Source organism: Oncorhynchus tshawytscha, linkage group LG24 (genome assembly GCF_018296145.1).
Source record: "Oncorhynchus tshawytscha isolate Ot180627B linkage group LG24, Otsh_v2.0, whole genome shotgun sequence".
NCBI classification, from domain to species: domain Eukaryota; kingdom Metazoa; phylum Chordata; class Actinopteri; order Salmoniformes; family Salmonidae; genus Oncorhynchus; species Oncorhynchus tshawytscha.
This window is the reverse complement of record NC_056452.1, coordinates 13,354,385-13,495,417: the sequence shown is the minus strand read 5'-3', so window position 1 is coordinate 13,495,417 and position 141,033 is coordinate 13,354,385. Positions and strand designations below refer to the sequence as shown.

At 41.6% G+C, this 141,033-nt stretch overlaps 10 protein-coding genes, 1 long non-coding RNA gene and 1 other non-coding gene across 28 annotated transcripts in view; 7 read left to right on the top strand and 5 right to left on the bottom strand.

Annotated features, from left to right (window-relative positions):
• Positions 1 to 16,078, top strand: part of LOC112223670 (protein kinase C and casein kinase substrate in neurons protein 3) — a 17,492-nt gene extending 1,414 nt beyond the window's left edge. For both annotated transcript variants that reach the window (XM_024386786.2, XM_024386787.2), the window contains exons 2-10: positions 1,954 to 2,022; positions 2,216 to 2,372; positions 3,345 to 3,580; positions 4,240 to 4,395; positions 10,867 to 11,042; positions 13,243 to 13,363; positions 13,548 to 13,615; positions 15,161 to 15,240; positions 15,379 to 16,078. In XM_024386786.2, the coding sequence (XP_024242554.1) occupies positions 1,966 to 2,022; positions 2,216 to 2,372; positions 3,345 to 3,580; positions 4,240 to 4,395; positions 10,867 to 11,042; positions 13,243 to 13,363; positions 13,548 to 13,615; positions 15,161 to 15,240; positions 15,379 to 15,494 (1,167 nt within the window). In that variant the 5' untranslated portion in view covers positions 1,954 to 1,965 and the 3' untranslated portion in view covers positions 15,495 to 16,078. The remainder of the gene's footprint in view (positions 1 to 1,953; positions 2,023 to 2,215; positions 2,373 to 3,344; positions 3,581 to 4,239; positions 4,396 to 10,866; positions 11,043 to 13,242; positions 13,364 to 13,547; positions 13,616 to 15,160; positions 15,241 to 15,378) is intronic.
• A 15,077-nt stretch (positions 16,079 to 31,155) lies between these two features.
• On the top strand, positions 31,156 to 42,081 carry LOC112223671 (circularly permutated Ras protein 1). Of its 3 annotated transcripts, none has more exons than XM_042305343.1 (21): positions 31,159 to 31,561; positions 35,447 to 35,552; positions 35,879 to 36,010; positions 36,274 to 36,510; positions 36,704 to 36,808; positions 36,957 to 37,031; positions 37,207 to 37,280; positions 37,526 to 37,705; positions 37,934 to 37,975; positions 38,166 to 38,255; positions 38,520 to 38,671; positions 38,830 to 38,911; positions 39,006 to 39,136; positions 39,336 to 39,420; positions 39,569 to 39,675; positions 39,957 to 40,111; positions 40,219 to 40,336; positions 40,586 to 40,726; positions 41,071 to 41,164; positions 41,291 to 41,320; positions 41,545 to 42,081. In XM_042305343.1, exons 1-21 carry the CDS (start codon positions 31,472 to 31,474, stop codon positions 41,629 to 41,631), a joined length of 2,313 nt encoding a protein of 770 aa, XP_042161277.1. In that variant the 5' UTR covers positions 31,159 to 31,471; the 3' UTR covers positions 41,632 to 42,081. The 3 variants fall into 3 exon arrangements, 2 of the variants coding, with proteins under 2 accessions (XP_042161277.1, XP_042161278.1); XM_042305344.1 differs by having other exon boundaries at positions 31,160 to 31,561; positions 39,993 to 40,111; XR_006079795.1 differs by lacking the exon at positions 41,545 to 42,081 and having other exon boundaries at positions 31,156 to 31,561; positions 40,615 to 40,726.
• A 1,755-nt stretch (positions 42,082 to 43,836) lies between these two features.
• Positions 43,837 to 45,724, bottom strand: LOC112223672 (gap junction beta-3 protein). Its single transcript, XM_024386791.2, has 2 exons — positions 44,960 to 45,724; positions 43,837 to 44,726 (listed from the first exon to the last, which is right to left on the bottom strand). The coding sequence occupies exon 2, from the start codon at positions 44,682 to 44,684 to the stop codon at positions 43,977 to 43,979; it is 708 nt and encodes a 235-aa protein (XP_024242559.1). The 5' UTR covers positions 44,685 to 44,726; positions 44,960 to 45,724; the 3' UTR covers positions 43,837 to 43,976.
• Positions 45,725 to 45,940: 216 nt separating this feature from the next.
• On the bottom strand, positions 45,941 to 49,174 carry znf668 (zinc finger protein 668). The gene is made up of 2 exons (XM_024386797.2): positions 49,033 to 49,174; positions 45,941 to 48,427 (listed from the first exon to the last, which is right to left on the bottom strand). Exon 2 carries the CDS (start codon positions 48,401 to 48,403, stop codon positions 46,430 to 46,432), a length of 1,974 nt encoding a protein of 657 aa, XP_024242565.1. The 5' UTR covers positions 48,404 to 48,427; positions 49,033 to 49,174; the 3' UTR covers positions 45,941 to 46,429.
• A 33-nt stretch (positions 49,175 to 49,207) lies between these two features.
• On the top strand, positions 49,208 to 57,246 carry znf646 (zinc finger protein 646). 6 transcript variants are annotated; one of them, XM_024386795.2, is made up of 4 exons: positions 49,208 to 49,330; positions 50,963 to 53,760; positions 54,156 to 55,283; positions 55,538 to 57,246. In XM_024386795.2, exons 2-4 carry the CDS (start codon positions 51,167 to 51,169, stop codon positions 56,436 to 56,438), a joined length of 4,623 nt encoding a protein of 1,540 aa, XP_024242563.1. In that variant the 5' UTR covers positions 49,208 to 49,330; positions 50,963 to 51,166; the 3' UTR covers positions 56,439 to 57,246. The 6 variants fall into 6 exon arrangements, with proteins under 6 accessions (XP_024242563.1, XP_024242564.1, XP_024242561.1 ...); XM_024386796.2 differs by lacking the exon at positions 49,208 to 49,330 and adding an exon at positions 49,625 to 50,035 and having other exon boundaries at positions 54,156 to 55,314; positions 55,538 to 55,670; XM_024386793.2 differs by lacking the exon at positions 49,208 to 49,330 and adding an exon at positions 49,627 to 49,733.
• A 3,831-nt stretch (positions 57,247 to 61,077) lies between these two features.
• LOC112223676 lies at positions 61,078 to 65,968 on the bottom strand. The gene is made up of 5 exons (XR_002949359.2): positions 65,745 to 65,968; positions 62,715 to 62,813; positions 62,462 to 62,605; positions 62,243 to 62,291; positions 61,078 to 62,047 (listed from the first exon to the last, which is right to left on the bottom strand). It is a non-coding gene; the product is annotated as an uncharacterized LOC112223676 (long non-coding RNA).
• Positions 65,969 to 70,493: 4,525 nt separating this feature from the next.
• Positions 70,494 to 83,106, bottom strand: LOC112223677 (E3 ubiquitin-protein ligase BRE1B). Of its 5 annotated transcripts, none has more exons than XM_024386803.2 (20): positions 82,884 to 83,029; positions 81,827 to 81,975; positions 81,554 to 81,721; positions 81,259 to 81,442; positions 80,768 to 80,965; positions 79,869 to 79,990; positions 79,519 to 79,665; positions 79,080 to 79,154; positions 78,743 to 78,862; positions 76,716 to 76,895; positions 75,907 to 76,042; positions 75,450 to 75,571; positions 74,280 to 74,539; positions 73,177 to 73,294; positions 72,820 to 72,969; positions 72,345 to 72,557; positions 71,916 to 72,041; positions 71,589 to 71,729; positions 71,255 to 71,356; positions 70,494 to 71,107 (listed from the first exon to the last, which is right to left on the bottom strand). In XM_024386803.2, exons 2-20 carry the CDS (start codon positions 81,962 to 81,964, stop codon positions 70,931 to 70,933), a joined length of 2,877 nt encoding a protein of 958 aa, XP_024242571.1. In that variant the 5' UTR covers positions 81,965 to 81,975; positions 82,884 to 83,029; the 3' UTR covers positions 70,494 to 70,930. The 5 variants fall into 5 exon arrangements, with proteins under 5 accessions (XP_024242571.1, XP_024242568.1, XP_024242567.1 ...); XM_024386800.2 differs by lacking the exon at positions 82,884 to 83,029 and adding an exon at positions 83,036 to 83,106 and having other exon boundaries at positions 70,495 to 71,107; positions 81,217 to 81,442; XM_024386799.2 differs by having other exon boundaries at positions 70,495 to 71,107; positions 81,217 to 81,442; positions 82,884 to 83,028.
• A 277-nt stretch (positions 83,107 to 83,383) lies between these two features.
• phkg2 (phosphorylase kinase, gamma 2 (testis)) lies at positions 83,384 to 99,672 on the top strand. 3 transcript variants are annotated; one of them, XM_024386806.2, is made up of 10 exons: positions 83,384 to 83,580; positions 86,769 to 86,877; positions 97,039 to 97,214; positions 97,324 to 97,378; positions 97,512 to 97,577; positions 97,663 to 97,826; positions 97,969 to 98,059; positions 98,199 to 98,352; positions 98,533 to 98,658; positions 98,843 to 99,672. In XM_024386806.2, exons 2-10 carry the CDS (start codon positions 86,783 to 86,785, stop codon positions 99,086 to 99,088), a joined length of 1,173 nt encoding a protein of 390 aa, XP_024242574.1. In that variant the 5' UTR covers positions 83,384 to 83,580; positions 86,769 to 86,782; the 3' UTR covers positions 99,089 to 99,672. The 3 variants fall into 3 exon arrangements, with proteins under 3 accessions (XP_024242574.1, XP_024242575.1, XP_024242573.1); XM_024386807.2 differs by having other exon boundaries at positions 83,384 to 83,588; XM_024386805.2 differs by lacking the exon at positions 83,384 to 83,580 and adding an exon at positions 83,587 to 83,738.
• A 448-nt stretch (positions 99,673 to 100,120) lies between these two features.
• Positions 100,121 to 121,450, bottom strand: ccdc189 (coiled-coil domain containing 189). Of its 3 annotated transcripts, none has more exons than XM_042305340.1 (9): positions 121,208 to 121,450; positions 101,677 to 101,711; positions 101,514 to 101,579; positions 101,276 to 101,439; positions 101,092 to 101,162; positions 100,811 to 100,927; positions 100,617 to 100,695; positions 100,434 to 100,526; positions 100,121 to 100,295 (listed from the first exon to the last, which is right to left on the bottom strand). In XM_042305340.1, exons 3-9 carry the CDS (start codon positions 101,555 to 101,557, stop codon positions 100,135 to 100,137), a joined length of 729 nt encoding a protein of 242 aa, XP_042161274.1. In that variant the 5' UTR covers positions 101,558 to 101,579; positions 101,677 to 101,711; positions 121,208 to 121,450; the 3' UTR covers positions 100,121 to 100,134. The 3 variants fall into 3 exon arrangements, with proteins under 3 accessions (XP_042161274.1, XP_024242576.1, XP_042161275.1); XM_024386808.2 differs by lacking the exon at positions 121,208 to 121,450 and adding an exon at positions 101,919 to 102,221; XM_042305341.1 differs by lacking the exon at positions 101,677 to 101,711.
• Positions 102,537 to 109,387, top strand: si:dkey-220f10.4 (tubby protein). The gene is made up of 12 exons (XM_024386804.2): positions 102,537 to 102,793; positions 103,232 to 103,388; positions 103,653 to 103,895; positions 104,187 to 104,315; positions 105,038 to 105,184; positions 106,614 to 106,783; positions 107,008 to 107,169; positions 107,389 to 107,501; positions 107,680 to 107,794; positions 107,920 to 108,018; positions 108,200 to 108,371; positions 108,597 to 109,387. The coding sequence occupies exons 1-12, from the start codon at positions 102,752 to 102,754 to the stop codon at positions 108,728 to 108,730; spliced, it is 1,683 nt and encodes a 560-aa protein (XP_024242572.1). The 5' UTR covers positions 102,537 to 102,751; the 3' UTR covers positions 108,731 to 109,387.
• Positions 104,500 to 104,628, top strand: LOC112223898. The gene has a single exon (XR_002949391.1). It is a non-coding gene; the product is annotated as a small nucleolar RNA SNORA17 (small nucleolar RNA).
• Positions 121,451 to 124,663: 3,213 nt separating the features above from the next.
• On the top strand, positions 124,664 to 129,355 carry LOC112223298 (interleukin-21 receptor). Its single transcript, XM_024386312.2, has 8 exons — positions 124,664 to 124,815; positions 125,821 to 125,965; positions 126,310 to 126,512; positions 127,717 to 127,877; positions 127,963 to 128,131; positions 128,243 to 128,330; positions 128,440 to 128,518; positions 128,611 to 129,355. Exons 1-8 carry the CDS (start codon positions 124,746 to 124,748, stop codon positions 129,031 to 129,033), a joined length of 1,338 nt encoding a protein of 445 aa, XP_024242080.1. The 5' UTR covers positions 124,664 to 124,745; the 3' UTR covers positions 129,034 to 129,355.
• Positions 129,356 to 141,033: the final 11,678 nt, after the last annotated feature.

Genomic DNA, 141,033 nt, shown 5'->3' with positions numbered 1-141,033 from the left:
TGTTCTATTCCTGCTGTTAGATTCCAGTCTATAAATTCCAGTCTCGGAATGACACTCCCCTTACTCACGATGGGTTCAGAGCAGAGGAGGCTGACGTGAGGCACTAATAGAAGGATGGGCTCATTGTAAAGGCTGGAATGGAATTCATGGAACGAAGTCAAACATGTGGTTTCTACGCATTTGATACCATTCCATTTATGCCATCCCAGCCATTACAATGAGCCTGTCCTCCTATAGCTCCCCCCACCAGCCTCCTCTGGTTCTGCTAGTATATCATAGATGTAAGCAATGTAATGTATAAATAATGTTGCAGCTGGCTCCAGTTCCGAAGGCTCAGTGTAGGAGCTGTTTTGTAGCTGTTTGTTGCATTATCGATTTCAATGAGATTCTGTATAGTCCAAATCACATCGTATTTCATATTTAATTTGAGTAGATTCTGTACAAATCTGTACTAATTATGTCATCGAGCCATTAAGTTTGATCACTGGCATGTACATTTCAGATTCAAGAGCCAAATGCTTATATTTAAAAGATACATGTGTATCTGTTGATATTGTAGTGAATGGCGGGGCAGGGAAGCGAACACGGGTTGCTGGCGTAAAAGGTAAACACCCTACGCATCGAGCCAATAGGTATAACCCACTTGGTAAGAATTGTAATGTGGCTCATTTAGCTGCACTGCCCCTTCCTATCAGGGAGGCAAATCCCCGTGCTTCGACTGCTCAGCCCCCTCATGTCCCGGGCCGTGCCTTCCGATGGCCCCACGGCTAGTGGTGTAAAAAGTACCCAAGTTGTCAAACTTGAGTAAAAGTAAAGATACTGTAAGGGTTTTCTGACGAAGAGGAGTAGTATGAAGGATTGGAGGACCAAAACACAGCGTGGTAAGGGTTCATGTTTTTGAATGAATAACGAACACTGAACAAAACAATAAACGTGAAGTAAATCAAACCAAAATAGTCCCGTGTGGCACAGACACCAACACGGAAAAATAAACACCCACAACTCAAAAGTGAAACCAGGCTACCTAAGTATGATTCTCAATCAGGGACAACGATTGACAGCTGCCTCTGATTGAGAACCATACAAGGCCGAACACAGAAATCCCAAATGATAGAAAAACTAACATAGACAACTCACCCAACTCACGCCCTGACCATACTAAAACAAAGATATAATAACAGAACTAAGGTCAGAACGTGACAGATACCTTAATAGAAAATGTCTCAAGTGAATGTGAAAGTCACCCAGTAAAACACTTACTTGAGTAAAAGTCTAAAAGCATTTGGTTTTAAATATACTTAAGCATAAAAAGTAAATGGACTTGCTAAAATATGTTGAAGTATCAAAGTAAAAGTATTAATCATTTCAAATTCCATATATTATGCAAACCAGACGGCACAATTTGTATATATTTTTTATTTATTTACAGATAGCCAGGGGCACACTCCAACACTCAGACATTAATTTACAAATGAAGTATTTATGTTTAGGTAGTCCGCCAGATCAGAGGCAGTAGGGATGACCAGGGGTGTTCTCTTGATAAGTGCGTGAATTTGACTATTTTCCTGTCAAAATGTAACGAGTACTTTTGGGTGTCAGGGAAAATGTATGGAGTAAAAAGTACATTCTTTTCTTTAGGAATGTAGTGAAGTAAAAGTAAAAATTGTCCAAATATAAATAATAAGATAAAGTACAGACGTCGGAAAAAAATGACTTCAGTAGTACTTTAAAGTACCTTTACACCACTGCCCACTTCTGACAACAATGTATAGAACTACGGTCCAGGGATGCAAACCCGGGTTGCTGGTGTGAAAGGCAAACACCCGACACATTGCGCCAAGAGGGTTAACCCACTTGGTTGGAGTAGTAACACGGCACAGCACTTCACATAATGATGAAATCCCTGTGAAAGTACTGAAGGTTGTTTATGATCTTTTCCTCTGCTCATCAAAGACATACCGAAAAATGTCGACGCTCCCTAGAGAACCCCACGAGGACTCCAGGATGCAGAGCTTCTGGATGGTGAGGAGGCAGTTACAGATATGAATATAAACATGAACCTTTTTAGAACAGTTCATGGCTACCGATAACGGATTTTCTATGTGTTCTTATAATAGGAGAGTTGATTCTATAGCAATTTCTACTTTCTACAGTTCCTCCTGATCCTGATCAACTCTTCTCTCCGCCATCCCTCTCTCCCCCTCTTCCTCCCCAGCCAGGGAACTATGAGCGAACCGTCCGACGCACTGACCAGTCCTTCCATGCATGTAAAGATATCATGGCCTGTTTCAATGAGAGGGCCAACGTAGAGAAGCAGTACGCCCAGCAGCTCAGTGAGTGGGGCAGCAAGTGGAAGGCCATAGTAGACGCCAGTAAGTGAAGGAGAACCAAGGAGAACTTCAGGACTGGACTTCTATTCTATAGCACTTATTATAAACTGTCAAAATGATGAACAAATACACTATGCCAAATCCTCCTACCTGGTCTTTGTATTATCAATCAGGCTGTTCTCATAGACTAGACGTAACATATTAAACGGAAATCCGGGACACTCAAATGAGTATGATACAGTATGGTACGTTTGGTATGGATACATAAGACAGAAGTTTACAAAATAACACAATGTCTAGCAACCCAAAGGATGCGTGTTCGAATTTCATCACAGACAACTTTTGCATTTTAGATAATTAGCACCTTTGCAACTACTTACTACTTTTTAGCTACTTTGCAACTGCTTAGCATGTTAGCTAACCCTTCCCCTAATGCTAACCTTAACCTACAGTAACTCCTAATGCAAACGTCTAGCAATCTAAAGGTTGTGTTCGAATCTCATCACGAACAACTTTTGCATTTTAGATAAATAGCAACTTTGCAACTCCTTATTACTTTTTAGCTACTTTGCATCTACTTAGCATGCTAGCTAACCCTAACCCTAACCTTAACCCTTTAACCTAACTCCTAAACCTAACATTAACCTTACCCCTAACCTAGCTAACATTACCATTAGCGACCTAGCAACCTAGTTAATGTTAGTCACAACAAATTTGAATTCATAACATATCATACGTATAGCAAATTACTGACATATTGTACAAATTGCAATTTGTAACACATAGTAATTGTAATGCTTAACATATCATAACAAATGGTTGATGGACATCCACAAATGAATGCATACCATACCAAACGTAACATATCACAGTAAATTGAGTGTCTCCTCATTTTCGTTTACTATGTTATGTTTACCCCTGAGTCCAGGTTGCATCAAATTAGTTATCAATCCCTAATCAGTTAAAAGTCTTCTCTCTCTTTTATCTTTCCCTTTCTCTTCTCTATCACCCTAGGGCCGCTCTATGGCTCCCTCATGAGGGCGTGGCAGTGTTTCTTCTCCTCCGCTGAGCGTCTATCCATTCTCCATTCCTCTATCTCCCAGTCCCTCGTTACTGAGGAGGGGGACAGAGTAAAGAGCTGGCAGAAGGATACCTTCCCTAAGAAGATATTCTGTGGATTCCGTGAGACCCACGAAAACGAGACAGGGTTTGCACGCGCTCAGAAGCCCTGGGCCAAGAGGCTGGGAAAGGTTACAAAACCCATATGTTAGGTGTACATTACATCTTCATGAACTGACCAAATGGGCCCGCATTTGTGTGCGTTGGGGGGATTGTACTTCACATCCCTATTGCTTGATTACAAGGAAGTCAACTTTATGCCTAACTGTTTCTCTACAGTAGTTTAGTTTTGCTGTAGTCTAAGTTTGGGCACCATTACATTTACATCTCCAAGGCTAGTAGCATGCAAGGCTTACCCGTTGCTGGTAAGATTAGAAGCTAGGTGATAAATTCCTGAACCCTCAAAATATATTTTATGTATCCTACTGTATGCGGCACACCCTATCATAGTGATTGAATTACTCCCAAGGGAGGTGTTATTTTAGCCTATGAGTAGTAGGACATGAGGAGTAGAACTGGGTTCAAATATATATATTTGTTAAATGAAATACTTTAGCTGTGCTTGATTGATAAGTCTTTTGCATTGAAACCATTTACAAAGTCCCAAATCTGCAAACCCCACCCAGTACTTGGCACTCCAAGGCAGTCTAAAGCAAACACTCAAAGTATTTGAAAGGATTAAAGTAGTGTTTGAACCCGGATCTGATGAGTCGTGAGTGGCATGTTCATGGAAGCAGGGCATACAATGTTTTAACTTTGTTTTGCATCTTTTTTTACCCGTATGTCGTAGCTGGAGAAAGCCCGTGGTACATACCATAAGGCTTGCCATAAGGAACAGATAGCCATAGACAGAGAGACGCAGGCCAAGGAGAACACAGTGCTGAGTCCTGAGAAACTGAAAAAGATCCAAGACGCTCGAGAGAAGGCCAGTGAGGAGAAAGACAAAGTGAGAAAAACTGAAAGGCTACTAACTCACAACTGCTAAATTTATATTCATTCATCTGAGAGTGTGGGATGCTCAACTAGCCAGATATGGAAATGTTGCACTTCCCTAGCCCATGCCCCCATCTGGTAGACTGTTTTGCGGAATTTTTCCCACATACAGTTTCCTTTTATGGCAGGGGCAAAAATGTGTTATTGTAACCACCATAGTAACCACCTTCCATGTTATTGTTAGGCACCGTCTTTGTTTATCCAGTAGTAAATTATTCTAACTTACACTATATATACAAAAGTATGTGGACACCCCTTCAAATGAGTGGATTCGGCTATTTCAGGCACACCCGTTACTGACAGGTGTATAAAATAAAGCACACCGCCATGCAATCTCCATAGACAAACATTGGCGGTAGAATGGCTGGTACTGAAGAGCTCAGTGACTTTCAACATGGCACCGTCATAGAATACCACCTATCCAACAAGTCAGTTTGTCAAATTTCTGCCCTGCTAGAGCTGCCCCGGTTAACTGTAAGTGCTGTTATTGTGAAGTGGAAACATCTAGGAGCAACAACGGCTCAGCTGCGAAGTGTTAGGCCACACAAGCTTACAGAACGGGACTGCTGAGAGCTGAAGCGATTAGCGCGTAAAAATAACCGTTCTTCGGGAGCTTCATGAAATGGGTTTGCATGGCTGACCAGCCACACACAAGTCTAAGATCACAATGCCAAGCGTCGACTGGATTGGTGTAAAGCTCGCCGCCATTGGACTCTTGAGCAGAGGAAACGCATTCTCTGGAGGGATGAATCACACTTCACCATCTATCATCCATCCACCAGCTACCTGCCCCAATGCATAGTGCCAACTGTAAAGTTTGATGGAGGAGGTATAATGGCCTGGGGCTGTTTTTCATAGTTCGGGCTAGGCCCCTTAGTTCCAGGGAAGATAAATCTTAACAGCACAGCATACAATGGCATTCTAGACGATTCTGTGCTTCCAACTTTGTGGTAAGAGTTTGGGGAAGGCCCTTTCTTGTTTTCAGAATGACAATGCCCCAGTCCACAAAGCGATGTCCATAAAGAAATTGTTTGTCGAGATCGGTGTGGTAGAACTTGACTTGCCTGCACAGAGCCCTGACCTCAACCTCATCAAACACCTTTGGGATGAATTGGGACGCTGACTGTGAGCCAGGCCTAATCGCCCAACATTTAGTTCAAAGCCTTCCCAGAAGAGTGGAGACTGTTATTGCAGCAAAGAGGGGACCAAGTCCATGTTAATGCCCATGATTTTGGAATGAGATATTCAACGAGCAGGTTTTTTAAACTTGATTTCATGTAGTGTACAGTATATAGGGACACTGGCTAAACCAGAAAGGCCCATTCATATACATTCATATACAGTACCAGTCAAACGTTTGGACACACCTACTCATTCAAGAGTATTTCTTAATTTTTCTATTTTCTACATTGCAAGATAATAGTGAAGACATCAAAATTATGAAATAGCACACATGGAATCATATAATAACCAAAAAAGTGTTAAACAAATCTAACCCTTTATCTTTGTTGACAACTTTGCACACTCTTGGCATTCTCTCAACCAGCTTCACCTGGAATGCTTTTCCAACAGTCTTGAAGGAGTTCCCACATATGCTGAGCACTTGTTGGGTGCTTTTCCTTCGCTCTGCAGTCCAACTCATCCCAAACCATCTCAAATGGGTTGAGGTCGGGTGATTGTGGAGGCCAGGTCATCTGATGCAGCACTCCATCACTCTCCTTCTTGGTCAAATAGCCTTTACACAGCTTGGAGGTGTGTCGGGTCATTGTCCTGTTGAAAAACAAATGATAGTCCCACTAAGCCCAAACCAGATGGGATGGCATATCGTTGCAGAATGCTGTGGTAGTGATGCTGGTTAAGTGTGCCTTGAATTCTAAATAAATCACTGACAGTGTCACCAGCAAAGCACCACCATACCATCACACCTCCTCCATGCTTCACAGTAGGAACCACACATGCAGAGATAATCCATTCACCTACTCTGCATCTTACAAAGACATGGTGGTTGGAACCAAAAATCTCAAATTTGGACTCATCAGACCAAAGGACAGATTTCCACCGGTCTAATGTCCATTGCTCATCTTTCTTGGCCCAAGCAAGTCTCTTCTTCTTATTGGTGTCCTTTAGTGGTGGTTTGCAGCAATTCGACCATGAAAGCCTGATTCACGCAGTCTCCTCTGAACAGTTGATGTTGAGATGTGTCTGTTACTTGAACTCTGTGAAGCATTTTTTTGGGGCTGCATTCTGAGGTGCAGTTAACTCTAATGAACTTATCGTCTGCAGCAGAGGTAACTCTGGGTCTTCCTTTCCTGTGGCGGTCCTCATAAGTGTCAGTTTCATCATAGCGCTTGATGGTTTTTGCGACTGCACTTGGAGAAACTTTCAAAAATTCTTGACATGTTCCGTATTGACTGACCTTCATGTCTTAAAGTAATGATGGACTGTTGTTTCTCTTTGCTTATTTGAGCTGTTCTTTCCATAATATGGCCTTGGTCTTTTACCAAATAGGGATATCTGAATACCACCCCTACCTTGTCACAACACAACAGAATGGCTCAAATGCATTAAAAAGGAAAGAAATTCCACAAATGAAATTTTTACAAGGCATACCTGTTCATTGAAATGCATTCCAGGTGACTACCTCATGAAGCTGGTTGAGAGAGTGCCAAGATTGTACAAAGCTGTCATTCAGGCAAAGGGTGGCTACTTTGAAGAATCTCAAATAAAATATATTTTAATTTAACACATTTTTAGTTACTACATGATTCCACATGTGTTATTTCATAGTTTTTTATGTCTTCACTATTGTTCTACAATGTAGAAAATTGAATTAAAGCTAGACTAAGTCATTGGCACAGATGTCACTACACAAACAGAAGATTTACGTCCTTCAAATACTGATATTTGGTTGTGTTGATATCCAAACACAATTCAACATCACAAAATATCATTCAATTTGAAATCAACCAGGGCTTGAAAACCTAGTCCTATTATATTGTCTATTTTTACTTAAATTCTGGGGTGAATTGAAACAATAGCTGTGGATAACTTTGCAAATGCTATATAGTCCTAAATAGCGGCATTGATGATATATGAGTGACAAAGTGTGGTCACATTTAAATTGCTCTGTTAAACCTACCCTTTGGAATGACTTCAATAGCAACAGTTGAGTATATTTAGTTTTTAAGTGGAGATCTCTCAACAATCTTTCTCATGATAGCACTTTGGAAATAGTCAGTGACAAATATCATAGCTAAGGAGGGCTGGGCTTGGCTTGGTTAATACCCTGGATGGGAGAGCAAAGGGTAGCTGTAGATAGATCAATTATCTGCCCGGCCTGTTGTTCTTTTCTTCTGATAGTGGATATAACCTTGAAGATCTGTTTTAAATGTACAAATTCAACACATTTCATACAAGGTTTTTCTGTATTGTAATTTGATATCCATGACGAAATGTCACCCTCAAAATCAACAGTTGATTACTTTTTTCAAATCCAATGTATTTTCCACATAGATTCCACGTCACAATACATTGACAAATTACATTAAAACAATGGGACTGTGTGTGGCAAGCTTACAGTATTCGTTGGCAAGCTTACAGTATTCGTTGGCAAGCTTACAGTATTCGTGGGCAAGCTTACAGTATTCGTTGGCAAGCTTACAGTATTCGTTGGCAAGCTTACAGTCTTTGGTGGCAAGCTTACACAGTCTTTGTTGGCAAGCTTACACAGTCTTTGGTGGCAAGCTTACACAGTATTCGTTGGCAAGCTTACAGTCTTTGGTGGCAAGCTTACACAGTCTTTGTTGGCAAGCTTACACAGTCTTTGTTGGCAAGCTTACACAGTCTTTGGTGGCAGTCAGTTTGTTGGCTTACAGTATTCGTTACAGTCTTTGTTGGCAAGCTTACAGTCTTTGGTGGCAAGCTTACACAGTCTTTGTTGGCAAGCTTACACAGTCTTTGGTGGCAAGCTTACACAGTCTTTGATGGCAAGCTTACACAGTCTTTGTTGGCAAGCTTATACAGTCTTTGTTGGCAAGCTTATACAGTCTTTGGTGGCAAGCTTATACAGTCTTTGTTGGCAAGCTTATTCAGTCTTTGTTGGCAAGCTTTACAGTATTACAGTCTTTGTTGGCAAGCTTATACAGTCTTTGTTGGCAAGCTTATACAGTCTTTGTTGGCAAGCTTATTACAGTAGTCTTTGTTGGCAAGCTTTTAGCTTATACAGTCTTTGGTGGCAAGCTTACACAGTCTTTGTTGGCAAGCTTACACAGTCTTTGGTGGCAAGCTTACACAGTCTTTTGGCAAGCTTACACAGTTGGCAAGCTTACACAGTCTTTGATGGCAAGCTTACACAGTCTTTGTTGGCAAGCTTATACAGTCTTTGTTGGCAAGCTTATACAGTCTTTGGTGGCAAGCTTATACAGTCTTTGTTGGCAAGCTTATTCAGTCTTTGTTGGCAAGCTTACACAGTCTTTGTTGGCAAGCTTATACAGTCTTTGTTGGCAAGCTTATTCAGTCTTTGTTGGCAAGCTTACACAGTCTTTGGTGGCAAGCTTATACAGTCTTTGTTGGCAAGCTTATTCAGTCTTTGTTGGCAAGCTTATACAGTCTTTGGTGGCAAGCTTATACAGTCTTTGTTGGCAAGCTTATACAGTCTTTGTTGGCAAGCTTACAGTCTTTGGTGGCAAGCTTATACAGTCTTTGTTGGCAAGCTTATTCAGTCTTTGTTGGCAAGCATACACAGTCTTTGGTGGCAAGCTTATACAGTCTTTGTTGGCAAGCTTATACAGTCTTTGTTGGCAAGCATACACAGTCTTTGGTGGCAAGCTTATACAGTCTTTGTTGGCAAGCATACACAGTCTTTGTTGGCAAGCATACACAGTCTGATGATGTATGAATAAGTGATGGTACAGAACGGAATAGGCAAGATGCAGTAGATGGTATCGAGTACAGTATATACATATGAGATGAGTAATGTAGGGTATGTAAACATTTTATTAAGTGGCATTGTTTAAAGTGGCTAGTGATACATGTATTACATAAAGATGGCAATATGCAGGAGGTGGTATAGAGTACAGTATATACATATGAGATGAGTAATGTAGGGTATGTAGACATTATATTAAGTGGCATTGTTTAAAGTGGCTAGAGATAGAAGCTGTTTTCAGTCTCTCAGTCCCTGCTTTGATGCACCTGTACTGACCTCGCCTTCTGGATGATAGCGGGGTGAACAGGCAGTGGCTCGGGTTGTTGTTGATCTTTATGGCCTTCCTGTGACATCGGGTGGTGTAGGTGTCCTGGAGGGCAGGTAGTTTGCCCCCGGTGATGCGTTGTGCAGACCTCACTACTCTCTGGAGAGCCTTACGGTTGTGGGCGGAGCAGTTGCCGTACCAGGCGGTGATACAGCCCGACAGGATGCTCTCGATTGTGCATCTGTAAAAGTTTGTGAGTGCTTTTGGTGACAAGCCAAATTTATTCAGCCTCCTGAGGTTGAAGAGGCGCTGCTGCGCCTTCTTCACCATGCTGTCTGTGTGGGTGGACCAATTCAGTGATGTGTATGCCGAGGAACTTAAAACTTTCTACCCTCTCCACTACTGTCCCTTCGATGTGGATAGGGGGTGCTCCCTCTGCTGTTTCTTGAAGTCCACTATCATCTCCTTTGTTTTGTTGACGTTGAGTGTGAGGTTATTTTCCTGACACCACACTCCGAGGGCCCTCACCTCCTCCCTGTAGGCCGTCTCGTCGTTGTTGGTAATCAAGCCTAATGTAGTGTCGTCTGCAAACTTGCTGATTGAGTTGTAGGCGTGCATGGCCACGCAATCGTGGGTAAACAGGGAGTACAGGAGAGGGCTCAGAACGCACCCTTGTGGGGCCCCAGTGTTGAGGATCAGTGGGGTGGAAATGTTGTTACCTACCCTCACCACCTGGGGGCGGCCCGTCAGGAAGTCCAGTACCCAGTTGCACAGGGCGGGGTCGAGACCCAGGGTCTCGAGCTTGATGACGGGTTTGGAGGGTACTATGGTGTTAAATGCTGAGCTGTATTTGATGAATAGCCTTCTCACATAGGTATTCCTCTTGTCCAGATGGGTTAGGGCAATGTGCAGTGTGGTTGCGATTGCGTCATCTGTGGACCTATTAGGGCGGTAAGCAAATTGGAGTGGGTCTAGGGTGTCAGGTAGGGTGGAGGTGATATGGTCGTTGACTAGTCTCTCAAAGCACTTCATGATGACAGAAGTGAGTGCTACCAGGCGGTAGTCGTTTAGCTCAGTTACCTTAGCTTTCTTGGGAACAGGAACAATGGTGGCCCTCTTGAAGCATGTGGGAACAGCAGACTGGGACACAGTCTTTGGTGGCAAGCTTACACAGTCTTTATCGGCAAGATGTGTTTTGATGGTATGACATCACTACTCTGATATTGTGACAGGTCCGCGAGAAATATGAGAAGGTGTTGGAGGATGTAACGTCCTACGCGCCTCGCTACATGGAGGAGATGGAGGCCATTTTTGACCAATCGCAGGAGGAGGAGAGGAAGAGGATCAGCTTCCTCAAACAGGCTTTCCTGTCCATCCACAGACACCTGGACATCACCAACAATGAAAGGTAGAGGAGCCTTGTCCTTCTTCTCTCTCTCTCCTCACTCATGTGGGTGCGTGTGTGCATGTGTGTTTCAAGTTTTATTGTCACATGCAGTACAGTGAAATGCTTTTCTTGCAAGCTCTTTCCCAGCAATGCAGTAATCGATATCAGTAGTACTATTAAAAAAGTATTAGTTAAAAAAAAACACAAGAAAGTAAGTAACCTATATACAGAGTCAGTTTCAGAGTCAGTACCAATACCATATTTACAATGTTCAGGGACACTGGAGTGGTAGGGGTAGATATGCATAGGGGTAAGGTGACTATGCATCAGGATATACAGTTGGGAGAACAAGTATTTGATACACTGCCGGTTTTGCAGGTGTTCCTACTTACAAAGCATGTAGAGGTCTGTAATTTTTATCACAGGTACATTTCAACTGTGAGAGACGGAATCTAAAACAAAAATCCAGAAAATCATATTGTATAATTAATTAGCATTTTATTGCATGACATAAGTATTTGATCACCTACCAACCAGTAAGAATTCCGGCTCTTACAGACCTGTTAGTTTTTCTTTAGGAAGCCCTCCTGTTCTCCACTGTATCCACCTGTATTAACTGTATTAACTGTATTAACTGCACCTATTTGAACTCGTTACCTGTATAAGATACACCTGTCCACACACTCAATCAAACAGACTCCAACCTCTCCACAATGGCCAAGACCAGAGAGCTGTGTAAGGACATCAGGGATAAAATTGTAGACCTGCACAAGGCTGGGATGGGCTACAGGACAATAGGCAAGCAGCTTGGTGAGAAGGCAACAACTGTTGGCGCAATTATTCGAAAATGGAAGAAGTTCAAGATGATGGTCAATCACCCTCGGTCTGGGGCTCCATGCAAGATCTCACCTCGTGGGGCATCAATGATCAGAACTCTCTCTATATATGGCTGGTGAGGGATCAGCCCAGAACTACACGGCAGGACCTGGTCAATGACCTGAAGAGAGCTGGGACCACAGTCTCAAAGAAAACCATTAGTAACACACTACGCCGTCATGGATTAATATCCTGCAGAGCACGCAAGGTCCCCCTGCTCAAGCCAGCGCATGTCCAGGCCCGTCTGAAGTTTGCCAATGACCATCTGGATGAGCCAGAGGAGGAATGGGAGAAGGTCATGTGGTCTGATGAGACAGAAATAGAGCTTTTCTGTCTAAACTCCACTCGCCGTGTTTGGAGGAAGAAGAAGGATGAGTACAACCCCAAGAACACAATCCCAACCGTGAAGCATGGAGGTGGAAATATCATTCTTTGTGGATGCTTTTCTGCAAAGGGGACAGGACGACTGCACCGTATTGAGGGGAGGATGGATGGGGCCATGTATCGCGAGATCTTGGCCAACAACCTCCTTCCCTCAGTAAGAGCATTGAAGATAGGTTGTGGCTGGGTCTTCCAGCATGACAACGACCCGAAACACACAGCCAGGGCAACTAAGGAGTGGCTCCGTAACAAGCATCTCAAGGTCCTGGAGTGTCCTAGCCAGTCTCCAGACCTGAACCCAATAGAAAATCTTTGGAGGGAGCTGAAAGTCCGTATTGCCCAGCAACAGCCCCGAAACCTGAAGGATCTGGAGAAGGTCTGTATGGAGAAGTGGGCCAAAATCCCTGCTGCTGTGTGTGCAAACCTGGTCAAGAACTACAGGAAATGTATGACCTCTGTAATTGCAAACAAAGGTTTCTATACCAAATATTAAGTTCTGCTTTTCTGATGTATCAAATACTTAATTACTAATTAATTACTTAAAAATCATACAATGTGATTTTCTGGATTTTTGTTTTTGATTCCGTCTCTCACAGTTGAAGTGTACCTATGATAAAAATTACAGACCTCTACATGCTTTGTAAGTAGGAAACACTGACGATTTTGCAGGTTATCAAATACTTGTTCTTCCCACTGTATATGATAAACAGAGTAGCAGCAGCGTATATAATGATTGTATGTGAGTGTGTGTGCTTGCTTGTGTACAGAGTCAGCATGAATGTGTGTGCGTGTTGTGTGTGCGTGTGTGAGCAAATGAAGTGTGTGAGTTTGTGGGTGTGTATTGGAGTGTGAGTGTGCATAGAGTCGTGTGTGTGTGTGTGTGTGTGTTTGTGAAAGGTCTGTGATGATCTATGTGTACAGTTTATTAATATCCTCTCCCATTCTGTCTGTCTCTGTCTGTCAGTGTGAAGACCGTGTACAGTGAGCTCCACCACACTCTCACGTCCATCAGTGAGGCGGACGATCTGAGGTGGTGGAAGAACAACCACGGCCCAGGCATGCCCACTGACTGGCCAACGATTGAGGTATACAACTGTCACTCATTATATTGACCTTTGACCTTTGCTAGTGTTGATAGGCGTATTGCCACCAGCCATATATAGAGAGAGCTCTGATTACTACCGTATACAGACCATGTGTTGTGTGAAATCAAATGATATGGAGAGAGTTTAATGAGAAGGAAGAACTAACGCTTATCTGTATCATCAGGAATGGATCCCACCTGTAAAGAAGCCGAAAAATAAAAAGAGAGAAAAGAAAGGGCAGAAGGATAAACCGTAAGCTGTGTGTGTGTGTGTGTATTTGTATCCAACATATTACCATGTCCACTACAATTGATTACTGTAAAATGTCAATTAAACATTGAGTCTCAAATACATTTCAACAAATAAACGCTGGGTCTAAATTAATTGTTTACAAAGTTACCGTGAATTACCATGAATTGTTTACAAGGTTTAATGTTTGATTTATTACATAAAATAATTCAGTAATGACTAGAAAAAATAATGGCAAGCATCCCTTTTCATCCCCAGTAAGAAACTGCTAGCCATTGGCTGCTAACAGAACTTCTAGCGAGTGGTGTAAAGTACTTAAGTACAAATACTATAAAGTACTAATTAAGTCGTTTTTTGGGGGTATCTGTACTTTACCTTACTATTTATCTTTTTGACAACTTTTACTTTTACTTCACTACAATCCTAAAGAATATAATGTACTCTTTAATCCATACATTTTCCCTGACACCCAAAAGTACTTTTTACATTTTGATTGCTTAGCAGGACAAGAAATGATCCAATTCACGCACTTATCCAGAGAACATCCCTGGTCATCCCTACTGCCCCTGATCTGGCGGATTCACTAAACACAAATGCATAATTTGTAAATGATGTCTGAGTGTTGGAGTGTGCCCCTGGTTATCCGTAAATAAAAAAATAAAAAAACAAGAATAGTGCCATCTAGTTTTCTTAATATAAGGAATTTGAAATTATTAATATTTTTACTTTTAATACTTAAAATTATGTTTTAATAATTACATTTACTTTTGATACTTAAGTATAATTAAAACCAAATAGTTTTAGACTTTACTCAAGTAGTATTTTACTGGGTGACTTTCACTTTTACTTGAGTAATTTTCTATTAAGGTATCTTTACTTTTACTCAAGTATGACAATTGGGTACTTTTTTCAGTAGAAGTCTACAAATATTTGGTTATAAAAATACTTAAGTATATTTTAGCAATTACATATACTTTTGATACTTAAGTGTAAAAAATAAAAGCTAAACCCAGATGGCACAATCTTCTTGTTTTTTATATTTACATATATTTACATATACACATATATTTACATATATTTATATTTATATTTACACTCAGACATAATTTACAAATGAAGTATTTGTGTTTAGTAAGTCTGCCAGATGAGAGGCAGTAGGGATGACCAAGGATGTTCTCTTCATAAGTGCATGAATTAGACAATTTTCCTGTCCTGCTAAGTATTCAGGGAAAATGTATGGAGTAAAAAGTACATGATTTTCTTCAAGAATGTAGTGAAGGTAAAGTTTTAAAAATATATATATGAATAGTAAAGTACAGATACACCCCCCAAAAAAAAACTTAAGTAGTACTTTAAGGTATTTTTACTTGCTTACTTTACACCACTGCAGAAAAGTTGCCTAGCTCAAACAGACGCCTTGGTTCTAATAAGAGCCTATTGTGTTTATTGATTTAAGAAAATAAATGCCTGGGCAATTAATTGAAGTTTTATGGTAATACATTTCCAGATAAACTCCCTCATTCATTCTATCATTCCTCCATCCTCTAGTGTGATGATTGGAGGAGTGAAGGTGCGAGCTCTGTATAATTATGTGGGAGAGGAAAGTGACGAGCTGTCCTTTAAAGCAGGTGACATGACCGTTTAAAACACAGTTCAATTCAGCATTTTGTCGAAAACATTGGAAAGACTACAGTTCCTTTTGCCAGTCCAATGTCTCAAGTGTGTCATCCAGAATCATGTCTGTTTCCATACCTGTATTATTCCAGGCGAGGTGTTCCTGAAGGTCGAGGAGGAAGACGACCAGGGTTGGTGCAAGGGGATGCTGGACGGAGGGAAGGATGGCTTCTACCCTGCCAATTATGTGGAAGTTGTGGTGCAGTGATGTCATGTTACCACTCTCAAAACTCTCAAGCATTATGTCAGCAACTTTTTTTTATTTTTATGAAATGTGCATGTCTTCATGGAAAAATCCACTTTGGTGCAAAATTCATTTGAATTTTGATTTGACTCTGAAATTAGAAGGGGGGAAAAGTAATTAACATAAAAGGTTGACGCTCACAATGTTATAATCATCAAGCTGAAATGTGTAATGTTACCAATACCTTATTAAAGAGAGACTTACAATTCCCTTCATCATTTTACAATCTAACTTAAATGGTTTGAGCTCAATATAAATGAACGTCTTTCATACGCTATTTCTACTTTTGCAGGTGGTTGTGGGCAGGGACACATTTGGCTGCCTCTGTCACTACTTTAAAATGATTTAATTAGCAGTATTAGTATTTACCCTCGACCAGGAAAGACCACAGGTTTACAGTGATTTGTGTTTGCCGATATTCAAATCTGAAGGCTGTATGATGATGCATATTATAGATGATTGAAGGACATACATCATTCTTAGTAAATTAAGTTCTACAACTGGCATTGGGTTGTATTAGAAAAATAAAAGTCCTAATTCTTTACTAAGCTCAGCGTTTGTGTCTTTTTATACTGACACCAAAGTGTTGCTATTTAGTGCATTCGGAATGTATTCAGACCCCTTGACTTTTTCTACATTTTGTTACGATACAGCCTTATTCTAAAATTGATCAAACAGATTTTTTTTCCTCATCAAACTACACACAATACCGCATAATGACAAAGCAAAAACTGTTTCCTTTTTTATTTTAGCAACACCAACAAAAAAAATGAAATAAGACATTTCCATAAGTATTCAGAGCTTTTACTCAGTACTTTGTTGAAGAACCTTTGGCAGTGATTACAGCCTCGAGTCTTCTTGGGTATGACACAACAAGCTGTATTTGGGGAGTTTCTCCCATTCTTCTCTGCAGATCCTCTCAAGCTCTGTCAGGTTGGATGGGGCTATGTTGCTGCATAGCTATTTTCAGGTCTTCAGAGACTTGTCCCGAAGCCACTCATGCTTTGTCTTGGCTGTGTGCTAGGGTCGTTGTCCTGTTGGAAGGTGAACCTTCGCCCCAGACTGAGGACCTGAGCACTCTGGAGCAGGTTTTCATCAACAATCTCTCTGTACTTTGCACCGTTCATCTTTCCTTCGATCCTGACTAGTCTCCCTGTCCCTGCTGCTGAAAAACATCCCCGTAGGGATGGTGCCAGGCTTCCTCCAGACATAATGCTTGGCATTCAGGCCAAAGTGTTCAATCTTGGTTTCATCAGAACAGATAATCTTGTTTCTCATGAAACAAGACTTGTTTCTCAAGTCTTTAGGTGCCTTTTGACAAATTCCAAGCGGCCTGTCATGTGCATTTTACTGAGGAGTGGCTTCCGTCTGGCCACTTTACCATAAAGGCCTGATTGGTGGAGTTCTGCAGAGATGGCTGTCCTTCTTGAAGGTTCTCCCATCGCCACAGATGAACTCTGGCGCTCTGTCAGAGTGACCATCAGGTTCTTAGTCACCTCCCTGACCAAGGCCCTTCTCCCCCGATTGCTCAGTTTGGCTGGGCGACCAGCTTTAGGAAGAGTCTTGGGGGTTCCAAACTTCTTCCATTTAAGAATGATGGAGGCCACTGTGTTCTTGGGAACCTTCAATGCTGCAGAAATGTTTTGGTACCCTTCACCAGATCTGTGCCTCGACACAATCCTGTCTCGGAGCTCTACGACAATTCCCTCGCCTCATGGCTTGGTTTTTGCTCTAACATGCACTGTAAACTGTCGGATCTTCTATAGACAGGTGTGTGCCTTTCCAAATCATGTCCAATCAATTGAATTTACCACAGGTGAACTCCAATCAAATTGTAGAAACATCTCAAGGATGATCAATGGAAACAGGATGCACCTGAGCTCAATTTCGAGTCTCATAGCAAAGGGTCTGAATACTTCTGGAAATAAGGTATTGTGTGTAGATATTTTTATTTATTCAATATTAGAATAAGACTGTAACGTAACATGTGGAAAAAGTCAAGGGGTCTGAATACTTTCCGAATGCACTGTATAGCAACACAGATCAAGCCATCTTCTATGCACACATTTAGTTCAAATCAAATCAAACTGTATTAGTCACATGCGCCGAATACAACAGGTGTAGACCTTACAGTGAAATGCTTACTTACGAGCCCCTAAGAGGACTGGACACCCCTCAGAGCCTGGTTCCTCGTTCCCCTCTTTGTTGCAATAACAGCCTCCACTCTTTTGGAAAGGCTTTCCACTAGATGTTGGTACATTACTGTGGTGACTTGCTTCCATTCAGCCACAAGAGCATTAGTGAGGCTAGGCGCTGACCCTATTACGGGGGCTGAGTCACTGGCTTACTCGTGCTCTTCCATGCCGTCCCTAGGAGGGGTGCATCACTTGAGTGGGTTGAGTCACAGACGTGGTCTTTCTGTCCGGTTTTACGCCCCCCTCGGGCTCATGCGGTGGAGGAGATCTTTGTGGGCTATGTCTCAGGGTAGTAAGTTGGTGGTCTGTGGATATACCTCGAGTGGTGTAGGGGCTGTGCTCTGGCAAAGTGGGTGGGGTTATATTCTGCCTGGTTGGCCCTGTCCGGGGGTATCGTCGTACGGGGCCACAGCGTCCCCAGACCCACTCCTGTCTCAGTCTCCAGTATCTATGCTGCAATGGCTGCGGCTAGGGAACCCTGACCTGTTCACCGGATGTGCTACCTTGTCCCAGACCTGCTGTTTTCGACTCTCTCTCTCTCTCTCTCTCTACCGCACCTGCTGTCTCGACCTCTGAATGCTCGGCTATGAAAATCCAACTGACATTTACTCCTGAGGTACTGACCTGTTGCACTCTCTACATCCACTGTGATTATTATTTGACCCTGCTGTCATGTATGAACGTTTGAACATCTTGAAGAAAAACCTGGCCTTAAATGGCCATGTACTCTTAAAATCTCCACTCGGCACAGCCAGAAGAGGACTGGCCACCACTCAGAGTCTTGTTCCGCTCTAGGTTTCTTCCTAGGTTCTTGCCTTTTTAGGGAGTTTTTCCAAGTCACTGTGCTTCTACATCTGCATTGCTTGTTGTTTGGGGTTTTAGGCGGAATTTCTGTATAGCGCTTTGTGACATCTGCTGATGTAAAAAGGGATTTATAAATACATTTGATTGATTGATGTCGGTCGATTAAGCCTGGCTCGCAATTCGGCGTTCCAATTCAGCCCAAAGGTGTTTGATGGGGTTGAGGTCAGGGCTCTGTGCAGACCAGTCAAGTTATTCCACACCGATCTCGACAAACCATTCCTCTATGGACCTCGCTTTCTGCAAAGGGGCATTGTCATGCCACAAAAGTGGAAGCACACCCCAAAGTGTTGCCACAAAGTTGTAAGCACAGAATGATCTAGAATGTCATTGTAGCATTAAGATTTCCCTTCACTGGAACTAAGGGGCCTAGCCTGAACCATGAAAAACAGCCCCAGACCATTATTCCTCCTCCACCAAACGTTACAGTTGGCACTATGCATTGGGGCAGGTATTTATTCATTTATTTTTTATGTAACCTTTATTTAACTAGGCAAGTCAGTTAAGAACAAATTCTCATTTACAATGACGGCCTTCTAAAAGGCAAACGGCCTCCAGCGGGGACGGGATAAAAAAACACATACAAAAATACAATATAAATATAGGACAAAACACACATCACCACAAGAGAGACAACACAACACTGCGTAAAGAGAGACCTAAGACAACAACGTAGCAAGGCAGCAACACATAACAACACAACATGGTAGCAACACAACATAACAACAACATGGTAGCAACACAAAATGGTAGCCGCACAAAACATGGTATAAACATTATTGGGCACAGGCAACAGCACAAAGGGCATGAAGGTAGAGACAACAATACAACACACAAGCAGCCACAACTGTCAGTAAGAGTGTCCATGATTGAGTCTTTGAATGAAGAGTTTGAGATAAAACTGTCCCGTTTTGAGTGTTTGTTGCAGCTTATTCCAGTCGCTAGCTGCAGCGAACTGAAAAGAGGAGCGACCCAGGGATGTTTGTGCTTTGGGGACCTTTAACAGAATGTGACTGGCAGAACGGGTGTTGTATGTTGAGGATGAGAACTGCAGTAGATATCTCAGATAGGGGGGAGTGAGGCCTAAGAGGGTTTTATAAATAAGCATCAACCAGTGGGTTTTGCGAACGGGTATACAGATATGACCAGTTTACAGAGGAGTATGGAGTACAGTGATGTGTCCTATAAGGAGCATTGGTGGCAAATCTGATGGCCGAATGGTAAAGAACTTCTAGCCGCTCGAGAGCACCCTTACCTGCGAATCTATAAATCATGTCTCCGTAATCTAGCCTGGGTAGGATAGTCATCTGAATCAGGGTTAGTTTGGCAGTTGGGGTGAAAGAGGAACGATTACGATAGAGGAAACCAAGTTTAGATTTAACTTTAGCCTACAGCTTTGATATGTGCTGAGAGAATGACAGTGCACCGTCTAGCCATATTCCCAAGTACTTGTATGAGTGACTACCTCAAGCTCTAAACCCTCAGAGATAGTAACAACACCTGTGGGAGGAGGGGAATTCTTCTTACCAAACCACATTACATGGTTTTGGGTAGAGAAAGCTTATTGGACACCAAGAAATCTTTGTTGTAGAGCATTTAACACAAAATCCAGGGAGGGGCCGGCTGAGTATAAGACTGTATCATCAGCATATGAATGGATGAGAGAGCTTCCTACTGCCTGAACTATGTTGTTCATGTAAATTGAGAAGAGCGTGGGATCTAGGATCGAGCCTTGGGGTACTCCCTTGGTGACAGGCAGTGGCTGAGACAGCAGATTTTCTGACTTTATACACTGGACTCTTTGAGAGAGGTAGTTAGCAAACCAGCCCAAAGACCCCTCAGAGACACCAATACTCCTTAGCCGGCCCACAAGAATGGAATGGTCTACCGTATCAAAGCTTTGGCCAAGTCAACAAAAATAGCGGCACAATATTGCTTAGAATCAAGGGCAATGGTGACATCATTGAGGACCTTTAAGGTTGCAGTGACACATCCATAACCTGGTTGCATACCCGAGAGAATACTATACACATCAAGAAAGCCAGTCAGTTGATAATTGTCTTTCCATAAGTCTTTCCAACACCTTTGATAAAAGGGGCAAAATAGAAATAGGCCTAAAACAGTTAGAATCAGCTTGGTCTCCCCCTTTAAATAAAGGATGAACCGTCGCTGCCTTCCAAGCAATCGGAACCTACCCAGAAAGGAGAGACAGGTTTAAAAGGTTGGAGATAGGCTTGGCGATGATAGGGGCAGCAACCTTTTTTTTTTTTTTTTTGCCCTTTTTCTCCCCAATTTTGTGGTATCCAATTGTTTTAGTAGCTACTATCTTGTCTCATCGCTACAACTCCTGTACAGGCTCGGGAAAGACGAAGGTTGAAAGTCATGCGTCCTCCGATACACAACCCAACCAAGCCGCACTGCTTCTTAACACAGTGCGCATCCAACCCGGAAGCCAGCCGCACAAATGTGTCGGAGGAAACACAGTGCACCTGGCAACCTTGGTTAGCACGCACTGCGCCCGGCCCGCCACAGGAGTCGCTGGTGCGCGATGAGACAAGAACATCCCTACCGGCCAAGCCCTCCCTAACCCGGGCGACGCTAGGCCAATTGTGCGTCGCCCCAAGGACCTCCCGGTCGCGGCCGGTTACAACAGAGCCTGGGCGCGAACCCAGAGTCTCTGATGGCACAGCTGGCGTGCAGTACAGCGCCCTTAACCACTGCGCCACCCGGGAGGCCCAGGGGCAGCAACCTTAAAGAAGAAAGGGTCTAAACCGTCTGACCCAGATGGTTTTAGGGGGTCTAGTTTAAGGAGCTCCTTTAGCACATTGGACTCAGTGACTGCCTGCAGGGACAAACTTTGTAGCGGGGCAGGGGAAAAGAGGGAGAAGCATCGGGGATAGTCGCATTAGAAGAGGTGGGAGATGAGGAAATGTTGGACGGGCAAGGAGGCATGGCTGAGTCAAATAGGAATCCTGACTTAATGAAGTGGTGATTAAAGAGCTCAGCCATGTGCTTCTTGTCAGTAACAACCACATCATCAACATTAAGGGACATGGGCAGCTGTGAGGAGGAGGGTTTATTCTCCAGGTCTTTAACTGTTTTCCAGTACCTCTTGGGGTTAGACCCACAGAGCGAGAACTGCTCCTTAAAGTAACTAACTTTAGCCTTCCGGATAGCCTGAGTGCACTTATTTCTCATTTGCCTGAACGAAAGCCAGTCAGCCATAGTATGCGTGTGCCGAGCCTTTCGCCAAATGCAATTCTTGAGGTGGAGTAACTCTGCAAGATCACGGTCGAACCAGGGGCTGAACCTGTTTTTAATTCTCATTTTCTTTATGGGGGCGTTTTTGTTAACAATACCACTGAAAATATCAAAAAAAGAAGGTCCACGCGTCTTCGAAAGAGGGGATCAAGCTGATTCTATACCATTTTACAGAGGCCAGTTCATGAAGGAAGGCTTGCTCATTAAAGTTTTTAGCAAGCGTCCATGACAAATCAGGACAGGAGCAGCCTGTAAAACAGTGATCACTATGGTCATTACAGAAAACACCAGACTGAAACCTATCAAGATCATTTGTGAAGAAAACATCGAGGAGAGTAGCCTTTTCTGGGTGTTTGGAGTCATACCTTGTGGGATTGGTAATAATCTGAGAAGGATTTAGGGAGTCCCATTGCTTTAGGACTTGGCCAGGTGGTTTAAGCATGTCCCAGTTTTGGTCACCAAGCAGGACAAATTCACTTAGTGTAAGGGACCAAGAGAGAGCTTAGGGCAGGTAGGGTACAGGCCGGTGCTGATGGAGGACAATAGTACCCAGCAACTATCAACAAAGAGCTATTTGAAAGTTTAATGCTTAAAACCAGCAAATCAAATTGTTTGGGGACAGACTTGATGGAGACAACCATGCACTGAAGGTGATCCTTGGTAAAGATTGCCACTCCCCCACCTTTGGAAGATCTGTCTTGCCAAAAAAGGTTATAACCAGAAAGGTTAACATCAGCATTCAAAACACTCTTCCTTAATCACGTCTCAGTAATGACCAACACATCTGGATTGGAGTTGTGAACCCACACTTTCAAATGATCCATTTTAGGTAATAAGCTTCTAGTCTTAACGTGCAGAAAACCCAGGCTTTTACGAGAGCAGATATCAGTGAAGCAGATATCAGAGTACAAGTCAGAATTGGGGCTAGCACAGTAGATGGGCCAGGGTGTACATGCACATTTCCAGATATCATCAACAGTAATACAATCAAGGCATGTCATAGGACAGGGAGAGCGCTGCAGTGCTGATTTATGACATCTGAATGTGCATCAGATGGCAACAAGATCATATTGTACAGCAATTTCATCAGGTAACATGAATTTTTTTTAAGTCTGTGTAAACCATTAAAGAGTCAGAATCCCGAGTGTGGGAACAAACATAGTCTGTCCCATGGTTGGGTAAAGAAAGTTTGTAGTCAACAAAGTATGCAGGAGTCATGAGGCAAATAACAACATAGCAAAATGCACAAGAAAAAAATAAGTGTTCTCCTGGCATCCGCCAAACTCAGATTTGTCTGTCGGACTGCCAGATGGTGAAGCGTGATTCATCATTCTAGAGAACGAGCTTCCTCTGCTCCAGAGACCAATGGAGGCGAGCATTACACCACTCCAGCCAACACTTGGCATTGCGCATGTGGATCTTAGGCTTGTGTGCAGCTGCTCGGCCATGGAAACCCATTTCATGAATCTCCCGACGAACAGTTATTGTACTGACGTTGCTTCCAGAGGTAGTTTGGAACTTGGTAGTGAGCAGTGCTTAATTTGAGTCGAATCCTACCGGAACAGGATCCGGCACCTCTCCGTTTTGGACTGTTTTGTTCCGGAACCTATTTGGCCGGATCCGGTACCTCTCGTTGCATGCAAAATAATTGTCACTTTTTGTTATGTAAAAATTCTAACAAATGCGATCAAAGTTAATTCGAGTTGCCTTTTTGTTAATTATCGTGCCCCCACAAAAAAGCGTAATGTGAAAAAGTTGATGTTATTGGTGTCATTTAGTAGTGGTTTCTTTGCAGCAATTCGACCACGAAGGCCGGATTGACACAGTCTCCTCTGAACAGTTGATGTTGACATGTGTCTGTTACTTGAACTCTGTGAAGCATTTATTTGGGCTGCAATTTCTGAGTCTCGTAACTCTAATGAACTTATCTTCTGCAGCAGAGGTAACTCTGGGTCTTCCTTTCCTGTGGCGGTCCTCATGAGAGTCAGTTTCATCATAGCGCTTGATGGTTTTTGCGACTGCACTTGGAGAAACTTTCAAAAATTCCTGACATGTTCCATATTGACTAACCTTCATGTCTTAAAGTAATGGGGCAGCAGGGTAGCCTAGTGGTTAAAGCGTTGGACTAGTAACCGGAAGGTTGCAAGTTCAAACCCCCGAGCTGACAAGGTACAAATCTGTCATGCTGCCCTTGAACAGGCAGTCAACCCACTGTTCCTAGGCTGTCATTGAAAATAAGAATTTGTTCTTAACTGACTTGCCTAGTTAAAAAAATAAAAATGATGGACTGTTGTTTCTCTTTTCTTATTTGAGCTGTTCTTGCCCTAATGGACTTGGTCTTTTACCAAATAGGGCTATCTTCTGTATACCACCCCTACCTTGTCACAACCTTGTCACAACACAACTGATTGGCTCAAACACATTAGGAAGGAAAGAAATTCCACAAATGAACTTTTAACAAGGCACACCTGTTCATTGAAATGCATTCCAGGTGACTACCTCGTGAAGCTGGTTGAGTGAATGCCAAGATTGTGCAAAGCTGTAATCAATGCAAAGGGTGGCTACTTTGAAGAATCTCAAATATATCATATATTTTGATTTGTGTATTGGTTACTACATGATTCCATATGTGTTATTTCATAGTGTTGATGTTTTCACTATTATTCTACAATGGAGAAAAAACTAAAAATTAAGAAAAACTCTGGAATGAGTAGGTGTGTCCAAACTTCTGACTGGTGCTGTATGTGGTAAGTGTCAATGTTCAAACCTGTCTGATCTGTGCTGATACCCTCCCTGAACATAAAATTTAACAAACATGAATATTCACAAGGTGGAACAACGCAATGTCCACTGCAATCTCTACACTGACTGTACTACAGTGCTGTGTGCGTGTGTTTTGTTTCCATTCCATGTTAGATAATGTATACACTGCATTGGACAAACTTGTTAAACAGGTTTTTTTTACATTATAACACAGAGAATGAGTGATGTCATCACTCACTCACTCCTAACACTTCAGACTGGGAGTAACTCAAGTTTGAACTGTCACTGTTCACGAGGCTTTGCATACGTAAGTAAGACTCATTTGTATGACGGAGTAAGCTCTCATTGAATGCAATCTTATCCTGTACTTGACCGTTCTTTCCACAGAGGTGTGTTAACATTAGTTACTGTGTTACCAATATGTCTTCTGGAGCTTGACTGGTACTGCTACATGGACAGTGATAGCATTGTCAGGGACTAATCCTATGGGTGTGTTTGCATCAGTGTTTTAATCTAGTTGTAATTAGCTTGCATCGGATGCAATAAATTAAGATTTATTCAAGATCACAATGACATACAAAGGCTTAGAAATAAGAGTTTTACAAATTAATAAAAAATGAAAAGCTGAAAGATCTTGAGTCAATAAGTATTCAACCGCTTTGTCATGGCAAGTCTAAATAAGTTCAGGAGTAAAAAATAGATTAACAAGTCACATAATAGGTTGCATGGACTCATTCTGTGTGCAGTAAGAGTAAAAACGTTTATTATTTTTTATTTTTTACCCCTTTTTCTCCCCAATTTCGTAATATCCAATTGGTAGTTACAGTCTTGTCCCATCGCTGCATCTCCCCTATAGACTCAGGAGAGACGAAGGTCAAGAGCCATGCATCCTCCGAAACACAACCCTGCCAAGCCGCACTGCTTCTTGACACACTGCTCACTTAACCTGGAAGCCAGCCGCACCAATGTGTCAGAGGAAACACCATCCAGCTGGCGACCGGATTCAGCTTGCAGGTGCCCAGCCTGCCACAAGGACTTGCTAGAGCGCAATGGAACAAAGAAATCCTGGCCGTCCAAACCCTCTCCTAACCCGGATGACGCTGGGCCAATTGTGCGACACTTCATGGGTCTCCTGGTCACGGCCGGCTGTGACATAGCCTGGGATCAAACATGGATCTGTAGTGACACCTCAAGCACTGCAAAGCAGTGCCTTAGACCGCTGCATCACTCGGGAGGCAATAATAGAGTTTAACATGAGTTTTTAATGACAACCTCATCCCTGTACCCCACACATACAATTATCTGTAAGGTTCATCAGTCGAGCATTGAATTTCAAACACAGATTCAACAACAAAAACCAAGGCATGGTAAAGTTATTAATTACACTTTAGATGGTGTATCAATAAAACCAGTCGCTATAAAGATACAGGCGTCCTTCCTAACTAAGTTGCCGGAGAGGAAGGAAACCGCTCAGGGATTTCACCATGAGGCCAATGGTGACTTTAAAACAGTTACACACAGCTGATAGGAGAAATCTCAGGATGGATCAACATTGTAGTTACTCCACAATAGTAATCTAACTGACAGAGTGAAAAAAGGAAACCCTGTACTGAATAAAAATATTCCAAAATATGCATCCTGTTTGCAATTAGGCGCTAAAGTAAAACTACAAAAAATGTGGCCAAGAAATGAACTTTATGTCCTGAATACAAAGCATTATGTTTGGGACAAATCCAACACAACACATCACTGAGTAGCACTCTTCATATTTTCCAGCATGGCCGTGGCTGCGTCATTTTATGGGTATGCTTGTCATTGGCAAGGACTAGGTCGTTTTTTAGGATAAAAATAAACGGAATAGAGCTAAGCACAGGAAAAATCCTAGAGGAAAACCTGGTTCAGTCTGCTTTCCAACAGACACTGGGAGACAAATTCACCTTTCAGCAGGACAATAACCTAAATCACAAGGCCAAATATATACTGGAGTTTCATACCAAGATGACATTGAATGTTCTTGAGTGGCTGTGTTATAGTTTTCACTTAAATCGGCTCAAAATCTTTGGCAAGACTTGAAAAGGGTTGTCTAGCAACGATCGACAATCAACTTGACAGAACATGATTTTTTTAAAGAATAATGTGCAAATATTGTGCAATCCAGGTGTGCAGAGCTCTTAGAGACTTGCACAGAAATACTTACAGCTGTAATTGCTGCCAAAGACATCAAAACTATGAAATAACACATATGGAATCATGTTACAACCCCAAAAAATTGTGAAACAAATCAAAACGTATTTTATATTTGAGATTCTTCAAAATAGCCACCATTTGCCTTGATGACAGCTTTGCACACTCTTGGCATTCTCTCAACCAGCTTCATAAGGAATGCTTTTCCAACAGTCTTCAAGGAGTTCCCACATATGCTGAGCACTTGCTGGCTCCTTTTCCTTCACTCTGTGGTCCAACTCATCTGAATTTTGTTGATGTCAGGTGATTGTCAGGTCATCTGATGCAGCGCTCCATCACTCTCCTTCTTGGTCAAATAGCCCACACAGCCTACAGGTGTGTTTTGGGTCATTGTCCTGTTGAACAACAAGTTATAGTCCCACTAATCGCAAACCAGATGGGATGGTGTATCGCTACAGAATGATGTGGTAGCCATGCTGGTTAAGTGTGCATTGAAATTCTAAATAAATCCCAACATTATCACCAGAAAAGCACCCACACACCATCACACCTCCTCCTCCATGCTTCATGGTGGGAACCACACATGCACAGATCATCCGTTTACCTAGTTAACTCTAATGAACGTATCCTCTGCAGCAGAAGCAACTCTGGGTCTTCCTTTTCTGTGGCAGTCCTCATGAGAGCCAGTTTCATCATAGTGCTTGATAGTTTTTGCAACTGCGCTTGAAGAAACTGACTGACCTTCATGTTTTGAAGTAATGACGGACTGTCGTTTCTCTTTGCTTATTTGAGCTGTTCTTGCTATAATATGGACTTAACAAATAGTGCTGTATACCACCCCTACCTTGTCACAACACAACTGATTGGCTCAAACACATTAAGAAGGAAAGAAATTCCACAAATGAACTTTTAACAAGGCACACCTGTTCATTGAAATGCATTCCAGGTGACTACCTCGTGAAGCTCGTTGAGTGAATGCCAAGATTGTGCAAAGCTGTAATCAATGCAAAAGGTGGCTACTTTGAAGAATCTCAAATATATCATATATTTTGATTTGTGTATTGGTTACTACATGATTCCATATGTGTTATTTTATAGTGTTGATGTTTTCACTATTATTCTACAATGGAGAAAATACTAAAAATTAAGAAAAACTCTGGAATGAGTAGGTGTGTCCAAACTTTTTGTTTCCATTCCATGTTAGATAATGTATACACTGCATTGGACAAACTTGTTAAACAGGTTTTTTTTACATTATAACACAGAGAATGAGTGATGTCATCACTCACTCACTCCTAACACTTCAGACTGGGAGTAACTCAAGTTTGAACTGTCACTGTTCACGAGGCTTTGCATACGTAAGTAAGACTCATTTGTATGACAGAGTAAGCTCTCATTGAATGCAATCTTATCCTGTACTTGACCGTTCTTTCCACAGAGGTGTGTTAACATTAGTTACTGTGTTACCAATATGTCTTCTGGAGCTTGACTGGTACTGCTACATGGACAGTGATAGCATTGTCAGGGACTAATCCTATGGGTGTGTTTGCATCAGTGTTTTAATCTAGTTGTAATTAGCTTGCATCGGATGCAATAAATTAAGATTTATTCAAGATCACAATGACATACAAAGGCTTAGAAATAAGAGTTTTACAAATTAATAAAAAATGAAAAGCTGAAAGATCTTGAGTTAATAAGTATTCAACCGCTTTGTCATGGCAAGTCTAAATAAGTTCAGGAGTAAAAAATAGATTAACAAGTCACATAATAGGTTGCATGGACTCATTCTGTGTGCAGTAAGAGTAAAAATGTTTATTATTTTTTATTTTTTACCCCTTTTTCTCCCCAATTTCGTAATATCCAATTGGTAGTTACAGTCTTGTCCCATCGCTGCATCTCCCCTATGGACTCAGGAGAGACGAAGGTCAAGAGCCATGCATCCTCCGAAACACAACCCTGCCAAGCCGCACTGCTTCTTGACACACTGCTCACTTAACCTGGAAGCCAGCCGCACCAATGTGTCAGAGGAAACACCATCCAGCTGGCGACCGGATTCAGCTTGCAGGTGCCCGGCCTGCCACAAGGACTTGCTAGAGCGCAATGGAACAAAGACATCCTGGCCGTCCAAACCCTCTCCTAACCCGGATGACGCTGGGCCAATTGTGCGACACTTCATGGGTCTCCTGGTCACGGCCGGCTGTGACATAGCCTGGGATCAAACATGGATCTGTAGTGACACCTCAAGCACTGCAAAGCAGTGCCTTAGACCGCTGCATCACTCGGGAGGCAATAATAGAGTTTAACATGAGTTTTTTAATGACAACCTCATCCCTGTACCCCACACATACAATTATCTGTAAGGTTCATCAGTCGAGCATTGAATTTCAAACACAGATTCAACAACAAAAACCAAGGCATGGTAAAGTTATTAATTACACTTTAGATGGTGTATCAATAAAACCAGTCGCTATAAAGATACAGGCGTCCTTCCTAACTAAGTTGCCGGAGAGGAAGGAAACCGCTCAGGGATTTCACCATGAGGCCAATGGTGACTTTAAAACAGTTACACACAGCTGATAGGAGAAATCTCAGGATGGATCAACATTGTAGTTACTCCACAATAGTAATCTAACTGACAGAGTGAAAAAAGGAAACCCTGTACTGAATAAAAATATTCCAAAATATGCATCCTGTTTGCAATTAGGCGCTAAAGTAAAACTACAAAAAATGTGGCCAAGAAATGAACTTTATGTCCTGAATACAAAGCATTATGTTTGGGACAAATCCAACACAACACATCACTGAGTAGCACTCTTCATATTTTCCAGAATGGCCGTGGCTGCGTCATTTTATGGGTATGCTTGTCATTGGCAAGGACTAGGTCGTTTTTTAGGATAAAAATAAACGGAATAGAGCTAAGCACAGGAAAAATCCTAGAGGAAAACCTGGTTCAGTCTGCTTTCCAACAGACACTGGGAGACAAATTCACCTTTCAGCAGGACAATAACCTAAATCACAAGGCCAAATATATACTGGAGTTTCATACCAAGATGACATTGAATGTTCTTGAGTGGCTGTGTTATAGTTTTCACTTAAAGCAGCTCAAAATCTTTGGCAAGACTTGAAAAGGGTTGTCTAGCAACGATCGACAATCAACTTGACAGAACATGATTTTTTAAAAGAATAATGTGCAAATATTGTGCAATCCAGGTGTGCAGAGCTCTTAGAGACTTGCACAGAAATACTTACAGCTGTAATTGCTGCCAAAGACATCAAAACTATGAAATAACACATATGGAATCATGTTACAACCCCAAAAAATTGTGAAACAAATCAAAACGTATTTTATATTTGAGATTCTTCAAAATAGCCACCATTTGCCTTGATGACAGCTTTGCACACTCTTGGCATTCTCTCAACCAGCTTCATAAGGAATGCTTTTCCAACAGTCTTCAAGGAGTTCCCACATATGCTGAGCACTTGCTGGCTCCTTTTCCTTCACTCTGTGGTTCAACTCATCTGAATTTTGTTGATGTCAGGTGATTGTGCAGGCCAGGTCATCTGATGCAGCGCTCCATCACTCTCCTTCTTGGTCAAATAGCCCACACAGCCTACAGGTGTGTTTTGGGTCATTGTCCTGTTGAACAACAAGTTATAGTCCCACTAATCGCAAACCAGATGGGATGGTGTATCGCTACAGAATGATGTGGTAGCCATGCTGGTTAAGTGTGCATTGAAATTCTAAATAAATCCCAACATTATCACCAGAAAAGCACCCACACACCATCACACCTCCTCCTCCATGCTTCACGGTGGGAACCACACATGCACAGATCATCCGTTTACCTAGTTAACTCTAATGAACGTATCCTCTGCAGCAGAAGCAACTCTGGGTCTTCCTTTCCTGTGGCAGTCCTCATGAGAGCCAGTTTCATCATAGTGCTTGATAGTTTTTGCAACTGCGCTTGAAGAAACTGACTGACCTTCATGTTTTGAAGTAATGACGGACTGTCGTTTCTCTTTGCTTATTTGAGCTGTTCTTGCTATAATATGGACTTAACAAATAGTGCTGTATACCACCCCTACCTTGTCACAACACAACTGATTGGCTCAAACACATTAAGAAGGAAAGAAATTCCACAAATGAACTTTTAACAAGGCACACCTGTTCATTGAAATGCATTCCAGGTGACTACCTCGTGAAGCTGGTTGAGTGAATGCCAAGATTGTGCAAAGCTGTAATCAATGCAAAGGGTGGCTACTTTGAAGAATCTCAAATATATCATATATTTTGATTTGTGTATTGGTTACTACATGATTCCATATGTGTTATTTCATAGTGTTGATGTTTTCACTATTATTCTACAATGGAGAAAATACTAAAAATTAAGAAAAACTCTGGAATGAGTAGGTGTGTCCAAACTTCTGACTGGTGCTGTATGTGGTAAGTGTCAATGTTCAAACCTGTCTGATCTGTGCTGATACCCTCCCTGAACATAAAATTTAACAAACATGAATATTCACAAGGTGGAACAACGCAATGTCCACTGCGATCTCTACACTGACTGTACTACAGTGCTGTGTGCGTGTGTTTTGTTTCCATTCCATGTTAGATAATGTATACACTGCATTGGACAAACTTGTTAAACAGGTTTTTTTTACATTATAACACAGAGAATGAGTGATGTCATCACTCACTCACTCCTAACACTTCAGACTGGGAGTAACTCAAGTTTGAACTGTCACTGTTCACGAGGCTTTGCATACGTAAGTAAGACTCATTTGTATGACAGAGTAAGCTCTCATTGAATGCAATCTTATCCTGTACTTGACCGTTCTTTCCACAGAGGTGTGTTAACATTAGTTACTGTGTTACCAATATGTCTTCTGGAGCTTGACTGGTACTGCTACATGGACAGTGATAGCATTGTCAGGGACTAATCCTATGGGTGTGTTTGCATCAGTGTTTTAATCTAGTTGTAATTAGCTTGCATCGGATGCAATAAATTAAGATTTATTCAAGATCACAATGACATACAAAGGCTTAGAAATAAGAGTTTTACAAATTAATAAAAAATGAAAAGCTGAAAGATCTTGAGTTAATAAGTATTCAACCGCTTTGTCATGGCAAGTCTAAATAAGTTCAGGAGTAAAAAATAGATTAACAAGTCACATAATAGGTTGCATGGACTCATTCTGTGTGCAGTAAGAGTAAAAATGTTTATTATTTTTTATTTTTTACCCCTTTTTCTCCCCAATTTCGTAATATCCAATTGGTAGTTACAGTCTTGTCCCATCGCTGCATCTCCCCTATGGACTCAGGAGAGACGAAGGTCAAGAGCCATGCATCCTCCGAAACACGACCCTGCCAAGCCGCACTGCTTCTTGACACACTGCTCACTTAACCTGGAAGCCAGCCGCACCAATGTGTCAGAGGAAACACCATCCAGCTGGCGACCGGATTCAGCTTGCAGGTGCCCGGCCTGCCACAAGGACTTGCTAGAGCGCAATGGAACAAAGAAATCCTGGCCGTCCAAACCCTCTCCTAACCCGGATGACGCTGGGCCAATTGTGCGACACTTCATGGGTCTCCTGGTCACGGCCGGCTGTGACATAGCCTGGGATCAAACATGGATCTGTAGTGACACCTCAAGCACTGCAAAGCAGTGCCTTAGACCGCTGCATCACTCGGGAGGCAATAATAGAGTTTAACATGAGTTTTTAATGACAACCTCATCCCTGTACCCCACACATACAATTATCTGTAAGGTTCATCAGTCGAGCATTGAATTTCAAACACAGATTCAACAACAAAAACCAAGGCATGGTAAAGTTATTAATTACACTTTAGATGGTGTATCAATAAAACCAGTCGCTATAAAGATACAGGCGTCCTTCCTAACTAAGTTGCCGGAGAGGAAGGAAACCGCTCAGGGATTTCACCATGAGGCCAATGGTGACTTTAAAACAGTTACACACAGCTGATAGGAGAAATCTCAGGATGGATCAACATTGTAGTTACTCCACAATAGTAATCTAACTGACAGAGTGAAAAAAGGAAACCCTGTACTGAATAAAAATATTCCAAAATATGCATCCTGTTTGCAATTAAAGTAAAACTACAAAAAATGTGGCCAAGAAATGAACTTTATGTCCTGAATACAAAGCATTATGTTTGGGACAAATCCAACACAACAATTCACTGAGTAGCACTCTTCATATTTTCCAGCATGGCCGTGGCTGCGTCATTTTATGGGTATGCTTGTCATTGGCAAGGACTAGGTCGTTTTTTAGGATAAAAATAAACGGAATAGAGCTAAGCACAGGAAAAATCCTAGAGGAAAACCTGGTTCAGTCTGCTTTCCAACAGACACTGGGAGACAAATTCACCTTTCAGCAGGACAATAACCTAAATCACAAGGCCAAATATATACTGGAGTTTCATACCAAGATGACATTGAATGTTCTTGAGTGGCTGTGTTATAGTTTTCACTTAAATCGGCTCAAAATCTTTGGCAAGACTTGAAAAGGGTTGTCTAGCAACGATCGACAATCAACTTGACAGAACATGATTTTTAAAAGAATAATGTGCAAATATTGTGCAATCCAGGTGTGCAGAGCTCTTAGAGACTTGCACAGAAATACTTACAGCTGTAATTGCTGCCAAAGACATCAAAACTATGAAATAACACATATGGAATCATGTTACAACCCCAAAAAATTGTGAAACAAATCAAAACGTATTTTATATTTGAGATTCTTCAAAATAGCCACCATTTGCCTTGATGACAGCTTTGCACACTCTTGGCATTCTCTCAACCAGCTTCATAAGGAATGCTTTTCCAACAGTCTTCAAGGAGTTCCCACATATGCTGAGCACTTGCTGGCTCCTTTTCCTTCACTCTGTGGTTCAACTCATCTGAATTTTGTTGATGTCAGGTGATTGTGCAGGCCAGGTCATCTGATGCAGCGCTCCATCACTCTCCTTCTTGGTCAAATAGCCCACACAGCCTACAGGTGTGTTTTGGGTCATTGTCCTGTTGAACAACAAGTTATAGTCCCACTAATCGCAAACCAGATGGGATGGTGTATCGCTACAGAATGATGTGGTAGCCATGCTGGTTAAGTGTGCATTGAAATTCTAAATAAATCCCAACATTATCACCAGAAAAGCACCCACACACCATCACACCTCCTCCTCCATGCTTCCGGTGGGAACCACACATGCACAGATCATCCGTTCACCTAGTTAACTCTAATGAACGTATCCTCTGCAGCAGAAGCAACTCTGGGTCTTCCTTTCCTGTGGCAGTCCACATGAGAGCCAGTTTCATCATAGTGCTTGATAGTTTTTGCGACTGCGCTTGAAGAAACTGACTGACCTTCATGTTTGAAGTAATGACGGACTGTCATTTCTCTTTGCTTATTTGAGCTGTTCTTGCTATAATATGGACTTAACAAATAGTGCTGTATACCACCCCTACCTTGTCACAACACAACTGATTGGCTCAAATGCATTAAGAAGGAAAGAAATTAAACAAATTAACTTTTAACAAGGCACACCTATGAATTGAAATGCATTCCAGGTGACTACCTCATGATGCTGGTTGAGAGAATGTCAAGAGTGTGCAAATCTGGTATCAAGGCAATAGTAGGGGGGAAAGGGAAGTGAAGGTGTTTTTTATGTGTTTTTTTTATTTTTTATTGATGGCTATATTTTGATTTGTTTTAGACTTTTCTACTTTTTTGGTTACTACATGATTCCATATGCGTAATTGTATAGTTTTGATGTCTTCACTATTTTTCTACAATATATAAAAACCCTTGCAAAACAGCCCCCTTGAACAGCAGTTTTCAGTTATGAGTAGGTGTGCCCAGGTGTGCTTTTTAACAAATCAAAAACGTTTTACTGGAACTTTGTGGATATATATATACAGTGCCTTGCGAAAGTATTCGGCCCCCTTGAACTTTGCGACCTTTTGCCAAATTTCAGGCTTCAAACATAAAGATATAAAACTGTATTGGGAAATGGGAATGGGAATGGGAAAAAATGTAAGTCTCTCGATGTGCAAAACTGATAGAGACATACCCCAAGCGACTTACAGCTGTAATCGCAGCAAAAGGTGGCGCTACAAAGTATTAACTTAAGGGGGCTGATTAATTTTGCACGCCCAATTTTTCAGTTTTTGATTTGTTAAAAAAGTTTGAAATATCCAATAAATGTCGTTCCACTTCATGATTGTGTCCCACTTGTTGTTGATTCTTCACAAAAAAATACAGTTTTATATCTTTATGTTTGAAGCCTGAAATGTAGCAAAAGTTCGCAAAGTTCAAGTGGGCCGAATACTTTCGCAAGGCACTGTATATATCAGTGAAGGCTGCTGAGGGGATTTTTTAATTATCGTTGGACATAAAAACTGTAAAAACACCATCAAATCAGCTCCAAGTTCCAAAGTTTTCACACACATAATAGAGAGATGTATGTGATCATATACAAATGTAAGTAAGGTTTGAAATTATTATGTTTTAGTCAAATATCATATCTGTTTGGTCTTCTTGGGGTCAATTTGCAGTGTACAAATTATTTGTAATTATGTTCCTGCGTCCTGACCATTGGCCTGCCGCTGAATCTAGTTGATTATCCCTGTTTAGGTGGTAGGACCACCAATGGAGTTTGCCTGTGGGTTTGTTTATGTCCCTCCATCAACCTATCAGAGGGAAGTCCAAACGAAACCACAAATTGCAGTTAAACGTTCAGGTGAGTTATAATTTTTCAGACACACTTCAAATTAAATCTTGCTAACATTGTCCGAATGCCCGATGCTGCCCAAACACTGTCCTCTCAGTGAATGTCCTGTCAGTGAATGTCCTCTCAGTGAATGTCCTCTCAGTGAATGTCCTCTCAGTGAATGTCCTGTCAGTGAATGCCCTGTCAGTGAATGCCCTGTCAGTGAATGCCCTGTCAGTGAATCCCCATCCTGTCTGAATGCCCTTTGCTGCCCAAACACTGTCCTGCCAGTTCATTAATGAATCCTGTGTAGTAGACATTAACATTAACAATGCTCTGTCTCTCATCTCTCCCAGCTCTCCTTCCTCCCCCAAACAGAATCCGTCCCCGCAGTCCTCCCCCTCCTCCTCCAGCACCCTCTCCAGAACTACAAAAACAACAACACCACTCTCCAGAACAGAGAATCACTGAGAAATGTTTTAAAAATGGTGAGGTGAAGACAGCTCCCAACCCCTTGCCATTGTATGAGAGTTCAGCCTTCCGTATTAGAAGAGGAAGGAATGTTCCAGACTCGCCCCAACAGCTCACATCTCAAACAGCTCAATGGACAGGTTTTCCTAGCATCACTGTACTGGGGAATTCAATGTATAATGTCATTTTTAGGATATACAGTTCAATTTCAGTGTCTCAAAAGTCATGAGTGAACTCTTGAGATTGTGGCTAACATTGTGTCCATTTCCACCTTCCCCAGCTCTGCTCCCCCCATTCATGCGATCTCAATCGCCTGCTTACGTCCAGCCAATCCCAGGCCCACCTTCCCTTCTCCCTTCCAATAGCCAGAGGCTGACCTATGACCTTCCAAAGAAGGAACCAGACATTGGGAGTCATCCATGGGATCCAGACTACTCATACAATATCCCAGAAGGCAGTGGGGAGGAGATGAAGCATCCAAACACCACCGGCAGCAGTGGATCTGCACAGAAGTCAGGTAACTGGTTAATGTCCTGTCAAGAGACATTCATTGTTAGGCTCAAAGCTAGTATTGTCAGACCATACCACCATTCATGCAATTCACATCTTAAGATGCCAACAAAACAAACAGTCTTGCGTGTGATGATAAAGATGTGATGAAGATTATGACTACAACCAGAGTTGAAAAACATGATTCTCTCTACTTCTAGCTCCAGCCTTGCCACCAAGACCTTCCTTTATGAAGTCCTGTCCAGAATACCTAGTTCTGTTGCCTGATTCTTTCTCCTCCTCAAAGTCCTCCTCTTCATCCTCCAGTAAATCCTGTTTCATTATGGACATCCATTAGTATACAGTATCTTCACAGTTCATTAGATAATTCCTCATTGAAAAGAAAAAATGTAGGCGCTCATGAATAAAGATATAAAGCATAATTGCAACTACTAATGGTCATTTACTACACAGGATCAAGGGAACCATTGGTGGGGAATCCAAATGTGATCCTAGTCAGTTTGGGGGAGCTGATATCAGAGGAAAACGGTTAGTGGACTATTCCTGCTATCATTCTGAGATAATGTTTGGTATATGATACTCAATGCCTTTGACCTGACTTTTCACTGTCTCTCTGTGTGATACTCCTGACTTTTATACTGTCTCTCGGTATGTCACAGTCTAACTTGCTTGTCTGTGTTGACCAACGTGTGTCCAATCACAGTGTTCACCATAGAGGGAGAGCCCACCTGCTGCTCCCAGTGTGGCTCTGTGCTGGACTCCTTCTATGACAATGTGGTAGTTTGACCTTTCACACTCTCTTGAACATGAATCCTACGCAATATGATAAAATAATCACAGTGGTCAAGCGGTAATCACTGTTATGATTCTAACTTCATGCCTTCCAAATTATTCAACAATAATGGTAGACCTACAGTAAACCTCAGTGAAGTTATATCTACTACTTATTGTAATTCATAACTACTGAAGGTACAATTTCTCTCAAACAACTGCATTTCCATCATCCCTCTGTTGCTCTACAGGTGAATGTCTGTTATTTTTGCCAGTCATCATTGGAACCACCTACCTCCTCATCTGCCACCTGTCTCGGTTGCCGGGACAGTGTCTTCCTGTTGACCCCTGGTGACAAGGCCCTGGCCCTTACAGACACCCTGCTCCTGTTCTGTATCGACATCTCAGCGTCCATGAGTATCACCTCCCAGGTTTGAACACAAGATCATAGTGTTATTTGTCAGTGTTTTCCCCAGGCTCTGTACGGTTAGATTAGAATACATGTGATTAGGGATACCTCTATAATCAATTTTGTTCTGTAAAAACCATATTTTTCTGTTTTAAGTAGCTTCACATTCAGTGCTGGTTGAAGCTGTATCTCTGACCATTTCTACTGGCCACAGTATATACTGTGAAATTCTCTCTTTTTCTTATGCCAGATGTTGGAAGGAAAACAGCCAATCTACAGGTCACGTCTTCAGGTCAACCATCTTTGATTATTTAAATGGGCATAAGTGGATACATTTGGGAGATATTGTGATGATCGTAGTAACTACCAGTAAATGAAATATGCAGTGGCAGATTCACAATAATTTGCTTTGCTAGAATTGATAATGGTCTGTGGTTGTGTACATGCTGGTAATGATAACACCAATGCGGATTTTAAACCAGTTTGTTCAGGAAGCAGTGTTACAGAGTGTTCGGAAGCTGAGTGAAACGCAACCACACATGCGAGTAGGACTCATCACGTTCAACAATCAGGTTCAATATTACACCCATTTCACATTGACATGATTGACTATTTATGCATGTTGACATCTAATGAAATGGTGTTTTCATGCTCTTTACATAAACATTTTTTTTTTTGGGGGCTTCTGTAGGTATCGAATCTATGTCTTGTGTGTGACATTTCATATTCACTGATTTGGATTCAATATTTGTATGCATTCGTCCAATAGTTGGGTGTAAATCTGAAGTTGTTTTGATCTGTATCTTAAGATCATCCACGGATGTTTGTCTTGACAGGTGACTCTGCATGGAAATGAGGAGGTCACCTCACGTTTTTTGCGGGGTGCGGAGTTGATTGACAGTGAATACCTTAAGGAAGCAGCGTTCAGCTTCCCCAGCCCACAACCCCTCTCCAGGACCAGGGACTGTCTACAGAGAGAGATTCTAGGGTAATGTTGAAAGGGGCAATAAAAACAAACTCTACATTTTAATTCAAGGGCCCATGTGGTCCAAGAGCAAATAAGCCATGGACTCATTCAAACTGGTCCAATGAAGTAATAATTGTATTAAATAATGGTATGTCGTCACTTCCTCTTTTCATTAAAAGATTGTATGAGAGTGGTGCCACGGCTTTAGGTCCTGCTTCTCTTGTAGCCATAGCGATGGCTTCTCGGAAACCAGGGTCAAAGGTCAGTCAGTCCCATAGTTCCAGTGCTCTGAATACATACTGTATCTGTTTTGTTTATGATGTAGTACCAATATTATATATTGCCCTCTTCCCAGGTGATCATCTGCACAGATGGAAAGGCCAACACAGACCTGGGGAATCTGGAGGTGGAGGGCATTGATGCTCGAACTTGCCTCTCCTCCACTATCTTCTACCACGACCTGGGGGAGTACGCTGCTAGCCAGGGGTCGGTGCAACTCTGTACTGTCTTCACTAGCTACATTTTCACTTCTATTTGAGCATCACAGTGGAGAACCTATTTTACCTTGAAATAGCTCATTATCTTACAGACTATGTTGATAGCCTTTTAGGTGCTGTCATAAGTGATTTTCAGTTATTGAATATTATAAGCAACCTCTTACAGTATGTAACCCTTTCTCTCCTAGGGTGATGGTATCAGTGTTGGCTATCGAGGGGACAGACTGCAGACTTGATGAGCTGGGGAGACTAGCAGACCGCACAAGCGGAAAGGTATGTGATACAATAAATCATCTTGTACTCTCCTTTGTGCTGTGTATATCATTGAGCTACAATCCTATTTGGCCCATATGTGATCAGAGTCCATTGTTCAATGTGTGTCTTTTAATATGGTACTGTACGTGTCATCCTTTCCCCCTAGGTGGTGATAGCAAGTCCACATGAACTATACACTGAATTTGAGGAGATTATTGAGAACAGGACGATAGCGACACATTGTAGTGTCACTTTGCTGCTCCCCACAACACTGTAAGTGTTGAATTAAACATCTGTATATTCATGTGTATTTTCAAATATAGTATATGTGTGTGGGTAGATGTTTGTATATGTATAATGCATTCGTAATGTGTATGTACGTCACCATCTGTATTTAAAATTAAGTGGTTTAAATGCTTAGGAACCCCAGTTGCATGCTCATCCTCAATCATTTTTTGGGGGGTGAATTGACAATCCTAAATTGTGAATGGGAAATCTAGCACTGTCACACCAGCGACACATTTGAACAGAGATCCCTGATTTGACTGGAAAAGGCCTTCATCTCTCGGCCTCATTCGCACTTCCGCCAGGTGTGTGAAAGGAGAGAGGGAGGCTGGGAACAGGGTGACCAGAGAGGTGGGCAATATGGCATCAGACACAGAAATCACCTTTCAATTTGGAGCGAGGGAACACGGCTCACAGGGAGAGGGTGAGAACAGAGGGATGAGGAGAAGACCCAGTCAAAGATTTAAGGATTGGGGACCAAGTTCACAGAGGAATAGATTTGTAATATTTTTTTCTTTCTCTGACGTTTAGTGTCAGCCCCAGTGGCAGGTGGCCGTGTGTCTGTTCAGCTGCAGCTGAGATACAGACAGAAGGATGGACACAGTATGCTCAGAGTGCTGACGGCTGATAAAGAGGTGACGGATGACAGGTAATGGGACACGTCCAGAACTCACTCCAGCGTTTTCCAGCATTCATGACATGTGAATTCAGAAATGCCTTTTGTTGCTAGTTTATCTACCAGAAAGACTAGTTCAAGTCAAAGAATTATAGAAATGTATTTACACATCACAATCCACTCCAGTTGCAAAACAATGTGATATGAGAATAATGATGATGACAACCATGTTAGGAGTCATGATAGTAGCCTAACACTGTATACCTCTCTCCTCTCCCTCAGCTCAGTGGTCCTCTCCTCTCTGTTTCTAGCTATCATTCAGCTCAACTCATCCCAGGCCAGCGCCGCTCTAGCTGTCAGGGGCCGCTTCCAAGATGCAAAGAGTGAGGGGGAGACACAGAGGGAACTGATGGAGAGAGCCCTGTGAGTGAATGATTTAGTGAGAAGGTTGACGGACAGCAAAACGTGTGTGTGTGTGTGTGTGTGTGTGTGTGTGTGCCTATGCTTGCGTGTGTGCGCCTGCGTGTGTGTGTGTGGAGGCAGAGCCTCAGAATGGGCGCTAATTAGTGAGTGAGACTGACAGCCGGATTCACATGAGTGAACAAGGCCTGTTTTTATGTGTGTGTGTGAGAGCGAGAGTGCGAGTATGTGTATGAGCATGTGCACGTTTGTGCTTGCGTGTTGGCTGGTCATTTCTGCTGTACATGGGCATTTGTCAACTTGTATTCGTGTATACGTGACAACATGCTTGTCTTTTACCTTTTCAGAGAGTATGATAGAAGTGCAGAAGACAAACTGATTTATTCAAAATGGCTTAAAACCATGGAACCTATACACAACAGCCTACAAAACTACACAAGGGTAGGTCTGTGTGTGCAGTATTGAGATAATTGTGAAAGAGAAACTGTGTGAGATGATGGTGCATTCTTCAATACATTCTGTTTAGTAATTGAAGACTAATTGTCATTGTTTTATTTCCCATCTTAGAGACAATCCATACATTCTGATACACTGCAGGTAATGTATAACATATCCATCGATATAGAACCCTGATATGAACATTACAACATATTTTCGCCCAGACTACAATTGCCTCTTATGGTAATATCTAACGTACAATTCAGATACACAAATCATGCTATTTTACCTTCGCAATCTCATGCTCCTATCCAAATATTACCCCCTAACTTCCTCTAGTCTACCCTGCTAATCTCCCTCCTTCATATCTCTCTCCGCTTCAGTCTCTAACAGACATGGGTGCTGCACTGCTGTACAGCATGAAGAACAGCAACAGGTCTATTTCACTGAAGGAAAAGCACCAACACTGATTGGTGGCTACTGACTATGCCTGATATCCTTGGAAGTTATTCAAGTCCTACCGACTTCTGGGGAGGCCTATTTATACACAAATCTGACTAATTAATGTATCTAACAAAACATTCTACATCTGGAAATATATTATTTAAAATAGCATTAACTGTCGATATTGTACTTGTTCATTCTATTTGTAAATAGAATGTTCTTATCTATGCACACTATCAGAACGTCATGTCAGAACTGCAATGGCACATAGCAAGTGAAATGGGTTTGTACCTGCAGTGCCTTCAGAATGTAGTCATACCCCTTGACTTATTCCACAATTTGTTGTGTTACAGGCTGCACTCAAAATGTATTCATCTACACACAATACCCCATAATGACAAACTGAAAACATGTTCTTAGAAAATGTTGCAGATGTCTTGAAATTGAAATAAATAAATATCTAATTTATATAAGTATTCACACCCCTGAGTCAATACTTTGTGGAAGCCCCTTTGGCAGCAATTACAGCTGTGAATCTTTCTGGGTAAGTCTCTTAAGAGCTTTCCATACCTGGATTGCGCAACATTTGCCCACTATTCTTTTCAAAATTATTCAAGCTCTGTCAAATTGGTTGTTGATAATTGCTAGACAACCATTTTCAGGTCTTGTCATAGATTTTCAAGTAGATTTAAGTCAACTGTCACTCGGCCACTCAGGAACATTCACTTTCTTCTTGGTAAACATTTCCAGTGTAGATTTGGTGTTGTGTTACAGGTTATTGTCCGGCTGTCCTTGCTCCGTTCATCTTTCCCTCAAGCCTGACCAGTCTTCCAGTTCCTGCCCCTGAAAAACATCCCCACAGCATGATGCTGACACCACCATTCTTGACCGTAGGGATGGTGGCAGGTTTTCCTCCAGGCGTAACAATTGGCACTTAGGCGAAAGTGTTCAATCATGGTTTCATCAGTCCAGAGAATCTTGTTTCTCATGGTCAGAGACATTTAGGTGCCTTTTGGCAAACTCTAAGCGGGCTGTCATCTGCCTTTTTCCAGAGGAGTGGTTCCGTCTGGCCACTCTACCATAAAGGTCTGATTGGTGGAGTGCTGCAGAGATGGTTGTCCTTCTGGAAAGTTCTCCCATCTCCACAAAGGAACTCTGGAGCTCTGTCAGAGTGACTCTCAGGTTCTTGATCACCTTCCTGACCAAGGCCCTTCTCCCACAAACTTCTTCCATTTAAGAATGATGGAGGCCACTGTGTTCTTGGGGACCTTCAATGCTAGAGAAATGTTTTGGTACCCTTCCCCAGATCTGTGCCTCGACACAATCTTGTCTCGGGGAGCTCTACGGACAATTCCTTTGACCTTATGGCTTGTTTTTTGCTCTGACATGCACTGTCAACTGTGAGACCTTGTATAGACAGGTGTGTGCCTTTCCAAATCATGTTCAATCAATTGAATTTACCACAGGTGGACTCCAAGTTGTAGAAACATCTCAAGATGATTAATGGAAACAGGATGCACCTGAGTTCAATGTTGAGTGGGTCTAAATACTTATGTAAATAAAGTATTTCTGTTTTTACATTTTTCTAAATATTCAAAAAGCCTGTTTTCGCTTTGTCATTATGGGGTATTGTGTGTATATTGATGAGAAAATGTTTTATTTAATCAATTTCAGAATAAAGTTGTAAGGTAACAAAATGTAGAGAAAATCAAGGGGTCTGAATACGAATGCACTAAAAGTGAATTGCTTTGCCAATTTCTTTTGCAGTATTACGTTAGTGCCTTGTTGCAAACAGGATGCATGTTTTTGAAAATTTGCTTCCTTCCTCCTTCCTTATTTTCCCTCTGTCAATTAGGGTAGTAATTGTGAGGTAACTACAATGTTGATCCATCCTCAGTTTTCTCCTATCCCAGCCATTCAACTCTGTAACTGTTTGTAAGTCACCTTTGGCCTCATGGTGAAAACCCTGAGCGGTTTCCTTCTTCTCCGGCAACTGAGTAAGGAAGAATGCAGGCTGTAACACAACAAAATGTGGAAAAAGTCAAGTGGTGTGAATACTTTCTGAAGGCGCTGTATCACTCCCTCTCTAGCTTAGCATGTATTTTCACCCTGACCAGAAAGCACTAGAAATGCCTGACTCAGACACACCATCAGATAGGTGTTTCTACACCCATAAACATAGTTTGAAAAGTAAAAACTGCTGCCAAGAATGAGAATGTAGGAAACTTGGACAGATTATTTAGCATTATTAGCCTTTTAAGCTGGCACAGACATGACACATGATTTTAAAAAAGAAAACAGTAAATCCAATGTTACACCTACACATTACACATTTATGGTTAAAACGGTGCAGTATGGGTTCCCTGCAGGCTCAACATTTACAGAGGTAGTGGAAAATAGAGTACAAACAGAACAAGACAGAAGTTACAATGACCAGGCCTGAAACAGAGGCTAAAGCATAGATAGACATACGTTTCTCTGGTGCCGCCCTCACCAAGCAAATATGTATCTCTGGGCAGATACCTGATTTACACTTGAATGGCCCTCCATCTACTTTAGGTAGGTTCCAGGACAGAAGCACATAGACAAACCAGACCTCCACCATAATACGCAGCACGTTGCTGAACAGGTAGAAGCCCACAGTGACCCTGTCTTTGTGGAGGTCAATCACCATCTTCCCTGGGGGTTCAGATTCAGGCACACTGACACTCTTCCCCTGGGCCTCCAACTCCCCGGGAGTTTTCCTCTGCCGGGAGCTCCTCTTCTGGGCAGCGGAGCGGAGGTGGGAGGCAAAGAGCTCCATGAGGAGGACAGACATAATGAGGAGGATGAAGAAGAAGTTCCAGGCCACCATGACAGGCTTGTCAAAGTGTTGATTGAAGCAGCTTCGGGTGCACATGTCCTGGGTGGTGTTACAGCTGAAGTCCGAGTCCAGCTTGAACCAGGGCATCTCGGCCATGAACAGAACCACCAGGCGCATGCAGAGGAAGCCAAACCACAACGAGCGGCACTTGTAGGTGGTGGTGGTGTCCACTGCCGTGCGGAGGATTGGGATGAGCCCTGTTATGATGGCTGCCATTATTTCCACTCGTCTTTGTTATGGAACTACTGTAGCAGTGATCTAGCAAGAGAAGAAAGGTACCACATCAGGCAATGTATCAAGATAGATGTTCACATATTTGCATTGCAGAGCAATAAACATTTATTTTGTCAACAATAATATTCAACGTTAAAAGAAATGTTGTAAGATTACAGTAAATATTAAAATATGGTTACAACTATACTTTAATTTCAACACTTTTCCCTGGTGTATTTGACATAAAGCTGCTGTAATAATAGGAGATGCCAACTTACCGTTAAAAGGAATTTCCATGAACCTCATAGTATGTCAGTTGAAAACCTTTTATTGGGTTGTAAAATGGCGTTGTCATCAGCATCAGTGTTACCATGTCTCACCTTTTATTCTGCTGACTCCAACCCAATGGTACTTCTCTTTTTTCCTCAGTGACCCTCCCTTTTTAAACTATTGTTTGTATAAGTCTGTGTGTAAGGTGTTTTGGTTGAAAATATGGTTCTATTCTCTGTTATCATCATACTTTTGATGATACCATAGGCAACTATTATATGTATTTGAGTCTAACTGTAATATGATGTTATCATATACCCTGAATGTATGTCATATGTAATTGCATATTATTAGGCATAAGACATGATGATTCTTCTCCAACAGGTCAATTTAGGCATTCAGGTTTTCCATAAAAAGAGCCATTTCACAGGAAAGCAACTTCAGTCCATCAATGCTATTAAGTAAATTGTTTACTTACATATTCCATCGCAAAAATTACGAGAAGTGAATAGAAATCAAAATACCCAACAGTCCATGGAAAAAAAACATGACTTAATATCATGACTCAAACAATGTTATAGCCTATGTTTAGACATAAATGACCTAACCGTGGAATTAAGATTAGTAGTTTAGCCTACACACTAATCAATATACACTGAGTTCACAAAAAATTAAGAACACCTATGATCCCTTATTGATGTCACTTGTTAAATCCACTTTAAATCAGTGAAGATGGAGGGGAGGAGACATGTTAAAGAATGATTTTTAAGCCTTGAGACAGGGATTGTGTATGTGTGCCATTCAGAGGGTGAATGGGCAAGACAAAATATTTAAGTTGCCTTTGAACAGAGTATGGTAGTAGGTGTGATGTGTACCGGTTTGTGTCAAGAACTGCAACGCTGCTGGGTTTTTCACTCTCAACAGTTTCTCGTTTGTATCAAGAATGGTCCAACACCCAAAGTTCATCCAGCCAACTTGACACAACTGTGGGAAGCGTTGGAGTCATCATGGGCCAGCATCCCCTGTGAAACGCTTTCGACACCTTGTAGAGTCCATGGCTGACAAATTGAGACTGTTCTGAGGGCAAACTCAATTTAGGAAGGTTTTCCTAATATTTGGTATACTCAGTGTATAGCCTATGACACAAAACAATACATTCTTATGAACAAATCATGACAATGAAATTTGAAATAAGTTGATGACAGATGTCAGGTATCGTATAGTATAAAACATAATGTACGTTATATAGCATAAATAACACATTTTAAATCACAAATACATGTCATCCTACACACAAGACAGTTGAGGGCAATTTAAAGTGAAAAGTCTCATTATTTCAAATTGTTATCAATAGGCTATCAATAACCTTTGTTTAAGGATGGGAACTAAGCTGTTTTATAACCATACCATTGTTGAAAATATTCAAGGCATCTGGCTGTTGAGTCATAATTCATTCAACACAAACAGTTACGGTCTTTTCAGAGTCGGTCTTCCTTATCGATATACACAGGCGTGGTCTGAAAGGTTACAGGAACAGTCACTGGAATCGTCACCGGTATAGTCAGACAAATTGCACCAGGTTCAAGAGTAGACGAGGAAACTTCAATGGGTGGAGGTGGCGAGGGAAGAGGCTCCGTGTGTGCAATGTGTGTGTCAGAGAGGGGGAAGGTGGGCAGGGGGTCGCGGTGGGTGCGTAAGTGCTTGCGGAGATAGGCGGCAAACAGAAAGGCTTTGCTACAGTGGGGGCAGACGTGGTTGCGGTTGGTCGAGTGGATCCGCTGGTGTTTCCGCAACCCGGCTTTGTTGAGGAAACCTTTGCCGCAGCTGTCGCAGACGTGGGGTCGCGGTTTGGGGTGCATCTTCTCGTGGGCTTGCAGGTCAGACAGCAGTACAAACTCCTCCCGGCAGGTGGCGCACACGTGTGGGCCCATGGGCAGGGGGGCCACGGTGGTGGAAAGAGGGGAAACGGTGTGAAGAGCCTCATGGGCCTGAACCTCCTCCCAGGTCCCAAAGGTGACGTCACAGTGTGAACAGGAGAATTGGGGGAGGGAGGTGTGAGCGAGGAAGACTGCTGCAACTGTCTCAGGTACCGCCTGCTGCGGTAGCAGCGCAGGCCTCTCAGCCAGGTGAGTGCGCTCGTGCTTCCGTAGGCTGGAGGAGACCACGAACGACTTGAAGCACAGGTCACATTTGAATGGGCGCTCGCCGGAGTGCACCCTTCGGTGCTTGTTGAGACTGGAGCGCTCGGCAAAGGACTTGCCGCACTCCGTGCAGGAGAAGGGCCGCAGCCCTGTGTGCACCAGCATGTGACGTCGCAGGTCCCAGGACGCCACAAACGCCTTGTCGCAGCTCTGACACTTGTAGGGCCGCTGCCCGGAGTGCACCCGCTGATGCACGGCCAGGTCGGCAGGCTGCCGGAATCTCTTGGCACACTTATCACAGGGGTAGGGCTTGAACCCTGAATGGGCCCTCTGGTGCCGGCGGAAACTGGAGGGGTCTGAGAACATCTTCCCACACTGCGGGCAGAGGAATGGCTTCTCACCCGAGTGAGTGCGCAGGTGAGACTGATAGGAGGAGAGCTGAGTGAAGCCTTTGCCACACTGCTCACACTGGTAGGGCTTGCTCTGGGAGTGAATGCGGAGGTGACAAGCCAGGGAGGAGGAACGGGAGAAGGCCTTGCCGCAGTCTGAACACAGGTAGGGCTTCTCTCCTGTGTGAGACCGTTCATGGTTCTTCAGGTCTTTCAGCTCAGTGTACGTCTTCCCACACTTATCACAGGAGTAGGGCCGGTGGCCCTGGTGGTTGCGCCTGTGCTTCCGGTAAACAGAGGGGTCGGCAAAGCTCTTCCCGCACTCGGCACAAAAATAGGGCTTCTCCCCCGTGTGAGAGCGCAGGTGCACCTTCAACTTGGACAGAGTGGGGTAGCTCTTGGAGCAATGGGGGCAAGAATATGGCCGCTCGCCGCTGTGCTGCGTCATGTGAATACGCAGGCATATGGCCTGCATGAAGGTCTTGCCACATTCGGTGCAGACAAAAGGCTTCTCCCCTGTATGGGAGCGGCTGTGGTTGCGTAGCTCCGTTGGGGTCTTGTAAGCCTTGTGACACTGATCGCACTGAAAGGGGCGCTGAGCAGAGTGAGAGCGCTGATGTTTGGAGAGCTGGGCTCTGCTGGGGAACGTTTTGCTGCACTGAGAGCATGTGTGCTGTTTTTGCTCCTGCTGCTCCTTACTGTGGGCAGACAGCTTATGGCTCCGGAGAGCCAAGGGGCTACTGAAAGCCTCCTGGCAGGCAGAGCATTTGAAAGAATGCTTGGATTTCTTTGGAGGTCTGCCTTTGCCTCTCTTTTTTACAGGGGGCTCCTCTACCTCCAGCTCTTTGCTCTCCTCACTCGGTTCAGCAAGGGGGGTGTCTTGCTCTGTAGGTGGTGGGCTGCCAGGCTGGGGAGAGGCCATCCTTTAAGTTATATGCTTGTGATGCTAAGGAAATTAGAATATAAGGAAAAGACATAAGTGAATCTGAAGATGACACATTTCTTAAACAAGCTTGGGTAATGTTCAGTAGGCAGTAATGATTTTACAATCATATAAAATAGTGAGCAGATTGAAACTCAATACAAGATCATTTATATCATGTTTTCAAATATAATTTGTACTGGCTGAGAGGACATGACAAAGGCACTTGGGTAGCAGTGGGAAACTAGTGAAGCAACGTTTCATTAATAATGTGGAGGGATAAATCTCAAAATGGCTGGCATTAGGACCTCAGGGACAATTAAACTAAACGCTTGTTATAAAAGGAAGTTGGCATGAAAAACACGGATCTCAAATAAATCTAATTTCTTTGAAAAAATAACGTGCGTTTTCCGAGTTAAATTATTACTGGGGCGCATATATCAGGAGACAATAATTCAACAAAAATGGGCAATTGAAGCGATTTTAGCGTACTTGTGCTAAACTCAAAATGGCTGGCTTTAGGACCGGCTGAACAAGTTCATTCGCCCTCTGGGGTCATCCTCGCATGAGATGGCTCCGCATCTGTATTTGGAATAAATGTGTATTATAATATTAAAACGATTGCTTACCTTTTTATCTTCTTTCGGGCATTCGGGATCAGTTAAAATGTCCAGATATGAAGCCCCAATAACTGCGTTTACAGTGAAGCCCTATGATTGGTGTTGGTGGAGGAGGACGGCTTTAGGACCATGACGAGAGCGCTATTCTCGAACGTGCAACAGTGCAGCACTTGCGTGGGTCACAATTTCATGTAAATATTAAACGTTGGCTTTATGGATTTTCTCATATTTGACCAACTGTAGTGTATTTTACAGTTAGCAAGTTGTCGGAGAACCGCATCAATGGCTTTATTGTGAAGAACTGCAGGTAAGAGGTGTTCTATTGAGAGGGGAAATAATTAAATAGCACGCTCCTGTTTTGCCAAATGTTTGGATGGATGGTTGATGTCGCGCAGATGGGTTGTTAATTTTTGAATGAGCTAGTGCCTAATTGGGATGGAAAACGTTTTAGTCACATAAGAAGTGTTTTAAATGTCAGTTTACGTACCAGTCCATCTTATAATTTTACATGACAAATCCACAAATAGTTTTGTAGACAACGCACAGTTATGTGCGTATGACAGAACGACGAAGGGGGACTTATTTTAGTGGTACACATATCCTGTTTCCTAGCAACAAGAGCAGGAAGAATGTGTAATGGAATGGAATGAAGGAGGAAAAAAGACAATTGAGGAAGACTTGTCCATTATCAATAACATTTTAGCTTTGTGGTGAGAAAAAACATTGACCTGGATTTAAATGCCATAGGTTACATCAGAAACTTCAGAATATATTTGACAGGACGCACGAATCAAATGGATGGTAAAACAGAGTATCGCTTTTTGCTGCAATGTTTGTTTAGCTAGCTAAGCATGATGATGCTACTTGCTAACGTTACCTAGCAGTTATTGTATCCAGCATTGGATTGCTCGCAAAACAACAGCTTTTCCATAGTGGTGTGTGTTTTGACCTAACATATGAAATGGAGCTACTGGAATTCAACCATTTGACATTTTAAGTTGTTTTGACCAAGGTATTGTTTTTCCACATTATTGACATAGCTATGCGGCTGGCTGTCGCGCTAGTCAGGTTATTGCTGTGTGTGCTAGCTAGCCACTTTCAACTTATATCGGACAAAATATTTTTGGGATAATTTGAGACCGAGCTAGCAAGCAAGTAACAAACTAGTTAAATTCCTAAATTTAGTCAACTCGGATATATATACATTTAAATTGCATGTAAATAAGTAAGACAATTGGTAATTCAGTTCACGGTAACGTTAACGACATTTTATGTCGCTAGGCCAAACAGGAAAAGTATTGCTGCTGTACACTGTATGTAGCTGCATATGGAGAGTTTGTCATGTTGCGTTACTGAACCGATTAACACGATATTTGAGCGGAGTTAAATATATTAGGCCTTGTTGATTAGCCACATCCCAATCTGTGATAAACTACCCTATGGTTCTTCAAAATCCGTAATAATTTGAAGCGTTTTTTTTTTTTAAACACAACTGTCCAGTTTACAGTAATATGGTCTACTTCATCTCTAATGTATCATTGCCTGCTTGAATTGTATACTTCCAGATGTGAGACAACCCTTGTTTCAATATTAAGTCTCACACCAAGCCTTTAACATTTTATCATTTAGCAGATGCTCTTGTCCAGAGCGACTTACAGGAGCAATTAGAGTTAAGTTCCTTGCTCAAAGGGCACATCGACAGATGTTTCACCTAATCGGCACGAGGTTTCGTACCGCTCTTAACCGCTAGGCTACCCACTGACCCCTTTAACATGTTAATTAATAATAATACAGGTGTGGCATCAGTAAACTACATTTTGAATAAAAGTTTGTGCCAATTGCATTAGTAGGCCATGATTATCCCATTGATAAATAAATAATACATTGACTGTGCATATTATGCCAAATGATCAGATCTGTTTTACATTTTTTCCCACAGCCCTCATGGTGTACCTGCAGCCTTTCTACCCCATAAATTAAATTCATATTCAATGGAGTGGTACTAAATGATCCAATCACATTATTGTGTTGCCTTCCTATTTGGACCGTACAATAGATAAGCTCTTGTTATACGGAGGAGCTGGGAATCTGATGTATATTCCCCACAATTGTCTTGCTCAAATATGTGCAGTACTATCCTGTAATGGCTATGCAGGAGCCTGGCAGGACCAAAGGCTTCCCTTGTAAACACTGTGGCACAGTGTGTTCCAACATGCCAAGCCTTCTGGAACACATGGATAGTCACTCCCAGCAAGAGGAAGATCGCAAGTTCAAGTGCGATGAATGTGGGCGGGGTTACAGGCACGCAGGTAGCCTCGCTAACCACAAGAAAACACACGAGTTGGGTTCTTTTCAATGTCCAGTATGTGCTAGGAAGCTCTCAAACCCTCTGGCCCTGAAGAGCCATCTGCGCATCCACACATCTCAGAAGAAGTACTCCTGCATGGATTGCGGGAAGGCCTTTAGGTTAGCTACTCAGCTGGCCACCCATCAAAAGGTCCATCTATCCAGGCAGTCAAAGAGGAGAGCCGGTAGGAGGGCAGCTGCAGAATATTCTCCAATTGAGAATCGAGATGAAATTGAGGATAATGAAGACCTTCATGAGCAGTTGGTCTTTGTGGCTGACCAGCAAGACACAAGGATGGATATTATATCTGATAATGGCCTTAGTCAGGGGGGGGCAGAGATTATCCCCATCTCAGCAAATTACAGTGAAAACCTAGGCTCTGATGAAGTAGGGGATCGACCTTTCAAATGTGATCAGTGTGAAAAGTCATATAGACACCATGGAAGCCTGATCAATCATAAAAAGTCTCACCAAGTAGGGATGTTTGAGTGCCCTATCTGTTTCAAACAGTTCAATAATCTTGCTGCCCTCCATAGTCACCAGAGAACCCATAAGTCCAGAAGTGGGCCAGATACCCGTTCCACGGAAGTCACTTACACAGGCACAGCACAAGAGCAGTTATCCCCCTCAAACAGGGAGGCTGCTGTACATTTCTGCCACCTTTGTCAAGTGATGTTTCCTAATGATGATGAGTTCCAGGAACACATCCAAATGCATAATTCTTCCTCTATGTCATTTGGGCACATTCAAAGTTCATCTGAGGGTTATCATGGCACTTATGACCATAGTGTCACTCATTCTCCTGACTCAAACTTTAATTCACCCCCTCTAAACAATAATCCATCGATGGATAATCAGGGGGAGCAGATCAACGATGTACAAATATACTCTGACCACTCCAGTAACGAATCCATCTTGAACACTCAGCAAGGGCCCTCAATCTTGGATTCTGAGATTTCTGCTGACGATCTAGGGAAGGCAGAACAGTCCTCAGTTACAGAAAATGTTGAGCGCCGCTTCAAGTGCCAGGTCTGTGGCAAAAGCTACCGGCACGCAGGGAGCCTCATCAACCACAAGCGGTCTCATCAGACGGGCATTTATCAGTGTTCCATCTGCCGCAAGACTTACCCACACATGGCTGCCCTCCGCAGCCACATCCGCATCCACAGGGCCCATCCGTCCTCCTTCAACCTCAGCTCTGAAGGAGACTGGCTGTCTACCGAGCCCCTGACACTGGAGAACCAGCAGGCCTGCTTTTCCTCTCAGGATGGTGATGCTAGCAGTATGATGGCGCTCGCTCAGGAGACCAAGGGTGAACACGACAATGGAGGATCATTCCACGAGCAGTTTGACTCTACCTTTCCCCAGGAAAGAACTGTGCACCTACCTCACGACGAACACCTGATGGAGAGGCACATGTGCGCCGACTGTGGCGAAACATTTGCAGACATCGCAGGGATCAAGTCGCACATATGCCCCCAGCTACAACAGCAGCAGGAGGCCATGGCAAATGATTGCGACAGTAACCTAACCTTCCAGGACACAAATGGCCAATGCTCTATGGGAAATCCAGGGGATCATATAAAATTCCAGGGACTGAATGGCGGCCCTGGGCATAGGTACTTTGGTGAACACAACTTCCAGGAAGTCATGAATGGGGAGCAGTTAAATGGTGGTGATGGCGAGGAGGATGATGATGATGATGATGATGATGACGGAGAGCTCTATCAATGCTCAGTGTGTGGAAACCGCTACACAAGCATGAGGGCTCTGAGGAGTCATCTTCGTGGCCACACTCAATCCCATGACACTCCTACAAGCTCCGGCCCCTCCTCCATGTCCTCCCTCGAGGCTGAAAAAGAGGAGGACCCTGGAGAGAGACAGCAGGTGGATGGGGGTCTGATGATCTGCAGTACTTGCGGAGAGAGTTTTGCCAAGAAGCAGGACATGCTTGCCCATCAGCTCTCGCACCATAAAGCACAGGCAGATGACTCTAAACACATACATATGGACAATAGTAATGGAGCTAGGCACAAAGAGGAAATTGACAGCATCATCTGTGGAAATTGTGGTACATTTTGCACCAGTTACCATCATCTTGAGACACATCAATGTACAGCAAATGGGCAAAGTGAATCTAGTAATGAGAGAACTGAAATGGGCAACTCTGTCAACCGTAAAGAATTAGGACCCATGAAAGAGGATTTAGACGATGGTGATCGCCAGTACAAGTGTGATCAGTGTGGAAGAGCATACAGACATGCTGGCTCCCTTCTCAACCATAAAAAGTCCCACAAAACGGGAGTATTCCGCTGCATGGTTTGTCAGAAGCGCTTCTACAATCTACTGGCCCTTAAGAACCATCAAAGGACCCACTTTGATGTTAAGAGGTAATTGCTCAACGTAATTGCTAACACAGAAAAAAGTTGTCTTCGACTGATAAGTGTCCATGTAATTTGACATATAATGTATATAACAGAGAAGCTACATTGTACACATGTGTTAGACTCAATTAATTTGTACTACTACATACCAAGGGTTTAGGTTATTACACTGTTATAGTTGAATTTGCCTAAATGCCAACAAATAGTGATTGGACCCTGCCCTAACAGCGAGGATTTTCTTTTACAAGTGCTTACGTACCTGTAGAAGAATCCAAGGATATATTGCCTATAAAATTGCTATTGCCATAGATGTATTTTGTGTCTTGTCATAACTTCATTCATGCTCAAATGTTCTGTGCTTTGTAAACAGGATTATCCTCACTCTTTGTCCCCTCGTCTAGGCATACTTGCAATGAATGTGGGAAGGCATTCAAGATACAGAAGCAGCTATTGAACCACCTAAGAATTCACAAGGAGAACAAGGCCAAAATACAGGAGCTCAACAATCAGATTCAGGCCCTCATGCAGATGAATGGGAACGGGTCAGAGGGAGGAATGCACTCGTTAAATGCACCTGCCAACCAAGCCGGCACCACCAACCGCAGAAAGCGTAGACCAACCGTCAACCTAAAGAAACCCAGTGTGGGGGAAGGGGCTCTTACAGCGTCTCAGACTGAGGTCAAATCAGAGGGGGCAGGCGACCCTCGCCCCTACTCCTGTGACCAATGTGGGCGAACGTATCGGCACGCAGGAAGTCTGGTCAACCACAAGAACTCTCACAAGACGGGTGAATACTACTGTTCTGTTTGTAACAACACCTACTCCAACCAACTGGCTATGAAGAACCACCTGCGCATCCACTTCTCAGTCAAAAAACACAGTTGCCAACACTGTGGTAAGGCCTTTAGGGGAAAGAAGCAGTTGTCTAACCATATTTGCGCACACCTCCGAAAGGATATGCCTGGAGGGGTCAGGGGAAGTGGTCGCAGACGCGCTAGAAACATTAAATGTAAGCAGTGCAGACTGACATTTGTATCTGCAGACCAGCTCACAGCCCATACCTGTGGGTCACTGGCAAACTCATCAGAGGGCAGTGATGGACAAACGAGCATGTCCTTGAAAAAAGAGGAGCGACCATTCACCTGCAACATCTGCAATCGCAGCTACCGCCACGCAGGCAGTCTCCTGAATCATAAAAACACCCATAAGTCCGGCCACTTCAGCTGCACGTTCTGCTCTAAGCCCTTCTCTAACCCCATGGCGTTACGCAACCACACACGAATTCACACACAGAAGAAGAAGCATGTCTGCCTGACCTGCGGGAAGGCGTTTCGGCTGGCCAGTATTCTCCATAACCACCAGAAAGTCCACACCAGGGTGGCCAGCCACTTCAGCTGCCCAGAATGTGGCAAGAGCTTCCAGGGCAAGTCTGGGCTGAAGAGGCACCGCTGCCAGAGCAGGGGTCAGGATGACTTGGCTAAAGCTGGTGACAGCTATCACAGAGATGGTGGTGGAGACAAGTGCTTCATGTGAGTTACTGTCTCATAATCAACTCGTTATGTAAGTCCTACTTCTTCATGGTTGTTATTAGAATGATCCCCTTTTTGTTTGTCTTCTCCCTTCTGTTTTAATGGCTATTTTTTTATGTTTAGTTTTAGGGTAAATCTGTAATTATTTCCTCTTGTTTATATTCGATTAGTAAAAGCAAGGTTTTCTTTGCCAATTAATGCCCAAGGTAAATTATTTTCATGAACAGGGATTTTAATATGTCTCTCTACTGCAGGTGTGACCTGTGTGGACGCTCATACCGCCACTCTGGCTCCCTGCTCAACCATAAAAAGACGCACTCCGAAAACCTCCACCACTGTACCTTGTGCCTCCAGACTTTCCCCGACCCCATCGCCCTCCATGTCCACTCCCAGATGAAGCGCCACTGCTGCCCAGACTGTGGCAAGACCTTCTGTCTCGTCTCCCACCTGCAGAGCCACATGGAGGTGCACTCCAAGGAACGCACCCTGGTCTGCAGTCCCTGCCATCAGAGCTTCCCCAACCCGGCCAGCTACCAGCAACACCAGGACCTGCACCACCGGGCCCAGGGGCATTACCAACAACACAGCATGCAATTAAAGGACAACCTAGGCTGGGGCTCGGAACTGGACCAACCCGTGGGGATCCAGGGTATGCCCAAGCTGGTACCGGCGTTTGCCCACATGCACGGGGGCATGCCCGACCCTCAGGACCAGCAAGAGAGCAACGAGGCTCACTGCACAGGGGTGAAGAGCCACGTGTGCGAGCACTGCGGCCGCACCTATCGCCACGCCGGCTCCCTCCTCAACCACAAGAACAGCCACAAAACGGGCTCCTTCTTCTGCTCCGTGTGCCAGAAGGAGTTCACTAACCTAATGGCCCTGAAGAACCACAGGCGCATCCACACAGAGCCCAAGCGCTACCAGTGCCTGGAGTGCGGTAAGGCTTTCCGCGTGTCCACCCAGCTCATCTGCCACCGGAGGATGCACACCAAAGAGAAGCCTTTCTCCTGCCTGCTGTGCGACAAGAGCTTCTCCAGCAAGTCAAATCTGCGCCACCACCAAAAGATGCACCAGAGCGGTGCCCAGGTTTATGAGTCCTCCTTCAGCATGGATGCTAACAGTTTCATGGACTTGGACATGGGCTCTTTTCTCTGAGTCGAGTCGGGATTCAAAAGGTGAGGGTTTTCTTCAACCCCTCAGACCATTGTAGAGTCGAATACTTCTTATATTAGTCTCCCCTGGGCCCCTATCAGTAATTGTAAAGTGACGGGTGTTCCTCAAAGCCCCAGTAGAGACAGCGTTTAGTCTTGATGCTGAGCTCTTCAAAGCTGCCTCACAAACGTTTATTTTTTTTGTTTTGGTCATACACTTTTGGACTCGTGGAAGGAATTCCGATCTTACCTCTAGTAGGGATTGTGACACTAAAAAGTCCCAGATTGGATTGAATGTTTGCACAAAGCCATTGAATCGTTTAGCGCTACAGAAGTGAGGACTAAAGGACATGATTTATTTCCTCTTGCTATCTATTACTGTGTTTTGTGCCTCCGTAGGTTAATTTCTCTGCTGTGCTCATCAAAAGTGTGGGCTTTATATTTGCCCTTGAATCCTGTTCAGTGTTGCCATAGGTTAGAGAGATGTGGTCAATTGACCTTTTGTGATGTGGTTTCAATAAGGACAACCCTGTCGCTTTAAAGGAGATGACCTCTAGTCCTACCCAGAGGAGGATATCAAAGGTATTTACTGAAATCATGAAATCAAATATATGGTTTTAATAATGATAATATTTGGGTTCATGTTTGAGGCATTGTATGCTAAGTGGACGTATTTAATAATTTATTCCTGTTTGATTTATTTTTCTGTGTATACTTTGATAGATCACAGTTTTCAATGAATGTTAACATGTAAAGAGAACCTTGACTCCTTAAAAAAAAAAAAAAAATTACTATGTAGCGTCTATGGAAATTCCTCAATCTATAATTCCATTATTCTCAATTGGTGCAACTCCAATACAGGTAGGAATGCATAAACCCAGGATAATGGTCCTGCTAGCACTCAGGTTTTTCATCTTTAAAAGGAAAATATCTGACGTGCAAAGCATTGTAGATGATCATCGGTGTCTGGGTTGGACATGACTTGTTTCTTTTTGACATGCGCCATTTCTCACCCATGTCTTGTTAAAATAAGAATTGTAGCCTTTTGTCCATAATACCCCCCTTCCCTTAAAAATTGCATGAATGTTGCAATACCATACGCATGCTTTTGACTTCTCAAACTTTTAAAAACAACGTTTGAGTGCTAGTTCTTAAAATATAAGTCAAAAGTGTAGCATTATCGTGGCGTGAAATCCTAGTCTCCTATTTCTCTCATTTTAATGGTTTATTTTATTTATGTTGAAATGGTATTATGGATGATTTTGTAACTTTGAAAATGTGGAGATGAATCTACGGAATCTTGTTCTAACCACTCACCTATCACGAGCTTTAAGTGTTAGCAAAGTCAATATCGTTGGTTGCTAACTTCAACCATGTTGACCTCAACGTTTATCAAGAAGCAGGTGTTGATGACCACTATTTTGCGAAATGGTTTGGTCTTTGGAATCAGCAATTTCTGGTCATAACTTAACCTTTACATAAATGTGCAATTATCTTTGGTTTACTATTCCTACCAGAAAAAGTTTAGAAAACAATAAGGTGCCTATCATACACAAAACAGTTATTTTTCAGTCACACTGTAATGTCAAATGTTTTGGAAAACACAAGTAGGAAGCAGAGGCCCTTTTTTAGGTTTAAAACAGCGGAGGGCCTTTGTTTGAGGGTGTTGTATCAGTACACCACAAGGTGTTTTTCTTTTTGCTTTCTTTTATGCCTTGTATTTCATATATTATGAATTGTAAATATTTTTGGGACCGGTAAGGTGTATAAAATACCTCATCAAAGAGCCTTGCCAATTCCTGAAACTGATATTTAAAGCTATCACAGTTTATTTAAGAGAAATTATAGCATATAGCTACAATACACTGTAATAATTACAACTTTTATAGTTCTCTAGGCCTGTATCATGAGCACATTGTTAATAAGGCGTCAGCTCCCAACACCTCAAATTCTAATTGCACGTGAGCAGTCGAGATGCATGCAAGTTGTTCTCCCCATTCTACCAATATTGTAAGCAATAGGTTGCCATTTTTAGAAATGTTTTTAGTGCTCATTTTGCCAATACATGTTATTTTAGTAAGTTCACATCTTGTGGTTAACATTTTTTTTTTCTCATTGTTGTATCAGACATGCTTGTCCACTGGGTAAAATTTATATTACTTGATTCAGAAGACAAACCACATGGCCATCCTGACACAGAGATTCTACAACTCACACAAAAGGTTACTGCAGAAGTCAGAACTACTGTACACTTAGAATAGCTTGCATGGTGATGGCAGACTTACCAACATCTAAACAGAGACCGTCTTTTTTTTGTTTTGTGTGTGTGTGTTATTTGAATTGGCAATAAATACATTATGGTTCATTTCTGTAATTCGGCTCTCATACCCTAATTACATGAAATTGCAACATGTATTTTAAGCCGTGAACATTTGAAATGGTCTGCATGTAGAGAATGATGCCAGTTGATCTCTGTTTAAACCTTGCAAGCGGGAAGGTGTCAGATTTACTATGATCTCTTCTGGCACTTGTTAATGTACGCCTCATTTTGTGACATGACTACATGTGTCATGTGCATCTCCCACAGTTTTGTCAATATTTTAAATAAAACATTAGCTGGGATCTCTGTACATTCATAGCAAGAATTTTCTTTACATGAAGTTACTGTTAAATTGGCTATAGTATAATAAAAAGCATATGCCACATTTGATTTGAATTTAGTGTTTGAAAACTCAAGTCTGAAATATTTTATTTATATAACCTTGTATATATTTTGTCACTTTGAAATGTAGATTTTTACTTCCTTGTTAGTACTATGAACTTAGCTAATTAGAAACTTAACAAATCACTTATTAAAATTAAATGACTTAAAATACGTTGTGTTGGTAATTTTTTTGAGTTCATGTCCTTTTCAAACTTGGTTTTAAACAAGTTTAAAAATATATATATATTTTTTTTATGAAGAACCTGGTTCCAAACCAACACCTGTCTCTTACACACAATAGTACCTGGTTCCAAAATGTACTGCTTCCTACACACAATAGTACCTGGTTCCAAACCAAAGCCTCTATCCATGCAACACTACATGGTTGTAGTGAGTGCAAAATGTGTGTGTGTGTCAATAGAGTGGAGGGTTCGTGTTATAGCACAATTTAAATGTAAAGGTAATTTCAGATTGAGTTGACATATGCAACGTTTACGGTGAAAGTGACTGCGGGATTATTGCCTTTAAATTTCAATCGTGCTATAGCGTGGCTCTTCTGCGCTACGGATTGAATCTAGGTCATTTATACATCAACAAATCTATGGGATTCATATTTTTATTCTATATAACAAAAAAGTCAGTTCATTTGTAACAATGCTTATTACTACACTAACTCCTGTACATAACCCAAACAGACAAAAAGTACATTCACTAGGGCAATATTCAATCCAAATACGGAAGTTTAGCGTTGAAATTTAAAGGCTGTTTCCGCGTTAGCGGAGACTGCATTCATGGTAAATGCTGCATATGACGGCTCAATCTGAAATGACCTTTACACTGCTATTGCACAATCTGTACCACTTCACCGATTGAATAGAGCCCTAAATGATTGCTCAGTAACAAATCTAATTGGTCAGCTGGTGTCAGAGGTTTTACAAACAACTTTACAGGTGTCCCTTCGTCAGTATTTATTCATACATTTAGCTGTTACCACATGTAACTATAAACATTAGAAAATATATAATTCAAAATAAATAGATATGAAAACAATATCTGTATAAAAATTGTCCAATGACCCTTTTCTTGCTGCTGGTATACATATCCACTTAATATTGATAAGAAAGTAATATTGTCAGTAATGTGAATTAAGTCATATTCAGCCACCCACATTATCCTGACACACAAGCCCTAAAATTGTGCTCTGAGTTAGTTTGAAGATGAGTACACAGTTATACCATGGTTATACATTTCAATAGGGTTCAGTTTGTTTTTCCCTAAACTGCAATGTTCCTTCCTGGGTTGGCAGTCAGTGTCTAATAGTGTTAAAAAAAATGTCACACAAGCATTGACTCATCTCCATTGTTTCAACTGTGGAGAGCACAACGCTAAGGTTTCCCTATTTGTCCATCGGGAATGGATTTAATTGCAAAAAGAAGAAAAAAAACAGTATAAACTATACCAGGGATTGGCAACAGGTGGAAGGGCGTAGTCAGGGTCTCAACTTACTGTTGCGAGTTAGAATAGTAGAATACACAAGGTGCCATTTAGAAATTTGGTTGTGCATCAGCAGTTTTTCTTGTTCCTCAATTAGTCCATGTCAGCTAACATTTTTTAGATTGGTAAATTAGTCTAGTGCTCAGCTATCTAAACTTGTAGTAATCGTGGTCAAATTACCACCTGGGGGGGGGGCATTGATTTTGTTAGTCAGTCTCAGTAAGATATAATTAAAACTGCAAACATTTCTCTCCACAATATTGCAAAATGTGTAGAATTGGGTGGCGGCACAACTGTGGCCCCTCATGATGTTTTCAGATTTTTTTGTGGCCCCCACCCCCATCAAAGTTGCCCATCCCTGAACTATACAAACACATTCCCACAGGATTCTGGACCACCTTGAACTTTTCCATCACGACAGTTTGCAAGCCCCTGTGTTATACTACTTATCCTGCATACACACATTCTACAGTATAATGGTTAAATGACCTGTGTAAGAATGTCCAATACGCAGTTTCATAATCAGTTCACTTATTTTCCCCTTTGCCTCTTTTGATTGGAAGATCCTAGAGAGTACAGTGCACGATACTGTTAAAATAATTCTACTCCTTTAAAAATGATGAGTTAAAAAACAACTAGCTCTAAGTAGCTCTAAGTGCATATAGTTCCTACATGGAAACACAGACTGGATAAATTGCCCTAAAAGTACATTCAAATTGCCAAAATGTGCCCAACATGAATTTATAATCTAACATTTCCCTTTTACTTTTCATTATCACGAGGATGTTAAATAGAAACGTTACTCTTATAGAAGTACAGTATGTGAAACCTGGCCCAAGAAGCACGATTGTGCTGTATTCACTTTTATCCTGCTGATGGCAAGTCGAGGCAGTTCGGTCGTTGCTATTCGTCCTAATAAGCTACAATAAAACAATAGGTGTTCAAGCATTGACAGAAATGGTTGGAAATCCACAACAATCAAGATGTGTCTCATGTTCACTACTGTTTTTTAAACTACTTATTGATTGAACAACTTATCGATAGATAGATTATTGGAATATCTCGACAAGCTCAACCTAGCATCACTACTCAAAGGCCATCATTTCAAAAAGAGCTGTGAGAGATACTCTTTACTAACTACATTGTCTTACTCAGAGTACAGTCTGACTGCAGACAAGGTAGGGGATTGACAGCGCTTGTTAACACAGTTCTATGTGAGAGCTCCGTTCCGTAACACACTGAGTGTATGTGAACACATCTTTACTAACAGTATAATAAATTAAATGGTCAAACTCCACTCAAATAATACCCTGTGGTCAGAGTATTATCCATTGTACAAAAATGATTCTGTTTCGGTTGGTCATCCAAAGATGTTCCCTTGGTTCTGTCACATCAATGTCAGAAGGAAGATGAGGCTGAGGAAGTAATGAGAGATTTGTTAGTTAATTCCCTCTGAACATCCCCATTGTTTCAAAACATAATTACACCTCGTACAGAAATATTTACATATACTTATGTAGGCTACTTACATATGTAATTATGTATAATAATTGACAACCGTTATCATCGACTAGTCCACACATCAACAAATTTGAGGAACGCGCACTTACTGAAATGTTTACGCTTGGTAAAGAGGTCCCGTTGTCTCTTCAATGGGTTCTGCAGAACAAGAAGACGATGCTGATTTTCTTTTATGTATTTTCACCAGAACCCAAAGAGGTCAATGTGTCTTAATGCTACAAACATATGTGTGCCTCTATCATCGTGCTACAATACGTTTCATGACTGACAATGTTAGTTTATCATGAGATGGTAGCCTTGAGCCCTACCACGGAGGGGCCTCTTCTGTGCCTTGCGTCGATGCACCATGACTCCAATGATCAATACTGCAGCGACCAGAATAACTGCCAGCACAGAGAAGCTGGAAATGGCTGCCAGTCTCCAGACATCAGATCTTTCCTTGGTAAATGTGCCTGAAAGGTGACATATTGGTTGAAGGCATACAATTAAGCATGGGTTATTTGCATGATTTAGCTGTAGGATATAAAGGTTGAATGTTCCTTAGCTAAGGATTTGACTTACAAGTGTTACACGAAGGGGTCTTTGGATACTGCTTGCACGATGAGCAGGATACGCATTGGTCTATGTCCGAACTCCAGAACTCTGAACTACTGCATAGGTCTGTGAGAAAAACATCAAATGGAGAGACAATGCTTAATTCTCTTACAGCTTTTACCCGTTTGAATGACAACAATTTGTGACTCAATTTGCTCATTGGGAAATGTTCCTCTACCTCACCAAAACAAATGAACTATTGGAAGAGAGAGAGTATATATTATTTTCCTTCAACATTGGTCAATGAGAACAACGGATCTGCCTGAATAGTCTTTAGACAGCAACCTAAATATGATTTATCTTATTGTAGATGTTTTTAAAACCTGACAATAAAAAGGTATGCACTTAGTCCGCGGTCTGAGAAAGGAATTGTTTTTGCCCAATGATAAAGAAATCATATGACATCAAGCCCAAAGAAATAGAGAAGATCCGAGAAACTGTGTGCTTCCTCTTCTTATGAAATGAGTTGGGGAATTCCTTTGATTTTCTCGTACTGATGCACTTAATATGCAAATCAACATTACTCATTGGCTTTGCGTGCACAAGCATGGTGAGACGCTGTGTGTGAATGGCAGGATGTGTGTTATCAAGATGAGGTTCTGACACATTGTTTTGGTGTGTTTGACTTCTAGAGAAGGTGTGGTGAGACTGGGAGTAAACATTACCATAACAGCAGTGAACTGACAGACATACAAGAGACAGACTGGATAGAAAATGTCTACAGTGTGTCCCCTGAGAGACACTACACCGGAAACCTCATATCCTTTTAGAGAACCCACAGACAGCAGTACCAGAATCATTTCGAAGAGGCATGTGTCAATTTATATCTAAGGTGATTAAGTACGGAATAAAGGGTCTGCAATGTTAATTCAACCCGGTAAAGAATAAAGCCGGATGGTAAAATTCAATGTAGTGATCACAGCACTTAACATAGTTCATGTGATGAAAAACCTGTTACTTTACAGAGTTAGGGTTACTCTGACACTGCTTGTCAGGTTTGACATCTCCATGTCAATAGCTTCACTCATTGAAGTGATGTAGAGTATCAATGAGATAAAGCCTACAGTTTCCTCTTCCTTGAGCTCGAAGGCCACACAAGTGGTTAGAGGTCTAGCCAGTGATTTGTGACTTTGTCATTCAGCATATAAACCACATGGACAATGTACTTTGAGAAAATGGTTTGTTACCGGACCAAATCTGAACCAATCATTGACGTTTATGTTTTACAGTAGAGTACAGTGCAATAGAGTACAGAGAAGTAGAGTACAGTACAGTACAGCAAAGATAAGTAGAGTATAGTAAAGCACAGTAAATTACAGTAAAGAGAAGTATAGTACAGTACAGTAGAGCACATTAGAGTAGAGGACAGTATAATGTACTGTACTGTACTGAACTATACTTTACTGTGCTGTACTGTGATGTCCAAACTTGTGAAACATGGACGTCTATGATTGGTTCAGATTTGGTCTGGTCCGGACCAACCAAATTGGGTCTTGTTTGGGGGCGGATCTTTTTAGAATAATAGCTAGTGTGTAGAATATTACCCATATATGCCACGGATGATATTGCGTATTTCTACATGTGTGTACATTTTTTCAAGATACATCAGCATGAAGAGAATGCATAATTCTGCATTTCTGTGTCGTACAGACCCATGATACAAATCCATTACCATAATTCTGTTAACGGGTGTAAATCCACTTCACTTACTAAAGTTTAATAACCAAAATAGTTTTTTTCTAACTCAAGGTGTCATGTAATAGCTGATACCCCATTCGTTCTGCAGATATCTTTGAATCTTAATTCAGGGCAGATATTTAACAGTTTCTGGAAAATTTGGTCACATAAAAAAACGGAGGGAAATTTTGCCGCAATTCTGTTACCAAACTTTGCATCTGCACAGTTCTTCCAGTAAATGTGTTGTTGTGAAATGTTGTATGTAAATGGTTCAATGTACAATGTTGTCCTTGTGCATCAACAGCTTTTGCTTGGCATACATTTGAAAGTGAAAAATCAGCGTTGGAGTGGTGTTCCGTGGAATTGCCCATCAGCTGCTTTGAAACTAAATGAAACAATAGCATAAAGGTCAGAACTGAGTGGCACAATGATGTAAGACAAAAAGGTGTGCAGGAAATTGGAGACAAGTCAACACTTGCATTAAATCTACAGTATCAAACAATCAGTTGGAGTTTCCATGGTAAAATACTATTCATGAAGAAGCAGATTGTGCATGTTATCAGGAATTGCTGTGGATTTCTCATGTGTGTCTGACTTCCAGGACTGGTAATGTTAAAATTGATGTGTGAACATAAGCAATCAACACATTTTGGGTGACAGCATCACCACCTGCAAAATCCTAAATTCACCCGTGGGGCCTGGATGACACCCCATTTCAGCATTAGCTATATTGTTGCCCTGGTCAATAACGAAACAGTCTCACATGCATTTAAGACATAACACAGTTTTGTCTGATGTCCACTCAGCAATAAGAGCCACCCTAGAAAATAACCTCAATAAAGGAATTCTTCTTGTGCTGGGAATAATTAATAATAATAATATTGTCAAGAGTCCACAATTTTACTTTACTTTCACCCCTCAAGAAAGGAAATAAATTATAATGATTTGCCAACTATAAGTGTCCCCATCAATCAGGTCTGTCCTTTTCACCCATGGGCATGTATGGAGTGAAATAAGGCGATTGGAATGCGGAACCGGTGAGAAGGCAGCTGGTAGAGGAAGCAACTCCATAAGCAACCCTTTCTTTTATCCGACTCCATTTGAGTAGCCATGCGATGATTCCATGATGGTCAATGAAACACGAATTCCCATGCGATTAAAAGTTTGATAAAATAACGTCTCTTCGCATTTAAAATATAGTATTGAGATCGAAAAGTATATAAGCATTTGTCTTTGCGTTACATAGATCAAAAGATAATCCTTAATATGATTCAAGTTTATCTATATCCATACAAGTTCAATTAAACATATTTTACTTACTTTGTTGCCCGTTCGCGCCGTTTAGGTTCGCTACAGTCGCAATGACAAGTCCACAAAGCGCACAGATAATGTTTGAAGCCATGTTTCTTGTATAAACGAAATTCCCGAAAGTTCATCTGATGAAAAGCCCGTTTTGTTTTTCACCATGGAAAAGCTAGCCTCACAATGAGTCACCCGGAGTAGCCTGAGCCTTGTTTTAATAGAGTACACACCCACGCTAACAGTTCAACTCCTATGAGTCATTTCCTATGTACTGTACTCACATTCTGAGTACTGCCGTCCGGACAGGCAGGAAACTTTAGAATGATAAAACATTTTACTTTCGTTTATTGTAGTAAAGCGAAAAATGTCAATGATCATTCACAATATGTATATTTGAACCAGCAGAACTAAAATACCATGACCGCACCCTTTTTGATTTTCCCTTAGCCAACTTCGGAGTGCAAAGTCTGTAAAGATCTGGAATTAATTGTGTTCTCATTGTTATTACCACGCCTGTCACGTCATTCACTGAGCACTGCCAAAAAATACAAGTATCCGGCAGTTGCATATGGATCCCATAAGCAGTGAAGAAAAGCACTTTACACTGGGGTTGAATACGTTCAGGGTTGTTTAAAACTTCACAGAAGAGGAACTTTTGTGATGCAAAGTGGTATTTTTCTGAGAAACACTACAGGGAAATTAATACAATTACAGAGGGGGATCCTCATCTTGGTTCACATGAGTAGGTTTTTTTTTTGTGTGTGTTTAAAAAAAAAATCTCACCATCTCATATTTGTTGTATACATGTATGGTATATATTATTTTGTATGGTCATATGGTTGTATGCATATGTAACACTTGACAGTCAAATTAGCTTTTTTTTTTTTTACCATCCTCAGGAAGGAGCAACATCTGTAAAAACACGACGCAAAACCCCTCCTCCTATATACAGTATTGGGCAACCAAATGTTAGGCGCACAAGTGGGAACTGCAACACTCACAGACTCGTGTGCATTTGATACTTCTGCTTTTTTAGCAAGATCAAATGCTTTCCCATTATTGACCTCCCAAAATGTTGAGAAGAGGTCAGAAAACCCTAAGATGAGGAAATGTATTCAACATTCAACTCATGATGCACAAGTTCAAGTTTTTACTAGGAAAACAACTTCTACACTGTGAAATACAAAATGATCACTAGTATGTTCCAAATGACATGTATGTTCATATCACACAATCAGAGCCCACACACTCTACTCATTTATACCAATCCCAATACCCAGACACAACATTACATCAAAATATTATAGAGGTCTTATTTTGAACCAATACATAACATGTTTTTTTTGCCATTGACTTTAGATCACCAGAGTCTCACTGTGGTTTTTTGAGGCCAGTTAGGATTTTAGTTCTCACAGGAGCTAACTTCAAACGCATTACCAAGCTCTCATTATACTGTTAACATCATCAGAACAGAGGAAAATGGTGTTCAGAGGTTCCATTAAAGGCTTATTATATGGTTGTAACAGATGTTTTGTGACTAATGTACAAGTAAACTTTAACAAAGTAGTCTTGGAGGACTTGGATGGGACAGCCCACTTAGTATGACACTCATGAGCTGACTATTCCACTGAAATGATGTCATCAGTAATGAGGCACTAAAACCTGCAGATGTTGTGTGTGACTGAGTCACTAGGTGGTAGCAAGAGGATTGGTCATAACTGGCTTAACACACGAAGATCTAGCCCAAGGTGATCCTTAACACTCCTTTCTGTACTGATTCTGAGACAAACTAAAAACTGCCTACTTTGTGTCGATTGATTCCTATTGACAATAGTGACGCTTGACTTTCAGATTGTCTGTGCTTGGGCCCGAGGAGAGACAGAGAAACATTGAAGTGTTTGTAATTAACTAAGCTTAACCAAAAAGCAGCATTTTCTAATCATCCTACAGGTTCTTGCAGGTCATTTTTATCAGAAAGACCTTTATTTGCCAAATAACCGAGATGAGCTCTATTTCAAAATATAACTTTTCCCAACCAAAAACGCTGTTCCATGCACTCCACACAGAGTACTGGAGGTAGCATAGCCGAGGCTACTAAGCAACAACTTCTAGTAATAAAATAAAACTGAAAATATTTTACTCTGTTCTTTTGAAATACATTTTCTTTGTCACTTTTTTTCTTAAAAAGCTCCAATTCAGCCATTTTTATATCAACATCAAATCATTTCTGGATAACAAGTACCTTACTGTAACAGTTTTCCATTAAAATTAACAAAAATATTTTTTGCAAAAAACTTTCTCAAGCAAGATTTTTTGTTCATTAAGACTGTCTGGGAGTGGTCTAAGTGGGGAGGGAACAACGTGGGAGTGGTCTAAGTGGGGAGGGAACAACGTGGGAGTGGTCTAAGTGGGGAGGGAACAACATGGGAGTGGTCTAAGTGGGGAGGGAAAAACTTGCTGTTATTAGCAGAGGTTTGGAACTCTCTTTGTTATTGGTTTATTAACCAATTTCCCACCAGGCAAGCAGAAACTCCCACTCATGCAAACAGGCTGATTTGAAGGTCCTGTGTATATTGTATTTTCAAGCAGGAACTATCAGAAAACAACACATTTTGTTCACACTTTTACAGTGTATGTTTCATCGCTGTTGTACAATGATACGAAACACAGGAAAAACACAATTTGGACTGCACCGGGCTGTATAAGACCTTCCAAAACGTACTTATAATGGATTTCTGTGTGATGACTTAACACTTCAATTGTGGTGCTTTGTGTTTTTTCCCCCTCATTTTTACAGATAGCCTACAGTAAAATAAATGAATGAAAATGCCACTGTGTTCTTAAAAAATAAATTAAAAAACTCAGTCTAATGTTAGCAAAGACCTTCATAAACACAACCAAATGATTATTTTGGGGATAGCGTATCTGAAATGTATTAATTATTGGAAGTTGAGGAATAAATCTAACACCATTGGAAAGCTGGTATACCCCCTCTATTCAACATTGGCAATGTCATTCTGACGTTAACATCTTAGAATAGCTTCATAGTAGCCAAGGTGACATTCCATCTTAACTCTTCCTCCACATTTATTGGATTGGTTGAACAGTGCGGTCAATAAACCTCCACTGAAACCTGAATATTTCAGCCTTACAATGTTATAAACATGTCGTTCTTTTAAGAGACCTACTGTAGCCATTTGATTCCCGATTCATTAAATTAGTCAATTATGTTTTAAAGACAAAAAGTATTCGGTTGGAATTGTAACTGTGCAATATTTTGGGGGGCTATTTAAGGGTTGCCAATCATTCTCCAGGTGCATCTAAAAGGGGCAGTGTTCTATTTTGAGACAGGCTTGAATATGCAAAGAAGCCCATAATGCAGAGGGTAGCCTACATTTGTCTGATTCTCTATACGGTAGCAACAATGGTCATTTTTATATTGTAAAGTGGTTCCTTGAATCATACGACAATTTTAAGTATCACTCTTTCGTGACTTGAGCTTTCTGACCAAAAATAACAAATCTGTCCTACTTGTCTGAAGGACAAGTATTATCTGGTGAAATCTCTGCACAGGAAAAAAAGTCAAATTTTACTGAATTGAGTCGCATTTGTACAGAACTCAACTAGACTTGCATCCAGAGACTGAATCTCAGTTCTTCAGAGTGGTCTTTTCTTAGAATACCGGAAACAAGCACATACAGGTGTTCTCAAGGATGATTCTGGGGAAGTCAATGTACACTACCGTTCAAATGTTTGGGGTCACTTTGAAATGTACTTGTTTTTTTAAAGAAAAGCAAATTTTTTGTCCATTCAAATAACATCAAATTGCTCAGAAATACAGTACAGACATTGTTAATGTTGTAAATGACTATTGTAGCTGGACGCATTAGAGTGTCTAGTTTGAGAAACAGACGCCTCACAAGTCCTCAACTGGCAGCTTCTTTAAATAGTACCAGCAAAACATCAGTCTCAACATCAACAGTGAAGAGGCGACTCCGGGATGCTGACCTTCTAGGCAGTTTCTCTGTCCAGTGTCTGTGTTCTTTTGCCATCTTAATATTTTATTTTTATTGGCCAGTCTGAGATATGGCTTTTTCTTTGCAACTCTGCCTAGAAGGCCAGCATTCCGGAGTCGCCTTGTCACTGTTGACATAGAGACCGGTGTTTTGCGGGTACTATTTAATGAAGCTGCCAGTTGAGGACTTGTGAGGCATCTGTTTCTCAAACTAGACACTCTAATGTACTTGTCCTCTTGCTCAGTTGTGCACCGGGGACTCACACTCCCATTTCTATTCTGGTTAGAGCCAGTTTGCAATGTTCTGTGATGGTAGTACACAGCGTTGTACGAGATCTTCAGTTTCTTGGCAATTTCTCGCATGGAATAGCCTTCATTTCTCAGAACAAGAATAGACTGACGAGTTTCAGAAGAAAGGTAATTGTTTTGGCCAGTTTGAGCCTGTAATCGAACCCACAAATGCTGATGCTCCAGATACTCAACTAGTCTAAAGACCAGTTTTATTGCTTCTTTAAGCAAAACAACAGTTTTCAGCTGTGCTAACATAATTGCAAAAGGGTTTTCTAATGACCAATTAGCATTTAAAAATGATACTCTTGGATTAACTAACACAACATGCCATTGGAACACAGGAGTGATGGTTGCTGGTAATGGGCCTCTGTACGCCTATGTAGATATTCCATAATCATTTGTTATTCTTTTTAAAATCAGCTGTTTCCAGCTACAATAGCAATTTACAACATTAACAATATGTACACTATTTCTGATCAATTTGAAGTTATTTTAAAAATGGACAAAAAAATATGCTTGCCTTTCAAAAACAAGGACATTTCTAAGTGACCCCCAACTTTTAACGGTAGTGTAAACAAATCATACAGGGCCACGACAACGACCTAGTTAAAAGTTAATTACCACACGGGCAAGACCTGATCAAAAGAAAAGATGTGACAGAAAAACAAAAACAGAGTATCCAGAAGTATGAATACCTTGGAATGTGCACTTCGGTTTTTAGACTCTCACTCAGTCACAACTATCTGTTTGGTCACTAGCACCAACAGGCAATGACGCAATATAAGAAAGTCCTTCGAGAAAGCAAAGACAAAACTAAGCTCTCCAACCACACTCACTTCCATTTTTTTCATTTTCTTCCTCCCCTCCCTTATCTCTGTTCTCTTCTTTTCCTCGGCAGTTAGGTGATGTAGATGCGGTGGAAGTCGTTGGCCCCGAAGGCACAGTTGCACTTGGGGCACTTCCTTTGTCGGGTGTCGTAGCGCGTCTTCAGACACTCGTAGCAGAAAACGTGGAAACACTTGGTGAGCACCGTCTCCTTGTCGCGGGTGTTGCAGCACGGACAACGCAGCTTCGCCTGCCAGGTGTGGAGTACAGAAAATGTACAGTTAACGCTGTAAAATAAAGTGGCACCCATGTACCGCAACATGTGAACCTTCTCGCATGTAACTGATCGAACAAAAGCAAGGCCGGGCCATCAGGATGTGTGTATTTGTTTAATTACCTTGTACTGGTTGATCTCCTCCTGCAGGATCTCATCAGCATCAGTGTACACCTCCACTTTCTTCTGCTTCTCCAGCTTTCGTCGTAGCCTAGACAGGTCCTCCTATAAGTCAGCCAGACACAGTCGAATACTTTAGGAGCCTAGACTAACACGACAGTTAACATTCACACTCAAAATGACCCTTTCCCACAGAAGGCTTTTAGGGGTTTGACAAATTAACATCAGGGGTCCCTCGGGGGAACAAAAAAACATTCACGTTTACAAAATGAGACTCACCTGGTTAAATAAAGAATACATATGTGGAAAGGACAGACTTGTCAGTAGTTGTGTGTACCTGCGCTCTTTTGAGGTTGCCCAACTCCCTCTCTCTGGCGTTGCGGTTCTCAGACACAGATACCTGGATCTTCCTCAGCTTGGACTGGGTGTGATCCAGCTGCACCTTAAGGTCCTCAGCCAGCTGGGCTGCCTCCACCGCCTGAGATGGAGGGGCAGCAAGAGACACTCAGATACTATTGTCCTTAATAACAGTGATATTGTTATTCCTTTTTGTGATATTATTACAATACCAATAGTAAAAGTAGTAGTACTATGAGTAGTAGTATTGCTAAGGTAACTGTGGAAGAAGGGGAGTTTAAAATTGTAAGTGGTATTGTTTTGCTACCTTCCTCTTGTTGAGTTCTAGTGCTTGTATGCGAACTCCTAACTCTTTCTCCAGATTGGTCAGTGAGCTCTGGAGGATGCCCTCTTTCTCTTCCAGCTTCTGTACAACCAATAACTGGGCTTCCACCTGTGACGGACAGCAAGGGGAACCAATCAATCAGACCGTTTTCCTCATTAGCTCAGAAACACAAGCATTATCAGTACTACAATGAAATGTTTTTTATTTATTTTTATTTCAATAGTCATCAGGGATGAACAACATGCAGCCCAAGATATGCTATTTTTTGACCCACGGGTCTCTTAATAAATAAAACAGTCTGCCTTGCCGAATTAATGAGTTACGCACCTGTTTTACATCCACCGCTTTGTAAGTTGCCCTGAAAATAAACACACACGATGCTGAAAGTTCATCCTCCACAGTCGCTCTCACCTGGGTCTTGAAGGTGAGCACCTGGTCAGCCAGCTCCTCCTTCTCCTCCCTCAGCAGCTTGTAGATCTGGTTGGACTTGATGCGTTCCGACATCAGCTTGAAGTTGGCGTCGTCCTTCTCCCTCAGCTGCTGCATCAGCCGGCTGTTCTGCTCCTGCATGTCCTCAAAGGCCTGGCCCGTCACATCCATCTCACTCAGTAGGGCCTCCTCCTCCTGGACAGAATGGAGTGGTACCGGGGGAGGGGGGGGTCAGTATCAACTGACTTCACAATGACACCTCATCTAATGTAATTGAAATACCACTGAATAGTGGTTGGCATCGAGATTGCTTAAGAAATCAAATTCCATTCAAATCCCTGGTCAAAAAAATAAATAAAAAGCAATGGCAAAGCCAAGGCAAACCCACTGCAATTGTGACATGTAACATATTCAACAACTCTGCAACAGCTTTGATTGTGTAGTGGATATACAGTACTTGTTTGGTGGCAGTGAGCTTCTTCTGTAGGTGGTCGATTGTCTCCTCTGCCACACGGATCTTCCTGAGAGCGTCCTCATCAGCCAGCTTCTTGCTCTCCTTCCTCTCCCTCTCCTCCAGCTCTCGAACACGCACCCGCAAATCATCCACCTGGGACACGGGGGGAGGGATTTAGATGTAACACATGGACAAACACATAGGCACTCTACCACCTCATAATTTATTTATTTTTTATGACCAAGATTTTATAGACAATTCAATTTTTTTTATACAGAATACAAGACATACAAAGTACCAGGACCCAACAAATACCATTTAACTTTACATGTGAGATTCTTGATTTTTTAAAAATATAACCTCGGCTTTAGACTTGCGCTCTGCTGCCATAAGCTGCACTTTGTCCCTCTGCTCTTTGGGAGCTGATTTGTACATGTCCAAAAGTAGTTTCATCTCCTTCTGAGACTCCTGGGCTTTCCTGAGTGAAAAGGAGAATGAACAGTGGAAGAGTTAGCACTACCTAACTTTAGAATGAGACAATGTGTTAAGGTCTTCTACTATATGAGAGTATATTTTATTTTAGGGGTGTGCCGAGTAAACGGACAAAACGAGTACCTTAACAGATGTGGTGAATTTTCGGAATATTATTATGATGAGTATTTTTTGTAATTATCAGTGATGGGGGGAGAGAGAGTCATTCTCAGCTGCCAGCACGCATCTCTCAAACAGTGTGGATGAAGCGTTGTGTACTATAAATTGTACTACTCAATTGGCTAGTTTGGCTGTCTGTCAAGAAACGGGCGGGGTGTGAGTTGAGCCTGCTGCCATAACTGGATTAGAACAAGTCACCGCTCCCTCTGTCTTTATGTCGCGAGCTAAGCCCATGCTTGCTTGCTATTATAATTTGTTCCTCGCCCAGGCATTTTCACATTTGAATGACAAATGCAGAACGTTAATTGTCATGGTACAAATGTTGTGGCATAAGTGTAGGGAGAGAACATTTTTGCTCCTTTTGAAAGCAAAAAATATATAAAAAATACGGGGCAAGCAAATGACCTAAATCTGGGTCTGGAATAAATGCAGGCAGTAGTAGCCATCCACGCATTATATATTAGCCTATTTTGTTGATAATTGAATAGGACTAAGTCAGTCAATCATATGCATTTTCAGCTGTCAGGATCATTTCTTAACTTTGAACAATGTGTGAAGGAACATAACGATGTGCTCTGAGATGCACTCTGAATGATAGTACAGTAATGTGCACTTGTGGTATAGGCTTTACCTGCATTTAAAAGGTCACTTCCAGGTTTTCCGATCACAAGTAAATCTGATAACGAGTATCACGTGTGATAAAACGGATCGAATTACAAATACGAGTATGAACAGATCTGCACACCCCTACTTTATTCAGTATAATCTGAAAAATGGGAGCTGTGGGTTCTATAATAAAAAACAAAACATACTTAAGTTCCGCCCTCAGCATCTTCAGGGTGTCCGAATCTTTCCTCTTCAACTCCTCGCTGCGCTGTCGCTCTCTTTCTCGCTCCCTCTCTCGTTCCCTCTCAGTCTCCCTCTCTCTCTCCCGGGCCCGCTGTCTCTCCAGCTCCCTCCTCCTCTCCTCCTCCTCCTCTTGGTCTTCATCCTCCTCTTTCTTCACCTCCAGGCTGTCACTCACCGGCTCCTCCAACGACAGAAGCCCGGTGTCACCACTCTGACACCGCAACTGACATAGGGGCAGGGATAGAAAATGGATTTGAGACATCAATCGCGTGGATCACTGATTTTCATAGCAAATATCATGATTCAAATAAGTCACGTTGATCCTCATCTACTAACCAAATATTGTGCAACTCAAGTTTTGTTGAACCACATGACCGAACCACCTCACCAGGGCAAACTCAAGGTTCTAGTTAGCCTATAATAAGGGTCCAGAGTAGAGCCTTGCAAGGGGATTAATTTTAAGCGAGCACTACCCTACCCAGGCCGATTGATTCTGGCAAATTCAAGGCCCTGCCCGAAACCAGAAATAACTTCCTCCCAATACTAAATCCATTAGCTGCTCCCTGCACTCAGCTCACTCTGCTCATTGTAGCTCTGAGTCGGAGTATCCATAGCAACGGATCCGCTTGGGTTGCTCTGCTCAACGAAGAGACACGAGAGAGCAGTTAGCGGTTTGCTACTTTTGGTCACTCTAAACTCAGAGACAACTCAAGGACCATTAGTTTCTGTGAAATAATCTCTCCCGTCTTATATTTGATGAGGATGAAGTACTTCTGACACCATGTTATTATCTTAGTCAGATATGACTGTACTGCGGCGCCGAGCACACGCAAGTGGCTCAGCATCAAAATGTTAGTGATACCTGAGCGCCATCCGTACCCTAGTTACTGATGAATAAAAAAACGGGCCCTACCCTAACCCGATGTATAATGTCGGGGCCCTGTCGGGCTCAGGTCAGGTAACAGCACTCTAGTCCAGAGTTTATTCTGACCTGGTCAGGTTATCTGGTTAGAAAAATTGCCGGGCTCTTTCCGCATATTGATTAAATATGCAGAATTTAATTGAATATAAAAATATGATATATATATTCAGAAGAAGTCCATTGGTCTCACGTAGAGGATCCGCCGCCCTACCTTGTTGATCTCCATCTGTGTTTCTCGGAGCTTCCGCTTGTAACGCTGCACGTCACCTTTCAGCTGGTGGTTGTGGTTCTGGAGGCTGCTGATGAGGTGGCGCATCTCTCTGTTGATTGGGCCTGAGGGAAAGATCAAAGGGGGACAGAAGGGTTGATAAGGAAACAACGACCGTGCGTTTCAGTCAGAGCCTCTGTTTTGTCTGACTGTAGTCTGCGTGTGCTAAACTTGTGAAGTATCGCCAAACTAGTGAGCAATATGGATAGTGATAACAGGATAGGACATTCATCCCAAACACAGTCAACATCCTTGGTTAGAGGGTGGGGGGAAAAAAAGGAATAAGACTGACAATCATCCATTCAAGATTCTCACTGAGAAACTTTTGCTTTCTATGGGAAACTGTTAATGATAGAAACAAGCCTCGGGAGTGAGAGGTGTTGTGGAGATGAGACGTTACCTGCTTGCTCGTTGGCCGCCAGGTTCTGCTCAAACTCGATGCGCAGCATCTCGTACTCCTTGCGCACCTGGGCCAGCGTGTCTTCCAGCTGGATGACCTCTGTGCGGAGCTTCTTCTGTAGGGACAGCTCGTCACTCTGAACAGATGACAAGCGCCACAGCTTTTGTTGGTGGCAGTCCAACGGCAACGTCACACCAAACCTCTGACGTCCTGACTAGTTTTGGCCAGTTTTTACTGATTGTGACACGATCCACTTTCCAAACATACAAAGAGAGCCTGTCTGTTTCTGCTTACACCAAATTGGTCATGTTTTGCCCAAACACAAGGCACTGTAGCCATGGCAATGACACACCATTGTGGAATGCAGAGCGAGTCAGCTCCCCGGGCTGCTGTAACCCGGGCTGTACAAAATACCTTTCTAACCACATATATTCCTAGTGTATTCATGATATACATGCCAGACCTGGGTTCAAATAGTATTTGTTTTCTTTCAAATACTTTAGCTGCGCTTGATTGAGTGTGCCTGGCACAATGGAAACAATGGAATAGTCCCAAAATTGCAAAACCCATCCACCTGGTACCCCAAGCAGGGGTGGGTGGATACTATTTGAACCCAGATCTGATACGCTGAAATGTTTGTTACTTTAAAATCAGTGGCTCCCTCCCACACTTCAGTAATTTGTCAGATTATTTTATGCAGAGCGACAATCAGTCCATTCAACTAAGGGAGGTAAATTAACCATGGATCATATTCATTGCAAGTAAAAACCTTCTAAATAGCCGCTCTCTGCAAAATCAGTGCTCCTGACCTCCATGTGCTCTATCTGTCGGAGGTGGGCGTTCTTTGCGGTGAGGAGCAGGGCCCGGGCCTCATCCAGCTGGGTCTTCACCCCCAAAGACTCGTTGTAGAGCAGGGAGAATTGGGACTGCAGGCACTTGTAGTCCGCGGTCTCTTTCACCACATCCTCTGGAATATTTTTCAGGTCCAACTGAAAAGGTGAGTGAGTGAGTGAATTAAACCCCCCCCATACACTGTAAGACACCTTGGGACATGGTGAAAAACTAAATGACTGCAATTAATTTGGGATAGAGCAAACAGACAAGGGAACATTGGCCAAGAAATTACATACAGAGTATACATTCAGTGATCATAACATAAAACAATTATAAACACTAACATTTGTTTTAAGTATTTACAGTACCTTATGAAAGTATTCATACCCCATGACTTATTCCCCATTGTTGTGTTACAGCCCAAATTCAAAATGGATTACATTTATATTTTTTCTCACCGATCTACACACAATACCCCATAATGGAAAAAGCAAAAACACGTTTTTCGAAAATGTTGCTAATTTCTTGAGAATTAAATAAAGAAATCTGTAACTGACACCGGAGTCAATGATTTGTAGAAGAACCTTGGCAGCGATTACAGCTTTGAATAATCTTGTGCATGTCTGTATCAGCTTTGCACATCTGGATTTTGGGATTTCCTCCCATTGTTCCTTGCAGATTTTCACAAGATCTGTTAAGTTAGATGGGGAGCGGCGGTGAACAGCAATCTTCAAGTCTTTCCACAAATGTTCAATGGGATTCAAGTCTGGGCTTAAGCTGTTCCACCTGTTAGATTCTGGGTTAAACTTGGAACATTGTTTAGAACCTTGTTTAGAACCTAACACACCCAACAATTTCCACATTTTTGTTCTGAAGCCATTCCAGCATTGCTTTGGCTTTATGCTTGGGGTCATTGTCCTGTTGGAATGTAAATCTTCGCCCCCAGTCTAAGGTTGTTTGCACTCTGAAGCAGGTTCTCATCAAAGATGTGCCAGTATTTGGCTCAATTCATTGTTCCCTCTATCCTTATCATCCTTATGATGCTGCTACCACCATCATGCTTCATGGTAGGGATGGTGTTAGATGGGTGATGAGCGGTGCCTGGTTTTCTCCAGACATAGAGCTTTGCAATCAGGCCAAAGAGTTACATTTTTGTCTCATCAGACCAAAGAATATTTTGCCTTATGTTCTCAGTCTTTCACAAGCCTTTTTGCAAACTCCAGGTGTGCTGTCATGTGCCTTTTTATCAAAGCCCAGATTGGTGAAGTGCTGTAGAGTCTGTTGTCCTTCTGGCAGGTTCTCCCATCTAAGCCAAGGAACTCTGTAGTTCTGTCAGAGTGGTCACTGGGTTCTTGGTCACCTCCATGACCAAGGTCCTTCTTTGCGGTTGCGCAGTTTGATCGGACGGCCATATATTCCCAATGATGGAGACCACAGCGCTTTTGGAAACTTTCAACACTGTCGAAATTGTTTTATACCCTTCCCCAGATTTATGCCTCATCACAATTCTATCTCAGAGATCTATGGACAGTTCCTTGTACTTCATGGTTCCTTGTACTTCATGGTATAGCTTCTGCTCTGACATGCTTTGGCCAAAAAAAATGAATTGGCCACAGGTGCACTCCAATCAAGTTGTAGTGACATCTCAAGGATGATCAAAGGAAATTGGATGCACCGGAGCTGAATTTGGAGTGTCATTGAATTTTGAATAAATTTGAAAACATGTTTTCACTTTGTCATTATGGGATATTGTGTGTAGATAGATGGGTGATGTTTATGTTTTAATCAATGTTGAATTTAGGCTGGAACAACATCATTTGGAATAAGTCTAGGGGTATGAATATTTTCTGAAGCCACTGTGTCCATTCTACAATTATAATCATCCTTGACATGACATCTGACTCATGACTGTCTGAATAGTGAGCATCTCCTTTGTTAAGCTGACATAACAGAATGCACAGCGTATTGTCTTGTATTCCCTCAGAGGGGGATGCTGTTGTACCTTGAGTTTCTCGCTCTCCCTGACAGCCTCCTGGAGCTCCTGCTGTAGTTTCTCCAGGTCTGCCATGCGGTTGTTGGCCAGCTCCTGGTTCTGCTCCAACTCTGCATTCAGGCTCTCAAACTAACAGATATAATAATTACAATATGGAGTTAATTTGTATCACTTTGGGCACTAGGCCGTCATTGTAAATAAGAATTTGTTCTTAACTGACTTGCCTAGTTAAATAAAATAAAAATAAATATGACATGGTTGGAAACAACAATGTATCAAAACAAGATGGAAGGGAAGCTCAAAGATGAATGGACAATAGGATGGTTGGACAATAGTCTGCACTCACCTTCTGTATATTGAGGGTGATCTGGCCACCGGGTAGCCCCCCTGAGCTGCCAGTGGTGTAGTAGCCCGAGGTCAACTGGACAGAACAATCAGAGATGGTTTAGCGAACTTGGCCCATACATTAGTACACAAACCCAGACATATTACAATAGCTATATAGACGTGGTTACAGTCCTCATTTCCGCAATAAAACATCAAGACATTATTTTACCCATGTACATACAGAAGGACATCAATAAACCCCCCCCACACACACACACACACACAACTGCTATTCAATGGACGGCATGCTCTGCTGCTTCAGCCTTGTCGCTGGCCATCGATGCATAACGGAGTGACATCAGCGATGACAAGACACTAGAACCTCACACACACCTGCTCCATTACACACACAAAGTAAATTAAGTACACACCCACCGACGCACACAAATTACACACACCTGCTCCAATGCCTCAGCCAGATGCTTGTTGAGCTTCTGTTCCCTCTTACGGAGCTTCTCGATGTCCCACTGTAGATCCTCCACAGCAGTCTCCATCTCAGACACCTTGGTCTCCGAGCTTGTCACCTTATCCACAAGCTCGTTGTACTGTTAAAGAGGAGCAGAGATGAGAGCAAAAATGTGATTATGAAATTGGTTGGATGAGTCCACACAAATCGCCTTGTAGAGAACTAGCAGACATTCACATTGAGGAGGATACAAAAGCTTGAAAGACGACACTATGGAGATATGGGCATACCAATCACACACACACACACACACACTATACATGACAGGGTGAGGTAACATACCTCCATAGACATCTTGTGGTGTCTGCCCTGCAGGGAGGAGGCCAGGTCTTGCAGTCTGCCATTCTCCTCTAGCAGAGTACGATTCAGACGGAGCATCTCTTCCTGGCTGTCATCGTCACACGCTGACAAAGACATCACAGTCACTATGGTTACTCAACTAGTGATTACATTTGCCACGTAGCAGATGCTTCTATCCAAAGCGACTTACAGGAATTTAACACGAGATCAAAGTGAATGTCACACTAGGCACCAGAGTGAATGTCACACTAGGCACCAGAGTGAATGTCATAGTAGGGACCAGTGTGAATGTCACACTAGGGACCACAGTGAATGTAACACTAGGCACCAGAGTGAATGTAACACTAGGCACCAGAGTGAATGTAACACTAGGCACCAGAGTGAATGTAACACTAGGCACCAGAGTGAATGTAACACTAGGCACCAGAGTGAATGTAACACTAGGCACCAGAGTGAATGTCACACTAGGCACCAGAGTGAATGTCACACTAGGCACCAGAGTGAATGTCACACTAGGCACCAGAGTGAATGTCACACTAGGCACCAGAGTGAATGTCACACTAGGCACCAGAGTGAATGTAACACTAGGCACTAGAGTGAATGTCATAGGAGGGACCAGAGTGAATGTAACACTAGGCACCAGAGTGAATGTCATAGTAGGGACCAGAGTGAATGTCATAGTAGGGACCAGAGTGAATGTCATAGTATGGTCCAGTGTGAATGTCACACTAGGGACCACAGTGAATGTCACACTAGGGACCAGAGTGAATGTCATAGTTGGGATCCCCTCTACATAATTATGCTAAATGTAGAACCCACATGATGCTACAAACAGAAAGTGAAAAACTCCAGAGTCATGATAAGCGAGTCTGAATAGTTACCTGAGGACAGGATCTGGGTGCATAGGCCGTCGATGCGGCTGTGCAGCCTGTCGAAGACGCAGACCATGCAGGCAGCGGCCTCCTTGCTGAACTGCATCCTGTCCCGCAGCTGCAGGCTGAGCTCCTCCTCACTGCTGTTGTCCAAAGTGGAGAGGAAGGCTTTGGTACTCTCACTGAGGGTAGTAGTGGGCGGTGGGGCTAAACAGTCAGGATGAGAAGACTTAGGATGTGTTTTTTTAATTTAACTAGGCAAGTCAAATTCGTATTTACAAAGACGGCCTACAAGTAAGTGATAAGTGACAGAAAGGTTTAGTGCTTGATGTTGCCATACCTCACACCAGTTATTACCGGCGGCAACGCAATGGACTCAGAGGTATCATTACTTCTGATCAGAGGCTAGATATGCGTAGATGAAAAAGGTTGAGAGAGAGAGCAGGAATCCTCTTTACCGGTTGTCGAGTCCTGCTGTGGTTCACGAGCTATCTCCATACCGTCGGGTGGTGGAGGCTGTTTCTCCTCGTGTTCTGGCACTGGGAGTGGGGCTGAGGGAGGGGGTGGTGGGATCATCATGCCATCCGCGTCCATCGGGGTAGGGGTAGAAACAGGAGTAGCGGGGGGTGCCGGGACCACCGTGGGGTCAATGCGTCGGCGCAGGACATGAACATTTTCTTCCAACTGGAAGTTAGAGAAAGAAGGTAATAGACTGTGTGTGTTTGGGGTTACACTTTATGTTGAGAATATGTCTATGTTCCTTCACGGCAGCAAATGATTGTAGGACGTACGTACCTGGGACCAGTAGCGATTCACAATGAGCAGTGTGGTATCGTCAGTAGCTTGTCGCTTTTCCAGCTTCTCGATCTTCTCCCGCAGCTCATCCTCCATGGTCTGCCTCTGCTCCAGACGCTCACTCAGCTTTTTGTTCTTAAACTGGATCACCTTCATGTCCATCTCCTCCTGCAGACGTCACGTGATAATAAAGAAGATCAATTAAAACATCCCTCCTGTATGGTTAAGCACAGACAAGACCCAGTTGTGGGGGACAAAAAGATGACGACTAACCGTAGAGGACACTCCCCCAATGCGTATGGGCTCAATGAGAGTGGTGGTGGTCTTTTCCTCTTTTTTACACTTCTTCTCAGGTGGACCAGGGGAGCTGTCCCCACCTGAGGCTCGCTTCCCTCCCCCGGTGCCAGACATGGTTGCTGCTTCTGCAACAAAAGTGTGAAAGCCGTTTTAGGACACAAAGCCGATGAAAAGGGGGAGTTTCATTTGAACAACTTCATTTGTCAGCTGCCTATGGCCTCCATGATGACAAGACTAATCACTTCCCCGTGTCAACACCAGGGTTTTGTCATTGTGTCACCAACTTTTGAAGTTTAATTTAGAAAATGATACTGAAACTATCTACTATTTGGTATACAACTACAAATAATTGATGTGGATTGCCCAAGTTGGCAAATTAATTCAGATTTGTATATGCCAATTCAATGAAGGCCAGGATGTCCCGCTAGCTAACTTGCTAGCTATCCCATTTCTGAAGTGTGGAATATGTAATCCTGCAAGTGGGCATCCAAAACTTGGCAGAGTAGCTATCCATGTTAGCTACCTAAATAGCAGTAGTTGCATGCTTAACGTACACTACATGACCAAAAGTATGTGGACACATGCTCGTCGAACATCTCATTCCAAAATTATGTGCATTAATATGGAGTTGAACCATTGTTGCCCTTGAGTCATATTCACTTCACAATAACATCACTTACAGTTGACCAGGGTAGTTCTAGCAGTGCAAAAAATTTGACTAACAGACTTGAAGGAAAGGTGGGATCCTATGACGGTGGTACATTGAAAGTCACTGAGCTCTTCAGTAAGGCCATTCTACTGCCAATGTTTGTCTATGAAGAATATATGGCTGTGTTCTCGATTTTATACACCGGTGTGGCTGAAATAGCCGAATTAGCAACGGGTGTGGCTGAAATAGCCGAACCCACTAATTTGAAGGGGTGTTCACATACATTTTTATACAGTGTATATTTTACTAGCTAGTATAACTAACGTTTGAAAGAATCTAGCTAGCTAACAGGCTAATGCTAATTGTAATGAATGCTAACGTTACCCGGAAAGCAGATTAGAGTTATACGGCCTATGCACTCGAATCACTTTGAAATGTTTACTACATGCAATCACACGTTTTTATTTAAAGATCACTACCAACTATCACAAACCTTCACCGGCAAAACAAATAATTTGTAAAACATAGTCACTAACCGGAGATGACGACGGCAATTATTTAAGCAGTTTCCTGTACGGCACGGTAAGTGTACCGATGAGAAAGTCGTTTTATTAAAATCAAAGGTCCTGTAGTCCGTTTCTCGCTGTTTTTTCACTATGTAGTTACCTAAGTGCCTAATAGAATGCATGCGATACACATTTTGTCATTATTCAATAACTATCCCAACGTTGTGTTATACGATTAATTATGTGAAATATTGTTTAGTCCATGCCACGCCTCACTCCGTCCTCATGATGGCACTACAGTCTACAGCCCCTTCATATATGCATTGTTGTATGTAAATAGTTGTTCGCGGAGAAGAAGTTTAAGAAAAGTTTAAATCATTGTGAATGCAGCTGGACGATTTTTGTTAGTTGGTGTGCCTAATTTGGTATTTTGTATGATGTCGTTTTCCCGCAATGTTTTTGTATTTTCTCATTCAATACTCCGTCCAACTGGTGGCGGTAATGCTCCATTAACATTGGATGCCAACAGCAGTTAAATCCCATTGAAGAAGAACCATTTTTGTTCATGTGTTAAGGTAAGGAGGTAAGAATGTAAACAATCAAGTTGGTAGCTTAACGTTAGAAACCCTGGAAATATTTGCAATGACATAGTTGCCCTTCAGTTTGGTAGTATTATCAGTCGGATGCTCGACGCTATTTATCTTCTATCAATCTTGTAGTTTGATCGCATTTGGTAAGTAACGTTACCGCGTGAACCAATTTAAACGTGTGCAGCTAGTTAGACGTGTCTAGTTAAGCTAACGTTAGCTGATGGCTAACGTTAGCAGCTAGTTAACCTTGCTGTGATCAAATCGGTCAAAATTTAAATATGTTGTCTTCTTATGTGTAGCTAGCTACAGTAAGTATCTATGTCAATTGCTGGTGGTGTATTTGCCATACATGTTTTGCCAAGTTACAGCACTCGCCGGCTAGCTACATCATCCGGCTAGAGGTAGCTACAGTAACTGGCAAGTGGCAACCTAGCCGAGTTTACCGAACTCTACATACGATAGAGTTGTGTGGGTTGGCTGGATACTTGTAAAAATGTCAATTATTTAATGCTTTCCTTGTACCTATGTTTGTCCTTTGTAAATGCAAGCTTTTATTTGGTTGTTGAAGCCGACTAAACACAACTCCACGATTTGTGATGGAATTGAAATGCGACTAGTAGTGTGGACGGACTGGATTTCCGGCATCACATGAAATTATGTTTTAAATAAAAAACGAAATCTACGAATTACGTAGAACATTGTCGTATAAAGTGTGGGCTATTTTGGGGGGTATTAAAACCTGTAGTTTTTAATAAAAACAATTTTATGTGACATCGGAGATCCAGTCCGTCCAAACTAGTTGGTGCTCAACTCCATCATAAATAGTTAGGTTAAACCGGTTATGGGTGCTGAATTCCATCGTTTCTGTACTTGAACATATCGTGAATTTGAGAAACTCAGCTAGTGGCAACTTAGTCTGATTAATCAGGCTGTAATACACAATTTAATTGGTGTGTGTGTATATATACAGTACCAGTCAAAAATTTGGACACACCTACTCAAGGGTTTTTCTTTATTTTTACTATTTTCTAAATTGTATAATAGTAGTAAAGACATCAAAACTATGAAATAACACATGGAATCATGTAGTAACCCAAAAAGTGTTACATTTAAAAAAAAACATTTTAGATTCTTCAAAGTAGCCACCCTTTGCCTTGATGACAGCTTTGGACACTCTTGGCATTCTCTCAACCAGCTTCACCTGGAATGCTTTTCCAACAGTCTTGGAGTTCCCACATATGCCGAGCACTTGTTGGCTGCTTTTCCTTCACTGTGCGGTCCAACTCATCCCAAACCATCTCAATTTGGTTGAGGTCGGGTGATTGTGGAGGCCAGGTCATCTGATGTAGCACTCATCACTCTCCTTCTTGGTCAAATTGCCCTTACACAGCCTGGAGGTGTGTTGGGTCATTGTCTTGTTGAAAAACAAATGATAGTCTCACTAAGCGCAAACCAGGTGGGATGGTGTATCGCTGCAGAATGCTGTGGTAGGCATGCTGGTTAACTATGCCTTGAAATCGAAATAAATCACTGACTGTCAAAGCACCCCATACCATCACACCTCCTCCATGCTTTACGGTGGGAAGCACACACGCTGAGATCATGCGTTCACCTACTCTGCGTCTCACAAAGACACAGCGGTTAGAACCAAAAATCGCACATTTGTACTGATCCATACCAAAGGACAGATTTCCACCGGTTTCATGTCCATTGCTCTTGTTTCTTGGCCCAAGCAAGTCTCTTATTATTATTGGTGTCCTTTAGTAGTGTTTTTTTCCCCCAGCAATTTGACTCCTCTGAACAGTTGATATTGAGATGTGTCAGTTACTTGAACTCTGTGAAGCATTTATTTGGGCTGCAATCAGAGGCTGGTAACTCTAATGAACTTATCCTCTGCAGCAGAAGGAACTCTGGGTCTTCCTTTCCTGTGTTGGTCCTCATGAGAGCCAGTTTCATCATAGCATGTGATGGTTTTTGTGACTGCACTTGAAGAAACAAAGTTCTTGAAATTTTCCTCATTGACTGACCATCATGTCTTAAAATAATGATGGACTGTCATTTCTCTTTGCTTATTTGAACTGTTCTTGCCATAATATGGACTTGGTCTTTTACTAAATAGGGCTATCTTCTGTATACCACCCCTACCTTGTCACAAGACAACTGATTGGCTCAAATGCATTAGGAAGGAAAGAAATTCCACAAATTAACTTTTTAACAAGGCACACCTGTTAATTGAAATGCATTCCCATTGTCTACCTCATGAAGCTGGTTGAGAAAATGCCACGATTGTGCAAAGCTGTCATCAAGGCAAAGGGTGGCACCTTTGAAGAATCTCAAATATAAAATATATTTTGATTTGTTTATAACACTTTTTGGTTACTAGATGATTCCACATGTTATTTCATAGTTTTTATGTCTTCACTATTATTCTACAATGTAGAAAATAGTAACATTAAAGAAAAACCCAGGAATGATTAGGTGTGTCCAAACTTTTGACTGGTATGTTATATAGCCTTATGTTTTGTGTGCAAAGTCATATAAATGACCGGTTGTCTGTGCAGTTTGTCCTTCTGCTGCTTGAAATTTGAGACAAAATATCCTCAGGAAAGTATGGTTTACCCAACTTTTTATAGCGCCAGTAGGTATGTGTTAGGCAGCTAGGTAAAATGTGTTTTATATTGGATATTCAGATTTAAATCTTCAAATGTGTGGATTGTTCTATATCCTCTCCTGATTCAGAATATAAAATGTTCACTGTCATGGCATGCTTGGTTCAATAGCTATTGATGAGAGAGCCAAATATCCCATATAAAACTAACTTTACCTGGGTGCCAAAAGAACCATATTTACCTGCTCTCTAAAAAGTTGTGTAAACCATACTTTCCTGTGGATATTTTGTCTCAAATTTTAAGTAGCAGAAGGCCAAACAGCACAGACAACCGGTAGAGCACGTTACATGAAATGTTATTCAACATTCTGGTTTGTAAGGAACATTTACACGAGTTTGCACACAAATGACGCAGGCTTTATATAATATACCAATTTGTTGTGCATTAGATAAATTCAAGCTAAATGTAGCCTGTCACCCTTGATCAATTTGATTATCTTGTCAAAGCTCTCAGAGCATCCTGTCCAAGTAGCGATAACACGGTAATGTTCTGATCATGTTATAGATTAAGCTGTCACCATGACTCGAGATATAGTGATTGGAGATGAACTACCTGACTGGGTGGGAGCCAAGGAGTTCTACCAGAAATATGACCCGAAAGAGGTGATTGGCAGGTGAGTTACTAAGTCACACTTCACACAAGAATAGATCCTAAGCACATTATAGTCCAGCGGCTAAGCGTCACATTTTCGGGGGACACGACCTAAGACGTGTTCTTGGCTATAGTGCCGTCACAGATTTTGTCACATGGCCATATCTCCATAAGTAATAGGTAGACACAGCTCAGTGATGGCTTACAATGTTTGAGATGGTGTTGAGAACACAATAAAAGCATTGCGGTTCTTGAAGCACGTAGACTGATGCGCCTGTCACCTACTATCATACACCATTTTAAAGGGTATTATATATTTAGTCTTGCCCAAACACCCGCTGAATGGCACACACATACAATCCATGTTTTAATTGTCTCAATGCTTAAAAATCCTTCTTTAACCTGTTACCTCCCCTTCATCTACACTAATTGAAGTGGATTTAACAAGTCAATAAGGGATCATAGCTTTCACTTGGATTCACCTGGTCACTCTGTCATGGAAAGAGCAGGTGTTGTGTAACCAATGATTATGGATGAAGACTTAATAAAATAACCATCATAACAATTGTAATACATACATTTTTGAAAATATTAAGTAAATATATCCAATAAACCCAATAGTAGTATTGTAATTGTGTTTCTACCTTAATCCGTAGAGCAAAGTGCTCTGGCTCAGTGACGTCATTTCAGATAAGCCTAGGGTATGGCAAAGTGTATAAATTAAGATTATTTACTGCACTGCAAAAACAAGCAGAATTGACTCCAGCCATTATCACCTTGCTGTAGCTTATTTCACCTCATTCTCCAAACACGTCATACAAGAATTAGCTGCCATGCACTAGCTCAGCACTGGGATTAACACTCTAGTTTAGTTTAATGTCAAGTCAAACAGCAGTTACCTAGCCAAAGCCGTCTACTGCAGCCATATCTGCACTGTTTTGAGAAAAACTTGCGCTGATCCCTACAGTTGCGTTGATGAGCTCCCATAAAGCCAGCCAGCCATACAAACAGCCTTCCCTTCTGCTCCCAGGCGTCCGCATGGTCCTAGAGTCAGCTAAACTGCATTTGCCCTTTAATTAGGATTGGAATGATTTTTGTAGCCTTTTTTTAAATTGTTGGTGTTGAGCTAGGGTATGGCGATGCTCTGGCTATACATTTTTATCCGGTTTGTAAAGATGAAAAAACAATGCTAAAAGCCACCATCTCTGCTGAAATCATCTACCAAATTCTTGAAGAGTGTGGACATCTAAAGTTAATGTGAAATCGAGACAAAGTGATGGAAACTGAATTTGAGATTAAAATGCTTGAGGTAGTGTGGAGAACACAAGCAAATGGCCCAAGTATGCCAGATATCTATCCTTTAAAATGTATGCCGAATAGTGGTCAAAAGGTGCCCTCAAATTGCCATCTTGTAATGCACAGCCCCAAATGCTGGCTTACAATGTTCAAGGGGGGGCTGTGACGGCATTTTAAAGGATACATATCTGGCATACTTGGGCCATTTTCTTGTGTTCTCCACACTACCTCAAGCATTTTAAGCCATCATTGGCCTTTATGTACCAATTATTTATGACATATGGCCATGTGAATCCTGTCCATTGGTGCTGGTTAGCAGCCATTTTGCAAAACTGGTGCCCTAGAGTAAAATAAGTTAAATCTGCATTGGCACTATAGCTATATTTTATTTTTATTTTACCTTTATTTAACCAGGCAAGTCAGTTAAGAACAAATTCTCATTTTCAATGACGGCCTAGGAACAGTGGGTTAACTGCCTGTTCAGGGGCAGAACGACAGATTTGTACCTTGTCAGCTCGGGGGTTTGAACTAACACTATAACCACTAGGCTACGCTGCCGCCCCTATAACGTCATTATTTAGACCTTTACTTGCTGTTTGTAATGGTTGAATGGTCTCACAAAGGCATTTAGTTCAAATGGTTTCTCTTTCTGTCGACTCTGTTTTGACATCTCACATCGTGCTTTTCATTCGCTGAAGCCTTATTCAATTACACCTAACATGCCAATCAGCGCTTTGTGGGTGTAAGCACCACAGTTCTATATACAGTGCATTTGTAAAGTATTCAGACCCCCTTGACTTTTTCCACATTTTGTTACATTACAGCCGTATTTAAAAATGTATTAAATATATTTTTTTCCCTCATTAATCTACTCTAAATACCCCATAATAACAAAGTGAAAACAGGTTTTTAGAACCTTACATAAGTATTCACCCTTTGCTATGAGACTTGAAATTGAGCTCAGGTGCATCCATTCCATTGATCATCCTTGAGCTGTTTCTACAACTTGATTGGAGTCCACCTGTGGTAAATTCAATTAATTGGACATGATTTGGAAAGGCACACACCTGTCTATATAAAGTCCCACAGTTGACAGTGCATGTCAGAGCAAAAACCAAGCCATTAGGTCGAAGGAATTGTCCATAGAGCTCCGAGACAGGATTTGTTGAGGCAGAGATCTGGGGAAGGGTACCAAAACATTTCTGCAGCATTGAAAGTCCCCAAGAGCACAGTGGCCTCCATCCATTCTTAAATGTTAAATGGAAGAAGTTTGGAACCACCAAGACTCTTCCTAGAGCTGGCCGACCCGGCCAAACTGAGCAATCGGCGGATCAGGTCTTTATGGTGGAGTGGCCAGATGGAAGCCACTCCTCAGTAAAAGGCACATGACAGCCTGCTTGAAGTTTGTCAAAAGGCACCTAAATGACTCTGACCATGAGGAACAAGATTCTCTGGTCTGATGAAAATAAGATTGAACTCTGGCCTGAATGCCAAGTGTCACGTCTGGAGGAAACCTGGCACCAACCCTACGGGGAAGCATGGCGGTCGTAGCATCATGCTGTGGGGATGTTTTTCAGTGGCAGGGACTGGGAGACTAGTCAGGATCGAAGGAAAGATGAACGGAGCAAAGTACAGAGAGATCCTTGGTGAAAACCTGCTCCCGGGCACTCAGGACCTCCGACTGGGGTGACTGTTCACCTTCCAACAGGACAAAAACACTAAACACACAGCCAAGACAACACAGGACTGGCTTAGGGAAAGGTCTCTGAATGTCCTTGAGTGGCCCGGACTTGAAAACCAATTTTAAATCAACAGAGACATTTTTATGTGTTCTGGAAAACATCCTGGTTTTACCTGCATTTCATACTAATTTCAGTTCAGTAAAGGTTTGTTGTAAAGCATTAAGACAGGCTGCAGTTCAGAAAGAGCCTGGTCAACCGTGGGGGCAATAGCATACACAACCGTATCATCAGCATACAAGCGCAGGGAACTTCTTTTTTTTTTTTTTTTACAGACAAACTCATATTGTTAAATGTAATTAGTGAATAGTACTGGACCAAGAATTGACCCCTGTGGGACACTTTTTTTTGTTATGTCCGATTTAACACCATCAGTGGATATACACTGAGTTCTATTTGTTATACACAGCCAAGTTACACAGAGCCTGGTCTAGGCCAATTGATGAAAGCCTCTAAATTTGCAGTGAGTGATCAATAGTATCGATGGCCTTCGACAGGTCAATGAAGAAGGCAGCACAATGTTGCCGTTTATCCATACAATTAACCACATAACGTATGACCAGGGATACAGCAGAGATTGTGCTGTGACCTGGTCTCAAACCTGACTGATTTTACATTTATAATATATTTCATAGATATCAGCTGAGATTGAATCAAGTGTTCTAATATTTCAGTTTGGCAATAACGTTTTTAAATAGGGTGAGTTAAGGTCATAAGGGTCACCACCTTTACATGAGCCGCCTTCCAGACCCTGTGGATAGCACCAGATAAAAAATGTGTAAATTATTCCGCAATTGGAGGCCCAGTGCCTCAGTGGAGGCGAATATAAGCCTTGTGACATTTGAACACAAAATGTCTCACAGAATTGACTTATCAAGCATAAATGTTAATGTGTATTTTTGTGTAAACACAAAATTACAATGTTCTAAGCAATACTACTTTGATGTAACAGAACAACAACTTGCGTTATGGATGTGATGGAAATTGTTAGAGGAATTCTAAATTCCTATATGTTTTGTAGCCAAAACCAAATTTGCACTCTATTTCATTAATAAGTTGTAAATTTATTAATTATGCATGAAATAGATCGAGACCAGTCTTAAAAGTCAGGTAATAGCGTTTAATTCAAGTGAGTACTGACCCAAAATGCAAAGAGCATTTGATTTTAAAGAGAACATAAAATGACGTCATCAGTTTCACACGCTCTCTCCGATCCCCACAATAGCGCAGTGTCTTCAGGTCTGGAGATCTTCTTCTACTCCCCTCATAAAACAAACATTCCAATCTGTCTAAAAGATATACTTTTCTCCACTAATGGAACATCAAACAAACATTCTTATCTGTCTGAAAAGATATATGCCCTCCTTTCTCCCTTAAACCCGCAAGGTACAGACAATTAATTTGTTTTACTTACATTTTCAGTAACAGCTTAACCAAGAACCCATACATTTCATACCATAACATAATAGTATTAAAATAAATGGTTCTTAAAGAAATGTATACATAATTAATCATTTCAACTATAATTTCCTCCAACAGAAATGGACAGGTATTTTTGGGAGAACAGACACATCGGCAAGTCTGAATCTCAAAGATTTAGGGTAAAATATTAACAGACGCTTTGAATGGAAGGCTTGGCTACACACAAAAACAATGATGAAAATATGAGGCCATGTACTAAACAACCAAAGATTTCAAGACTAAATGCTGGGCGTTACTACGCGTGTGTTTGTAAATTCAATCTGCGCTCTGGGCGTTCGTAAACTCAGAGCGTTGTCAGATAGTCTGTAAATTCAGAGCGCACACTGGACACTGGTCGAGGAGTAGGGTTAATCCGAGCGTTCTGATCTAACAACAGCAGTCAAGCACCCAAGCTAACTGTCTAACGTTGGCTAGCTTACTAACTACTTCCAGTCACAAATGAGAGAACAGCTCACTCTGACCATTTTACTTGCCCTAGCAGAGCTGGTTAGGCTATTGTTATGTTATCCAGAGCGTTGGTGATTGTAACTGTGCTGCTGGCAACAATTTAATTACGTTTTTTTTTGCCAACGTTTACTGACCGGTGTTGTTTGTTTGTAAATTTGTCAGTTATTCTGCGCTCTGAATCTGAAATTGGAGTAGATAGCCAGAGCGAATTTACCAGCTATGTCTATCGACAGTTGTCGCAGTGACATAATGAACATTCTATTGAAATGGTTACTTGCATAGTGGAGTCTTTTCTTTAGACATGTAGCTAGCTAGCTAGTTAGTTAAACAATGAACCATAGTCCCAACTCATATGGTTACTACCCTGCATGAATCTGCAGGTAACTAACCAACCAGGTTCAATGTTTGTTAGCTAGCTAACATTAGGCTATAACTAGCAATGCAAATGGCTCTGAGGTATGAATAAAATATTACGACACAGATCATACACAACGTTAGCTAGCTAACAGTGCGCTTTTACTTGGAATGAAAACTACTTAATGACAAAATTAGAAACCTGTAACATCTGAAAATGTAGTTAGCTAGACTATCTTACCCGTATTCATGGATAGATGATTCTCCCTCTGTCATGGATTCCATTGTTGCCCTTAGTTTGAAGATGTAATCCAGAGACAGGTGATTTATACAACAGCGTTCCGTGTGTTCTCTTTTCGACTCACTCTGCATATTTGCAATCAAACGGCAGAATTTTCTCCATATCTTTAGCTATCATACTGATTCCACTGGGTATTTCACTGATTTTAATGCCAGACCAATCCAAGCTCATCTCTCGGCATGTCCAGCCCACCCATTATCTCAGCCACTCATGGCTAGCGGGAAGGTTCTTGTCTTTTTCTATGGCTAAACCAACTAGGCTCTTTAATTTAACAATTCTATTTGTATTTACAGATGGCATATACGTTTGTTATTAAGGCACATTAAATTTCACATGTTCCAGAATGCATTTCTGCCAAAAAAAATGTGCAACATACACCTAGTTTCCTGAAACTAGTCATATATATATATATATATATATATATATATATAAGTAATTTAATGTACCACTGGTGGACTCCAAGTTGCAGAAACATGTCAAGGATGATCAATGGAAACAGGATGCACTTGAGCTCAATTTCGAGTCTCATAACAAAGGGTCTGAATACTTATGTAAATAAGGTATATATATATATGCAAACACTTCTAAAAACCTGTTTTCACTTTGTCATTATGGGGTATTGTGTGTAGATTGAGGATTTATAATTGTTTTAATCTATTTTAGAATAAGGTTGTAACGTAACCAAATGTGGGAAAAGGGAAGGAGTCTGAATACTTTCCGAATGCACCGTGGAGTGGAATGGTATTAAATACATCAAACACATGTTTCTGTGATAAACTCCTAACCCTAAATTCGGCAATTGATACTTTCATTTCCATGTTTATTTGAGCTATCTGCACTTATTCCTCACTCATCTCTACTATATCTTGACATATCTCATTATGTTGATGTCTTTTGTATAAAGTGTTAATAAAAAAATAGTTTATGTGAAAAGGTAAAAAAATAAGTTTTATAACCTACCGATGGCACAGGGTTCGCACTTTCGTAAATTTCTTGTCAGAGAAATGTTCAAAGTTTCACATATTCAACTTCTCAGATGCATTCAGATTCAGTTTTCAACATCCTGATACTTTGCCAGCCAGGAAAGGTCGAGGAGAACGGATATAATCAAATACTTTCTGTGGTAAACAGAAGCTTCTGGCGGTTTCTGAAGCCAATGTGGCATGAAGCTATTATTTTTATTCAACCTTATTTATACATGTTTTTCTCATTGAGATAAAATCTCATTTTTTAAGAGAGACCTGGTCCAAGAGTTCTTTGCAAGGAACACACAACACTATGTGTGGAGAAAAAAAGGCACAGTACAGCACACCAACATCAAAACCTCATCCCAACTGTAAAGTATGGTGGAGGGAGCATCATGGTTGGGGCTGCTTTGCTGCCTCGGGACCTGGACAGCTTGCATTCATCGACGGAAAAACGAATTCCCAAGTCTATCAAGACATTTTGCAGGAGAATGTAAGGCTGTCTGCCAATTGAAGCTCAATAGAAGTTGGGTGATGCAACAGGACAACGACCCAAAACACAGAAATAAATCAACAACAGAATGGCTTCAACAGAAGAAAATATGCCTTCTGGAGTGGCCCAGTCAGTCCTGACCTCAACCCAATTGAGATGCTGTGGCATGACCTCAAGAGAGCAGTTCACACCAGGCATCCCATGAATATTGCTGAACTGAAACAGTTTTGAAAAGAGGAATGGTCCAAAATTCTTCCTGACCGTTGTGCAGATCTGATCTGTGTTACGTTCCCCAGATTATGTGTTGTAGTTTGTGTATTTGCATGTGTTTATTTCAGGAAATGGCTTCCTGAAATCCCTCAAGCAGCTGATTGGTCGACTCCAGGGCTAATTGGAGAGCTGACCCCGCCCCCTCGTCAAGACACAGCTGTCTCCAATTACCCATTCCTTCAGAAGCTATATAAAAGCCAGTGTTCTGTTCAGGAGATTTTTTTCTTTTGGTAGAGGATTTTGCTGGAGGTAGATTTGCTAGAGAGATTTGCTGGGAGGTCATTGTAGAGATTTTGCTAGAGGTTGATTTTGCTGGGAGTTCTTGGCTGAGAGTTGGTATGTTTTGTGAGTTTGTTGCTCAGATAGAACTTATTTGATGTCCTTGTTCTCTTAGTTTGTTTGTTTGAAATTGTTTAATATTCTGTTTCATTTGTTCCCAGGGGGGAAGGGGAAGGCACCTAGGGAGTGCTTAGGCAAGAGGCCCGCGGGCATACATATACCCGTAGCATATTCGCTGTCTAGGCACACTAGGTAAGACCTGGGCGGACCACCCCTTGTATTTTGGTTAGGGCACCAGGTGGTGCTAAATTAGGTAAGTAGTGGGTAGGCAGGTAAGATAGGAGAGGGGGGGGCTTTGAAATTTACTTTCTTTGCTTTGGTTCCATCCAGCCCCTTTTCCCCATATTACCGTGTAAAGGAATAAAGTCCTTGTAAACGGTACCACATTCTGCTTGTTGTCATTTTTACTCGCACCCACAGTCCATACCTTTTTCGCTTCACAAAGAGTTTAGTTGTAGCAGGGTGTTGCGTTCCCTCTTCATAGAGGCGTGCGTAACATCTGCAACTATAGGAAACATTTGGTTGGAGGTTATTGCTGCCAAAGGAGGGTCAACCAGTTATTAAATCCAAGGGTTCACATACTTTTTCCACCCTGCACTGTGAATGTTTACATGGTGTGTTCAATAAAGACACGAAAACGTATAATTGTTTGAGTGTTATTAGTTTAAACAGACTGTCTATTGTTGGGACTTATTATTGGATTTGATCTTCGTCTATGACCAATTTTATGCAGAAATCCAGGTAATTCCAAAGGGTTCACATACTTTTTCTTGCCACTGTAATTGACAGAGTGAAAAGAAGGAAGCTTGTACAGAATAAAAAAACATGCATCCTGTTTGCAACAAGGCACTAAAGTAATACCGCAAAGAATGTAACAAAGCAATTCACTTTTTGTCCTGAATACAAAGTGTTGTATTGGATTTTCCCCAAACATAACACATTACTGTGTACCACTCTCCATATTTCCAAGCATAGTGGTGGCTGCATCATGTTATGGGTATTCTTGTAATCTTTAAGACTACTGCGCCACTCGGGAGCCCTAAGGCACTGCATCTCAGTGCAAGAGGCGTCACTACAGTTCCTGGTTCGAATCCAGGCTGTTTAACATCCGTCCACATTGTCCATGTTTGGCCGGGGTAGGCCGTCATTGTAAATAAGAATTAGTTCTTAACTGACTTGCCTAGTTAAATAAATAAAAAAGGGACTGGAGTTGTTCAGGATAAAAAAACAACTAATGAGTAAGCACAGTCAAAATCCTAGAAAAAACCTGGTTCAGTCTGCTTTCCACCAGACACTGGGAGATGAATTCACCTTTCAGCAGGACAATAACCTAAAACACAACACCAAATCTACACTGGGTTGCTTACCAAGAAGACTGTTATTGTTCCTGAGTGACCGAGTTACACTTTTGACATAAATCTACTTAAAAATCTATGGCAAGACCTGAAAATGGTTGTCTTGCAACCAATTTGACAGAGCTTGAAGAATTTTGAAAAGAATAATGGTCAAATGTTGCACAATCCAGGTGTGGAAAGCTTAGACTTACCCAGAAAGACTCACAGCTGTAATCGATGCCAAAGGTGCTTCTACAAAGTATTGACTTGGGTGTGTGAATATGTATGTATATTAGATATTTCTGTATTTCATTTTCAATAAATTACAAACAATTTCTAAAAACACGTTTTCACTTTGTCATTACGGGGTATTGTGTGTAGATGGGTGAGAGGAAAAAAATATATTTTATACATTTTGATTTCAGGCTTTAACACAACAAAATGTGGAGTAAGTCAGGGGGTATGAATACTTTCTGAAGGCACTGTAGTTTAATCTTGTTCATGATACCATGCCTTGTTTTTAGGACTTGACTGATTTTATGTCAATGCTAATGTGACTAAAATGCACTAACTAGCTAACCTGTTAAGATGTATTTGATAGACCACAAATGCTCATTGTGCAAATGTATTTATGTTTTCAATAAACATTGGAAACTAAATATTGTTTACATGTTGTCAACATTCTAAGCCAACCCTGTCTGTTTTGCCCCATAGTTGCGCATGCGTCGGTTCTGTTGCTAAACAATCAACCCGTCTATGGAGCTGGTTTGCAACCATTTTGGAAATGGCTGCCAGGGGGGAATGGACAAAATCTGTGTTGGGACTGTAGCCAAAAATACTTATTTAGACATGCCCTAGCTGTGTGTGAAATTTGGTGCCTCTATCACAAAAGCCATTTTTTTTCTCCCTTAGTCAGGAGTACTTTTCAGTTGCCCGGAGATTATGATCACTCGCCCAGAAAATGTAGCTGTTTACAAACAGCAATGCCATAACTTGTCTGTCTTTTACTTAAAAATACTGCATTTATTGTGCAATTTGGTTGTTTTCAGGGAAAAAATTATGATAATTGCCCCATGTGGCAAACACAGATCAGGCTCATCTGGCCTGACTACTCAGCCAATTTTAATTGACACTTTACGATATCTATTTCTTTGTCCTTGCAGAGGTGTGAGTAGTGTGGTGCGCAGATGTGTGCACAAGCATACAGGGCAGGAGTTGGCAGTGAAGATTATAGAGATCACAGCTGAGAAGATGACCGCACAGCAGCTGGAAGAGGTGAAGAGCTCCACACTGAAGGAGATCCAGGTTCTCAACATGGTCAAAGGACACTCCTCTATCAGTGAGTTTGTACTACCTTCACCAATATACCGAAGGGCATTAAAATAGCTCACTTGTGTCTCTTGAAATGCAATATGCTAATGGTAGACTTTTATTTCTCTTTCTCCAAGTCACTCTCATTGATTCCTATGAGTCAACAACCTTCATATTTTTGGTATTTGACCTGTAAGTATGCATTTATATAGCCTAATATATTATTACATGTGTAGCTGTGTTTTGTGATGCGTTTGAACTATCCTGTCTTTTCGTAGTCTTCGACCTACTCAAGAGTTTTCTATCGTTATTGTTCCTTTTGCAGCATGAGGAGTGGAGAGCTTTTCGACTACCTGACAGAGAAGGTCACTCTCAGTGAGAAGGAAACTAGGTGAGTGTCTAGATTTTGGTCCGTTATAACCCAAGCCAGAAATACACTCCAGATCTTCCCAATATTCTCTCTCCCTCTCTCTCAGGTGTATGATGCGATGTCTCCTGGAAGCTGTCCAGTACCTCCATTCCCTCAACATAGTTCACCGGGACCTGAAACCTGAAAACATTCTGCTGGATGACCAGGGACACATCAAACTCTCTGACTTTGGCTTCTCTGTCCAGCTTCAGCCAGGAAAGAATTTGAGAGGTGAGAGGGAAAAATGAAATGAACTCGCTGCATTTTGGATTTACACTCTCATCAACAAAATAAAAAGTTGAAGACAAAATCCATTAATTGCCCACATAGCTCAAATGTGTAATTGCTTTCTTTGTTCTCTCCAAACGGCTAGAGCTTTGTGGGACACCAGGTTATTTGGCACCTGAAATCCTGAAATGCTCCATGGATGAGACGCATCAGGGATATGGGAAGGAAGTTGACCTGTAAGTCTTAAAATTATCACTTTCAGTAATCAGATAGTCCTAAGAACATTTTGTTATTTATAATATAAGAGCACCAAACTATTTTATGAATCCGTGAAGATTCTGTTCCTGACACTGTATCTGGTTTTCTGTGTGTTAGCTGGGCGTGTGGGGTGATTCTGTTCACCTTGCTGGCTGGCTCTCCACCCTTCTGGCACCGCAAACAGCTGCTGATGCTCAGAATGATCATGGAGGGCCGTTACCAGTTCAGCTCCCCAGAGTGGGATGACCGGTCTGACACCGTCAAAGATCTGGTGAGACCTCATCCTGTCTCTAGTTCCGATCGATGATTCATGGGCTGATTTTGTATATTTCAAGGTGGCTTTTAATACCATATGTCATCAAAGAATATGTTGAATATGAACATTGATACACTTTCTCCGACTGGCATTGTTTTAGGACTTCTCTCTTGTTCTCTCTTTCACAACTGTTAGATTACCAGGTTGCTGGTGGTGGACCCAATTGTCCGTCTCAACGCTGAACAAGCCTTGGCTCATTCCTTCTTTAGGCAGTACCAAAGGGACGAGGTGCGTCACTTCAGTCCCCGGAAGACATTCAGGGTAAGTTTCAATGTATTTTGTGTTATTTGGCTCCAGTGACCGTAAAATAAACCGCTGAGCCAGAATTAGATTTCCGTTGCATCCAATTGGATTCGTGCTTTGACTGGAAGATGGGGATCTTCTGGGATGTTGTGAAGTATTAATGTGTCTGTTTTAATTCACATCCCTTTCCATGTTCCTGTAGGTACTGATCCTGAGTGTGCTAGCCTGTATCCGCATGTACTGTCGCTACCGCAGAGCCAGGCCACTGACGCGGGAGGTCCTGGCCAGAGACCCCTACTCCTTGAAGGGAGTGCGCAAACTAATCGACGGCTGCGCCTTCAGGATCTATGGACACTGGGTTAAGAAAGGGGAGCAGCAAAACAGGGCTGCCCTCTTCCAGAATACGGCTAAAATAATGCTTCTTGGTTTAGAGGACTTTGAAACTTAAAAGTTCATACTTGTTCTAGTAACCGCATTAGCTTTATGTAGTTTAACAGGTTTGACATTTTGGTGTGCATATTTTTTCTTTGTGAATGCTAGGTCTCGTTACATAGGATGAGGAATTCATGGTCCAGTGACATGTTCGCCTTAATGCGAATAATGGCTCATTATTATTTATGGTTAAGTGGAATTTGAGATCGTTGTGGATCCAGAGATGAGAATTTTTTGTTAATTTTAGCACTCCAAGAGAGTGCTTTTTGAGACTACTCAAATCAGCTGGCAATGGTTTTAGGAAGCAAAAGTGACAAAGCCACTTCAATGCACTATATTGTACACATAGGGCAAAAAAGGTGAACATATATCCATACCGATGGTGCAGTTAATGCTTGAAAAAGTATTTTTATTTTATTGCTATGACATCCTCTATTGAGTTGACATAACATTATTTTTGTCATTGTTTACTTCTATTTGCTACCTAAACCTGTATTTTAGCAATCATATATTCTTACTGAATCTAAAATAACATAGCGGAAAGTTTGTGATTGCAGAAGAATTGACACTTTAGAAGAAACATTAAACATTCCAAATATAGTTTTCCAATTTCCACTGATAGTTTGAGTTAAGGGTATAGGAAATGACGAAATAACTGTTACCCCAGTCAGATTAGTTTCCTTTCTGTGTTTGGTGTTTAGTGCAATATGGCAATTATTGTAACCAATAGCATTCCTTTTCAGTCCAGTTTGAGATTTACTCAACTAAGTGTTCCTTTGCCTGAATTAAAATGGCATTCCTCAATAAGTGGTGTACAATAATTGTACAACTGTGAAAGACCAATGTTTTATTGATAATGAAAGTAACCTATTTACTTTGTAATATTTTGATTTTGTGTTTAAAGGAGTTAACAAAAGCATGATTACGCAATCAACCTCTTTACAGACAGACACCCACAAATAACCTACATCTCAAATTTGACTAACGTGTTTTTAGTGCAAAGAACATGTGCATGTGCAAAGAACAGAATGAAATGCATAGATAAAAATCAGGCTTTGATGTTTACTTTTTGCCTTGGAGATTGGTCTCCAGTGAAGTCAGTGCGCTATTTAGCCGATCTGCACTTTCCTTCAATCGTTGTTCTAGTTGCCTTGACATATGTATCATCTCCTCTCTCATTTCCTGTTGTATTATCGTCCTCAACTCTGACTTGGGCGATGGATCTAATAGAGAAAAGAGACACTTTTACAAACAGGAAATTTCACAAGTTGCAACTGAAGTGTCGATATTTAGAACCAGGCGTGTTACAACACAATTTCTCTAGTCTATACAGGTGCCTTGCATGAGCAACCATGTAATACCTGTATTAGCCACCTCTGGACCCGTGTTCATTGCTTCAATGGGCTGCTCCCCTTCTGCCGTCTCTGGCTCGTTTTCCTTCTTGCCGTACCCATCTGGTGTACGCAGATAAAACATGAATTCATACTGTTCCCCTGATCACATGGGTATGGTGGATATTTCAGAGCTTGCGCAATAACACCGACCTGATGATACTGCGTCAGTCTCAGTGACAGGGTCTTCGTCTGGCATGCCAGAGTAGGAAAAAGACATATCCAATCTAACCTAAGAGACAAGGAGCAAAACACTAACTTCAAGTTACAGTTTAGCCCCCAAAAAACAACGTGTGTGTTATTTAGAAAAATATATGGCTCCCAGATATCTAATGTGTGGAGATTACCTGAGGGGTGAATATGTACTTGTACAGATTGTAATGTCTAAAATAGGTGTTAAGGAGATACTTCAAGATCTGGGTCACGTCCTCAGAGCTGAACAGGCTGATACTGAAGGGAGGCCTCTGTGGCAGGTAGAAAACAATAGAATAATGGTGAAATGTAAGAGTTTGTCCATGAAAATGTCCAAAACACAAGACTGAATTACAATTCATACATTGGTGAGATTGTGAAGTAAATAGAACATGTGGGAATAAACAGTATTGCCTCTTCGGATACACAAACTCACCCTGACAGAGTGACAGAGCAGAAGTTCACTGCAGTATGCATAGCAATGGCCCATATTGTTGAGTGGAGTTTCTGAACAAAGAAATGCAAAGTTATTAACATTGCAGAGTCAATGCTGCTGACATAAAACTGTCTTCCTCTTGCTAAAACAGCACAAGACCAAACAATGAGCAGTAGCCCATTACCAGTGTTAGCCTGATGCATGCTCTTGACGATGGAGAGGAGGACAGATGTCTGCTCCCTGTTGAAGTTGCTCTCTCTACAGAACAGCACTGTGTGGACATAGAGCTCCAGCAGGACTCCCCTCCTCGGCTCAGGAATGTTTACTCCCAGCACACAGCATAGAGTTCTGAGTAAAAAGTAACCAGTTAACCACAATGTCCGGGATTTTGTGTGTGTGTGGCCACAAACAAGGATAGAGACCTCTCTAGCTCTGGTATGGCCTTGGTGTTTTCAATTTCCTCCATGTCACTGTAGCTTACATCTGCCCTGTGAACACACACAAATAGAGGATTTCAATCGAATTGTAAGCCTATAACGTTAGTTTGCAGAAAAATCTTGAATACGGCTGTACGTGCCCCCCTACCATAGCAAGACTTTTGGGTTCAGGGGGTCAGGTTCCTATAAAAGAAAGTACTCAATTAATTAAGATGTATCTACAATATAGCAATGGAAGAAAAATGCCCCCAATTGAGTAGCAATGAATTCGAGGCATACAGCTACATTAACAGTTAGCTAGCTTGCTACTGTACCTAGAAAGCTAAATGTCCAAGCTCTTTCAGTTGACAGCTAGCAAGGCTAACATTAGTTGGTCAGACCCTCTCTTACCTTTATTTTCCCAGCCAAATTCATTTATCTGGTTAAATATAAATTAATAGATTTGAAACTAATTTGCATTAGCAAAAAAATGCTAGATTACACTTTTTTTGTTTACTCTAACGTGTCCTAGCAACACCGTTTTTTTTCCCCCGGTGGCGCACCAACAGTAAAGATTTCCCAATGCATTGCGCGCACAGTATAATAAACTCAAGCCCCCTTATAATACATTCAAGCACAAAAGCTTGAAATAAATACTTTTCGCTGCTTCTGTGCTGTAGCAATGTAATTCGTTTGAAGTATCATAGAAATAGAAGACCAATAGCCTATAGGAATGTCTTTGCTTCATTATAGCAAATTAATAATAGGCTACAATCAATTAATATGCCTACTTTTCGTATAGATGTATGTGAAATAAGTTATATATCAAATGCATGACACATTATGCAAGTTGTTTTTAATGCATTTATGTTTCTTCTTACACATTAAACATGACTCTTTCAATGACTCAATGTTATTTGTCACTGGTCAGCTCTGTCACCACTCACCAGTCCATACTGCATGTGCTATGCCATGGAGTTTAAGAACATTATCCCTCTTAATCCACTTTACCTTCTGTTGCATGCAGGTGCATATGCTTATGTCAGACGGAGAGAGAGAGAGAGAATGAAACACGTTTCATGTTTTTACGTTGAGAATCTGTCTGTGCGTATTAGTTGTATTATTTGTCTGCAGGCTGAACATTTGTCCAGGTAAATCTATTTAGATAGTGTGGTATCTTCTCCTCAGCAGACGGTCATTAGCGGTCCTATTGGAGTGTTATTTACAGTACAATTACTTTAGCCATGGAGGACCCAGAATTGCGTCAACTAAAGCTGGACAATCAGGTAAGGAAATCAAAATGATACTATAATTCAGATGACTTCCTCTAAACTGACATTCATGACAATATTGTGTAATAAAGGCAAATGTCACCAAATATGTGGTCTACAGATCCAGTGTATAAGCCAAATAAAAGCAACCAGTCTCTCTAGATACTAGTCTATATAAACCTCAATTTATTAACCTATTCGAAAGAAAATCATGTGTGGTTTAAATTGTGAATATTGAAACAATGTAACATTTTACATTTAGTGGTATAGATGAAACATGACAATCTTACAATAAGAATTAACTCTTAGTTACCCTTTCATATAGGCTAATCAAAGAAATAGGTAAACTGCTTTTGAAAGTGATGCAAGTGGTTGTTGTGTTTTTGAACCCGATGGAGAGGCAGAACATTGATGCAATCTTGGAATTAAGATTAAGCCCAAAATCTCCCTCAGCGTTCACTTTTGATGAAGAAGCAGCAGAGAAGGAGGGCCGATACCCAAATGGTCACAGCCAATAGGGACGCTCGACCCAAGAAAAGCAAGCAGAAGACTGGAGCAGATGACACAGACCTGTTGATTACTCAATCCCAGAGCAACAACTCCTTAAATGGTTGGTGATATGAACACTCAATGTATAGTACTCTCACAATACAGTATACTGAACCACAGAACAGTCATACAACTGTGTTGGCTGCATTATCAGTCTTTCAAATACATATCCCCATATTGACACCATTCTTATCAAGAATAAAACATTGTTGAATGGTTACAACCTCTGTCAAGATGTAGGCGAGAACTATTAGTTGTACATCTTTCACCAATAACCATCTAGTACTGTATGCCTGACTTGTAATGGCCATGTTATACTCTTCAGCTGAAGAAGCCCATGATAACCCACTGGAGGAAATTACTCTAGGAGAGCTCAGCCTAAAAACCACTGATGCTACAGATGAGATGCCCCCCGAGAAACCCATCATCACCAAAACTATGGACGTGGAAATTGACAGCCAGCCAAAGCCTAAACTTAGTACAGAAAATGAAGGCCCAGCAGAAGTGAAAAAGAAAGAGAAGGAGAAGAAAGAGAAAGGTGTGAAAAAGGAGAAGGCGCAAGCAAAACGTGAGATCATTTTATCCTATGAGATATGACACACACACACACACACACACACACACACACACACACACACACACACACACACACAGCAAAAACAGCAGCAAACACACAGCAAAAATACACAACACACACACACAATATCATGTGTGTATGTGTTGTGTATTTTTGCTGTGTGTTTGCTGTGTGTGTGTGCGTATCTGTGATTGTTTGTCAGAGGAGGCATCCTCAAGGAGGAATAGAAAGATGGTCCTCCTCAAAATGTAGTAAAAAATACTATTCTGTCTTATGTTTTAGAGTTAGAACAGAATGAGGATAAGGGAGAGGAGAAAGAGAAGGAGAAGCGAGAGAAAAAAACAAAAAAGGACAAATTGAAAGGACACACCCCAAGTAAAGAGAAGAAAAACAAGACTGATGAACAAGAGGGTAAGAGATACGAATGTCTTACACAATGCTGAATGTGTGATGATAACCTCTGCCACCGTATGTATATGAGATGTGCACAGACATGGTTACAAATGCTTGCTCAGAAGGCTTGGTTTTGAAGGCTTTGTCATTGGTTTGTGTTTTTTAGAAGAATGTGAGTTTACAGCTAAAGGCATCTGTAGGCCTTGCCCCTTGAGACGTAACTTTGGCTCCAAAGCCACTGTTGTGCTATGAAAGGGCAAACAGTAAATGGCTCACGATAGCCTGACTGCCCTGTTCAGTGGGCATCAGGTACGGAACCGAGCCAGATAGACCCAGGTATTCTGATCCTCTTCAGGAGGGCAAGGTGTATGTCTATAACCCATTGATCAAGCATGTTTGTTGTCGTCCTATCAAACTGATGTACTCTAGAACTATCAGCAATGCACTTGGACTAACCTTAAAAAGTACCCGAAGTCATGTACTGTATAACTCATTCTCTTCATGTTCTGTAAAGACATAAGAGATCTGGCTGCTTTAATCTGTTTCCTGTGACTAACTAGTAGATATGTTTTCCAGAAAAACACAACATATTCAGAACAAAGTTGATGTGACTGCAAAGTTATTTGGATGCTGTAGCTACATACTTTACACAATATGCAGAGCAACACAAAATGTTTTATAACACATTTCATTACTACCTTTCAGCATTACCATATTTTTATATTTCTCTCAATTTCCAGCAAACACTATCACTAAGTCTCCAGCTATTCAGATAGATTCCGTAGTAGAGTTTGAGACACCAGAATGGGACAGTGATGGTGAGAGAAAGGATTGGTCAAAAAGCCCCATCCCAGGAACACCCAAGAAAAAACAACACCTCAACACATGTGAGTCATACGTTTGCAAGGTATACTGAACAAAAATATAAACGCAACATGTAAAGGTTTGGTCCCGTATTTCATGAGCTGAAATAAAATATCCCAGAAATGTTCCATATGCACAAAAAGCTTATTTCTCTCAAATTTGGTTTACATCCCTGTTAGTGAGCATTTCTCCTTTGCCAAGATAATCCATCCACCTGACAGGTGTGGCATATCAAGAAGCTGATTAAACAGCATGATCATTACACAGTTGCACCTTGTGTTGTGGACAATAAAAGACCACTCTAAAATGTGCAGTTTTTTCACACAACACAATGCCACAGATGTCTTAAGTTTTGAGAAAGAGTACAATTGACATGCTGACTGCAGGAATGTCCACCACAGCTGTTGCCAGAGAATTGAATGTTAATTTCTCTACCATAAGCCGCCTCCAACGTCATTTTAGAGAATTTGGCAGTACGTCCAACCGGCCTCACAACCGCAGACTACATGTAACCAGGCCAGACCAGGACCTCCACATCCAGCTTCTTCACTTGCCGGATCGGCTGAGACTAGTCACCCGGACAGCTGATGAAACTGTGGGTTTGCACAACCGAATAATTTCTGCACAAACTGTCAGCAACTGTCTCAGGGAAGCTCATCTGCGTGCTCGTCATCCTCACCAGTGTCTTGACCTGACTGCAGTTCGGGGTCGTAACCTACTTCAGTGGGCAAACGCTCACCTTCGATGGCCACTGGCATGCTGGAGAAGTGTGCTCTTCACGGATAAATCCTGGTTTCAACTGTACCGGGCAGATGGCAGTCAGTGTGCAAGGCATTGTGTGGGCGAGCAGTTTGCTGATGTCAACTTGGTGAACAGAGTGCCCCATGGTGGCGGTGGGGTTATGGTATGAGCAGCAGTAAGCTACATACAATGAACACAATTGCATTTCATTGATGGCAGTTTGAATGCGCAGAGATATCGTGACGAGATTCTGAGGCCCATTGTCGTGCCATTCATCCGCTACCATCACCTCATGTTTCAGCATGATAATGCAAGGCCCCATGTCTCAAGAATCTGTACACGATTCCTGTAAACTTAATATTTCCCAGTTCTTCCATGGCCTGCATACTCACTAGACATGTTAACCACTGAGCATGTTTGGGATGCTCTGGATTGAAGTGTACGACAGTGTGTTCCAGTTCCCGCCAATATCCAGCATTTTCACACAGCCATTGAAGAGGGGTGGGACAACATTCCACAGGCCACAATCAACAGCCTGATCAACTCTATGCAAAGGAGATATGTCGCACTGCATGAGGCAAATGTTGTGTTTATATTTTTGTTCAGTGTATAATTACCGGTATAAACTAAACTGACCTTCCGGTATACTGCAAAGAGTTTCCCTTTTGTTTACATGAAATAACTGTGAATATGTTGTTTCCACTGCTACAGCAAGGTGCCAAATAAGTGACAATGAGAGGGAGGAAGATGAAATTCTTGAAAGAGAGAAAAAAGAGAAAACTCCAAAAAAGACAAAAAAAGCTGAGAAAGCAAATCTCGCACTGCTTAACTCCAACTACAGGCAGCAGGACACCTCAGACAGCGACGACAACATTGGAAGAGTAAGAGTGTGATAAAAACGTCACTCTAAAAGAACAGTGTTTGTCCATTTTACAAATGAACCATTTTCCCTTTAACCTAGATATGGTAGCCATTACCTTATAAATGTCTTTCATTCAGACAATTTATGTCTGAAAAAAAATCCTTTCCTCCCATCTCTTCCTCTTTCTTTTCTCTCCTTCCCTCTCCCTACTCTTCCCATTTCCTTCCTGTCTCTGTCCCTCAGGTGACAACCCCTGTCTCAGTTGAAGATCTTGAAAAGTTTGCCCTGCATCCAGCCCCTAGAGATACGACAATCCAGTGCAGAATCACTCGGGACAGGCGGGGCGTGGAGAAAGGAATGTACCCCACTTACTATCTCCATATGGAGAAGGAGGATGGGAAGAGGGTAAGGGTGCTAAAGAAAATGTTCAACGGAATATATGGCTGGCCAATGTGAATGCTCTTGTTGCAAGTCTTTCCTTGTGCGGTATGTGATTGGCCAGCCTTTATGTCAGTTTGATCATCAGAATAATTGCACTCATGTAACTGCTGTTTTCTCATTGTCCATTCTTGATTTCTCCCTCCATCCTCCCTTAATACTCCTCTTTCTCTCTACCTCTCTCAGGTGTTTTTAATGGCAGGCAGGAAGAGGAAGAAGTGCAAAACCTCCAATTATCTCATTTCCATTGATCCAACAGAACTTTCCAGAGACACAGACAGTTATATAGGCAAACTAAGGTAACTAACCCCCAACTGATCTATGTTCAACCATAAAAAAATGTGTGAACAACTTTTCATTTAGTTTAGTATTATTTTCCATTCTGTCTGTCTGTCTGTTTATTTATTGTGTCCATCTGTCCCGTTCTTCTGTTTAACTTCACAGTACTATGTAAATCGTATGATCAATCCCTTTCAGATCAAATGTGCTAGGCACCAAATTCACAGTGTTTGACGACGGGGATAACCCAGATAAGAAGCCTTTCGTCAAAGAGTGTGAGTCAGTTCGGCAAGAGCTTGCCGCAATCTGTTATGTGAGTCAAACCTAATTTTACATCTTTACAATGACTTCTTTAATTTACTGTAGGCTTTTGCCTCCTGATAAAAAATAAATCAGACCAATAACTATGACCTTGTCTTCTGTATTTTTGTCTTTCAGGAGAAGAATGTTCTAGGTTTCAAAGGCCCCAGGAAAATGACGGTGGTTATTCCTGGCATGATGGAGAATGATGAGAGAGTGTGCATTCGTCCAAAAAGTGTATGTTTATCGACACCTAAGACTCCTGAGATTGAGACCTAAGGTTAAATTCATCAGGCCACTAAACCAATACATATGATGCAGAATAGAATAAGAGAATAGAATGAGTACCTATATAAATAAAGATATGGTACGGACAGTCTGTTTACCACTCTCTCCTTCATCTACTGTTATCTCTCAGGATATAGAGTCTCTGCTCTCCCGCTATGAGAATGGTAACACTGACAACCTAGTGTGCCTCATGAACAAGTCCCCCAGCTGGAATGAACAGACACAGTCCTACGTGCTCAATTTCCACGGCCGAGTCACACAGGCCTCCGTCAAAAACTTCCAAATAGTTCACCCTGACAACGGTAAGATAGAGCCATTGTTTGCTGAGAAATAGAGGTGCTTTAGGCCGCCTGATTGGCTATAAGCTGTCTTAGAATACCCTTTCTATATTTCTGCATGTAGTGGCTTAAAAATCACTTAATTCACTTAATTCACCCGCCCCCAATGCCAACTAACCCTTTTATAATGTACTGCTATCCAACTCCCCACCACCCTGCTGACTATGGGACAATTACACTCCCTTCCAGAGGACTACATTGTGATGCAGTTTGGTCGGGTGGCAGAGGACGTATTCTCAATGGACTATAGCTTCCCTATGTGTCCCCTGCAGGCCTTCGCCATCACGCTCTCCTCCTTCGATGGCAAACTGGCTTGTGAGTGATACCAAGTGTGGACAACTCAATCAAGCAGAAGCAGAGCCTTAATGGCTTACCATTACAGTTCTATCACAGTATTAATTGTCAATGTGCATTCCAGGTAGTGTTGGATAAGTGTTTGATATTTTTCAACACCTGAGATTACAGAAAGTATTTTTTAGATTTGACAAAAATTTGACGAAACTAATCAACGTCATTGAGTATAGGTTATGATTCAGTCTCAATAAGGAACACATATTGCTACATGTTATCTGAAAAACAGCAACTAGGTCCTCTGAATTATATATTGTGCTTAGATGTCTGGTAGATGTAACCACTAGAATGACAATGTTGCACAGCATACCTGTTTTGTGCAGGCTGTTTGATCATATTTGAACTGAAACATTTTTATAAGAAATATGTATAAGAAATATGTCCAATTCATTTATTTAATATTGATTGCAGTCTTAAGGCTCCGCTCCACATTATCAAAGTGTAACGTATTCATGTTTTCCATTTTTTTCTACATTCCACATAATCTCATATGTGCAACATATACTGAGTATACCAAATATTAGGAACACCACCCCTGTTGCCCTCAGAACGGCCTCAATTCGTCAGGGCATGGGCTCTACAAGGTGTCGAAAGCATTCAACAGGGATGCTGGCCCATGTTGACTCCAATGCTTCCCACAGTTGTGTCAAGTTGGCTGAATGTCCTTTGGGCGGTGGACCATTCTTGATACACACAGGAATCATCTGCACTGATTGAAGTGGATTTAACAAGTGACATTAATAAGGAATCATAGCTTTCACCTGGATTCAAATGGTTAGTCTATGTCATGAAAAGAGCAGGTGTCCTTAATGTTTTGTATACTCACTGTAACAAGGCAGCTGCAGGGCTCTAGACTGCAACCATTTAGTCGCATTTTGAGATCTTCCCAGCGAACGTTTCCATAACGTTCCCTAAAGGTTCTCCTTTGGTTCTTAGAAAAATAACCTTCCCAAAAACGTTCCCAGAAGCAAGATTTGTTATCTGGGCTTTGACTTGGCTTTGCGAGTTCCATTTTAATTGGTTGCATCGGTGCGAGCTGCCATTTCTAGCTGGTCACTTCACTTCTCTCAAAACGTTCTATTTGGGGGCGGCAAAAACCACAATTTGGTCAAATCTAAAAGTGCACCATTTTTCTGATCCCTGAATGAAATAGTCAGGTTTGCTCTGTGCTTGTTTCTCCCTTGCTGCTCCCAAGTAGGTTAGTTGGAGAGCAAAATGCATTCTGATTGTAACATTTCAAAATTCAATTGCGGGAAAATAAAAGTTTAGAAGCTGTTGTGACTGTTGGAGAGAGGAGGGTCTAAGGTTTCTGAAAGGTATTACATTTATTTCTCAAGTCTCAATATTGGCTGTTTAAGCACAGTTTTTAACCAAACTATCTGGTAGGCTATATCTTTGAGATATACGGAGTGGAGTGCGGGAAGCACACATCTGCCATTTGCGGTGATTGCATAGGCCTATAAATAAATGATTGGGTATGCTGCAAAGTTTTTAGGAAATTACAATTACTGTTAGATTAATCAATTACACAACTAACTACCGGCATATTATATTTAGCTATCTAACTAATGCATTTTGAGTTTACAAATTAATTAGCCTATGTGATATTTGTACACACAATAGATGTAAGCAAATTTATATCTATTTAACAGAAGAAATCTGCAGTTCTGGAGCCCTATTTTGAGAGTAAAATATAGCAACAATAGACTAAATGTCAACCCATTCATGACAATCACTGGTTTAGGGTGCATGTCAAGATATATTGATCATGCACTCCTGCTTGGACATGTTCCATTTTCCATTGACATTTTAGTCATTTAGCAGACGTTCTTATCCAGAGCGACTTACAGATTGTGCATTCATCTTAAGACAGTTAGGTGGGACAACCACATACTGTATCACAGTCATAGTAGGTAAATACATTTTTCCTCAATAAAGTATCTATCAGCAAAGTCAGAGCTAGTATGAGGGACAAGAGTCAAGTGCGAGCGTTAGTTCACAAAAGGCTTTTTTTAATGTTAGATGAAATAACTTATTTTCTGAATCATATCATCTCAGTAGCACTGTGAACGTCTTTTTAAAATGGCTGGTCATTTTTTCCTATTGCGTGATGCTGCAACAAGTTTGGTACGACCAAATTATGGGCTGGTGCCACCAACTGAAAATGTAAGTAGCACCGGTGCCACCAGGAAATTAGTCTGGATTCCTGAAGCTGCAAAGAGCCTCTATTTAAGATAATGATGTGGAATTTGCCATAAATTGTTATTGATAGAATGTTTACTGATGTATAAAACTGTCATGTTGATTAATCATTTTTATACTATGGCATTGTTGAATACTTGTTTCTGATTGGCTTGAAGGACAATTTAGAGCGTGCATTATTTTCCTGTAATGCATGGTATATCAGCACGGTAGCGTTCAATGGCTATAGTTCATCCTTACATGTTCTATGTTTGAGCTGCTTTTGAAGGCAAAGGTCGAATTGAAAACATTACTGGCATTGATGAATTGGATTTTCAGCCACGTCTATTTCTATGGGCACAAGCACTGTTCATGACACAAACTATTCACACCCCTATTGTTGGTGGAGAGAACATTTTGCAAGTTTGAAGTCTATTTCCTGAAATTATAAAAATGTTCTCATGGGATGCAGAGAACATTTAGCAGTTTTAAAGCTACTTTTCATGCAATTCTATACATTTTGCCATGTCTAATGTGCATTCATGTGATATTTGACTGACTCAAACGTTACATCAGAATGTATGGTCTAAAAAACCTACCTAAAAAAACATTAGCTGACATGGGCTAGTTGATCTGGACATTTCTGACACATTATAGCTCTCTAAGATATTCAATGACTGGTTTGACAAGAGGAAAACTGTTGACGCATTACCCAATTTCAAAATGACACCTTGTGCATTCTACTATTATAACGTTCAAGAGAAAATTTAAAGCCAGACTGAGTTCCGTTAAAAAAAGACAGGGTGCGCCCCACAGTTTGAGAACCAATGATCTAAACAAGCAAGTCTGTTTGTATGGTTACCAAGGCAACTACTGTAGTTATCTAGTAAACTTGCTAGCTACTTCAGTGGATGTTGAATGCATTTCTACCTGTAAATAAACACATTTCTAGGGACAAATGTGTTAAATGTGTTAAATTATAGCCATGGCATAAAACATCTTGTAAACCCATTACTCTGTGTTGATGTTGTTTTTGTACAGGAAGTTAGTATCTTCTCTCCCCACTATCTCCTTTTGGTCTCTTTATCGCAGTCAAGGACGGAAATACTTTTAGTCAAAGAACTTAATGAATATACCAATCTTCACTGCTGATCTGGAAACACTACATCCAACAGATGTAGATAAACCCAATGACTCATGATTTCTCCTCTTGCACAACAGTTACAAAAGTAATTTCGATATCGATAACAGTCAAGCTTTCAGCACTTACTGTATTGCTGAACGCAGAGAGCAATTGAGTTTCACAGATATAAGAATAGGCCACAGTTAAGCCCTGTGGTAAATGAATTTGACCACAAAACACGTTTTCTGATGTAGCCTATCTATTCTGTTTCTGAGTGAAACCTTACACCAAAACTAACTTTAGACGTTGTCTGCGGAGTTAAAAGATGCCTTTCCTCTCAATAAAGAAACACACTTCCTGTGTTAATGATGTTTAGTTTGAACTGACAATAATATTGGCAATGATGACTGAAGACATTTATAAGCATCTTCCTGTGAGATAAAAGTGTTTCCTAATAACCTCTACTGTTCCTCTGCCACAAACTTGTCACTTGATTAGTGAAAGTTGCTCACAAACTTAGGTTACCATGATTTAGGCCCAAGTTATATTAGTTATCCCAGTTTGCTTGCTGTATGGTGAGGATATTAGTTTATTTTTCTTGCCTCCCTGTAAAAAAAAAGATTTAAAAAAAGGTGTATTACCTATTATTGCCCATTACTAATCTCTCACACTTTAGGACAGGAGTATTTCCTGGTGAGGTCACATGGTCAGGAAAAACTCTTATCCCTAAAACTAAGTAGTCAATTCACAAGTTTAGATCAGAGCCGTATAGAGAGGGAGTTCGGTCAGGTTTTAGAATGACTGCCATGTAAACGTCTTTATTCTCGAAATGTTGGTGACGTAACAATACGAGAGCGTGTCTGATAATTCCATATGAAATGACCTGCTGTGAACAAGCAAAACCGAGCAGCGAATTTAGCAGACGTTGTTATTGATTAGCATTCAGGATAATGTGTATCTAAGTCTGTACTGTGTTGTGGTGTCAAGAAATCTATCTTTACTGGACATCTTCATAGGTTTTGAAAACTATCAGAAATAAGCAGCACAAATCAGAAGCATCAATTATCACTTAGCAATGTCTATGTAGGTGAAAGTGGCTCGCTTGCAACTATCAGACTGAAACCGCATTGGCCCAACTCTCTATATATACACAGTATGACTCTTTAGATAGCTCAGTGATGTAACAGGTGAACTAACACAACACTGTCATTATGTGTTCACTATGTGTGCCAATGTGCATATAGAAACTCAATGATAGTCAGATATGACCAACTTTGACACATGACCAGGAGCTCTGTATCTGCACTTATCTTCTATATACACTGAATTAAATAGATTTATGCAACATGCAACTATTTCAAAGATTTTACTGAGTTCATATAAGGAAATAAATTCATTAAGCCCTAATCTATTGATTTCACATGACTGGGAATACAGATAGGCATCTGTTGGTCACCAATACCGTTAAAAAAGGAAGTAGGGGCATGAATCAGAAAACCAGTCAGTATCTGGTATGACTAGCATTTTCCTCATGCAGCACGACACATCTCCTTTGCATAGAGTTGATTGTGGCCTGTGGAATGTTGTCCCACTCCTCCTCAATGGCTGTGCGAAGTTGCTGGATATTGGCGGGAAATGGAACTTACATGTTGATCCAGAGCATCCCAAACATGCTCAATGGGTGACATGTCTGGTGAGTATGCAGGTCATGGAAGAACTGGATCATTTTAAATTTTTTACATTTGAATCATTTAGCAGACACTCTAATCCAGAGAGTAACGGAGACGCTGAGAGTCGAGAAGCAGGTGCAGGTGAAACATTTAATTAAACAACAAACATGGAACAAGACAATATAACAGTAGAGTCTACGCATAAACACAGGAACAATACTGACTGGGGAAAGAACCTAAGAGAGTGCCAGATATAATCAATACAACAGGTGTAGACCTTACAGTGAAATGCTTACTTACAAGCCCCTAACCAGTAGCGCAGTTTAAAAAAAATACAGATAAGAATAAGAAATAAAAGTAACAAGTAATTAAAATAGTCTGGGTAGCCATTTGATTAGGTGTTCAGGAGTCTTATGGCTTGAGGGTAGAAGCTGTTTAGAAGCCTCCTGGACCTAGACTTGGTGCTCCGGTACCATTTCTGTGCTGTAGCAGAGAGAACAGTCTATAACTAGGGTGGCTGGAGTCTTTGACAAATTTTAGGGCCTTCCTCTGACACCGCCTGGTATAGAGGTCCTGGATGGCAGGAAGCTTGGCTCCAGTGATGTACTGGGCCATACGCACTACCCTCTGTAGTGCCTTGCGGTCGGTGGCCGAGCAGTTGCCATAGCAGGCAGTGAGGCAACTAGTCAGGATGCTCTCAATGGTGCAGCTGTAGAACCTTTTGAAGATCTGAGAACCGATGCCAAATCTTTTCAGTCTCCTGAGGGGGAATAGGTTTTGTCGTGCCCTCTTCACGACTGTCTTGGTGTGCTTGGACCATGTTAGTTTGTTGGTGATGTGGACACCAAGGAACTTGAAGCTCTCAACCTGCTCCACTGCAGCCCCGTCAATGAGAATGGGGGCGTGCTAGGTCCTCTTTTTCTTGTAGTCCACAATCATCTCCTTTGTCTTGATCACGTTGAGGAAGAGGTTGTTGTCCTGGCACCACACAGCCAGGTCTCTGACCTCCTCCCTGTAGACTGTCTCGTTGTTGTCATTGATCAGGTCTACCACTGTTGTGTCATCGGAAAACTTAATGATGGTGTTGGAGTTGTGCCTGGCCGTGCAGTGATGAGTGAACAGGGAGTACAGGAGGGGCCTGAGCATGTACCCTTAAGGGGCCCCTGTGTTGAGGATCAGCGTGGCGGATTTGTTGTTCCCTACCCTTACCACCTCATTAATCCAATCCACATATATTATCAACCACCAAAAGAACGTAGTGGTAAAGTCTTCACCTATTTGATCCATAGCTTTGTATTAATCTGTAACTTCCTTGAGGATACCAATAGCATCCATCTAGACAAAGCTACTCCCATCCTGGTCAAAACTCCTCCTGTGCCTACTTTAGCCTCCTATAACTGGCCTCTGATGACTAACTCGAACTGGTTGGACCAATAACACCGGGACACTAGTTCCTAACAACCCTTTCTGGTAGTTTCTGTCGTATGCGTCCTTTGCTGGTACGAGCCCACCCTACACCAGTCATAGGTGCTGTTAGGTTAACAATTTTCTCCTGTACTTCCAAGCCTAAGTCAGTCACATTAACGATTACCTTTCAGCCATTGAAATCATCTAAGTTCTCAGTGCCATTCTTGTATCTATAACACTGGTACTCATCAGGAGTTAAAGTAAGCCGAGGTGAGTTGGCCGAGTACTTCAATCTGGCCAACCTAGTCCCTGTAAAGTTATTTGCTTTCCTAGGGAAATGTTTCATGTTTACCTTAAATCCTACATCTTGATCTTCTTTGACTCCTTATTCTGTAAGACACTCATCAGTGTATTATATAGTTTATCTTTTACTTTTTATCAATGACAATGGCTTCATATAATTAGTACCGGCAGGTGGTGGATCTGGATGTATCAGAAAGATTACCAAGACTATGATGCAGCTCAGAGTCCCTACTCTTCCCAAAAACCGCCAACCCTCTCTTGCCCTTAGTCGATCGATCTGCTAGGTACCACCCCATACTCATACTCACACCTCTAGGGGCACACACAGTGATGAACTGTCGGGATAGGAAATCTTCATTAAGGAGGTAACCCCCAGACCCTGTTGGTACTCGGTTCTTCTCCTAACTCTGTGTGTGAGCAGCAGTGCTTGTATGTGTACAGTGGGGCAAAAAAGTATTTAGTCAGCCACCAATTGTGCAAGTTCTCCCCTTTAAAAAGATGAGAGATGCCTGTAATTTTCATCATAGGTACATTTCAACTATGACAGACAAAATGCAGGAAAAAAATCCAGAAAATCACATTGTAGGATTTTTAATGACAAGAACCATCATTAACCATCAGGCCATAGTGGAGTTTGGAGTGTGACTGTTTGAGGTTGTGGACAGGTGTCTTTTATACTGATAACAAGTTCAAACAGGTGCCATTAATACAGGTAACGAGTGGAGGACAGAGGAGCCTCTTAAAGAAGAAGTTACAGGTCTGTGAGAGCCAGAAATCTTGCTTGTTTGTAGGTGACCAAATACTTATTTTCCACCATAATTTGCAAATAAATTCATTAAAAATCCTACAATGTGATTTTCTGGATTTTTTTCTCTCATTTTGTCTGTCATAGTTGAAGTGTACCTATGATGAAAATTACAGGCCTCTCTCATCTTTTTAAGTGGGAGAACTTGCACAATTGGTGGCTGACTAAATACTTTTTTGCCCCACTGTATATCTTCAACTTCTAGGTCTACCTGTTCTGGTCCCTAACTCTGGCATTCTATTTTTTTCTACCTGATTAGCTAGAATGTCATCCATTATTTAAAGACATATATCTTAGTAAACCAACTCTAGGGATAATATCTTGACCTAATATTTTACTAACCATAATCGTGTCCGCCAAGTAAGTTTGGAACGCTTCTACCCATTTGCTATATTTATCTATTATTTTTTTTTAAATTAAGTGGTTCATTAACACATAGGCCACAACGTCTGCTATATTTATTTATAAAAAAAAATGTTTTAAGTAGTTCATTATCACATAGGCCACAACGTCTTTCCTAACCTGCAGTGTTTCCTAACCTGCTCCACCATCCATATTCTACAAAGTGTTGTCTAATTACCTGCACCATCCCTCCGGTTGATACGTGGCTCTGCCCATGTATCAATATTGCTGCATACCTAAACAATGACTTAGGTAGTATGGGAAACTTATCCTTGTACCAAAACTCTTCTGAATCCCCCTATTCCTGTCTTAGGATGTGTGACTCCTTCTAATGCCCTTGCTACATCCCTCTGTGTCCATGCCCTATAGACTTCTATCGTGTCTGGTGTGTGTGGGGGAATTGGGGTATCTGCTCATCGTCTTCTAATTATTCTGTGTCGCTTCTGTCTTCTCTCAGTCCTGGCTTATTATGAGATTCTAACCTTCGTAATGCTCCAGGTCTCCTGCTCCTCACTCCCAGTCTCTCCCTTTCATTCTCCTCAAATTGCTTCAGCTTTCTCTCTATCTTGCTCATTTCCTGGCCACCCTCCCTCCTTCTCCTCATACTCCCAAACCATCAAGGTCACCTTAGGCTTCCGCATAGGGCGGGGGAGCCCTTCTCCGTCTGCCTTTTCTACTATCTGTCTGTCGCTCCTTCCCACAACCGTCAGTATCAAATATAGGTTGTTTCCAAATATTTACTAAATGTCTCACTGTCTCCCTGTCTGAACTCATGGATTTGAGAAAAATCACGTCTATGGTAGTAATCTCTAAGTGTCAAATTTCTTACCCTGCATACAACAACAGCTGACTACCTAAAGGAAAATAAAACTTTGCTTGATTTCTAAATATTACTTAAGCCACCTTAAAATCATTATTACAAATTACCTTAAATTCATTATCCAAATGGCCCTCCCATGAGGCTGATCAGACCACAAAGGAAAGTCATGATAGAGGTCAAAAGTCATACCACCCTTTCACAGTAATGTTTCTTACTATATTCGACAAATTAAAGAAAAACCATCAAACATTTTCTACATGTTGTATCCCAGGTTCCCAAAACATTCCTTTATCAAAAATAATTCCCGTGTTTAATTAAAATTCACAAAATAAAACTTCCAAATGTTTGTATATAATAAAAATTCCATATGTTTGTGTACCCCCTTTAAAGATATCGTCTCTCTAGGAAAAATGGAAATCTCCTCAAACCCCTAGGTTAAAAACAAACAAAACATTTCCAGACCTTTTCAATTTAGAAGAAACATGCCTCTATCTCACTCACTCCCTTCAAGATTACAGCCCTCAGAAAACATGTCCAAAGAGAGACAATGAATCACTCCTTTACCCAGAAAAAAACACTTGGTCAGCATTCATTATACTACCCCGATTCAGAAACCCAAACGTTGACTACAAACAACACCTAATAATAATGATAATTCCATTGTCCTCTCTCCGATCATTAGTTTTACATTTCCTCAATGGTTATATGTACTTAATTGAACATGCGCTACCCTTGGACACAATACTGTACTTTAAATCTATGAAATTCCCCTACTACTTAACTAGTTTGGCCCAAGCTTGCTTTGCAACATTAAAACCCATTCAGTCTGTCTGCAAACAGTCTCTCAAAATGCTGATAGGAATACCCTGCCATTAGACACACACGACTGAGATTAATGTGCACTGTCCCTTTAAAATAAAATTAACTCAACCTGCAATCCACTTTGCTGACCTGACATTGTTCCATGTAATGGAAACAGATTATAATGTTAGAATTCATAAACTTTCTGTTCCAATTCACTGGTGTTACCTAACAATCAAACCAAGAATCAATAACCAGAAACTATCACAAAACTTTTATCCGACACCAGTCAATCCATAAGAATAAAAACACATTTCGATGGGCACAACTCTATCACAATTATCTCTCCGCTATTATTTAGAATTCACAGGTTATTCCAGCAGACCATTTATGTCACGACTTCCACCGAAGTTGTTCCCTTTCCTTGTTCGGGCGGCGTTCGGCGGTCGACGTCACCGGCTTTCTAGCTGCCACCGATCCATGTTTCATTTTTCCTTTTGTTTTGTCTGTTTTACACACCTGGTTCCCATCTCATGATTATGTTCCTTATTTAACCCTCTGGTTTCCCTTTCTGTTTGTGTGTGATTGTCTTTCGTGTGTTGGAGTTCTATCCTGTTTTGTCCTTGTTTGATAACAGGATTTTTGTTAAATTCTTGGATTGAGTAAATACAGTGTTTTTTTTTACTCTTACCTGTGTCCTGCACCTGACTCCTTCGCTATCTTCTAGATAGACTCTGACAATTTAGGCAAGACAACGTATTACATCGAAATCGTCTCGTTATTATTTAGAATGAATTAGTCTTTCAATTGAACCTAAACAAGCTATTAAAATGTTCAGTTCATATCATAAACAAACACTAGCAACGGTATCTTTCCAGGAAAAACATATCCATAGTTCAACTACTATCAGAAACACAGATTTTAGTCAATTGGTGCTTAGGCTGAGATATGAACCTGAGTCTCACGCATGGTAGGCAAGAAATCTACCATTGGACCACCAGCACTTTTTGAAATGATAAAGACTCCACGCAAATAACTATTTTTATAATTGTCTGTAGTCTTAAAATCAGGCATTATTACTGAGACAATTCCCAGAAAATAGCCCTAATTTAAAGGTCCAAGCATTTCCCCAGCGAGGATTCTCCTTACTCTCTCTCTCGTTGTCTCTGCCTCTCTCTTTCTCTCTGTATGTCCCCTTATCTTCTCTTTTCCTTCCCTCTCTTGACTCTTGTCACTCTCTCTATCTCCTACTCAGAATTTAGGTATAATTACTATTATGACTTTTGATAAGTTATTAGGTCTCACACGCACATCATTTTTTCCCTGCTGACATCCTTCTTGTAACTTTCTCTCACCGATTCTCTACACTTGCCTTTTTGCTCCTACTACTCCCCTCGCTCTCTCATTTGCCTACGTTCCCTCTTCTGTCTCTCCATAAACTGTCTCTGTCTACTGTTCCTTGGTGGGGTCTTACAATCCTCTGCCATGTGGCCTGTTTTATTGCAGTTGTAGCACTTTCTGTCCTCGGGTTCTATCCACTTTCTACTCTCCCTGTTTCCCCCTTTCTTTTTAAAATCCTTCCTGCTCTTTCCTGCAATTTCCCCAAGAGTGGCGATCAAATGTTCTGCTCCTGTCTGTTCTTTCTTAATTTTCTTTTCCTTGCCATTATGCTCATGGTGTATAGCATACCTCTTTACTTCGGCTAATGTGGCTGTTCCCCACCCTATCAGAGTCTCTTTTATGATTTGGCAAATTTCAGGCTTCATACCACTCAAGAAGGCTATTTTTAACTGTTGGTGGTAAGGTCCGTCCTCTCTCTGTCTAGGATCTACCAGTCCACTATTAGCATTGAACACGTCTCTCAGTCTCTATAAATACTGGCTAACAGTTGTTTCCCCATCCCCTTATTTACACTCATGTATCTTTGAAAAGTCTGCATGTCTATGGCAATAGTCCCTAAGATTATTACAGAGCTGTGTCAATTTGTCTGCATAATCCCCATCTCCTGCCCATGGTAAAACCGGTTCTCCTCCTTGCCCTTGGAACCCAGGCTCCCCTCACTGCTGCCCAGTCTTTCCTCACTATCTGTCGGACAGCCATTTCCAATTCTCCTGCATTTAGTTTAAAACTCTCGGTCAGTCCCTCCATATCTCTCCTAAACCCTTCTATTATTACCTTCTACTCTTTTCCGGGCCTCTGACAGCCACACCCTGGCTGTATCCAAACCTTCTGATTGTTTCTGGATGTTATTACCACAGGTTTCATGCATCTGTTCTATTATAACCTCCAGCTTGTCCACATCTAGACGCCCCATAAACCCGTATTTCTGTCTCCATTTCGGACCATAATACCCATTCCTCTTATCCTCAGACTGCATATACCTCTCGTCCCTGGTTAATTCCGGAACCTCTTTTGAGGATTTACCACCCATGTTTATTCAATTACTGTTATGCTTATTCTCACAATCGATGTGTGTACTTACTCAATTATTACATTTCTTTTGTAATATGTATTCTCACTTTCTATGGGTATAACCTCCTTCCTCCTGTTTGGAATAATCAGACCTATTTTGCGCGCCTCCGGTAGATCTCGACTATCCTCTCCAAAACGTATTTCGACAGGGGATCTATATTCATACAAATTACGTCCCTTATAATTTGTATTATTATATTTCGCCTTCTACATTACGTTTTCCGGCTACTGTACTTCAACCCGTTTTACTTTTAGGTCTTACTGTTCGATATTGTACTTCGAAATTTCTTAATTAGATCTGTAACCCAGTGCCGCCAATACTAAGAAAGATACTTTTGTCATAAACTTTCTCTACATTAGATTATATGGACAGTTAAAATCCTCCCTCACAAAAAATGTAAGCATTGATCAAGATAAATGTAAGTTTAGAATTTAACCCCAAACTACTGAATAAAGATCACTGACCTTATCTTGCAGCTGAGAATTCAATGTTGGTTGGATTTCGTCACTGTTTTCTGTTGTGTATCAGTTTGCAACCGGCCTGAAATGGAACCTCAATTTCCAGAGGTCAGGTCTTTAACTTACGGATCTCTGATCTGTCCGTGCATGGTTTTCGGCGCTCCCATGGGACGACAGAAAACAGGTATTGAAATCTGTCTCGAAGGACCAAGCTGTCAGGTGTCACATTCTGACCTTAGTTCCTTTGTTTAGTCTTTGTTTTAGTATGGTCAGGGCGTGAGTTGGGTGGGCAGTCTATGTGTGTTTTTCTATGTTGGGGTTTTGAGTTCTGCCTAGTATGGTTCTCAATCAGAGGCAGCTGGCAATCGTTGTCCCTGATTGAGAATCATACTTAGGTAGCCTGCGTTTCACTTTTGGTTTGTGGGTGTTTGTTTCCGTGTGAGTGTTTGGGCCACACGGTACTGTTTCGTTTTTCGTTTTGTTCACATCGTTTATTGTTTTGTATTTCAGTGTTCAGTTTGTTTTGAATAAATCATCATGAACACTTACCACGCTGCGCTTTGGTCCGATCCTTCTTCCACCTCTGAATGCGGTTACATCAGGAGAATTTTCAATCCCAATGATAATAACAATCAATCAATAGCTTTGACCAATCCCCGAGGTTTGTAAGACCATGGGTTTAATAATAATTTGTCAAAGACTCAGTTTATGCAAAAGGTCAGTACAGTTTATTCACGAGAACGTTCTGAAGTCCACAATACAAAGACATCCATTTTATAGTGGCACACATACTTCCACACAAACAGTAGATATCATACACACATACATACACACGAACAGTATGTATCCTACACACATACTGTATCACTACCCAGCCGACAAAGATTATGGAGACCGTGAGAAGCACTCCCTGTCCTCCCCCAAGAATACGGAGACCGGGAGAAGTACTCCCTGCCCTCTCCCAAATCTCTCAGTGGCCCTTAGCCAAGGTCGGCACCGAATTTTGCTCAGACAGTCTGTGTTTAAGATACTATAAACAATATATTGTACAGATATATTGTTTTACCCTAATTCTGACTAAAACTACACACATCATTAATTATAACTTTACTGACTATAATCAATTTCGTACAATTATATGGTTTCAGGGTGGAATATTCTAAATCAGTAATTTAAACATATAAATTCCATTATCAGGTGTTTAGTCCCAGGGTCCTTAGCTTATTGATGAACTTTGAGGGCCCTATGGTGTTGAATGCTGAGCTGTAGTCAATGAATAGCATTCTCACATAGGTGTTCCTTTTGTCCAGGTGGGAGAGGGCAGTGTGGAGTGCAATAGAGATTGCATCATCTGTGGATCTGTTGGGGCGGCATGCAAATTGGAGTGGGTCTCGGGTTTCTGGGATAATGGTGTTGATGTGAGCCGTGACCAGCCTTTCAAAGCAGTTGGTAGTCGTTTAGGGTTGGTAGTCGTTTAGGCAGGTTACTTTAGTGTTCTTTGGCACAGGCAATATGGTGGTCTGCTTAAAACATGTTGGTATTACAGACTCAGACAGGGAGAGGTTGAAAATGTCAGTGAAGACACTTGCCATTTGGTCAGCGCATGCTGGCAGTACACATCCTGGTAATCCGTCTGGCCCTGCGGCCTTGTGAATGTTGACCTGTTTAAAGGTCTTACTCACATCGGCTGCGGAGAGCGTGATCACACAGTCTTCCAGAACAGCTGGTGCTCTCATGCATGTTTCAGTGTTATTTGCCTCGAAGTGAGCATAGAAGTTGTTTAGCTCGTCAGGTAGGCTCGTGTCACTGGGCAGCTCTCGTCTGTGCTTCCCTTTGTAGTCTGTAAAGGTTTGCAAGCCCTGTCACATCCGACGAGTGTCAGAGCCGGTGTAGTACGATTCAATCTTAGTCCTGTATTGATGCTTTGCCTGTTTGATGGTTCATCGGAGGGCATAGCGGGATTTCTTATAAGCTTCAGGGTTAGAGTCCCGTTCCTTGAAAGCAGCAGCTCTAGCCTTTAGCTCAGTGCGGATGTTGCCTGTAATCCATGGCTTCTGGTTGGGGTATGTACGTACGGTCACTGTGGGGGACGACGTCATCGATGCACTTATTGATGAAGCCAATGACTGATGTGGTTTACTCCTCAATGCCATCGGAGGAATCCATGAAACATATTCCAGTCTGTGTTAGCAAAACAGTCCTGTAGCTTAGCATCTGCTTCATCTGACCACTGTTTTTATTGATCTAGTCATTGGTGCTTCCTGCTTTAATTTTTGCTTGTAAGCAGGAATCAGGAGGATAGAATTATGGTCAGATTTGCCAAATGGAGGGCGAGGGAGATCTTTTTTTTATATTGTGTTATTGATTGTATGTTTGTTTATTCCATGTGTAAGTCTGTGTTGTTGTTTGTGTCACACTGCTTTGCTTTATCTTGGCCAGGTCGCAGTTGTAAATGAGAACTTGTTCTCAACTGGCCTACCTGGTGAAATGAAATAAAATACAATTATTTCAGCTCATGAAACATGGGACCAACATGTAAAGGTTCGTATTTTCAGTGTAGAATCATGCACCACCACAAAAACACATATACTCGCTATTTCACTCACACATCCCCGCTCTCTACAGAGCGCAAACATCTCCTTCTTATTCTATATCTTTCTTTCTACCAAAATATGTGCTCGTTCCTCTTATCCAGTGCCAAATACATATGAACATATATAAATACACAATTATGAGTGCTTTTTTATCCAATATCGTCTTTGTATCTTCACAAACAAGCAGCCTTGGCATGGCATGATGGCTGAGATGGCAAGAAGAGACTGAAGATATTGTGGTGACAAGAATAGATTAAAGATACAGATCACAGTCATTCGAACAGGAACACTCCCCTCACTGCAATTACTATGGATAGTTACAGAAGTTTGTTTATTGGTAAGAGACTGACTGTAAGTATATAGTAGTACAGACAGTATGATCAATGTTATTATTGTTTATGTAATTCCCACTAAGAATAGAGGAATATCAGGCTTGCCTACAAAAAAGATCACACAGTTAATTACCATTATAACCAAACTAAATGTCAAAGGTCAACAGAACATTTTTTATTTAATTAAATATAGATATTATTTAAACAAAGTGGATGATAAACTCTTAATTAAAGCAGGCAACTGTCAATCATCTGACAACTCAATAGCTCTTTGCTCTACACATTTTACACTGTATGTTAGTGTTGAATCTATTTCAAGTTGAATGACGGTTACAGAGCACATCACCCACTTAATCAACTTTTCAAGTCCCCCACAAACTGCTCTTATAAAAAAAAAGCACATCCTCCACCTCATACGACAGCGGCGGGTGATAGCTATCCGAATAAAGTCACAATCTGGATCCTCCTCCTACTTTCAGTTTCAGGCATCAAGTTGTTTTGCCATAGAGACCTCAGTCAAGCTCCTTTGGTACAAGACCAGGTCAGGTCAAAGTAGAGCAACGTAATGCCATACCTGATCAATGTTAACAACAGACGTGTCCCAGGGAATACAGAAGTATGTGGCTGCTCCTCACCATTGTCCTGTCTTACAGTATCATCTGCCTGAATGGGAATCATACCACAACAGGTAAACACCTCATTTACAATTAACATTTATCTAACTTGATAAACAGTTCTACTGCTTGTATAACACCACATTAGCAGAAGCCTACAAGACATACCCTTTTGAAAAACCTGGCACACACCTGGGCCACGTTCAGTTGCTAAACGTTGTCGAATGTTGCAGACAGAAATGCCATGAATAGAGCAGACATGATTCCTTTGTTCTACATGTCAGAGATGCATGTTTGTTCTACGTAACCTATTTCTATCTGAACATTCCAAAATGTGTCCTGCTGAACTCGCCTCTTTTTTGAAAGCTTTGTGTTAATTAACTCACTTATCACCATCACATGTGTCAGGTTTAGTTTCACTGATCAAGAACAAGAGTAAATCCTTAAAAAATATATATATAACAACAAATGGCATGGGTTTACAGTTAAACAATTTGGAGAATAAATTATCAACTTTAAATATGAGAAACAAAATATTACCATCATTTGCTCGATTATCAAATAAATGTAATATTGACTGATGACTATTGTAAGTTGAGGGTGTCTGTGTGTAGTCTGTAATGGTTTGCAAAGCCATTACAGGTTCTGTGTGAAATAAATGCGATGTAACACACATGTAATTCATTCTTTGCTAAATACATTTTGTATTTCTTGGTAAGGAAGCGTATTAATTTGGTCACACCTCTGTTTAATCCTACAGTGCATCAAAACATGTCATTTATATATTTTACATATTGTGTGTGAATTGTGTATTTCTCTGTGGTGTGCGAGATAAGGATATTGTGGTTAGTGTGACAGGGTTTTCCAAACTCAGTCCTGAGGCCCACCCTTGGTGCACGTTTTTGTTTTTTTGCCCTAGCACTACACATCTTATTCAAATAACCAAGTCATCATTAAGCTTTCAAAACTAAACGTGCACCCAGGGGGGGCCCCATGACCTAGTTTGGGAAACCCTGGTGTAAAGCACCATTGTGTGTTTTCAGTGCTTATACAGTTGTATTTCATGTGGACTCTTCCAGGTCATGAATATAGCCTTGACTGTGTAAGTGATTACCTGTTCACCATTAACTGTTCCCTGAGCATCCTGCCAGAGGTTGCTCATACAGACCAGTACTCTTACTGGCTGCGCATTGAGGACCTCTCTTTCGGGACGGTATTTGATGGGTGAGACCGCCACTATTTCATATTGCTAAAATATGAGTACATTAATTTAAATGTATTAGTATAGTGGTTATCAACCTTTTTTGGTTAATGTACCCCTAGTCTACCCCCCCTACCACATTTGCTCTGCCTGGAGTACCGACTAAGTTACCCCTCATGTGCATTTTAGCAGTGGGCTATGTTCTTATTAGTCTTCCCAAGTACCCCCTGTGGATAGGCCATGTACCCCAGGTTAAGAACCACTGTATACACAGTACACACTGAGGCAATGTGTGTAAATGACATGTTATGACTTCATATTGATTCCAGCTTTATTTGTTTCCTGTTCACTTCCACTCATTACACAGCGGGAAGCTGAAGAAAACCGATGGCTATTACTCCTGTTCATTGGACACTTCCCATCCAGATTCTGCTGTTGATCCAGAACCTGATGAGGAGTCCGATTTTTTTTTTGACACTTCAAGATTTAAGATCACTCTCTATCACAACAGAAGCAATGGACATGTAAGCGCCACCTTGCTGGATAAGGAATACATGCCAGTAAAGCATAGTAAGTGCTTATTACAGAATTACAATACAAACATGACTTTGTGATATGCCTACCCATATGCAAACTTCAATTGACAAGCATAGCTACTTGTTGAAGTTGTTGGTTTGGGAAGCTAGGTAACACTTTACTTTACAGTGTCATTATTACTGTGTAACTAACTCAAGTAATTACAGTATAACAAGTATTGTAACTACAGCGTAATAATGAATAATGACAATACTTGGTACACTGTAATTACAGGAATCATTACACAGTAATAAGGCCACTGTAAAGTAAAGCATAACCGGCCAGTCCTTGCAATTCTGCCACCCTAGGCTAGACCAAAAAATGCTGCCCCCCAAAACTAGAATAGTCCCAGTAAGCAAAATTAAGTTGAAAAGATGTCATAAAGACGTATTTTCCAGACGTTGAAGTTAGGTTCAATTTAGGTCTTGAATGAAAAGTGAAAAGGTATTTTTCATATGTTTAAAATACATATTTTCCAGGACGTTGACATCAGGTTAATTTTGTGGTTCTGAATAAAAGTTGGATACGGATACAAACTTGAAACCACTGATCATGACAATGGAGTGAAACTCTTGGACAAAAGTTGTGGTTGTCCATTTTACCTTGACCTGTCCTGTTTGCAGGATATGATGTTTGTTCACATAACAGCGCATTTTGTATTTGATTGAGCACCATTTATGTTAGGCTATTTGATCAGAGAAACCTGCATGATGTAAAAAAGTATCCATCTCATTACATTGTCATACATTTTATCTCCAGCCTGTGGGCTAAAGAAAAGTCTCCATACTCTTTCAACCATATCCTATATCTGCTACATGATTTATGTGGGATTATTTTTTTGCGGAACGTTGGTGGAGCGGCGCAGCCATGCTTCTCTCCAACAGCACCCTGGATAGGCGCGCTAGGAATGGACACTGCTTATCACAGGGCGGCATCAGCGCTCACCTAAAAAACACCTATGCCACTGGTTGAGAGAAATTGTCATTGTTTTTGGGCAGAATTATGTGAGATTTTAAATGTTGTTGTTGGAGGTGCGTCTTGGTCAGTTTAGCTCAGAAAATGCCGCCCTCGTCAACCTGCTGCCGTAGATGACCGCTTAATGCTGCCTAATGAGCAGACCGGCCGTGGGAAGCTTTTCTTTTTGTGGACACTTTAATTCCATCCCAAAGCTTTGACATAGGTGTCTTTCTCTCCCCAGTCAAACCCAATGCACCATTCAATCTCACCGTCAACCGGATGTCAAGTCAACACCATGTTACCTGGATGAGTAGCTATGAGAAATATCTACAATTTGGCAATCTTCTGTCTGACAACCTGAAGTACCAACTCTGGTTCTACAGAAGTGGCCACCAAGGCAACGTAAGACACTCAAATACGGCTAAAGATGTTTCTAAAATAAAGCCGGAGAATAAACAGATTTATTTCCTCATATTTTTCCCCACAGGTAGTCGAAGTTCCACACTCAACTAATATCTCAGTGAACAATGAAAATTTTGAGCCAGACACAGAGTACACTGTAAACGTGAGGTCCATCCCCAACCAACAACAGTATCAAGGCCAGTGGAGTGAATGGGCAACGGAGGTTCGTTGGAGGACTGATCCCACACAAAAAGGTATGGTTCCATCAAGACATTAGGCACTTTACTAGAACAATTTGAGCCCACTCCTTGCCTGTGCTGTGTTTCTACAGGCTAATGCTGTTCCAATGTTCTTTGTCCCCTTAGTCGGAGAATTTCCAACAAACACATTTACTGCCATCTTATGTGTGCTGGTTCCAGTACTGCTAATTCTGTGCTACATTCCAATTGTAAGGTACGTTTGGATTGCCTTACCTTTGGTGACATCTACAGTAGGTGGAAGAACAGATGCATGTCATTTATCATGTAATTCATGGGGTGTGGAAACGTCTCATATATTGCAGGTTGAATAAATCCACCTTCATCCCAACTCCAGCACCATACTTCCAGTCCCTTTACGCTGACTGTGAGGGGGACTTCAGGGTAAGGAAGACTTATGTCACCCTTGATTCATTTAATACTTCTCAACGAGACGTGAGCATTACAATAACACACTCTGTGGTGATTGGTTGTAGAGCTGGGTTGTGACCCCAGGCTCTGGGGCAGACTTATTCAAGACAGAGGAAACCTTGCAAATCGACACCCTGACTGAGACCATACCGGTCTGGGATGATGACCACTCCTCACTGGTGCCCCATCACATGATCCAGGAGGGCCCCAGCGACAACCTGTCTAACCCAGCGTCTGATGCGCTTTTCCTGGGCATTGCTTATGCTGTATCTCTGGGGTCACCACTCCCGGCACCCAGAGGCCCACTGAAGAGTGTGTCTCTGAGTGAGCCAGAGAGCACCATCGAAGCAGACTCGGGGTGTTGGCTGCACAGCACCACATCTCTGGAGCGGGAGAGTGCCTGGTACAGCAACGTGAACAGCAGCAGTGACTACTGCACCCTATCAGATACTGGGAATTGTCAGGAACTTACCCCTTGTGTCTATTGACGCACCGGTGTGTCAATCTAAGCAACATAATACAAAATCCCCATCCAAATCAGTCAGATTAAGTTAGAGATATGTTTTTTGTATGAGCTGCGTCTCAATCCACCAGATCCGCCCATGTCTCCCTTCCACATCTGCGGTGGAAATTGGCAGAGCTACAGCGCTGTTAGTCAGACCAGGAGACATCCCAAAAATCGGTGACGAAAACAGTGTCTTAAAGGTAACCCACACAAATTAATGGAAATATGGAGGTAGTTTTGTGCCAACAAAATTAAGGGGTTAAATATGTGTAAAAAAACAACAACATATATTATATATAATGAACAAAAATATAAATGCAACATATAAAGTGTTGATCCGATGTTTCATGAGCTGAAATAAAGGATCCCAGAAATTTTCCATACGCACAAAAAAGCTTATTTCTCTCAAAGTTTGTGCACAAATTTGTTTACAACCCTGCTAGTGAGCATTTCTGCTGTGCCAAGATAATCCACCTACCTGACAGGTGTGGCATATCAAGAAGCTGATTAAACAGCATGATCATTACACCTTGTGCTTGGGACAATAAAAGGCCACTCTAACATGTGCAGTTTTGTCACACAACACAATTGTTTTGCCACAGATGCCTCAAGTTTTGAGGAAGCATGCAATTGGCATGCTGGCTGTAGGAATGTCCACCAGATCTGTTGCTAGAGAATTGAATGTTAATTTCTCTACCATAAGCTGCCTCCAATGTCATTTTAGAGAATTTCCAACCGGCGTTACAAGTGCAGACCACGTGTAACCACGCCAGCTCAGGACCTCCACATCTGGCTTCTTGACCTGTGGGATTGTCTGTGACCAGCCACCCAGACAGTTGATGAAGAGGAGAATTTCTATCTTGTTAGGAAAAACTCATTCTGATTAGCTGGGCCTGGCTCCCCAGCTGGTGGGCTTATGCCTTCCCAGGCCCACCCATATGGCTGTGCCCCTGCCCAGTCATGTGAAATCCATAGATTAGGGCCTAATGAATATATTTCAAAAGACTGATTTCCTTCCTCAGTAAAATCATTGAAATTGTTGCATGTTGTGTTTATATTTTTGTTCAGTATATATATATATTTCCTAAGCTTTCTTATATCTCCTAGATATAGGACAGACACTTCAAAACCCTATTCCTTATGATACCTTTTTTGACTGTCTTTTTATCCATTTATGAATGTGTTATTTGATGTGTTTCTATGGGCTGTCGTAGTAAAGGCCAAATTCAATATTTTGACAAATACATTAAAAAAGATAGGACCCTGAAGGGGTCCTAAAATTCTAAATCAAATGGCTAAATGATCCCACCCTCACAGCACTTTTTTTGCCCCAGCACTACACAGCTGATTCAAATAATCAAAGCTTCATGATGGGACCGAGTTTGGGAAAACCCTGGTCAAGACACTTCTCTAATTCAATCAATGATGTATATAAACCCTGGATTGCTGATGCCATGCATTGGTCATTGAGAGGCTTTGAAGCCACCGGTCGGCCATATTGCCACTCCCTAAAAAGAGCAGTCCTCCATAGGAATTAATGGAATTCTACAGTATTTCAATTAAATGTTTCAAGGAAAATGTTTTATATTTTGTTGTAGTGGGGACAGTAACATCTAAATATATATATATATACTGCTCAAAAAAATAAAGGGAACACTAAAATAACACTAAAATAACACATCCTAGATCTGAATGAATGAAATATTCTTATTAAATACTTTTTTCTTTACATAGTTGAATGTGCTGACAACAAAATCACACAAAAATGATCAATGCAAATCAAATTTATCAACCCATGGAGGTCTGGATTTGGAGTCACACTCAAAATTAAAGTGGAAAACCACACTACAGGCTGATCCAACTTTGATGTAATGTCCTTAAAACAAGTCAAAAGGAGGCTCAGTAGTGTGTGTGGCCTCCACGTGCCTGTATGACCTCCCTACAACGCCTGGGCATGCTCCTGATGAGGTGGCGGATAGTCTCCTGAGGGATCTACTCCCAGACCTGGACTAAAGCATCCGCCAACTCCTGGACAGTCTGTGGTGCAACGTGACGTTGGTGGATGGAGCGAGACATGATGTCCCAGATGTGCTCAATTGGATTCAGGTCTGGGGAACGGGCGGGCCAGTCCATAGCATCAATGCCTTCCTCTTGCAGGAACTGCTGACACACTCCAGCCACATGAGGTCTAGCATTGTTTTTCATTTAGAGGAACCCAGGGCCAACCGCGCTAGCATATGGTCTCACAAGGGGTCTGAGGATCTCATCTCGGTACCTAATGGCAGTCAGGCTACCTCTGGCGAGCACATGGAGGGCTGTGCGGCCCCTCAAAGAAATGCCACCCCACACCATGACTGACCCACCGCCAAACCGGTCATGCTGGAGGATGTTGCAGGCAGCAGAACGTTCTCCACGGCGTCTCCAGACTCTGTCACGTCTGTCACATGTGCTCAGTGTGAACCTGCTTTCATCTGTGAAGAGCACAGGGCGCCAGTGGCGAATTTGCCAATCTTGGTGTTCTCTAGCAAATGCCAAACGTCCTGCACGCCCTCATACCACCCTCATGGAGTCTGTTTCTGACCGTTTGAGCAGACACATGCACATTTGTGGCCTGCTGGAGGTCATTTTGCAGGGCTCTGGCAGTGCTCCTCCTGCTCCTCCTTGCACAAAGGCGGAGGTAGCGGTCCTGCTGCTGGGTTGTTGCCCTCCTACGGCCTCCTCCACGTCTCCTGATGTACTGGCCTGTCTCCTGGTAGCGCCTCCATGCTCTCCATGCTAATTGCCTATAATTTCCACCTGTTGTCTATTCCATTTGCACAACAGCATGTGAAATTTATTGTCAATCAGTGTTGATTCCTAAGTGGACAGTTTGATTTCACAGAAGTGTGATTGACTTGCAGTTACATTGTGTTGTTTAAGTGTTCCCTTTATTTTTTTGAGCAGTATATATATATATATATTACCAATCAAACGTTTTGATACACTTACTCATTCGAGGGTTTTTCTTTATTTTTATTATTTTCTACATTGTAGAATAATAGCAAAGACATCAAAACTATGTAATAACACATATGGAATCATGTAGCAACCAAAAAATTTGATTTAGAAAAAAATCTAAATTTATTTTTTATTGGAGATTCCTCAAAGTAGCCACCCTTTGCCTTGATGACAGCTTTGCACACTCTTGCCATTATCTCAACCAGCTTCACCTGGAATGCTTTTCCAACAGTCTTGAAGGAGTTCTCACATATGCTGAGCACTTGTTTGCTGCTTTTCCTTCACTCTGCGGTCCAACTCATCCCAAACCATCTCAATTGGGTTGAGGTCGGGTGATTGTGGAGGCCAGGTCCTCTGATGCAGCACTCTATCACTCTCCTTCTTGGTCAAATAGCCCTTACACAGCCTGGAGGTGTGTTGGGTCATTGTCCTGTTAAAAAACAAATGATAGTCCCACTAAGCGCAAACCAGATGGGATGGCGTATCGCTGCAGAATGCTGTGGTAGCCATGCTGGTTAAGTGTGCCTTGAATTCTAAATAAATCACAGACAGTGTCACCAGCAAAGCACCACCACACCATCACACCTCCTCATCCATGCTTCACGGTGGGAACCACACTGGCGCCTCCGCAAGGCAATCAAACAAGCAAAGCGTCAGTACAGAGACAAAGTAGAGTCGCAATTCAATGGCTCAAACACGAGACGAATGTGGCAGGGTCTACAGACAATCACGGATTACAAAAAGAAAACCAGCCCCGTCGCGTACACCAGTGTCTTGCTCCCAAGCAAATGAAACAACTTCTTTGCGCGCTACCAAAGACTGTGGGCTCTCCTTCTCTGTGGCCGATGTGAGTAAAACATTTAAACTTGTTAACCCTCGCAAGGCTGCCGGCCCAGACGGCATCCCTAGCCGCATCCTCAGGTCATGCGCAGACCAGCTGGCTGGTGTGTTTATGGACATATTCAATCAATCCCTATCCCTGTGTGCTGTCCCCACATGCTTCAAAATGGCCACCATTGTTCCTGTTCCCAAGAAAGCTAAGGTAACTGAACTAAATGACTATTGCCCTGTAGCACTCACTTCTGTCATCATGAAGTGCTTTGAGAGACTAGTCAAGGGTCATATCACCTCCACCATACCCGATACCCTAGACCCATTCCAATTTGCTTACCCCCAATAGGTCCACAGACGATGCAATCACCATCACACTGCACACTGCCCTATCCCATCTGGAGAAGAGGAATACCTATTTAAGAATGCTGTTCATTGACTACAGCTCAGCATTCAACACCATAGTACCCTCTAAACTCATCATTAAGCTTGAGACCCTGAGTCTTGACCGGCACCCTCTGCCACTGGGTCCTGAACTTTCTAATGGGCCACCCCGCAGGTGGTGAAGTATGGTAGGAAACAACATCTCCACCCCGCTGATCCTCAACACTGGGGCGCCACAAGGGTGCGTTCTCAGCTCTCTCCTGCACTCCCTGTTCACCCATGACTGCGTGGCCATGCACGCCTCCAACTCAATCATTAAGTTTGCAAAAGACATTACAGTTGTAGGCTTGATTGCCAACATCGACGAGACAACCTACAGGAAGGAGGTGAGGGCCATCGGAGTGTGGTGTCAGGGAAATAACCTCTCACTCAATGTCAACAAAACAAAGGAGATGATTGTGGACTTCAGGAAACAGCAGAGGGAGCACCCCACTATCCACATCGACGGGACAGTAGTGGAGAAAGTGGAAAGTTTTAAGTTTCTCGGCTTACACATCACAGGCAAACTGAAATGGTCCACCCACACAGACATGGTGGTGAAGAAGACACATCAACCTCAGGAGGCTGAAGATATCTGGCTTGTCACCTAAAACCCTCACAAACCTTTACAGATGCACAATCGAGAGCATCCTGTCGGGCTGTATCCCTGCCAGGTACGGCAACTGCACAGCCCACAACCGCAGGGCTCTCCAAAGGGTGGTGCGGTCTGTACAACGCATGACCAGGCGCAAACTATCTGCCCTCCAGGACACCTACACCACCTGATGTCACGGGAAGGCCAAAAGATCATCAAGGACAACAACCACCCGAGCCACTGCCTGTTCACCCCGCTATCAATCATCCAGAAGGCGAGGTCAGTACAGGTGCATCAAAGCTGGGACCGAGAGACTGAAAAACAGCTTCTATCCCAAGGCCATCAGACTGCCAGCATACATACTCAAATCACTGGCCACTTTAAGAAATGGATTTAATAAAGGTACCACTACTCACTTTAAATAATGCCACTTTAATAATGTTTACATATCCTACATGACTCATCTCATATCTATATACTGTATTTTAAACCATCTATTGCATCTTGCCTATGCCGCACGTCCATCGCGCATCCATATATTTATATATACAGCACATATTCTTATTCCATCCCCTTACATTGTGTGTATAAGGTAGTCGTTGTGAATTTGTTAGATTACTTGTTAGATATTACTGCACTGTCAGAACTAACAAGCATTTCGCTACTCTCGCATTAACATCTGCTGACCATGTGTATGTGAACGATAAAATTTAATTTGATTTGTTGAGAATGACAAATATTTACCTTGTCAGCTCAGGTATTCAATCCAGCAACCTTTCAGTGACTGACCCAACGCTCTAACCACTAGGCTTCTTGCAGCTACCAGTCTCATTCTATATCCTGGTTCATATACTACATTCCTTTGAAAAGTATCATTCTATATCCTGGTTCATAAACTACATTCCTGTGAAAAGTCTCAATGCATTAAGACATACAGTCTACCTGTTGGTTCTAGGTAAAGTGTTACCTTAGTATTTTCAGGTCCCTGTCATGAATCCTCTGAACTGTGTCCCTCTCTGGCCACATTAATAATGTTTACATATTTAGCATTTCTCATCTCACAGTTGAAGTCGGAAGTTTACATACACTTAGGTTGGAGTCATTAGAACTCGTTTTTCAACCACTCCCCAAATTTCTTGTTAACAAACTATAGTTTTGGCAAGTCATCTAAGATATCTACTTTGTGCATGACAGAAGATATTTTTCCAACAATTGTTTACAGACAGATTAATTCACTTATAATTCACTGCATCACAATTCCAGTGGGTCAGAAGTTTACATACACTAAATTGACTGTGCCTTTAAACAGCTTGGAAAATTCCAGAAAATTATGTGGCTTTAGAAGCTTCTGTTAGGCTAATTGACATAATTTTCGTCAATTGGAGGTGTACCTGTGGATGTATTTCAAGGACTATATTCAAACTCAGTGCCGCTTTGCTTAACATCAAGAGAAAATCAAAAGAAACTAGACCTAAGAAAAATAATTGTGGACCTCCACATGTCTGGTTCATCCTTGGGAGCAATTTCCAAGCGCCTGAAGGTACCACGTTCATCTGTACAAACAATAGTACACAAGTATAAACACCATGGGACCACACAACCATCATACCGCTCAGGAAGGAGATGCATTCGGTCTCCTAGAGATGAACGGACTTTGGTGCGAAAATATGCAAATCAATCCCAGAACAACAGCAAAAGTATGCTGGAGGAAGATTGTGAAGATGCTGGAGGAAGATGCTGGAGGAAACAAGTACAAAAGTATCTATATACACAGTAAAACGAGTCCTATATTGACATAACCTGAAAGGCCTCTTAGCAAGGAAGAAGCCACTGCTCCAAAACCACCATTAAAAAAGCCAGACTATGGTTTGCAACTGCACATGGGGACAAAGATCGTACTTTTTGGAGAAATGTTTTGTGGTCTGATGAAACAAAAATAGAACTGTTTGCCATAATGACCATCGTTATGTTTGGAGGAAAAGGGGAGGCTTGCAAGCCGAAGAACACCACCCCAACCATGAAGCACGGGGGTGAAAGCATCGTGTTGTGGAGGTGCTTTGCTGCAGGAGGGGCTGGTGCACTTCACAAAATAGATGGCACCATGAGGAAGGAGAATTATGTGAATATATTGAAGCAACACCTCAAGACATCAGTCAGGAAGTTGAAGCTTGGTCACAAATGAGTCTTCCAAATGGACAATGACCCCAAGCATACTTCCAAAGTTGTTGCAAAATGGCTTAAGGACGACAAAGTCAAGGTATTGGAGTGGCCATCACAAAGCCCTCAATCCTATCGAAAATGTGTGGTCAGAACTGAAAAAGCATGTGTCAGCAAGGAGGCCTACAAACCTGACTCAGTTACACCAGCTCTGACAGGAGGAATGGGCCATAATTCACACCAATTTATTGTAGGAAGCTTGTGGAAGGCTACCCGAAACGTTTGACCCAAGTTAAACAATTTAAAGGCAATGCTACCAATTACTAATTGAGTGTATGTAAACTTCTGACGCACTGGGAATGTGATGAAAAAATTAAAAGCTGAAATAAATAATTCTCTCTAATATTATTCTGGCATTTCACATTCTTAAAATAAAGTGGTGATCCTAACTGACCTAAGACAGGGAATCTTTACTAGGATTAAATGTCAGGAATTGTGAAAAACTGAGTTTAAATGTATTTGGCTAAGGTGTATGTAAACTTCCGACTTCAACTGTATATACTGTATTCTATTCTATTCTACTGTATTCTTAGTCTATGCCGCTCTGACATTGCTCGTCCAGATATTGATATATTCTTAGTTCCATTCCTATACAGTGCCTTGCGAAAGTATTCGGCCCCCTTGAACTTTGCGACCTTTTGCCACATTTCAGGCTTCAAACATAAAGATATAAAACTGTATTTTTTTGTGAAGAATCAACAACAAGTGGGACACAATCATGAAGTGGAACGACATTTATTGGATATTTCAAACTTTTTTAACAAATCAAAAACTGAAAAATTGGGCGTGCAAAATTATTCAGCCCCCTTAAGTTAATACTTTGTAGCGCCACCTTTTGCTGCGATTACAGCTGTAAGTCGCTTGGGGTATGTCTCTATCAGTTTTGCACATCGAGAGACTGAAATTTTTTTCCCATTCCTCCTTGCAAAACAGCTCGAGCTCAGTGAGGTTGGATGGAGAGCATTTGTGAACAGCAGTTTTCAGTTCTTTCCACAGATTCTCGATTGGATTCAGGTCTGGACTTTGACTTGGCCATTCTAACACCTGGATATGTTTATTTTTGAACCATTCCATTGTAGATTTTGCTTTATGTTTTGGATCATTGTCTTGTTGGAAGACAAATCTCCGTCCCAGTCTCAGGTCTTTTGCAGACTCCATCAGGTTTTCTTCCAGAATGGTCCTGTATTTGGCTCCATCCATCTTCCCATCAATTTTAACCATCTTCCCTGTCCCTGCTGAAGAAAAGCAGGCCCAAACCATGATGCTGCCACCACCATGTTTGACAGTGGGGATGGTGTGTTAAGGGTGATGAGCTGTGTTGCTTTTACGACTAACATAACGTTTTGCATTGTTGCCAAAAAGTTATATTTTGGGTTCATCTGACCAGAGCACCTTCTTCCACATGTTTGGTGTGTCTCCCAGGGGGCTTGTGGCAAACTTTAAATGACACTTTTTATGGATATCTTTAAGAAATGGCTTTCTTCTTGCCACTCTTCCATAAAGGCCAGATTTGTGCAATATACGACTGATTGTTGTCCTATGGACAGAGTCTCCCACCTCAGCTGTAGATCTCTGCAGTTCATCCAGAGTGATCATGGGCCTCTTGGCTGCATCTCTGATCAGTCTTCTCCTTGTATGAGCTGAAAGTTTAGAGGGACGGCCAGGTCTTGGTAGATTTGCAGTGGTCTGATACTCCTTCCATTTCAATATTATCGCTTGCACAGTGCTCCTTGGAATGTTTAAAGCTTGGGAAATCTTTTTGTATCCAAATCCGGCTTTAAACTTCTTCACAACAGTATCTCGGACCTGCCTGGTGTGTTCCTTGTTCTTCATGATGCTCTCTGCGCTTTTAACGGACCTCTGAGACTAACACAGTGCAGGTGCATTTATACGGAGACTTGATTACACACAGGTGGATTGTATTTATCATCATTAGTCATTTAGGTCAACATTGGATCATTCAGAGATCCTCACTGAACTTCTGGAGAGAGTTTGCTGCACTGAAAGTAAAGGGGCTGAATAATTTTGCACGCCAAATGTTTCAGTTTTTGATTTGTTAAAAAAGTTTGAAATATCCAATGTCGTTCCACTTCATGATTGTGTCCCACTTGTTGTTGATTCTTCACAAAAAAATACAGTTTTATATCTTTATGTTTGAAGCCTGAAATGTGGCAAAAGGTTGCAAAGTTCAAGGGGGCCGAATACTTTCGCAAGGCACTGTACTTTAGTTTGTGTGTATTGTTAGGTATTACTTGTTAGATATTACTGCACTGTTGGAACTAGAAACACAAGCATTTCACTACACCTGCAATAACACCTGCTAAACACGCGTATGTGAAAAATAAAATTTGATCTGATGCAGGGATCATCCGTTCACCTACTCTGCGTCTATTAAAGACACGGCGGTTGGAACCAAAAATCTCACATTTGGAATCGTCAGATCAGATTTCCATGGGTCTGATGTCCATTGCTCGTGTTTCTTGCCCCAAGCAAGTCTCTTCTTCTTTTTGATGTCCTTTAGTAGTGGTTTCTTTGCAGCAATAAGACCATGAAGGCCTGATTCACACAGTCTCCTCTGAACAGTTGATGTTGAGATGTCTCTGTTACTTGAACTCTGCGAAGTGTTTATTTGGGCTGCAATTTCTGAGGCTATAATGAATTTATCCTCTGCAGCAGAGGTAACTCTGAGTCTTCCTTTCCTGTGGCGGTCCTCATGAGAGCCAGTTTCATCATAGCGCTTGATGGTTTTTGCAACTGCACTTGAAGAAATGTCCAAAGTTCTTGAGATGTTCTGCATTGACTGCTGTTCTTGCCATAATATGGACTTGGCCATTTACCAGAAAGGGATATCTTCTCTATACCACCCCTACCTTGTCACATGACAACTGATTGGCTCAAACACATTAAGAAGGAAAGAAATTCCACAAATGAACTTTTAACAAGGCACACCTGTTCATTGAAATGCATTCCAGGTGTCTACCTTTTGGCATTCTCTCAACCAGCGTCATGAGTGTGCAAAGCTGTTGTTAAGGCAAATGGTAGCTATTTTGAAGAATCTCAAATATAAAATATACACTACCGTTCAAAGGTTTGGGGTCACTTAGAAATGTCCTTGTTCTTGAAAGAAAAGCACATTTTTTGTCCATTAAAATATCAAATTGATCAGAAATACAGTGTAGTTAATGTTGTAGATGACTATTGTAGCTGGAAATGGCTGGAATATCTACAGTTGGGAAAAAAAGTATTTAGTCAGCCACCAATTGTGCAAGTTCTCCCACTTAAAAAGATGAGAGAGGCCTGTAATGTTCATCATAGGTACACTTCAACTATGACAGACAAAATGAGAAAAAAAAATTCCTGAAAATCACATTAGGATTTTTTATGAATTTATTTGCAAATTATGGTGGAAAATAAGTATTTGGTCAATAACAAAAGTTTATCTCAATACTTTGTTATATACCCTTTGTTGGCAATGACAGAGGTCAAATGTTTTCTGTAAGTCTTCACAAGGTTTTCACACACTGTTGCTGGTATTTTGGCCCATTCTTCCATGCAGATCTCCTCTAGAGCAGTGATGTTTTGGGGCTGTTGCTGGGCAACACGGGCTTTCAACTCCCTCCAAAGATTTTCTATGGGGTTGAGATCTGGAGACTGGCTAGGCCACTCCAGGACCTTGAAATGCTGCATACGAAGCCACTCCTTCGTTGCTCGGGCGGTGTGTTTGGGATCATTGTCATGCTGATAGACCCAGCCACGTTTCATCTTCAATGCCCTTGCTGATGGTAGGCTTTGTTACTTTGGTCCCAGCTCTCTGCAGGTCATTCACTAGGTCCCCCCGTGTGGTTCTGGGATTTTTGCTCACCGTTCTTGTGATCATTTTGACCACATGGGGTGAGATCTTGCGTGGAGTGCGTGGAGCCCCAGATCGAGGGAGATTATCAGTGGTCTTGTATGTCTTCCATTTCCTAATAATTGCTCCCACAGTTGATTTCTTCAAACCAAGCTGCTTACCTATTGCAGATTCAGTCTTCCCAGCCTAGTGCGGGTCTACAATTTGGTTTCTGGTGTCCTTTGACAGCACTTTGGTCTTGGCCATAGTGGAGTTTGGAGTGTGACTGTTTGAGGTTGTGGACAGGTGTCTTTTATACTGATAACAAGTTCAAACAGGTGCCATTAATACAGGTAACGAGTGAAGGATAGAGGAGCCTCTTAAAGAAGAAGGTACAGGTGTGTGAGAGCCAGAAATCTTGCTTGTTTGTAGGTGACCAAATACTTATTTTCCACCATAATTTGTAAATAAATTCATTAAAAATCCTACAATGTGATTTTCTGGATTTTTTCTTCTCATTTTGTCTGTCATAGTTAAAGTGTACCTATGATGAAAATTACAGGCTTCTCTCATCTTTTTAAGTGGGAGAACTTGCACAATTGGTGGCTGACTAAATACTTTTTTGCCCCACCGTACATAGGCGTACAGAGGCTCATTATCAGCAACCATCACTCCTGTTCTCCAATGGCACGTTGTGTTAGCTAATCCAAGTTTATAATTTTTAAAGGCTAATTGATCATTAGAAAACCCTTTTGCAAATATGTTAGCAGAGCTGAAAACTGTTATGCTTATTAAAGAAGCAATAAAACCGGCCTTCTTCAGACTAGTTGAGTATCTGGAGCATCAGCATTTGTGGATTCGATTACAGGCTCAGAATGGCCAGAAACAAAGACCTTTCTTCTGAAACTCGTCAGTCTATTCTTGTTCTGAGAAATGAAGGCTATTCCATGCGAGAATTTGCCAAGAAACTGAAGATCTCGTACAATGCTGTGTACTACTCCCTTCACAGCACAGCTCAAACTGGCCCTAACCAGAATAGAAAGAGTGGGAGGCCCCAGTGCACAACTGAGCAAGAGGACAAGTACATTAAT

What these genes read in the sequence shown, in the direction of transcription:
- si:dkey-220f10.4 (XM_024386804.2), top strand. Translation starts at nt 102,752, where the DNA reads ATGGAGGACCCAGAATTGCGTCAACTAAAGCTGGACAATCAG. An exon ending in GGAGAAGGCGCAAGCAAAAC is followed by an intron (nt 103,896 to 104,186) that starts GTGAGATCATTT and finishes CTTATGTTTTAG; the next exon opens with AGTTAGAACAGAATGAGGAT. An exon ending in CAAGACTGATGAACAAGAGG is followed by an intron (nt 104,316 to 105,037) that starts GTAAGAGATACG and finishes CTCAATTTCCAG; the next exon opens with CAAACACTATCACTAAGTCT.
- znf668 (XM_024386797.2), bottom strand. Translation starts at nt 48,403, where the DNA reads ATGGCCTCTCCCCAGCCTGGCAGCCCACCACCTACAGAGCAAGACACC.
- LOC112223672 (XM_024386791.2), bottom strand. Translation starts at nt 44,684, where the DNA reads ATGGCAGCCATCATAACAGGGCTCATCCCAATCCTCCGCACGGCAGTG.
- ccdc189 (XM_024386808.2), bottom strand. Translation starts at nt 101,942, where the DNA reads ATGAATTTGGCTGGGAAAATAAAG. An exon ending in AACCCAAAAGTCTTGCTATG is followed by an intron (nt 101,580 to 101,676) that starts GTAGGGGGGCAC and finishes GTGTGTTCACAG; the next exon opens with GGCAGATGTAAGCTACAGTG. An exon ending in AGTACATATTCACCCCTCAG is followed by an intron (nt 100,696 to 100,810) that starts GTAATCTCCACA and finishes CTTGTCTCTTAG; the next exon opens with GTTAGATTGGATATGTCTTT.
- LOC112223298 (XM_024386312.2), top strand. Translation starts at nt 124,746, where the DNA reads ATGTGGCTGCTCCTCACCATTGTCCTGTCTTACAGTATCATCTGCCTG. An exon ending in TTCGGGACGGTATTTGATGG is followed by an intron (nt 125,966 to 126,309) that starts GTGAGACCGCCA and finishes CTCATTACACAG; the next exon opens with CGGGAAGCTGAAGAAAACCG. An exon ending in ATACATGCCAGTAAAGCATA is followed by an intron (nt 126,513 to 127,716) that starts GTAAGTGCTTAT and finishes TTCTCTCCCCAG; the next exon opens with TCAAACCCAATGCACCATTC.
- LOC112223677 (XM_024386800.2), bottom strand. Translation starts at nt 81,964, where the DNA reads ATGTCTGGCACCGGGGGAGGGAAGCGAGCCTCAGGTGGGGACAGCTCC. An exon ending in ACCACAAGATGTCTATGGAG is followed by an intron (nt 79,666 to 79,868) that starts GTATGTTACCTC and finishes CCTCTTTAACAG; the next exon opens with TACAACGAGCTTGTGGATAA. An exon ending in TCACCCTCAATATACAGAAG is followed by an intron (nt 78,863 to 79,079) that starts GTGAGTGCAGAC and finishes TATATCTGTTAG; the next exon opens with TTTGAGAGCCTGAATGCAGA.
- LOC112223671 (XM_042305343.1), top strand. Translation starts at nt 31,472, where the DNA reads ATGAGTGATGTCATCACTCACTCACTCCTAACACTTCAGACTGGGAGT. An exon ending in CCATGAGTATCACCTCCCAG is followed by an intron (nt 37,706 to 37,933) that starts GTTTGAACACAA and finishes TTCTTATGCCAG; the next exon opens with ATGTTGGAAGGAAAACAGCC. An exon ending in CTACAGAGAGAGATTCTAGG is followed by an intron (nt 38,672 to 38,829) that starts GTAATGTTGAAA and finishes TTTCATTAAAAG; the next exon opens with ATTGTATGAGAGTGGTGCCA.
- znf646 (XM_024386795.2), top strand. Translation starts at nt 51,167, where the DNA reads ATGGCTATGCAGGAGCCTGGCAGGACCAAAGGCTTCCCTTGTAAACAC. An exon ending in ACCCACTTTGATGTTAAGAG is followed by an intron (nt 53,761 to 54,155) that starts GTAATTGCTCAA and finishes CCCCTCGTCTAG; the next exon opens with GCATACTTGCAATGAATGTG. An exon ending in GGTGGAGACAAGTGCTTCAT is followed by an intron (nt 55,284 to 55,537) that starts GTGAGTTACTGT and finishes TCTCTACTGCAG; the next exon opens with GTGTGACCTGTGTGGACGCT.
- phkg2 (XM_024386806.2), top strand. Translation starts at nt 86,783, where the DNA reads ATGACTCGAGATATAGTGATTGGAGATGAACTACCTGACTGGGTGGGA. An exon ending in CCGAAAGAGGTGATTGGCAG is followed by an intron (nt 86,878 to 97,038) that starts GTGAGTTACTAA and finishes TTGTCCTTGCAG; the next exon opens with AGGTGTGAGTAGTGTGGTGC. An exon ending in GCCAGGAAAGAATTTGAGAG is followed by an intron (nt 97,827 to 97,968) that starts GTGAGAGGGAAA and finishes CCAAACGGCTAG; the next exon opens with AGCTTTGTGGGACACCAGGT.